This window comes from Mustela putorius, unplaced genomic scaffold (genome assembly GCF_011764305.1).
Source record: "Mustela putorius furo isolate JIRA1106 unplaced genomic scaffold, ASM1176430v1.1 tig00000738_pilon_pilon_pilon, whole genome shotgun sequence".
In the NCBI taxonomy this organism is placed as follows: domain Eukaryota; kingdom Metazoa; phylum Chordata; class Mammalia; order Carnivora; family Mustelidae; genus Mustela; species Mustela putorius.
The window spans coordinates 8,007,297-8,141,711 of NW_025421463.1; the positions used below are offsets into that span (position 1 = coordinate 8,007,297).

General features: G+C 50.5%; 1 protein-coding gene across 1 annotated transcript; it reads left to right on the forward strand.

Annotated features, from left to right (window-relative positions):
* The first annotated feature begins 3,546 nt into the window (after positions 1-3,546).
* Positions 3,547-113,201, forward strand: CACNG2 (calcium voltage-gated channel auxiliary subunit gamma 2). The gene is made up of 4 exons (XM_004743140.2): positions 3,547-4,528; positions 99,018-99,101; positions 111,304-111,444; positions 112,472-113,201. The coding sequence occupies exons 1-4, from the start codon at positions 4,318-4,320 to the stop codon at positions 113,005-113,007; spliced, it is 972 nt and encodes a 323-aa protein (XP_004743197.1). The 5' UTR covers positions 3,547-4,317; the 3' UTR covers positions 113,008-113,201.
* Positions 113,202-134,415: the final 21,214 nt, after the last annotated feature.

Sequence of the window (134,415 nt, forward strand, 5' to 3'; positions counted from 1 at the left end):
AGCATGAGATGTAATCTGCATTGACAAGGTTGTTGGAAACGTAGGTGCAAGCATTTCTGTGAAAACACCCAGCACCTAGAAGTCACTCCCTAAATTCTTGCCAAGTCTGTGGATGAGAAGTAAAACCCAGTGGAACACCCTCATTCAAACAGTTTGTGTCTTGGGTCAAGGCTACAGTTAAGATATAGGCCCTCAGGCTCGGCTGCCGGACTAGAATCTCAGCTCTGTCACTCACTAACTGGGCAGCCTCGGGCCAGATACTTAAACCATGAAGTGCCTTGGTTTCCTCATCTGTAAAATGGGAATCATGATCGTACATGTCTCACAGGGTTGTAGTGGGATTCAGCCCAGATATGTGCCTGGTCTGTTGGCTTCTGTTACTGCTATTAACATGTGATACTGACATCCACACTGTAATATTCCTCCCCTGGTCCTCCCTGATAGATGAAGAGAGGTTCCCAGAGAGGTTAAGAGACTGTCCAAGGTCAAAAATGCTTCAAGGCCAGGTCTGCTACACCCAAATCCCATGTTATTTCCACTCCATCAAAGAAGGAGCTCAAAATAGGCCTGTGGCATTTCAGCTAATTTCCTCTAAGCCTTTCCCAAGTAACCAACCACAGGCACACAAAGCTGCTCCCCTAAGAGCACCCATTCAGCAGCTGCTAAGTCTGTGTGCCCGGTGGACCCAAACCATGTAATGGGGCTCACACCGAGCCAGCTCTTCCCAGGCAGCCTTGTTGGGTCTGCCAAAGGGACCTGAGGAGAAGGGCAGGTCAGTGAGGGGGAAGGGGGCGCAGAACAGGAGTTAGAGTGAAGGACACTGGAGACCAAACTGGATGTAAAAGTGGGGAGAAGAAATGAGAGGCAAGCCACATTTATTGAGTGCCTACTGTGTGCCAGACACATTACCCAACTCATATTATAATCATTCAGCCATTGCTATCAAGCATCGGCTATGTCTCAAACCTGGCACGAGGTCCCCAAGATGTCATGATGAACAGGACATAAGGGTTCACAAGTCAGTGAGAGAGATGATGCCTGCACAGTGAAGTGTTGGAAATGGGATGGTAGAGGCCTGAGCGCGGTGGTGGTGGTGGCAGCGGTGAAAAGCAGGGAGTAACTAGGAACCATTCCAGAAAGGAGGAGAAAGCAGTACCAATGCTTTTGTTTTATGTATGGTAGACCTGAGGCTCTAGGACGCTAACTCATTTGCAGTCATGCATTTAAGCTGCAGAGGTTAACCTGTGGCCTCAGGCCTGTTCTGTCTCCAGAAGTCTGCTCTGTCCATACTGACAACCCAAAGCTGTTACATTCCCCCCAACCCCTTTTCTCCTCTCAATGATGATCTGGCCAGGAGATTAATCAATGCTGCTAAAGCTGTAGCTACCATCAGTGGCTAAGGTGTTACCAGCTTCTGTGGGCAAACTGAAGTTCCTGAGCCTCTGCTACTGATTCCCTTTGAGCAAAAGATTCAGGGGTTGGTCTGTAATGGGATGGGCGGATAAGGAGGACTCTATCTCTAGTCTGAATGGACTTTGTGGACAGGTCAGAGGCTATCAAGGTGACAAGCATAGGAGAAAGCAAGCTGCTCAGTCCTGTGTGGCTTTAGCCAAGCATCTCTCCACTACCCCCCCACCCCCGCCAAAAGGCCTAACCCATCTAAGAGGCCTTCCTGCTTGTCCTTCACTTCCTCCCTACAGACAAGAGCCAAGAAAATCACCCACCCGAACCACGGGCTGAACCTGCTAAGTTCCCTGCTCAGTGGATCAGCACATTAGCCCCTCTCCCACCCCAATTCCCATCCCCGTCCTCAGAGGATAAGAAACAAAACTGGAGAAATCCTCAGTCTGCAAATGTCTTGCTCTATCCTAAAGGTACCTTAGCAGAAGTTGTTGAAATTGTCCGTCTGTTCTCCAGACAACAGCACCGTCTCCCATATGCCAGGGGCACAGCAATTGCCCCTCGTAAGAGGCCTGCCCTTCTGAGGAAGAACCGGAGCATGAGAAAAGGAAGTTTTCTGCAGGACGGAGAAGCAGGCTGGGTTTCTACACCGGTTATACCTTCAGACCAACTCTTGGCTAAGGGAAGGAAGACAGACAACACCAAAAAAAAGTCTGTTTTTAATTCAATCATCTATCACATACTCTTTGATAATCACCAAATCACTGAGAAATTGTGATCTTGAGACAAAAATGGAGGGAAAGAGAAGAAAATATGGAATAACTGAGTTTTGTGATTAAAACATCTGTAACCCCCAAAGAACCCACCGGACTCACACACCTCTCTGTAGGCTCCTCCCCCCCCAAAATGAAAAACTGCACCTATCATGCCTCATGTTCTCCCACTCACTTAACTACGAAACTGATCAGAGAAAATTGTAATCAATAGCAGTACGAATCTGATGGGCTTCTTTCTCCAGGAGTCACATTAAGGAAAAGTTGCACATGCAGAAGGAAGTAGCGCTGTAATTAACCCAGGATACCATTCTGCTGAGGAAGAGGGGAGGGTTGTGATGTGTCTCAGGGTTCACAGCAGGGAGATTTATATCTCCTCCAATCCAGTTTATGAATGACACGGAAAGTTAGAGGGATTCACATCTCTCCCACTTCCCCTGCAAACATGTTCAACCCTGCAATGGAAATTATTGCCCAAGCCCTAGCCACCAGTCACCCTTTCGCACCCCTTTTTTCCATGAATAATCTTTCCAAAATGTCTGCTAGTAGGAGCAGATTCAGAATTTCATGAAGAACTAGAGAGACACACACAAGGCACTGTACACCCACTGTGAGCCGGAAGAGACAAAGAGAGGAGAGAGGAACCACCAAAAGGAGACGCGGCCAACATGCCAATAAAATAAAACGAAACAAATCCCCCAAAACAGCAAAGTGAAAACACATATAGACGGTGTTTGTAGTTACCCATCCAGGCTATATTTTCACTGCTTCCAGGCAGAGAAACGGCGGGTTGAAGTTTTGTGCCCATCTGACTGTGATGGGAGGGTTGTATTTGAAGCTCTGGGCACGTAGAGATGGAATGAGAAGGAGGCTGAGCTGGAAGAAACACCAAGGGGGGAGGGCAGGGGAGAGAGAGTGAGAGAGAGAGAGAGCGAGCTATCTCTAGCTACGCCTTCCTCTGAGCTCCGGGAGCCCAGGAGAGCGCTCATTTTAGGACTAGGGAGAAGGGTGAAAAGAGGAAAGGCAGCCCCCCTCTCTGCCCTGGCCTTGCCACCCCCGAAGGGAGGGAGGACTCCAGCCCCGCGCCCCCCTCCTGGCGGGCCGCCCAGCGAGCCGGGGAGCGCGCGGAGCAGGCGGCGCAGGGAGCTGTCCAGTTCAGCACCACCCGGTAATGCAGTAGGTGGGAGCGCCTCCGCCGGGGGCCGAGCCGGCGGCGAGTGGGGGGGCAGGCGGGCGGCCCATCCTGCAGCAAGACGCCGGCTCCCTTGTTTCCAGGAGCTTTGCAGATAGGGGGAGGGAAACCCGCCTCGATTCTCCGGGAGAAACCCCTTCCCTCCCCCACTTCGCCAACACTACCCCCGCCACCAACAACAATAACCGCCGCCGCTGCTCGTCCTGCCGCCGCCGCCGCCGCCGCCGCCGTGCCTGCCCGCCCTGCTGCTGCCGCCGCCGCCGCCGCCGCCGCCGCCGCCGCTGCCGCTGCCGGGGCAAAACCATGGAAGGCGAGACCCCCGCACCTGTTCAGCTGAGATCAAGGGCTTACAGAATACTGGGAAGTCTGGTCTGAAACGAAAGCGCCCGAGACCCCCCCCAAGGAAGAGAACTGGCGAAGCAAAGGATTTTCATGGCGCAGGCCGCAGAGCCGAGCACGAAGACCGAAGGTTGCCTCCCGGCTTTTACAATCTCTAACTGTCTAGGTCCCGACCATGAGAGATTGTGTTGAGAATGCGGCTGTTCCCTGGTTCACTGTGGAAGCCATCTCCAAATTAGCTATCACATATGGAAACTGGAGACCAGAATTTTAGGAAAAGAGATTAAGGCATCTCACTTGGGGGGGTGGGGGGTGTCTTTTTATTTTTTTCTTTTTAAAAAAAAAAAATACTGCAACTGGAACAGTTTCTGATCTCAAAAGGCAAGCCTCTCTTCCCGTGTGATCTTTATAATTTACACTCTTTTCCGTGAGCTTTCTTACCTCCCTGTTTTTATATCTCTCCATAGTCTCTATTCACACATATATCCATTATATTAGTAGTGGAATTATTTTTATTTATTTATTTATTTATTTTTTGCTTTAGTACTTGTACCCTCACACACACTCTCCCGAGAACCAGAAGTCGGTTGGGTGTTTATATAATGAAGAATTATGGGGCTGTTTGATCGAGGTGTTCAAATGCTTTTAACCACCGTTGGTGCTTTCGCTGCCTTCAGTCTGATGACCATAGCTGTGGGAACCGACTATTGGCTCTACTCCAGAGGGGTTTGCAAGACCAAAAGTGTCAGTGAGAATGAAACCAGCAAAAAGAACGAGGAAGTTATGACCCATTCTGGATTATGGAGAACCTGCTGCCTAGAAGGTATTTGATTTCCCATCTCCTCCCCCTCTCCACCTCACCCCTCCCCTTCTCACTCCCCCTCCCCACCCTCCTCCAAATAAGTCCCCTTTACATTCCACCATTTTCTTACTTCACTCTTTCCACCGCAGATCAAGGTTGGCTGGGTTAGTTTCAGAGGAAAGAAAATTAATAAGCAAAAACCATACTCAACTCTCAAACCTCAACCATCCCCTTCCCTTCAACCTCTTCATTGGAATCATCTGTGATATGATGAAAACAATCAGAGATTGTCTTTAAAAGTCGAATGAGCTCTGCCTGCTTTGGAATCATTAGGATTTGCCATTTGGTGTAGCATTGCCATTTACAAGGGGGGAAAATAATTGCTTCTCTCAACACACTGCTCCTCTTTTCGTAATGAAGAATTCGAAAATGCTCTTCCTTTGCCCCTCCTCCACCCCTTACTCCCCAAAAGTCCCAGACACATCATCATCTGCAAATCTCCTTAAAAAAAAAAAAAAAAAAAGAATCTGTTGTTTCTAAGAATCCGTATTTGGTAAATCCTAATTATTCCAGGATCTCAAGCTGAGTTCAAGAGCATTTCGTAATGTCTATGAGCCACACATATCTTTTGGGGTGACTGACTGCGTGTGTGTATGTGTGTGTTTTAACGTTTACAAAGTCTAAAAATACATACGTCTCTCGCAGGAAACAAGCCCAAGTTCTAATAAACAGCAATTCACTTGAGGGTTCGGCTGAGAACCAATTCACTTGCACGCAGAGTGACATGTCTGTTATCCAGAAGGGACAGCAGCATTGCAGCCAGCTTGAGCATCAGACATTGTGCAGGGAGGCCAGGAGCGAGGCGAGGGCTTGGGGAGCCTGAAAGGGGAAAGGGGGGGGGCAGTGGACTAGGGGTGTCAGCTGTTTGCCTTGATTTTGCAGGGTCACTGAGACGTGTGTGTCTGTGCATGTGCTGTGGGCCAAGGGGTCCCCGCGGTGTAAAGCCTGGGAGCTCAGGGTACAGATGAAGGCATGTGTTTCTGAGATACATTAACAAGCACAGAAAAAAAAAAAAAAGAAAAGAAAAGAAAAAAAAACTCCTGCAGGTCATACAACCTGCATTTAGCAACAGACTTGAATATGAGGGACTGCATTCGAATGGCTATGTATATATATATCCATATCTGTATGTACAAGCTACAGCTACCCATAGAAGGACGTGAACAGAGAGCTACATGTTTGTGTGGAGAGAAAGGCTTATGTGCTTTGCTTCTGACATGAACCAGTGCCGGAGGCTGTTTGAGGCAGCGCTGGGAAGCGGGGACTGCAGGATTGTTTGTTAAGCTCAACATGGGATAGCGATGCAGACACTCGAAGCCAGGAGATGGGGGAGAAGAGAGGGAAACGGATGGGAGAGGGAGAAACTGATGTGGCCCCAGGGTCTAACCCAAACTGTGCAAAAGCCGCTCTTTGGGAAATGGTTGTGTCTGGGAAAGAGCACCGTTTCGTGCCCCCCTCCCCACATTCCTGGTGCAAACGGTTGAGTGATGGCTGAACATGTTTTGAATAGCTAAGTGACTTCATTGAGCGATGGTCTGTTTGACGCATACTGCATTTTGTGCCCTTTCTCAATCCAAACCGCTGCCTTGAACATAGTCTGCAGAGGAGCTCTATGCTGAGTGCTCTGTGCTCTTCCCCAGCCAGAGAATCAATATCAGGAAATTAATAGGGACTGTTTTAAACACACCCGTCCTTAAAAAATGAAAAGCCTTTCAAGTAGCTTGTCATTAGCAGTGGAAAGGCTTCCATTTAATTAAACATTTATGGCAGACTTCTCTTCCCAAAGAGAAGAAAAGCAAAGTGAATGAGAGTTGCTTTAGGGAAATGATCGTAGTAGCAATTTGCCTTCCTTGGATTTTAGTTAGAGGGATGGAGATAGGCAGCCAAGAAATTAGAGGAAAGACGGGACATTATTTTAGGAGAAATATACTCAGAAATTGGTAAGTTAGCATAAATATACTTTGTTATCAGGGATTTTCTTACAAATTCTTCAGACTGTGTTCTCTGAAACAGTTTATAATTCCCAGAAGGGAAGAGGCCTAGAGGTGACTTTGGATCACTTGTGTATTAAAAAGCTGAAGTATTTTCTTTTAAATTCCATCTGTTTGGTGCCTACGTCCCCAAATTTGCTGCCCATCCCCTTCAACTTTCTCTCCACGCTGCACCTCCTGTCACCCTCCACCCCTACCTCTCCCCACCCTGAGCTATCCGTAAAAGGGTTAGCATTACAACACTTTCCCAAGGGTTGTGTGATGCTCAGCAGGAACTGTGGGTTTGGCCCCTCTCCCAGGTGTGGGGCTTCCAGGCAGTGAGGGCAGGGCTGGGCCAAGCTCCCTTCGGGACTCTATTCCCTTTCCACTTGCAGCCAAGGCCCAGGCAGGAAGGGTGGGTGCTTGGAGACCCCCATTCAACGTGGCCTTCAATTTCCAAAGCATCTGTCTCTATGGGGCTCTGTAGGTTGGGACCGCTTTCGGAAGTTGGGCTTTGGCCCCTTAGGAAGTGGTTTAAAGATTTTAAGCCACTTATTTTCACAGACTGCACTGATTTCCGAAGACTGTTAAGAGCATTTATTTCTGAAGATTGGCATAGACGGTTCTCTTGGGGTGTTCCTCTCCTTCCTTTCTGGAGCATTCAAAATAGGGTCAGCCCTTACGGAGATCATGTTGTCAGCGTTTCACCTGTTCCCCAATCTATGTTTTCTGTGTGAGAACTTGGACTTTCGAAAAAGATTCCCCCGTCACCTCTTTATTGTGTTTCCTGCCCGTACCCCCCAAAAAAGTTGTGAACAGACCTCAAATCGCCCCCAAGAGGCTACTGATAACTCCAGATGGAAAACAACCCTGTCTGCTTCTGATCTCTTCTGCTTTCTGGCTTTCACTCGGGCTTTTTGTCGCCTGAGATGCGTTTTCTTCTCTTCACTTCTTGGTGAAAATAAAAATCAGGAAATAGTTCCCTGCCTCTGTCGCTCCTTCTGAAGTGAATCCGTCTGCTGAAGAATGAGGAGGGTCGGGACCACCTGCTTGTGGTTGACACCCAGCAGGAGAGGAGAGGAACCAAGAAGCAACAACCTTTATTATGTTTCCCTCTGCATAGTGAACAGCAGCATCTCTGTGTGTGAGCTTGAGCTCTCTAGCGGACTGCGAGTCCTTAGTGGGACTGACGGTGTGGGACGGGCTGGGCTGCGAGAAGATACAGGTAGGTGGAGCCCGATGGGAGAAGTCCTTGAACTTTTCAGGAAAGCTGTGCTAAGTGCCTCCGAACGGAGAGATGAGTTAGCCCTTTCAGGGAACCGTTCAATAAAATCCACAACAGGACCCGAAAACATCATTTCAGTGCGAGGCATCTCTGGGCCTTGCTGCTCAGGATATTAACCTCTGTTGTCACCTAAAGGAATCATCGTCTCCAGAGACAGCAAGAAATTCACTCTGTGTTTGTTCTCTCCTTCGCCTCCCTGCCCTCTGCCCTGGCTCCGCGTCTCCCCCAGAGGATTTCCAGCCCTGCAGAGGAGGAGCCAACGGCAGTACAACGTGGTCTATAGCAGAAACCGCCCTCCCTCTCTCGCCCCTTTCCTTGCCGTGAGGCAGCGCAGAAATCTTCCTCTCTGTCTCCACTGTTCCATTCTCTCTGTTCCATTCCTCTTTCATCCACGGCTTCTCCCGTCTTGGCTTCCGGGTGCTGCTTGCTCACCGTTGCTACCTCCCCACTCCCTTCGAGCAAGAAGTGTCTCCATCTTCTTGAACTGTCTTTGCCAAGTTGAGAGTTGCATACCCTTTGCTTGGCCTGCGGGGTGGCGAGTGCTCCACGCTGGGTCCGGCCCTGGCTCTCTGGTTCTCCAGAAGGAAAACATCCATCTTTTATTTTAGGGATGACAACAGCTTCCCAGATTATGTTGTCTTTTAAGTGTGGGGGTGCTGAGTATGGAAGTTCCTAATGGGCCATCGCTTGATGCAAATATCACCCGAGAATCCCCAAGATAATCTGATTCTTTGTAGGCACTGTGCACACAATACGTGCATAAAAATATTTATCAAGGGATGGATTTTGAAATTCTTCAAATTATTTAGGTGAATTCATACACCATAAGGACATGTGACAAGCGAGTGATCAAGAGAGGGACAAGGGGGTGAGGAAGTCAGGATGGTTGGTTTGTTCCTCCTGGTGCTTCTTTTTTAAAAGAATAATAACGAGTCACAAGATTCATTAATTCAGTTCAGAAGGAGTCCGTCATTAGGGTTGTGCAGCTCCTAATTGGCTAGTGGAAAATTATCAGCAGACTCTCTGCAAGCAAGGAAAAAATAACCGATCGATTTTCTCCCCTTTTCTGCTTTGAAAGTACACCAAAGTCCAGTTGGATTGTAATAGTCACCAGAATAGACACTTTGGGTAGAGAGCAGCCATTACGGACCCTCCCCATTTCGGTACTCCAGAACCTTCTATTCTCTAGCAAACCTCCCCCACGAAGCACCCAGGTCTTGGGTTCTGACCAGCGCTTTTCCAAAAAGCCAAGCCCCACATTCCTAAGCATCCTCTCCTGGGAAGGCAAACTTGAACCCTTTACTGAGGAACAAACTCTGTGAGTCCTTGCCCACTCACACTGCCCTTCCCGCCGCCACCCCCACCCACAGCCGCCCTTTACCGCTGAGCAGAACTAGGCACACAGAAGCGACATCACATATGAAGGCCACATAGGCAGAGCCATTCAGAACTTGAATCCAAGCCCCTCGCTTCCACCCTGCGAGCCTTCAGAGGGCTCCTACGCACATACCCTGGCCTACTGTGGCCCTGTGCTCATAGACACTGTTAGCCCTGGATTTTATTCTGTGTCCCATTAAGTGTCCCCCATCGAGGACCCAGCCTGAGCTTGCCAGGAAATCTGGGTTCTGACGTGCCTGACTCTCCAAATGCCACTCACTCCAGCTGCCGTGCGCCTTGCGGAGTGACCATTTTGCCGTAAACCCCCTCATTCCTGCGAGGCCGAGGGAATGTGACACTGAACTTCAGGCCAGACCCACCAAGCGCCTCTTTGGGTTTTGCCCTTTCATTTTCGGAAGTGTCCTCAATGTCAACTTTCCATTGGTTTTATGTTTGCAAACATTTTTCAGGAAACAGCAAATTTTGGTCCCCTGGAAGTCATGGAAGTCTTCAGAGGAAGCTTCATGGCCTGTGGGATGGTTGAAAGAATTTCGCAGCCACACAGGCCTGGGTTCATTCCAAGCACTGCAGCCTGGGAGATCCCGGACAGGCTCTTTCTCCTCTCCAAGCCTGTTTCCTTCTCCGAAATAGCGTTCTCACGGGGTGGTTTCTCTGACGGTCATGCCTACGGTTGCAATCAGGCACCCCAACCTGCACCCCTCCTACAGTCCTCCTGACTCTGTCTTCTTACCACCTTCTAGCACAGTACCTGGTCTCCTCGTGATATTTGGTGTCTTTCTCCACCCCCGGACTGTGCGCTCCAGGAGGGCAGGGACTGCGATCTGTTTTTGCATGTTGCTGTAACCATGGCAACTGGGACGTTGCAAGCCACCAACCCGCCTTTGTCGGGGCAGGAAACGTAGGACAGGTGGGGATTCAGAAATGGCGGCCCCTTCACACCATCCCAGGGCTGTTCTTTCAGGGATACACAGCGATCGGTGGTGGCAAAAGCATCCTTTTTTTTTTTTTTTTTTTTTTTGACATTCCAGAAAATAGTGAACTTGACACAGAGGAGAGCTGGTAGGGGAGGCGTGTTGGGCTGGGGGTGGGGGGCTGGTTAGGGCAGGGAAGAGAAAGAGAGAGAGCAAGAGAGAGAGGGAGGGTGGTGCTCAACACACAAAGGATAAGAATAAGGAAAGATAACAAAAAGGAAAGTGAAGAAAAAATAAATGCCTGAGAAGGAAGTGCTGGGGGGGATGAGCATCCTCTAAATAGATCCTGGCCACGCTTTCCTGCCTCCATATCACTCACGGTGGCTGGCATGGGGATGCTGGGGGACAGCTTCCCCTGAGTGTTCGCTTTCAGGTTGGGGGGTGGGGGGAGGAGAAGATCCCGGACAAATAATGCAAAAGATTTTTAACCTGTTCAAAATTCGATGGTTCCGTCTAGCCTCAAATATAAGTATTTTGGCCTTCCCGCCGCCTGTATTCAAATGATACATGCATTTTCAGTTTCTTGGTCAGTTTACAGGTACGGATCGGGCCATTCCTTTGCTCATTTATTTGTTAAATCTTGGATGAAGTTCTGCAAAATGCCAGGTGGAAGTCAGGATGGGAAGTGGCTCCTTTCGGGGTCACTGCCCTCAGTCCTTACAGCCCACTGGGAGAGGTAGGCCCTAATTCAAAGAATAGACATACACACATACATGTAAATTACAACCATGATAAGGGCTCTCAAGGGAGGTCGCATGGGACTGCGAGTTCATAATATCAAGATTATATCTAATCAGAGAAGACTTCCCGGAGGAGGGGACATGAGAATGAATATTTGAAGGAGTAGGAGTTAATTGGGTAAAAGAGGAAGAAAGACCATTCCGGGTCAGAGGGCAATGAGTGCAGAGATCAGTGAGGAAGAGGAAGACAAGGCCTGAGTGAAGGCTGGTGGCTGGAGAACAGAGCTGGGGGGTGGGGTATAGGGTGGGGGACAGTGCTGGAGAGTGTGGGGATGGGGGTGCAGAAGTAGTTAAGTCCCAAAGGTGTGTTAGTCTTCTTAAAAGGTTTTGCTCTTTGACTTCTGGCTTCTTGCTTATAAGCTGTGTGACCCTGGATTAGTTAATCTCATCTCTGTGCCTCCTTTGTGCCATCCGTTTAGTGGAGACGACAGTGACCACCCTTTGGGTCGTTATGAGGATTCAAGCCCCGCTCCCTGCTCTTCTTGTCATGCTCCTCCTACTTCCATCCCAATCTAATCATGCTGGTCTCTCTGGCCTCCCAACTTCCCCTGACAGTACAGAGAAGGGAGGGAATAGATCGACTCAACTCCAATCAAACAAAATTCAAAATCAGCTCAGTGGAAGGGTTGACGGCAGATGCCAGCCCTGAGCTAACATGGGAAGGCAGTGGGGAGCAGGCCCCCACCGGCCCGAGAACCGTCCATGCCAGTCCCCACCGGGGATACTGAAAAGCAGGCATCTCAGTCCATATCAGACATTTGAGGTAGCCTGTTGCCACCTCCACTCCCCCTCCCACAAATTCAGAGAGATTCCTGGCATCTCTCCTAATCGGTTAGGATCATCAAGGATGCGAGCTGGAATTTGAATGAGGCTCAATTATATCCAGCAGACTTTTTGAAAATAGGAATGAGAGAGGAGAGATGCTCATCCCCGATGCAAAGGAATGCATGTCAACCATTGTGAGATCATCGGTGAGCTGTGTGGGTCTCACGATATCCTGGTCCTCTCTCCCGGGTACGAGAGGCCTCTTCTCCCACTTCCGTTCTCCCCTTGGTTCCAAGGCACGATCAGTCATAAAGTGAACTATCTACTGAAACAGCTTTTGGTGGAGGGGAGAACAAATTTAATGGACACATCAATTGTAAAACATGCTCAAGGTTCAGAAACCTTGGAACCTAAAATATGTGCCTTAGAAGGAAAGAAAGATGGTAAGCTATCTTGCTGGCAGAGGGAAATGCAGGCAGGGTGCTGAGAGAGCCCGAGGGATTTCGCCAGCACACAGCTGGTGCCTGTCCCGTGACTCAGGGAGCAGCAGAGGACAGAAGAATGTGGTCCCACCAGCACCTTTCTCGACAAGGTATATAGGGTGATAGTGGACCTCTGTCCAACAGCCATTCCCTGAGCACTAGCAGGTACTGTGCAAGGGTCTAGGATGGAGTCAAAGGCTCTGTCCCTGCCCTTGGGCAAGAGGGACTTCTCATCCAGCACAGGAGACACACCAGTGAGAAGACAACAACAGCACAGCACGAAACATGAGCGCAGGGGATTCTGGGAGCACAGAGACTGGATGCCACAGGAGACCAGGTCCTGAAGGATGCATAGGGGTGAGCAACGTAGGGAGAGGAAGAGCACCTCAGACTGAAGGAAGGGCCGAAACAGATGCCCAAGCCGCCATGCGAGGGTCCCGCGCTGCTGGAAGAGAGAAGGCAGGGAGGAGTGAGCGTGGGAGGCCGTGCGGATGCGCTCCCAAAGGAACAGAACGGCTCACAAGGCAGTATGTGTTTCAGCATGGGAGAAACAGAGGCCCAGTAAGGCGCAAGCGAGGGCAGCCAGTGGCTTTGGCCATCAGCGAGCTCATTGAATGTGAAGGCTGTCCCCGAGGGCATCAGGGCTTGGCCCGGAGCTGGTGAGCTTTACTGGGAAGGGGTGAGGCACGACGTGCAGGTTGTTGCAGTGAGCAGGTGACTTCCGCAGAGCTGGTTATAGTAAACAGAGGGAAGATAGAAGATTATAAGGGATGCACAAAACAGGTGCATTGAGGTCCTCCCTTCTCTTCTGACGTCCCACTATAACGCCCCACCCCCCCGCTACCTGCCACGGTTGCAAAGAGGCAGGAAATCTCTGCTCAGATGTCACCTTCTCGAGGAGACTTCCTGACCACCCTCTTCTAAAGAAGCCCCTAGTTCTGTCACCCTCTTTCCTTTCCCTCTTCAACCTTTAACATTGACTTTTCCCTTCCTAGCATTTACTTGTCTGTGATCTGTGCCCCTCTCTAAGACTCTATGCTCCATGAAGGTGGGTGCCATGTCTGCCGTAGCCCAGAGAGAGAGAGAGAGAGGGAGTGCTAAGGAGCCCCACGTTGGATGAATGACTAAAGAAACCGCTCCAGCCCTCAAGGAGCTCCCATCGAGGGAGGGGACAGACAGGCTCCGACAAAAACTCCCAGCATCCTCCTGACCAGTCTTTTCTCCTAGGCTTGGCTGGAACCACACAGTGAAAGACTCGAGAATAGGCAGGTGTTCCCACTTGCATCCTGCACCTCTGGAGGCTCTCCGGGGCGGGGTGCCTCCTGGCCACAGCTTTGGCATAAAGCCTCAGGAAGCTGATAAGCCCTCCAGCGCCAGCTCCCTCCGGGGAAGCAGTCACCTTTTCTTGCGATCTAAATCCTTGTTCATTATCACCTGGCCCAGAGGCACTGACTTAGCAGCTGCTGTGTCTGCTCTCAGGAGCCTAGAGTCTTTATTCCCTCTTCCCCGAACTTCCTTGACCTTGGGTCGTCTTCCAGCTGCTAACAAGAATGCTGAGGATTAAGTGTGCGATCCCAGGTGCATGGTTGCTGCGGTGTTGTTGGGCGGGGAATCAGCACCTTGCTTTGCTACACCAGCGACAGGCCATTTAAGACCCCCAGCGCCAGCTTCTCTCTGGCCTGGCTATGGGGCAACATTCACTAGTGACTGCTAGTGAGACAGGCTGCTGCTGACCCTGAGACCTTTATTCTAGTCTTGCCCTTTTGCTCCCCTCTCTTGCTTTCTCTGCACAAAGGATCATGCATTCTTTCCTGTCACTTCCCTCCCCGCACCTCTGATCCTTCATCCTCCTTGAATTGATCCTAAGGTTGGAAACCCTTCTCCCCAGTTTTCCTCTGATATCTTTTGCAAAGAAGGCAACCCTGGCATCACTTCGAAACTCACAGTAACTCTAATAGTAACAGCTAATCACTCACTGAGTTCTTCCTTGGTGCTAAGCACTATCTAGATGCTTTCCAGAGGTTAGCTCTTATTTAACCTTTATGATTCTGAAGGTATGTGCAGCGATGCCCATTATCTCCATCTTAAGAGGCTCAGAGAAGTAACTCAGCCAAGGTCACACAGCAGAGCTGGTAGGGCTGGGATTCCAGCCCAAGCCTGTCCATCCCTAAAACTTGTGCACAAACTTCTGTTACGCTAAGTGTATTTACAATTTTCCCCTAGCCCCCAGATATAGAGATAAATTTCTAGGAGAAATTGAAGGCAAGACCGAGCAGAAATTGTCACGTGCACTCCGCACTTGATGAAGTCTTCAAAGCTGTGACGCTTCAGTCGGATAGGCTCCTTACCCAGGGCAGAGTGGGGACAAGGGGAGGGGCTGTGAGTGGTTCCTTATTGCTTTGAAAACAGAAGAATGCCTCAAAATGCACAGACATCTTTTTCTTTGTAATCTACAGATATATATATATATAGATATATATATATATATATCTATATATATATATATAATCTTCTCCCCAGCCCTCTGCCCAGAGGGCCTGTTCCCAACCACATTCTGCTTGTCTCCAGGATTCGGCTAACTTGCCACCTCCCCAGCACCTCAGCTGCCCCCACGTAGGTGACATCCCATCTCTCTTTCCTTCCACAGCGTCCACACATGCCTCTAACACATCGTCCACCTTCCCTTTGCTCGTTTCCGGCTCTGTCTCCACTTCTAGACTAAAATTTCCCTTAGCCACTTCATCAACAAAATTCACTTGGTTCCTACGTGTCAAGTACCGCTTAGGCTCCGGTTTAAAAAGGGCGAGAGGATGTCGCCCCGCCCTCCAGGAGCTTTTGCTTTAGTGAGGGATGTAGGGACATGAGCAAGCACACTCGGGGTGGGGACCCTGCTCCAGGAAGAGGCATGAGAGAGCACGGAGTGTTCAAGGGACCACACAAGGTTTCTGGTATTGCCCAGAGGGGTGGGAGGAGAAGGTATTAGTACCAAGGGACAAAACTGGACAGAGCCCACATCGTGGAGGGACAGCTACGCTGTGCAGAGACTAGAGAGGAGATTGTCAAGAAGGGAACGACTCTGTCAAACTGGTACCTTGGAGGATGGTTCGAGAAGTAGGGCTGGGCGGGGGAGGACAGAGAAGGGATTCCAGGAAGGAGAGGACTGTGCAGTCTGGCAAGTGATGAAGCAGCCGACCCAGGGCAGAGGCCTGACCCCAGAGGATCCACAGGACCTGGGGACTATTGTTGAATAAGATGTGACCGTGAGTGACCTTGTCCGAGATGGGGCAAAGAAGAGAAACTTGCAGGGAGAAGTTGGGACCTTTCATCTTGGATAGAGGAATTCCATACCTGTGTCCGCCCAGGCCTCGCCCAGGGCCAGGCATGTAGTAGGAGCTCGGTGAGTGTTGTGTTGAAGGAATGAATGAAGAAAAAGGCATAGAACGTAGCTTTGCATCCCAAGATCAGGATACATATTAATGTCAGATTTTCTCCAGCACAATCATAATCAAAGGATATTCCAGGCAGACCTGGGTTCAAATCTCGACCCTGTCCCTTACCAGCTAGGTGACCTTGGGCAAGGAATGTCACCTCACTGACTTGATTTCCTCAAGGGTAAATGGGGAAAGTTGTATCTCACTCCTGAGCTGGCTATGACATTTTTGGTAAGATGTTCCACGTCAAGTGTTTAGCAACAGGCTAGCTCAGAGTGCGTGCTGATTGAATCCCACGGGCGCGCTTATCCAACTGGGGGCTTGTTACGGATCACACCTCTTGACCTAGCCAGGGGCTGCAAACGGTGACCTGTGCGTGAGTTGGGTGTAGCCCTCAAATCTTCCACAAATGAAGAGCTTGCCCACAAAAATCCCTATTTTCAGCTTCTCTTGAGAAAAACAATCTAGTTTTTGTAAGCACGGGCCCCCTTTTCCTATCTGGCCACAATTGGCAGGGGCGCAGCAGGCAGCAGCTGTCCCTCCAGGTGTGGCAGGGGCTCTGCGGTTCCCCCCAAAGTCCCCTCTGCTCCCAAGCATCTTCCCTGGCTGCCCGCCTCAAATGCCCAGTTCATCTGATGCCAATGGTAGTTTGTAGACAGAGTCTTTGTCTTCTGATGGCCCCCAGTGCTGGAAATGTAAGTCAACCAAGAGCAGCTCAGGCAGGGCAGAGCCACTAACGGAATGAGGGAAGCTGTGCCTCTGGAAACAAACGCATGGGGAGCCAATGTCCCCTGGCAGCAGCTGCTGACAGAGATTGATTAGGGGGAGAGGGAAGCCAGCCTCACCGGCCCCCTTTCGCAAAGCATCTCTACAGTAACTTGCTGCTTGTAAACAGAGGCTCTCACCCATTTTATGCCACCCCCATAGCTTCTCGCTCAGAGGTTGACATTTTCTGACCTTGACCCCAGTTCAGGGAAGCGCACCCTGACATGCAGACCACGTGGTGAGCTTTATTCAATAACTAAACGGCAGGCAGGCTCCGGGGAGACAGCCCACACTGTCGCCCCAGCTAAGGAGAGAGGGCGGGGGTGTTGATGGAGCGCGGGGGCACGGGGGAGTCTCTGCTTTCCGTGGTTGCCTCAGGAAGCTTCAGAGAGAAGAGGGAAATTTCCGGAGTCTTTGGCAGGGGGGAGGGGGCGGCAGTTTGCCGGGAGGTGGGAGGTGCCCAGCCATTGCTCTGGACGGATAGGATATGAACGTGAAGCCGTGCAGTTGGATCCAGGGGATGCTCACATCTGATCCCGGCTGACACGTGTCGGATGCTTGGTATGCCAGGTTCTGTGCTGATTCGTGGGGTTCAGAAACCTGGGGAAGGGGTTCTGCCCTGCTCCCTGCTGCTGACATCACCCGTCCTCTTCCCAGCCTCTCCTCCCTACTTCGTTGTCTTCTTCATACTTCCCACTCCCTGAATTTGTGTACGGTGTATATTATTTCTCTCCCAACCAGAACAGAAACCCTGGGGGACCAGGGTCCTTTGTCTGTCCTATTTACTACCATAGCCCCAGGACTAAGATCAGTGTCTGGCACATAGTAGGTACTTAGTAAACGTTTGTTGGATGACAAAATACATGGCCCTGCTCTGAAAGAGATAGAGGCCTTGCAGAAGAGACAGAGCCGTATGAGAAGCATTGCCAGGGAGCTCCCACACGGATAAAGTTGTGGGTATGGGCGGGACGAGACAGCAGATCTATTTGGGGAGGTCAGGAAAGGGATTCTTAGGAAATGCCCTCTGCAATGGGTTTTGAAGCATGAATAGGAGCTTGCCAAGTAGATCTGAAGAGAACGGTGCGCAAAGAAGGACATGACACTACCTGAGGATGCCCCATGTGGGTGGGACCAAGGAGAGAGCAGGGGGCCTGTTCGAGAGCAGCATTTTCTTTTTTTTTTTTTTTTAAAGATTTTGTTTATTTATTTGACAGAGATCACAAGTAGGCAGAGAGGCAGGCAGAGAGAGAGGAAGGGAAGCAGGCTCCCTGCTGAACAGAGAGCCCGATGCGGGGCTCGATCCCAGGACCCTGAGATCATGACCCGAGCCGAAGGCAGAGGCTTAAACCACTGAGCCACCCAGGCGCCCCAGCATTTTCAAACACTGATGGAAACACTAAGCCCCTGGGAGTCTTACTGACCAGCTGGTGGTGATTCCGAGGGGGTCGATGCAGGGGCTGAGACGCCGTTTCTAGCTTCCAGGTGAGGGTGATGTCACAGGTCTGCAGAGAGGATAAACCTTGAGAAACAAGGTTTTGGAGCATGTCCAAAGGACACGGATCTAAATCCTGACTGTGCCACCAGCCAACTGGGCCTGTTTTTGCTCACCTCTGGAATGAAGATAGTGGTCTTCCTCCCAAGCACTGAATAAGTTCAGAACACTTGAGTTGGGTAAAGCCATTAGTTCAGTCCCTGGCCCCTCCCATCAGCATGTTTCCGCTAATGTGATTATTTAGGGTTAAAGGTGGTGCCCACAGGTGTGACAGGAATGGATGGTTTTCCCTGAGTGCTGATGGTGTTTGAGGATCTCCTGTGTGTTGGGCCGTGTCCTAAGGACCACATGCATGTCACCTTGCTTAGGCCACAGAGTACTCTGTGACTTGCGGGTCATGATTTTTTATCTTCCCGGTAGGAAACAAAGGGAGCGTATTCACCTCCTATGACTGCTATAGCAAATCACCCCAAGCTTAATAACTTAAAATAATACCAACTTATCACCCTTAGAGTTCAGGAGCTCAGGAGTCTGGAACTGGCCTCTCTGGTCTGAAATCAAGGTGTCAACAGGGCTGTGTTCCTTCTGGAGGCTCTAGGGGTAAATCTGTTTCCTGGCCTTTTCCAGTTTCTAGAGATGGCCCTCGTTCTATTGGGGCAGAAGGGCTTCCTCCATCTTCAAAGTTGGCAAGTGCCAGGCACAGTCCTTCTCATGTGGCACCCCTCTGACTCTTGACTCTTCTGCCTCCTTCCTCCACATTTAAGGACCCTCGTGATTACATCGGGCCTGCCTGGATAATCCAGGATAATCTCCCTCTCTTAAGATCAGCCGATTAGCAACCTTAATTCCCCCTTGCCATGCAGTGGAACATATTTGTGGGTTACAGGAATTGAGATGTGGGCACCTTCAGCAGGCCATCACTCTGCCCAAAACAGGAGGTGAGTGTTTAAAGATCCCCTAATGTCACAACCTCAGAATGGTACTCCTGGAGGGTATTTTAGAGCTTGTATCAGGAAGGATTAGACTAGACAAGTAACAGAAACATAAAATGAACAGAGGCTTAAATAAGACAAAAGTTTATCCTCTCTTAAGTAAACCAATCTGGAGACATGTAGTACAAGCTTGGTGTACAGGTGCCACAAAGAGGTTAGCAATGCAAGCGCCTACCAGCTCCCTGCTCCACCATCCCTCTGGTGTGGCCTTCAACCTCACAGTCTATAATGGCTGCCAGAGCTCCAGCCACTGTCCTCACGTTCCAGGCATCAAGGTGGAGAATGGCACAAAGAGACACAGGCAGAGGGCACCTATCACATGTTCTTAAGGGAGTTTCCTAAAAGATATCACATAACATTTTTGCTTTGGTCATTAGCCAGAAGTGTCACCTGACCATACATTCCTTCTAAAGAAGTCTAGAAAAGAGCATCTTTATTCCAGGTTGAGGGAAAATATCTACCAGTACATCCAGGGAGCTCATCTAGTCCAGATCTTGTGGCCAAAGAACTTGAGGCCCAGAGAGGGAGGGGACCCCACCAATGCCATCAAGCCAGCCAACAACACTCCAGGACCTGTACATCCTGCTCCTTCCCGGCATTTAGTGTAGAGCCTCCAGCACCCAGCAGGGCACTCAGGACATAGTAGGAGCTCAGTAATAGTTGTGGGACTAAAGGACTTTTGCCATCCTGCAACACCAAACAATGTCCCTCTCTCTGGGCAGGGCTGCCTGTGCTCCTGGATCTCTATCCCGTTGCTCCCACTGACACCTCTGTGCACCCTTGAGTGAGCTCCAGGCTTCTCTACCTGTCCCATGAAGTCACATGGAAGGGCAGCAGAATCTGGCCAAAGGGAGCCTTCAGAGAGCATTGAGACACAGAGGGATGGGGACATCTGCTTGGAGACTGGGCTTTATGTCTGGGGGGTGGGGGTGGCCAAAAACCGTCTGGCATTCTGCAGTGGCAGTGTTCACGCCAACACGGTGAAGTGGGGGATAGAGACTGATCAAAGCCCGAAGCCAGGCAGCCACCCATCTTCCCACGGGCTGCAAAAGCCAAAGGTTAAGCGTCTGCTGCCCCTGCAAGTTCAGATGTGCGCAAAGACCTTATACTTTCTCAGGCTTTTCTGTTTTTCAAGCCTCTGTCTCCTCAAGCAGGTAATAAGGTTTTTGAGACAGGGGGCTGTCAGATCTGCCTGTGTGCCCCATTGCCTGGTGGGGTGCCTGGCACATGAACACTTGGTCCATAAACATGGGACTGGACGATCAGTCAGAATGAAATAGCCGTGCCAGCATCGGGCACATAGTAGGCTCTCGGCAAACTGTTCTAAGGAAAGAAGGGATAAAAGGAGGAAAGGAGCGAAAGATGAAAAGATGAAGGAAGGGAGGGATCAACTGGCTTGAGTCTTGGCTCGCTGTGGAAGCAGCGGCTTGGAGAACAGGCTGCTCTCCCGGCCTCCGCCCTGCAAGAGCAGAATTCCTTCCCCCAGGACTGAGTTCACAGGAGAACAGAAGAACCTGGCCCGGAAGATCTGTTTCAAAGGGCCTCCCCTCCAGCTTGAGAACACTGTGCCTTTCGGGCTTCCCAGGGGGCCTCGGTGGCCACGGCGCCTGGCACCAGGGTTCCACGGACCTGGCCAGAGGCAGAATAGGTGGGGTGACTGATGCACGCGAGGGAAAGAGTGGTGAAGGGGGAGAGGACGCCTCCCCACCCCCAGCTCCATGTCTAAGACAGTGGCTTAAAAAGGGAGAGAGCCCAGGAGAGCAGGAGGTGGGACCAAGGAAAAAACAGGAAGCAGAAACTCAGCAAAATGAGGTTGGTGCTGCAGGGAGAGCCTGCAGAGGATGGGCAGAGGCCGCTGGGAGGGAGGGAAGACAGCCGGGCATGGGGGCCAGCCCCTCTCAGAGCAGATGGAGCAACAGAGCCACAGGGTCCGTGACAGTTGGTCGGAGAGAAGAGAAGCAGCAGCAGGACTCCGAGAGGGATCTCACCCCAGGCAGGGACAGACACCCCTTTCCAGCCCCAAAAACGCTGCAGGAGGAGAATTCACCCAGACCCAGAGAGTGCAGAGAACCACCAGGCAGGCGACGAATGTTCGTGGACTGAGGGATGAAGCCACAAAGCCTGTGGCCAGGATTTGGGCTAAAATTACAGGCCAGGTGAGAGGACCACACACCAGAGCAGCCTGGCACCATAGATTTTCCCTAGAACCCAACCACATCCTGCCCTAGTTTCTTCCCTGATTGATTAAGCTACACGATCCAACAGAAAGAGCTCTTTCTTTAGGGCCTCAGACGGGCGTGGGTTTGAACCCCGACCAGCTCCACAACCCCGGGGAGGGGGGTTATTCTCTGCCATCTCTCATCTGCCACAGAACCTAGGAATTGTAATGCGTACCACACAGTGCGTTATAAAATTTAAACTAATCTCTATAAAGCACTTGTACACAGAATAGGGGTTCAAACAATCATCGATGTTGCGAATCGAGATTTCCCAGCCTTCCGTCATTTGGGCACCTCCTTCTTTACCTTTGCTGTATCCAGGTACCACCTATACTGTTATTAATTGAACAGTCCTCTTTAACTGGCCCTGTGTTAGCCTCATCCTAAGCAATAACAGACAAGGAATCATTGGCTTGATGCACAAGTGAAAATTCTAACACACGTTAAAAATTCTCCACTTAGATTGGTTGAAATGTTCATCCCTCTACCAACTAAATTCATCCCAGATACCACAACAGCCCAACATTCACTTGGCAAAAGCACCATTCTGACTTACAAACCATCCACCAGGTTGGAAGAAGATGGAGAGACTGGCGTCCCTTCATCGTCATTACTCACTGACTTTCTTTAGTGGCAGGGAGTCACTGGCGTGGAAAGCAAAGAGAAAGTCAGAGGCCAATCCACAGAAATTGCTTGGACTCCAAGAGCCTTTCTGTGGCATAGGGAACACTCAGCTCTTCGTTAAAATTTGACCCATGCTTACATCTCTGGAAGGACAATGGTGTGGACGATAGCGCAAAGAGAGGTCATGAACCTATCTCCCTTGCTGACAGATGGGCTTGAGCTGGAGGACTTGCCCTCTGTTTTCCCATAGGGTCTTCAAGAACCTGAAGAGGGTCAGGAGATGTGAGATGCCCCCTCACAAGACCACCTAAGTGAGAGGAATTCACTCTTTCCTCTGCATCTGCTAGAAGTAAAGGGATATCCTTCTCTACTCTAGAGTCTCTCAAACATCGAGGGATTTGCCCCTAGTGTGAAGAAGTGCTGTGAGATCTCTCAGTAACGATTATCCTTGGGAGTGAGACCAGCCTTGTAGGAATAGTAATGACCATCTAGCATGATAGTAATGGCAGAAAGGACTTGGACGGTCTGGGACAAGTTCACAGTAATGTGGGTTAGGACTCCAGGTGTTGGGTCAGAGCAGAGGAACACAGGTACGTCCTTTTCTACCTTGGGTCCTGACACAACCACTTGGTTTCCAGGCTCTTCTGTAGAGCATGCTCTTGAAATTGTAGCTCAGAACGTCACCCCAAACATGTTTTTCCTGGAGATCCAGCACTGTCTTGTTACAGCCTAGACCGCTGAGAAGAGACAGTTATTTCTTAAGCAGTTGAACAAATCAACACATTATTAAAGGTATAAACTAATTGCGGGGTATTAACGTGGGGGCCTAGAAATAAATCACTCTATGTGGCCATGAACGGAGAGGCTCGGGAAAGAAAGAAAGGATGCCTCAAAGAAAGAATTGAGAGCAGTGTGCTTTCCCTTTGGAGGGGCCTGAGCTGTCATGAACTAGTTGGCTCTAAGAGCCCCCTTTGGGATGACAGGCGTGGGGGAAGTAAGTGTTCTCACAATGAAGCTGATGGGATTTTAATAGCCAGACAGATGGCCTGAGAAAAAAGGGAAGATTTTTTTTCAAATGAGGGAAAACACTTCCATAGCTTTCCTTCAATTAAAACAAAGTGAGAGCCCTCCGTGTCGGGAAGATTTATCACCATTATTAGTATTGTCAGTTTGGAGGTCTTTTTTTTTAAATAATTGCATAATTAAGCATCAATAATAAAGTAGGGTAGTATTTTACAACAAATTAGAGGGTGTAGATGTCCACTGACTTTCAGTGCAATTATTATCACTTTGGCCTCATTTGATTTCACAATAACGATCCCAAATAATTGTGTTGTTGCTCTTCTTATTTACACAATCAAACATTTATTGCTTATCAGATTTGTTAGTGGGCATCCTCCTAGCAACTGCAGGTTCCACACAAGCCACCGGTGAGCAGCCAGCATCTTGTACCACAAAGCCTAGTAAGAGGAGGAAATGCAAAAAAAAAAAAAAAAAAAAGGCATTCAAAAAGAAAGAGAGGGAAGGAAGAGAAGAAAAAAATCTGCTGAGCAACCCCCCTGGGTGCTGAGGGCTTTCATTGTATCCTCAGAACCACATGTAGCATCTGTCTTAGGGTCTCGTGTAGCAGGGAGGAGACTAAGGAGATAAGAGAATAAGTAATTCATCCAAAGTGGCACAGCTAACAGGTGCAGAGGTGGGAGCCCGTTTCAGGGCTCCCTCTTCACCCTCTTCACTCCAGCAAGTTGCTTCCCACCCTGTAACTCCTTCTCCTGGCATTACCATGCTGTGAGAACCATCCCTGTCCATGGAGATGGGCTATCCAGAGGTTAAAGGCAGCAAATCCACAGGGGAATTCTACCTCCAGGTCTGCCTATGTTACACTTCCTTAATTCAATGAACTGATTCTCCTAATGGCTGAACATTGTAAAGATAACCTAATGGTAGAGGGATTGCTTACCCCCAAGACCATGCAGCCCAGGCATCCTTTATCTGTGCCCAAAATGGACACCATAGCGGAGGAGGAAGTGATGGTCCATAGGAAATATACATGTACCAAGTACGTGTCTACCATGGGCTGGGTACTTTGGGAGCTACCACTGTATAGACTTTCTTTCATTCAATCTCTACCATGTTTCCTGCATGGCAGTAATTCCCATTGCACAGATGAGAGAACTGAGACCAAAAGAAAAATGACCTTTTCAGGTTAGTTGCTGGTGGTGTTTAAATTTAAATCCTAGATACCCAATGGATTCTAAACATTAGTAATCAATTTTACTTCAGCATCAGGGTCATGAATTTCCATAAAGGACAAAAGGAAGGAGTGGGAGAGATTAAGGATGTGGTCTGAAAGAGACTAAGAATAATGGTGGCTGCCCAAGGGACTATGGGTTTAGGTCCTCTCCTGCCTGAAAGCTGACACTCAAGTCCAATTCAGCAAGCACTCACTGGTTGTCAACAATGTGTCCATCCTGTCCCTAAAGCACCAGGTGCCATCCAAAGGTTTGGATTTACTGCCTTCTTCCATTTTAGAAGCTTTTGATGCTGAATAAAAAGATGTACTCTTTTCCCCACAAAAAGATAAAATAATTGAGTTGCTCTTCACTGCGCTGTTTCCAAATAAGAAAGTTCTGGTCTCTGTACTAGGGCGTTTGGAAGCATTCTCTATGTGCTAGGTTGCTGCATTAGTTCGCTTTAGGCTTTGAGCTCCAAACCAACTGCAAGTGAGAGTGGAGGTCTGAAGAAAAAGAAAAAGAGATAAGTCACTGAAATGCAACCCAAAAGAGAAAGAAGATGACAGGTAGACAGACGATGGATAGCTTGATAGATAAATAGATGGATAGATAGATTGATCGATCAATTGATAAGATAGGCAGATCTTGAGTTTCTAACTTATGAAGAAAGCAGATAAAAATTTTTAAATAAAACATAAGACATTATATTTCTATTTTTCATTCCTATTCTTTATTAAAAAAATAAATTTATGGGGTGCTGAGTGACTCAGTCGGTTGAGCAATCAATTCTTGGTTTTGTCTCAGGTTGTAATCTCAGGGTCATAAGATGAGCTCTGCATTGGACTCCATGCTCAACAAGGAGTCTGAGTAGGGTCCTCTCCCTCTGCCCCTGCCCCAGCCTCTGCTCTCTCTTTCTCTCCCTCTCAAATAAATAAATAAAACTAATCCTAAAATTTTCAAAAAATAAAAAATAAATTTATAAAAAGGTTGACAGGAAAAAAGAATAAAAGAGTGAAGGACAGATTCAGAGTTGTTAGATGTGGTGTGCTGGTAAAAATAAAGATACTGGTGAAGAAGGTGATGGTGGTGGTAGTGGCAATGATGATGATAATGGTGGTGGTGGTAATGATAGTAGTGATGGTGGTAGGAGTAGTGGTAATAGTGGTGATGATGTAGGTGGTTATGGTAGTACTGATGGTAGTGATGATGGTTGTAGTGGTGGTGGTGGTGATGGTTGTAGTGGTGGTGGTGGTGGTGATGGTAGTGGTGAGAGTAGTGGTGATGGTGGTGGTGGTAGTGTTGGCGTGATGGTGGTGATGGTGATGGTGGCATCCTTTCTCTGTGCCAAAAATGGACACCATAGCGGTGTCCATCACCATCACCATGGTGGTGATGGTAGTGGTGGTGTTGGTGTGATGGTGTTGATGGTGGTGGTGGTGGTGGTGATGATGCTATTGATGATGGTGATGATGGAGGTAGTGGTGATGGGGGTGGTAATGGTGGTGATCATGGTGGTGATCGTGGTGGTGGTGACGGTGGTGGTGGTAGCGTGATTGTAGTAGTGGTGATGGTGGTAGTGATGATGGTGGTGGTAATGGTGGTGATAGTGGTGGTGATTGTGGTGGTGGTGATGGTGGTGGTGGTGGTAGCGGTGATGGTAGTAGTGGTGATGGAGGTAGTGGTGATGGTGGTGGTAATGGTGGTGATCGTAGCTGTGGTGATGGTGGTGGTGATGGTGATGAGAGGTAGTAATGAAGGTGGTAATGATTGAGATGGTAATGACATTAATGACTACAGGGATTGTCATCATAAGAACATTTGGAACAGTCTTCATAGCATCCAAAGCCTTTTAACTCATTTTACTTCATTTTAGAAGAGAAATTCTGTTCATACCAATATGCCGGATTTATCAAAACAACGACTATCTCTAATTCTAGTTCCACCTCGAGTGTCACCCAGCTCAGCCAAGTTCAGAGAAAAGCAAGGAGAGCAACAGGCTCTTCCTGAATCAAACACAAAACAGTTACAGAAGGGAGGACGAGGCTCTGAAAGCCCTCTTGTGCCCTCCCTCAACCACCTGCCCCCAGCCTAAGGTCATTCACCCAAATCAGTCCCCAAAATTGATAGTATGTGATGTCCTTGTCACCTGAGAGCTGCTTAGGAGCTTTTATGAAATGCAAAAATGATGGTGGTCTGGTTCCTAGTGGCTAAATAAAAATAATCTGTGATAATTAAAACATATTTACTTTTTAATTAGGTAGCAACCGAGAATGAGGAGTCCATGGAGAGCGATCTCCTATAACCTCTTAAGGAGTCCCATTGACATGGTGAGGGGAGCTGTCCACAACACCACCAGAACCGTTCGCACATCATATTTTTTTATAAAGAAAATTCAAAATGCTGATGGATATGCTGCCAACAAAATGATTTATTCAAAAAAAAGCTAATAACAGAACATCAGATTAAGGCACGGGCAGCTGTGCGGTTTCCTCTGGTCATGCCAGGTGCCAAAACAATTGTCTGCCCTGGGTTGTGCTGAAAACTTTGGGAATGTTGGCTGTGTCAAAGGGCTGGATGTTCCAGCAATAACACAAACCACGTGTCTTTGGGAAGAGGGGGGTGTGATGACATTGATGACCTGAGCAAAGTTTGAGGAGTGGGAGAATCAGGTCAAACCCCTGTAAACGTACCTGGGGAAAGAAAAGATTGCCGCCAAAGGTAGAGCTGTGTCTTCAGCCCTGAAAGAAGGGACTGGTGTCACCTGTAAAAAGGGAAGGTAAACGTCTGGCTCTGGTCCACCGGGGCGGGGGAGGGGAACAGGTGTGAATGACTAGCATGGAGGTGGAAATTGGGTCAGATCTGTAGTGTGGGGAGGCGTAGGGGGAATGTTATCGCATGTGCATAGGGAAGGATGGAGCCAAATTGGGTCACGTCTTTGTGGAAATGATGAGAGAATTGGGTCAGAACTGTGGGGGAGAACGCTCGAGAATTGGGTCGCGTCTTTGGATAGAAGGGGGAATTGGGTCAAATGTGAATGCGTATAGAAAGAGGGTAGTAGAAGGTGATAGAGAGAGTGGGCTGATCCTCTAAGATCAGAGGGGAAGGGGATGAGGAAGAACCTTTGATGCACACAAGGGTTAAAAATTGAGCTTCTGACTGATGGTCCTTTTTTCCCAGTTCTGTGGACTTGCTGGCTCCCCTCACGTAACGTTGGACAAAGTCAGGCTTTCCTCCTCCTACCCCAAATTGTGTGTCATTAACCTCAGCCAGGACAGGGTGTGATTCATTCTTCAGCGCTTTGCAAGCCAACCCCAATTGGCATTTGGGCAGGTAACAATTCCATAACTTGGTGTGGCCTCATTTTACCTGGGATGTGAGCCTGGTGAACAGCCACCCTCCCTTTGAGCTTCAGCATATCAACAGATCCAACACCAATTCTCGCTTCTTTCCACCCGCTGGCGTTGTTGCCTGACCTCATGACTCGGAGCCTCAAAGTACATTTTGTAAATAACAGCTGAGTAATAAGTTCATGTTAGCGACCTCCAAACTGGCTTTGTTCAAGTATGTGCAATCAGGGGCAGCCGAGCCACGACAGTACTCAAAACCATACTTAAAAGGAAAGTACTTTTATTAATTAACTGAGCTCCTATTGGCCACTTGGTTGAATAGAACTATTCTCAGGGCAAAAACAGAATGTGCTGTTCACAACTCTGTCCGTGGTGACACTCAACGGAGAAAATGTATTAAATCCACAGAACTTTATTACGATTGAACAGAGCCACAGGGTCAGCACACGCCAGTATAAACTTCTCCAGTAATTTCAGCTTCATTTATACCCATGTGGGTTAAGCAGGGTTTCTATTAAAACGGATGCAACCCACCCTGACCTGCCAGGTCCTCCTGGGATCTAAGTAGGGAGCTATAATGAATCTGCCCAGATAGGACCTCATTGCTTAAATCTGCATTTCGGCTTCTTCTGAGAATTCCCTTGTATTGAGATGAATCGTAGTGATTAATGACATAGACTTCAGTGGTGTATAGACCACTCTGGTGCATCCTGGAGAAAGATGCCCGTGGAGACAGAGCAGTGATAGGGAAACCACATTATTCCCTGTGCCCCATACAATGTTTAAGACATGAGATATCCAAGCACCAGTGCTTTCTATTCTTAAGGGGATACTAGGGGTATTTTGGAATTATGGGGATGGATGCTTGACAAATATACATTTAGATCAAATACGTTGACTCTGGTTTTCCTGGTCTCTTGGAATCTTTGAATGTAGAAGGATCTCGCAGAGTCTGAAAGCCTTCACCAGGAAGCAGAGAGAGAAGGACTGAAAGAGAGCCATTCCCTCTGCAATTCAAATCAAACCTTCATTTTCCGCCGCAGAGTTATTTTAAGTCATTCATTATTATTTTTCCTCTGAAGCACAGGCCGTTTGATACCGCAAGATTGTTAGAACCAAAGAGCGTAAAGAGGACACTGAAGTATTATTCCTGCTGCAATTTCAGATGAATTTGGTGCTGACAAAAGATTGTTAAAATACACACAATGTATTTTACACGTGCGTGTACACACACACTTCATATATACAAGAGGCAGAAAGAGAGACGAGTCCTCCAATCGGCCGCTGAGGGAAGTGAGGTCCCTGCCATTTTTCCAGGGTGCTCGCCGAGGCTGGCCGGCAGATGTTCCCAAGCAGCAGGGGTAGGGGAAATGGCACCAGATGTGGAGGTCGCAGATCTGGGCTAGAGGCCGTCTGCTTTTCCACTTCTGGGTGGTGCGACCTTGACAGAAACCCCTCCGAGGCTGTCTGCCCCTCTGGAAAACAGATAGTGTAGGTAATTCCTAACACCTCAGTAGGGAGCCACAGCGCACCAAGAATCCTCTCGCAGAGCGCCCTCCTCCGAGCAGTCTCACTGGAATGGGGTGTTGGCAAGGTCGGGCTTCGCAGGGTAGATCCGAGACTACAGTGACTTAATACAGGGAGTCAGCTGGTGACCTGAGGCCAGTGGCTTCACCTCTCTGAGCCTCGTGATTCTCATCAAGACGAGCGATGCCGCTATTGCAGTGACTGGGGACACGTGCCTGATACACGGCAGGTACACCGTGAGCGGTAGCAATTTGCCTTAGTCACAGGCGGCAAATTCTCTTCTCCTAAAGAGAGGGCCATGGTCCCAACCAGGGAAGGATCTGCGGCTCCCACTAGAGAGTCAGGTTTGGAGGGACATCAAGACCATAGTAATTAAAGGGAAGTCCAAGTGCAGACGGCTGGTGTGCGGTGACTGCGACAGGGAGCACGAGGTCAGATGCGTCTGTGTGGCCGGCTGTACATATCGCATGTCTGACTTCCTCAGGAAAGGTGTGAGGCAAGCCTCCCCCCCACCCCGAGGGCTGGAGCAGGACCGCAAGGGAGGCCTGGACACCCCTGAAGGTCCTGTGTGACTAGTAGGCACCCACCGCCTCCAAATCAACTTCCCTTTCGGTGCCTCCTTAGAATGAGGGAAGGGGGGGCATGCCTGGCTCCTGGGGTCGCTGCGAGGGTGCAGCCCGACAGTGCAGAGCGTGGTCCGTAAGGATGGCAGCTGTCACTGCCGTCTTGTCTCTGTTGTCAGTGGTAGCTCAAAAGATTCAGATCAGCCTTTCTCTCCCTCCCTCTCTCTCTGTCTCAAATACCTCCCTACGGAAAGGGAAGGAGCAGGGAGCCGGGTCCTTTGGAGCCCCTGACACCACAGTGACAGCCGTGTCTTCAGCTGGCAGGGTGACATCAGAAGCTTAATGTCGCCCAGCAGGCCCGTGGTTTTTTGATGGGACGTAATTCCTAGGACCGTTATCCATACAAATGAGACTTGCCATCTTGGATGTACTCCCAGCTCTCTGAAAAAAGTCAACATCCAGAAGAACCCGTGTCACAGGGTGGCATTCACTCCCACCTGGCTTCAGGAGCTCTCCGAAGTGCACCTGTTGGGTCAGAGAAGGAGATGAGGGGAAAGCCCAATACTTTTCAATCCCTCACCTCCTTCAGTTACCGTATTCCACGCTCCCCCAGGCCGACAAGTACCAAAAACCAGAATTCACTGAGCACCTACTATGTGCAGGGTGCTGTTCAAAATGACTGGCTTGTATTATTTCACTTTAATCCTGATGACCAGCAACCCTTGGAGATGTTCCCCTGATTAAACACATGAGGAAGGAGGCTGTGGGAGTCACACAGCCAATCAGCAGGGAGCTAGTTACAAATCTCGCTCCGGGGTGCCCACCTTGAACCCCTGCAACTTGAGTCGGGCACCATGGGTCCGAGCAAGGTTTAGGGACTCAAACTGCCTGCGTTCAATCCAACTGTTTCGGTAGCTGCCCAAGGCTTTGGCTTCCTCGCTGAGGAAGAGGTGACGTCACTTTCCCGCGGTCACTCCTCCCCCTGCCCAGAGGCGGTAGAGCCAAGATGGTGGCCCAGCCCTGTGGCACCATCATCCATGGACCAACATCAGTTCCCAGCTGTCCACTGCAGGGTGGGGGCCCAGCCAGCCGATCTCCTTGGTCTCCAGGGCTGCCTTGCCCAAGCATGGGCACTGCCAGGCCTTTCTTGATCCTAAGGAAGGGATGGGCCACCAGCTGCCCAAGCCCCATGGCCCACCAGCAATCAAGGGCAGCAAGAGAGTCACATGGCCCATTACCAGTTTACCCCGTCCCCTCACTCACTGCACTCTCCCTTCCAGACGCTCGCTGCCACCTCTCCCACTCCCCTGAGCATTGTCAGTTCCTAGAATGACAGGCAGAGATGACATAAGTTAGAACTCTGGTACTTCGTCAGCTGTAAAGTGCGCTGCCCAGGTAGGGGTTGGCATGGAGGCTGGAACCGCTGGGCAGAGTCCAACGCCCTTCCTCCCCTACCTGAGCTCATCTACTCCAGTTCCTCTAGCAACAGCGCAGCAGCAGGGGGCCAGCCCTCTCTGCTTTCTCCCAGCTCTTGGGGCCACACCTCCTTCTTCACGTCCCCCCTCGCCTCCCCCCTCCCTCCACCCACAGTGTTCTTGCCTCTTCTTTCCACCAGAATGACCCCTCAGATGCTGTTTCTACTGCATTTAAGAATTTGTAAAAGAGATCAGTGTGCCTTCTGCAAGACACTTTCTTCATAGGCGACTGTCCCCATAAAAGGTTTACCAATAGTCCTGCCATTATTGGCGTTCAGAGAATTCGACTTCCAGGCTTTTCTACCTTCCCCTAATCCTTGCTGCCTATTCAACGTGATGGATCACCTTCCTTCCCGTCACTGGGCCCCGTCCTGACTCCACTGCCTTTGCCTCTGCAAACACTCATTACTTCACTCCCTCAACATGGATCTGTTAAAGATGTGTCCAGCCCTATTAGCAAGGGAGATGCCATCCTCAGCCCACACAGCCTACAGTCCTTGGGTTTGCTTCTCAGACTTCAATGTGCACAAGGCCCACCCCCACCCCAGGGTCTGGTTAAAACACAGATTCAGATTCAGGGGGTCTGGGTGGGCCATGGCTATGGGGAACCCACGTGTAAAAGGGGGAATCCGGTGAAGTCTGATGGTGGCGATGATGTGGGAGGTAGCATGTCTGCTGGGAGCGTGGGGAAGGAGGACTGACCATGTGAAGTGAGAGCTGGAAGGGAATGGAAACTGCTCCCGGGTTCAAGGTCATCCCAACAAGCTGGGGGAATCTGATATCCTAAGACCCAGCTAATTAGCGTCGCTGCTCTCTACCTGCGCGGAGCCACACTGAAGCCAGCCTGGCAGAGGACGCCTCTGGGCTCGAGGTTTCTCAGCCTCCTGCTCCCCATCCCCTTTCCATCTGTTCCAAAGGTTGCCCCTCCCTGGGCTCCTTCCTGGCCTCCCCCCAACACGCTTCCAGCAGCTGTGGCTCTAAGTAAGTTCTCTGTGCCTCTCGTCTCTTCTACCTTGGGCTCAAGGAAAGATTTTTAGCCTCTTTATGAATTGCATCTGTCTCCTTCTTGCCACCACTCCTTACACCCTTCTTCCTTGCCTTTTGTTGGGGTTACCACCGTTCTGCCCCCTCTGAGCCCCTCTCCCTTATCTGCCCTCTTATTTCTGAATATACCTCTCTTCTCTTCAAAAAGGCTTGCCAGTTTTTCCACTAGTAGAAGCATCTTTCCTGGGTGAAGGGCTGGGAGAATCTGGAGTCCCACCTCCATAGCAGAAGCTCTGGGTTCCTGATGGCCTGGGAAGGAGATGGGAGCTTTGTCCTGCAGAACGTGGAGGGAGGGGCTCCAGGCAAGCCCTGGGAGCACACGGATCCAGTCACATCTGTAACTTAGAGCACCAGCACGGCGGGTGTCCCAGGAAACACAGCCAGCCCTCACCCTTTGGTCGACAGGAAGGCTGGGAAGGCGTATGTGTTCTGAATATCCAAGCTATTGTCTGTTGACCAGTCCATGAGTTACTGAACAGTGAGGTCCTGACACAGAGAGTTGCCTTACGACGCTGGGGGAGGTGGCAGGTCTGAGCCTGTCTCTGCATGTCAGCCTATAATCGCCTGTCAGTCACAGACCTCATCAAGCAAATGTCAATTCCAAGCAATAGGCCCCACGAAAGGGTATGAATTATTTAAACCAATCAGCTGTCAATGAGTGGCCCAATTATGGGGGTCGAATCCAAGGGGAAAGTAGAGTGGTATTTTTCAGCCTGCTTGCAGATTGTCAGATTAATTTTCACTTATTTATTTCTGACCTTATGGAAAATGTATTCGCACAAGGTCAAAACATTTCTTTCTTTCTCTATAATTTTAGAACTTCAGAAACGTAGGCACGGACACCAGTAGAGTAAAGAACAGACTCTTTGGACCCGGCTGGCAATTCCAGCAGCCCGGCCTATGCTTTGGGCAAATGACTTAAACACTGAGCCTCAGTTTCTCCTTCAGAGAAATAGGAGTGAGAAGGCCTGCCCTGAGGGTGTTCTGGACACTGAACGCATTGTGGGTAGAGCCTATTTAAAGATAATAAATCTTTCTGTAAAAGCCCAGCAAGATCATCAGGTTAGAAAGATACAAACTTAAAAAATAGATCCCTCCAGGGCACCTGGGAGGCTCAGTGGGTTAAGCCTCTGCCTTCAGCTCAGGTCATGGGCTCGGGTTCCTGGGATCAAGCCCCACATCAGGCTCTCTACTTGGCAGGGAGACTGCTTCCCTCTCTCTGCCTGCCTCTCTGCCTACTTGTGACCTCTCTCTGTCCAATAAATAAATCTTAAAAAAAAAAAAAATAGATCCCTCCAAACAAGCCAACTAGCCAGAAGACGCAAGTAATAGAATCTGTATTTACATTTCATGTTCAATGTTATCTGTAAGTGACCTAATTTGATACCTTAGAGCAAAAGTTGGGTTGTGGAGTTTTGAGCTTCAGAAGATGAATTGCTCCCCAATCTATGGGTTTTTCCTTAATTCTTTCTTCATGTTTGCCCTCTCATGAACAATCAGTCATGGTCCAGCCCAACACCCCAGTGCAGGTCACGGTGTCTGGTGCACAATGGATGTGTAATACAGGCTTGTTAATTGATTTTTTAGATCAGTGTTCTACAGGAACTGAGAGACACAGGGAGACTTGATCCCTGTCTTCAAACAGTGTATAATCTAAATATGGAAAGAGAGTGATCACAGAAGCACGCACATGCATGCACACACCTGTTCACGCACACACTCATACACATGTTCATCCATGCACGTACACACTTGTGCACATGTGTTCGTGCATGCACACACCTGTCCGTACATACACACATACCCATGTGTCCAAACATGCACGTGCACATACTCACACAAGGTTCATACACACACACTCATGCACACTCGTATTCGTACATGCACATGCAGGCACTTGTATACACACAAGTTCATACATGCACGCATACTCGTATTCATACACACATACTCGTGTGCACATGTCCGTACATGTGTGTACTCGTGCACACATGCCCGCACATGTTCACACCTGCACACGAGTACACACAAGTTTATACATGCATGCATACTTGTATTCATACACACATACTCGGGTGCACATGTTCGTACATGTGTGTACTCGTGCACACATGCACGCAAATGTTCATACATGCACACGAGTACACACAAGTTTATACATGCATGTGTGTTCATACATGCCACTCATGGGCGCCTGTTCATACACGTGCACGCTTGTGCACATATGCACACGTGTTCATACATCCACATGCACACATGTGCGCACACAAGCAGTGGACTGCCAAAGATTAAAGCAGGTGGTTTGAACTCTGAGTGCAATGTGAGTTCAGATAGAACTTTCTGGCAGTCTTGACTCAAGCCAGAGCTCAGAGGCTGCATGGAGGATACAGACCCGAGGCAGGTGGACATCCCAGGGTGAGTGGGCAAGAGTACCCAGGAGGTAGGAAGCCCAGACCGTGGAGCTCTGGCTTGTGCCTGGGAAGCCACATGCTCCATGTGGCCAGGATGCAGAGTGGAGCAGGGACTGGGAAACAGTGGCGAGGGGGAAGAGAGGGCCGGGAGCTCAGCAAAGGTGGCAAAGGCCCCAGAAGCATTGACCAATAGTATCCCCTGCCTCCTGATTGCACGGAAATCTGAGCCGTCCGAGTGCCTGAACCGCTTAGACCAGCACCAGGCACCAGGCAGGAGCCGGCCGTGCTCGCCGTTTGGTGGTGATGGTGAACGTGACCCTTGAAGAGCTTGAGAAGTAACAGCATGGGTGAACTGCTTTAGGAAGCCAAGACTGGCAAAGCAAAAAAACCAAGATAATTACCAGATATTTAGGCCAGAAGAGAACTGATTAGCATAGCTCTGTAAGGCATACTTAACAACACCCAGTGACCTAATTTCTCGAAGGAGAAACATGAACCCTCGCTTTATTCCTCCTTGATCCAGAGGCGATGTGATGGCAAAATGCAGCATTCCCTCCCCGGCTCTTTGTCTCAAAGGGTTTTTAACCAGGGAAATCATCTGAACAGCCTCTCAGGGTTCTGCACGGACTTAAAATTTCCCCCTCACTGGGCATGTTCTTACTTTATAATAATAACTGGTTTGCAAGTGCCCCCTCTGACCTACACTTTCTCCTTGTTAAATGGGCATGGGCATATTGACTCAGCAGCCACGGACTGAGGCACAGTGCCACGTCCTGGACAGCACTGGGAGCTCAGAAACAAGGCCCAGACCCTAACTATCGAGTGGGGGGACAACAGCCATGTGAGCAGGTCAGGACAATGAAGTCACGAGGGGACCCGGGGCCACACTGTGCAGGGGGCTTGGTAGAAGCACTTAGAAGAGGGAGGGGTGAGTCCTAGGGTAGATGAAGCGGTCCTTCAAGTTCTCCCCAGGGCAGGAGCTGAGTCTGAAAGCTAATTTCATGTTGCATATGGGCAGGGGTGGGGGATCCTCACAGAGGAAAAAGTACCAGCAAGGCCCAGCAGAGGGAAAGAACAAGGTGCTGCCAGGGGAGGCTGGTCCTTGGGTCCAGCGGGACACATACAAGGATGGAGCCACACAGGATACAGGAAACTTCTAGAAGGGCCAACAGAGGCCAGATCACAAAGGTGTGGGTTTTTCTTGGGGCTGTGTGGTTTTCCTTGGAGGGCAATGAACAGCCTTCACTCATGGGTTTTAGAAAGGGGAGTGCTAGCTGCAGATTTAAAATAATGAAGGCAGTTCATGCTAACTGAGCATCTACTATGCGCCAGGCTCCCTCTAAGTGCTTCAGGTACACTGGCTCATTCTAGCCTCATTGACAACCTCGAGTCTGGCCCAACCTCAACCTTCACTTCGAGATGAGGCATTGGATGTCCAGAACGGGTAAGTAAGCCTCCCATGGTCACACAGCTTGGGAAGGAGCACACCAGGCTTCAGACTGAGGAGGCTTGGCCCCAGAATCCACGGTGCTAATCGCCAGGCTCTCCTCTTGCTAGAAAAATCACTCTGGCTACATGTGAGGGTGGATACCGGGAGGAGAAGCCAAAAGTTTGAGATGAGCAAGGAAGTGTTTGGAATAAATCCAACAGGACCCTCAAACCTTCCCTCTAACGAGTCTCCCAAGGGCTCCTATACCCCATCCTGGGGTCCTTCTCAGTGGGACCTCCCACCCCCAGCAGTGCCCCCAAGGAGTCAGCCGCCCGGTGCACCAGGCATCCCGTCGTCAGAGCTGGGTTGTAAAATCAGGAATCGATTTCTTCTGGGTCTATTCTCTTTATGTTTCAGCCTAAAACGCATGCTTTTCTCCCTGGAAATTCCTCTCTTAATTCTGCTTTCTTGTTCTGTAAACATTAGAAGATGATGCTGATGAGGAACTCCGTTTTATTATACTGCAGTCTAGCGAACATAATCGAATTAGGTGATGTTTTATTTGAGCACACTTCACCCGGGTTCTTCCTCCAGGATTGCACCAGCCCCCCCCAGCTCAGAGTTCTCTGTTGCCTCTGAGCAGTGAGCAGAAAAGGAAGAGGCCTGGAAACCAGGCTCCGATCCTGGTCCCCAGCCTAGCTGGTCCCCAGCCTAGCGTGCCGCCTCCGACAGGCTGACCTCCCTGAGCTTAGCTCCCTGGGGCAGAAAGTGGGAGTGCCCATTTTGCATTGCACTGGGCTTTAGTGAGATTAACCTGTGCCATCCTGGCTCCTGGAGAAACTCCCTGAAGAACACTGGGATGAACATAAGCTCTGGGGACACAAGAGCTTCAGCGGTCCTATCCACCCCTGCATCCCCCGTGCCCAGGACAGTGCTTAGCACCGAGGGATTTTCCGTATTATTGAAAGAATGAATGTCAAAATATACCTCTCCGTTTTTCAGCATGCATACGTGCATGTGTGTGCGTGTGCATGCGTGTGTGTGTGTGTGAGTGTGTGTGAGACCCTGCAACTTTCTCGGCTCTCCTATCCTTACTAGAAAACTTTACAATTCCGTCGCGCACGCCTGAACCTGTCTTGCGATTCCTGACTCACTCAGTCCATGGAATTAGGTCTGCATGGTATCCAGTTACAGACCTTTCCCTGTCTGTAGCGTGCTCGGGCGCAAGCGCGGCTATAGGAAAGGAGAGGTGTGGAGAAGCGCTCAGTCAGGCCATGCAGAGAACGTCCTCGGAACCCAGGGTGTTGATTAGTGTCTGTGCTCCTTAATGAACTCAGGTGTGCCCCTCCCCCCCAGGCATGATTTGTGCTCGTCCCTGCAACAGACAGCCTGGTTCCTTCTGAGCCTCTTCAGGGCATCGGTGCCCTTGGTTAGAAGCGGGCCCATGTGACCGAGGCCCGTGTCCTGAATTTCCCTTGTCATCCAGCCCCCCACAGATGGGAGCTGGGTTAGGGCTGCCTTGTTCTTGCCCGGGACACAGCAGGTCCCCGTGACGTGGCTTTGCTGGACTCTGAACGGTATCAGGCAGTCATCTGAGGCGCCCGGGGAGGCTGAGGACCGCGAGCAAACAAGCTCTTTGCATGTCTGCTTCCCACAGCTCGTGGGGAGAGTCCCCCCGGAGACACATTAATAAAGATTAAAGGTCCCTCCAGTCCCTGTGATCTTCGCCATGTCAAAGGGAAAGAGTCACTTTCTACCCTTCTCGCTGCCGTTTATTAATATTACAGGGCTTTGCTCTAAAAAGAAAAAAAACTCAGGATGCTGGAGAAGATGGGTGTTCTGAGGGCTTTCGCTTCTGTATTGCTTTGTCATGTCTCACGGGTGCGTGCGGTACTCATCGGACCTCCAATTTCTCTGATTCGGGGAAAGCAGAGATCTAAATACCTCTCTGGCTTAAACCAAAGATCTTTGGATTCGGGGGTCCCCAAGCAGACTGGGATCACAGAGAGCAGGGCTGTCCGAGATGTCACCCGCTACGGGGAGACACGTCGGTATATTCTGAGCGCTTCCTACGGCAGGCCCTGGAGTGGGCCCGTGGGGACAGATGCTGGCATGGGTCTGTGCTCACGGGCCTTCTGTCCTGATGAGCCCTCATGTTCAACCAGCCCGAAGAATGGAAACCTGGGGCACTTGACTGAGGTCTGTTCTTTTTTTTAAAACTATTATTATTCTAGAAATACCTCATAGTGCTCAGGATTCATTCAAAAACTATTGTTTGAATCCCTATATGGTGTAGGGCCCCAGGAGGCAGAGACATAAATAAGCCAGGGTCCAGCAAAAGAGACAAGTTAAAGGGAACGCGTACCCAGCTGCCTCCGGGAGAACTACCCTGTGTTCAAATCCTGTCTCCTCAACCATGAAATGGAGAAGAGGGCACCTCCATTGAGGAGGGGCACAAACAGCCTCGCACAGGCCAAGGAGAAAGAAAGTGCCAAGGAATCCATTTAGTCCCCTGCAGGTGGTGGGAGCCTGCATCTAGGGGAGGCCAGGCTAAAGGAATGCCTACCTCTAATGCCTCCGCAGGAGTGCTTCCTGGAGGAGGAGACACCTGGGGTGAGCCTTGAAGGATAGGCAAGACTGAGTCAGGTGGAGGTAAGGAGACAGCCAATTCAGGCAGAAGGAACACAAAGGCAGAGAGGCGTGGGTTAGCCTGGAGAGTTGGGGGTAACCTGAACAAGTCAGTCATGATTCCCATGTACAGGGGAGTAGGAGATGAGAGCAGAGGAGGGAGCAGGGTCCAGGTCAGGAAATGAGACGAATGAGTGACCCTGAGCAAGTTACTGAACTCTCTGTGCCTCAGTTTCCCCAACGGTCAAGTGAGGCTATAATAGTTATAAGTACATCACAGGGTGACTTGCAATAGTGCCTTAGAATATAATTAATAAGCTGTTATTAATTCTCTAGTCTCACAAAGAGGGGTATTATCACACCCATTTTTCAGGTGAAGAAACTGAGGCTCAGGAAAATTTAAAAAGTTGCCAAGGCTCCCCTGGGAGTGGGTGTGGAGAAACCATTCAAATCCGGCCACTCCAAGTCCCCAGCCTGTTAGGCCACTTTGCATCTAATCCCAGAATCTTTGTGCTGTGACAAGTTCTGGACCAGGTCCCCCCACCTAGGGGACCATCAGTTGTGGTGTCCCTTTCATTTGATGACATGCAGTGGGGCTAGTTCCTTCCTTCCAGCCCTGCCTTCCAGTGGGGATAACACAGCCCTTTGCAAAGGGGAGCTCCAGGCAAGCCCTGGAGGCTTTGGGACAACAGTATCACTGGTATGGTGGCTGCTCTTGGGAACAGAGCCCGCCAAGCCCCTGACACCCATACGGCCCCGAGTCTCCTGGAGACCCTTCGTGGAGTGCTGTTACCAACTCCATTCGCAGACGGGGGCACAGGCACGGGACGAGAGTCATCTATCCCAAGTCACTCAGCTCCCAAGTGGCGAATGCCACACGTTTTTCCTCCCTGGAGACTTTATGATCTCCCAACAAAGGAGCAGCGCTGTTTAAGCCTAAAATGGGTTCTCAGGAACCCAGCATTTAAATTTTGCTCGCCAGCCTGCAGGGAGGGACTGGAGAGAGCCACCATTAGGCCAGTAATGTGTCTAATAGACATGTCAGCCCAGCTCCTCGTTCATTTCTCGACACTGGATTTGGATGGAGCCTTCATCCAGACCTGCTCTCCCACGGTGCGCCTGGGAGGGTCCGAGCGTGGAAGGGATGGTTTTCCCAGTAAAGGGGCTTAGAGTCGAGGAACGTACCACCCTGCGAAGGCCTGAGCTCTGGGAACAGGTGCTAATGCTGACACAGGACGTCAGCGTCATCGCCAAGACTTACTGAGTGCTTACTGTATACCAAGCGTACATGGCATTCGCATTGTGTCTCCTTGAATCCCCACAGTGGGGTGCCAGGGCTGTGACCTTCTCCATGTCCCAGAGGAGGACACCGAGGCACAGAGAAAGTAGGTAGTTTACTCCAAGTAGCGCAACTAAGTGAGAAACTAGAAAGAGGCCTGATGCGGGAAGCCCTGGGTGAGTGGCGAGTGAATAGCTGCCTCTGTCTAGTTCACGACCCACCACCCAAACCTGGGTGCATCCACCATGGGGGCGCCCAGTGGGTGACAATGCTGCCGGCCAGGCACATAGGCTGCCCCTCTTGCCTGGGTGGGGGGCCCAGGCTGGCAGAAGGGAGGAAGCCCTCCAGCTGAAAGTGGCAATGTCTTTGTTTGTGTGGGAACCCAGTGCCATGTGCTCAATTCTGCTTGAATCACGTTGGCAAGGATTCCAGGAGCAGCGTGGAGTTTCCTTGTGATTTTCCAAGACAGAAAGTGAGAATGGGCTGGAACGAAAGCATCGGGAGGAAACAATGCCGAAATGTGGCAGGTGCCTCGCGCACCTCGCATCCCAGGGCTGCTGGGACGGGGTGAGCCTTGCTAGAGCCAGCTGGGGCCACAGGGCTCTGTCTCCACCAGGGACCATCCCAAGGCAAGGGTGGGGAAATTTCCCTTTCGATGAGGAAGGGAATTCAACAAATACTTGCTGAGCAGCCCCTGTGTTGTGCCAGATCCTGTCATGGGCACCGGGGACAGGAGATGACTCAGGCTCATCCCTGCCCTGCAAGAGCTCGCAGTCTAGTGAGGGATGGTGACACATTGACACGCAACCATGTACAGTACGGCAGCACAGGTGTGTGCTGGGTGGTGAGGGACAGGCGGAGGCTTCTGCACGTAGCACCCGCAGAGTCCCGGTGGGATTGTCCCATTCTGGCCCCCGGAGGGGGCTGGGCAGTCGGACCAAGCTAGAAGGTATGGGGCCACTGGGCGACTGTCCTCCCCTGCAGCTCGGGTGGCAGGGAGCCAAGGTGAATGAGTCAGGCTCTTCTGGGGGACTGCTTACTCAGGCAGCCAGAGGCAAGAGGAGCCATGGGGGCCTCCTCTCCGGGTGGCAGGCTGGGGGAGGGGCAGCATGGAGAATGGGGATATTCAAGACGTTCTCTCTACCTGCTGGATTTTAGCAACTGGGGCAGGGGGGATTTGAACCCAAGTCAGTCCATCCAGAACTCAAAGCCCAGCCCAGTACACCGGAGTCCCACCTGTGCCCCCTTGTCCTCTCACCATCCTTGTCTCCCCACCAGCACTCCCCTCCCCCAGAACGACCCCTAGGTCCTGCTCCTTTGGTCCTGCTCCTCCCCTAGCCTGGCTGGTCTGCTGCCACTGAGCCTAGTTCACAGGAAAGAACGTGGGCTTTGGAGTCAGGAAAGCACAGCACACCCTTACTAGCAGACTGACCTTGGGCAAGTTACTTTAACCTCTCTGTGCCTCAGTTTCCCCCTTGGAGACCTGGGAGACCTCTAGGAAGTGAGGCGGGGCAATGGTTGACACACAGTTCTCGGCAGAGAAGGCATCTGATCAGGGTTACCTCCCCCCTCCTCTCCTTTCCTCCTCGGTGAGAAATGCCATCGGGATCTCCACGGTAGATGGGCTCCCGCCCACACGGGCCCCCACCCACCTGCACTCCCAGAGGGCTCCACCCCAGCCTCTTTTCTGATCTGGGATCAGACCTCATGCTGTGGGAAGACAGCCTGTTGTCCCATAGAAAAGATGTCCCACAGCCTCCCATAGAAAGGATGCAGCCCCCCCTTCTGTTTGCCTTAATGATGCGTTCGGAATCTCTCCATGGAACTGTGTCCACACCTGTTGGGAAGCTGTTGGTATTTTCCAGACCCCATCATCTTTTTGACTTCCAAAGACCAGAAGTTTCCTACCCACTGGGCAGGGCTGTATTTCCTCTTCTGACTGGAGTTCCCTTCTGGCGAAGCCCACGTACAAGGGCCAAGAGGGCATACACTTTGGAGACACACCCTCTGACTTCCTCTCCCTTCTGCTCACTCCTGTGACATGCATAACCCCTTCCCCCCACCCCTGACATCGCTGCTGCTCCCCCAGGCCAGATGCAACCCACACCCGGCCCTTCCTGCGGAGGGCTCCACCTTATCTCTGTCCCTGACCCCAAAACCTGAGGACAGCCCACTCCATTCTCTTCCCATGACTGCATCTTGATTGCCCCTCTGTGGTGCTACCACAGCCATGACGACTGGTTCTGCTTTGCCCATTACAACATCCCCTGGAGATCGGAAGCCCTGTGAGGGCAGGAGCATTCCTGCTTTGGCAATGGCCAGGTATCTAGCATCTAAGCAGGGCCTGACACAAGGTGGGCCCTCGATCCCAATGTGCTGAAGAAAGGAAGGGACTGAATAAGAGATGGGTGAGGAAGTCAGCCTTCCATCTGAGCTCCATTCCAACACTCGAAAGAGATAGTATTGATCTACTTCTGAGCTTCATTGTCCTGGTCTGTAAAGTGGGAACAATAACAATGCTCTCAGACATGAAATGTCTGGTACGTGTTGGGTGCTCCTTTCTGCATGGCTTCCCTCCCGGTCCCATCACAGTCTCCAACAGTCTGTCCAAGAGGGTGCCCATCTCTCCCCTGCTTTCTGGCAAGGGCACCAGGCCCCCTAAAGTTAAGGGAGGAATCTGCCATGACCTTGGTTCTTGTCCTGGTTTGAGATTCACAGTCCAGGGCTCATCTTCTTCCCAACAAGGGTCAGAGTATTTTCCCTTTACACCTGCTCACACTCAAGTTCATGGGCCACTTTTTTTGTTCACTCCCGTGGCTTTGCGAAGCCTTTGTTCTTATTTGCTGTGCTTCCTCTGTCAGGATTCCCAGGGACCAAGCTGGCAACCCACTGCAAACCAGGATATGCTATAATACACACTTACAGACGACAACCCGAGAGGGACATTGGGATGGCCCCTAGAAATGACAGTCTGTAGGCTCATCCCCAGGGGCACAAAGTCCATGCCAGTGCTCGGTCTCACTGAACCTCTGTGGGGCCTTGGGCACTCAGAGCAGTTAGACGAGAATTTGAGAAGCGCACTGTGCCTCTGGGCACCAGAACCATACCAGGATTTTGCCATCTGCCTGGTTCACTAGGGTCCCAGATATCTCTGCACCAACTTGAAATTCTGGAATCCGAAGCTTCTATTCTCTGGGTCATGGCAGAAGAAAACCACCAACCTCATGATATCCTTCCTTGTCGCGGCACTACCCTCCCCGGGCCAATCTTATCCAGTTCAAAAAAAAAGTTTAAGATGTATTAAAATGAAAACTCTGTACAAGTTTAAAAAAATTATAAGCACAGAGTATAAGGGTCCAGTATCCAGGGTCCAGTCCCATCCAGTTTAGGAAACAACATCTTATGAAGATAAGCTCCTCAATCCAGGGAACCTCATCCAAGTGCAGGAAATTCCAGCCCAGTGTCCCTCAGCCTGACTTCTGGAGCAGCCTCCACACCCTTCTCCTCCCAGGCAGAGGCTTCCCAAGTCCCAGCCGAGCTCCTCCATCCTCGACACATGAGCCAAATGTGTTCTCAGCGACCAGGACCTCTCCTCTGAGGTTCTGTGTAGTCCAAGGTCTAAGGACAAAGCATAACCTCCTTTGGTTTCCAACCACTGTTGGAACTCCAGACGTGGAGGCCTGGGTTCTCTTTGGCTCAGCTGTCCTTCCATAGGCCCAGAGCTACTCGATCTCCCTTAAAGAAGGCAACCAGGCAAGAATTCCACATGAATCCTCCACACTTAGGCCGCAGACATTCCACACATATGGATGATCATCTTGCCACCATCATTGTGAACGTCAGAAACCAAGGATCGGGTTATAAGGAGTGACCCACCCATTGCCTATTGCCTGTGAGACCTCTTGATATGTATTCCCTCATGACCGTCAAGAACTTCCCTGTGCCAGGTGCTGGGATGCAATGGTGGGCAGAGCCAACAAAAGTCCTCCCCCTCATGACACAACCTCGTGCTCCAGGAGATAGACAAGAAACAAATAAAAAAGCAAAATATAGGTCAGATGGAAGTAAGTGCTCTGGAGAATTCAATAGGGAAGGAGGCCGGGGCGGGCCAGGCAGAGGAGCCGCAGTCTGCACTGGGGAGGCCAGAGAAGGGAAGCCTCAGTGGGAAGAACACAAAGAAGGTGAGGGGGGAAAACCACACCGATATCTGGGGCAGAGCCCTGCATGGCAGGAGAAATAAGAATATGCTCCATGCATTTGAGGAAGGGTGAGGAGGCCAGTGTTCCTGGAGCTGGGGGAGGTTAGGGAGGCAGCAGGGGCCAGATTGAAAGAACTTTCTTTGGCTTTTGCTCTGAGCATAATGGAAGCCATCAGAGGGCTTTGAGTGGAGGAAGGTCATGATCTGGTTGGCGGGTGGGGAACAGACTACAGGGGCCAGGGTGGAAGTAAGAAGACCAGTTGGGAGGCCATTACAACAGTCCTGGTGAGCGAGGTCGTGGCTTGGATTGGTGGAGCCGGGACAGGGATGGTGGTGAGAAGGGGTGGGATTGGGGCCATGTGTTGAAGATAAAGCCAACAGGATTTGCTATGGATTGAATGTGGGTGACAAGAGAACAACAGGAGTTGAGGATGAGTCTAAGTTTGGGGGGCAGCTTAGAATCATCTGCAAATTTACCAATGCACCATCTTTCCAGTCCCTGAATCATCTATAAGAAAGTTGACTACAAGACCATTTCCTGGTGTTACATGCATTTCCTAAGTTAGATCAGTTCCCAGAGGCAACAAGTTAGAAACTATTAGACTGCTCCTTCCTATACTGCCTGAATGTTTCCAGAACTTAATTAAAGAGAGATTTGGAAGTCTTAAGTGAATCACAGCCATTTGTAGCCTCATACACTCACTCAAAACACATTTACTGATAACCTAGTATGTGCCATCAAGTAAGTAAGGTCTTAGCAATGGCTGAAACTGTAAAGAGCAGTAAGATGTAGTTGGTCCCTATTCTCCAGAGCCTTCTGGCCAAGGAAAAGATACAAACACATAAACTGATGAATTACTGTATCGAGGTGGGTGGGGTGGGTATGAACACTAAGACAGAGCCATAACCACATTGGTGGCCAGACGTCAAGGAGCTAGCTAATTGCTGAAAGATGGAGGAAGGCTTCCATGGATCCAGACTCGAATTGCTTAACTAAGGCCTTGGGTAGAAAAGTTGACATTCTCCTTACAGGAACTATTATATCATAAATCCAGTAGAGCCTAAATGTGTGGAATCCTAAAAAATAATAGAGCTCCAAGTGGCTCAGCTCTGCAATGTCACACGTGAGCCAAAGAGTAATTAAAAGAATTCTAATCCAATGTCTATTCCTGATGCCTAAAGAACATGAAAGAGGACCCAATTTCCAACCCACAGAGATAGCTCTCACGTCCAGAGCCTCCTACACCAAACCCAGAATTCTCCCGCCCAGGCCCCAGCTTTCTGCTCTCGCCCCTCCCCCACCTGCCTTTAGTTTGGATAAATTTGGGCTTCCTTGCTCCTTGATCCTCGGGTCCCCTTTCTGCCTGCCTCCCTGCTTCTCTCAACTTTTCCTGATCCCACACAACAAAGCTCCTGACGCCAGTTGGGCAAAGGCTAAGTCAGGGTAGAGAATGTGTCCCACCACATTCGTGTAAGAAATTGGAGATCCTGCCCCTGACAACTAGACTGCTCAACGAGGACAAGAAACACAGTCCCTTCAAGTTCTAAGAGATTCTTTTGAAATTCTTGTAAATGAAGATCACTCTGACACCATAACAAGCCTGAATTGGGTTGGAACATTTTTGTAAGGTTGACGTGAAGATGGCCCTTCTTAATGGATCGGGATAGCTGGTTTGGGCTTGAGGTTTTCAAAGGTATGGCATTCTCCGTAGGCTCTCCAAATATGTGTAACGAGCAGTGTTATCATGGTCTTCTTGTAAGTATAGGTTTCAAAACTACAAGAAGAAAGGGAAACGTGTGGGAGAAAGCCCAAAGTCACTTAATACAAACCAGTTGAGGAAGGAAAGAACAGTGTTCCTCAAGGAGGAAGGCTGACACTCTTTTAAGAATATAGGAAGTATCACTCATATGAGGCGTGCGTGAGTTGGGACCGCAGCTCTTGTATGTGAGAAAGCTGCATGACTTTGTTCTAGAACGACTTCGTTCTAGAATGACTTAGTTCTCTGACTCTGAAAGTACCCCCCACCACACACACACACACACACACACACACACACACACGCACATCTGAAATTTGTTGTGTTCTTGAGATGCCTCTTTCTCTCCCTATTATCTTGTAAGAATCCTTTAGGCCAGACACTGTCCAGAGCCTGTAAGCAAGGGCCTGTCGTTTCCAAGCCATTTCTTCATCCATGTCCACCCCATCCTGAAGGTGGGCAGCTCCGTGGCTGCCACAAACTTGGACCCAGGGAACCAGCCCAGTCTGGGAGCCTAGTGCCTGGGTCCCCTACAGAGCCCAGAGCCTTTAGAGTCTGCAAACACCTCTGGCTTCCCAGGTTGGCTCTCCTTGACCTCTGGTAGCCCTTGGAGCCCTTTTAATTTCATATAATCTAGCTCTGTTTTCTCCGAGAGCCAAGGCTGACACCACAGAGAGGCTAGGCAGGTAGCCTAATGGAGAAACCTTCCCCCACCCCACCAAGCAAGAACTGCGGGCAGGTCCCACACCCAGGTCCCAGCCAAGGCAGCCCAGGTTAGCTCCCGCCAACAGCCACACTGCAGACCCAAGATTACAGGATCTTTCAACTTTTCCAAAGAAGCCAAATATTCAAATCCTTATGTGAAACCTGCCAATTTTTCAGGGTTAGCAACTCAACCAAATTTCAAAAAAGAAAAGAAATACCGCGTGGACCAACTCTGTGCTGGGCAAACAGAGTATCTCTGCATACAGCCCAGGCCCTCCAGCACCAGGGCAACTTTGCATACTGGCTCTAAGGCTTTAACGCCATTAACATGCCCCAGGCTTGAAAGCTAACTAGCCACTGAAGACCCAACCTAAATTAATTGCTCTGCAGGGCCTCCCACCCAGCCCCAGTTCATTCACTTGAGAAGCACATGGAGCACCTGCTATGTGCTCCCTGACTGCCTCGTGGGCAAAGATCTCAGAGGTGTGGTCCCCGGTCAGGGGTTCAGAAAAAGGGATGAAGGTGACCAAGAATTAGAGGGAGTGAAGGGTGTTCTGGAAACAGGGGAGAGAAGGGTTTGCATGCAAAAAACAAAAGGCATATTTGCAGGATCCGAAGGAGGTCGGAGAGGCAACGCTGCTGAGACGGCGGGATGTGGCAGAAGTGGACAGGGCTGGATCAGGCAAGGACTTTGACCTTCATCCTGGGCTTTATGGGCAGAAGGCAGTAACTATGGGGAGTGGATGGAGGGGACATATGGGGATGGTGGAGACCAGTTAAGAAGCACGTTATCAGGAGGCATCCAGGTAGCTTGGCTGATGGTGGCACAGAGGAAGTGGAGAGGAATGGACAGATCCAAAATATATTTAAGGAACAGAATGGGTGGAACTCAAATGTGGGGGCCTAGGGAGGTTGATAAGTGTCAAGGGTGACTCCCAGATTTCTGGCTAGTTGAACTGGGAAGACTCGATTACTCCCAAATATTTTTCTCTTTTCTTTTTATTTAAATTCTACTTAGCTAACATACAATGCAATATTGGTTTCAGATGTAGAATTCAGTGATTCATCACTAACACACAACACACAGTCCTCATCACAAGTGCCCTCTGTAGTACCCATCACCCACCTAGCCCATCCCCCATGCACCTCCCTCCATCAACCCTCAATTTGTTCTCAATCACTAAGAGTCTTTTATGGTTTGTTTCCTTCTCTTTCCCCCCCTCCCATATGTTCATCTGTTTTGTTTCTTAAATTCCACATGAGTGAAATCATATGGTATTTGTCTTTTCTCTGATTTATTTCGCTTAGCATAATACTCCCTAGCTCTATCCACATCATTGCAAATGGCAAGATTTCATTCCATTGATGGCTGAGTAATAGTCCAATGTGTGTGTGTGTGTGTGTGTGTGTGTACCCCAAATCTTCTTTATCTGTTCATCAGTTGATGGACATTTGGGCTCTTTCCACAATTTCATTATTGTTGATAATGCTGGGGTGTATGTGCCCCTTTGAATCTGTATGTTTGTATCCTTTGGGTAAATGCCTAGCAGTGCAATTGCTGGGTCATAGGGTAGCTGTATTTTTAACTTTTTGAGGAACCTCCATACTGTTCTCCAGAGTGGCGGGCACCAGCTTGCATTCCCGTCAACAGGGCAAGATATTTCCCTTTTATCGCATCCTCCCCAACACCTGTTGTTTCTTATTCACAGATCTGTCTTGAGCGGCTACCCATATGCAGCTCTGTTCTAGGTCTAGGGTTATAGTGATGGAAGGAAGAGGTGAGGAGCTCTGTCCTTGTGGCTCACTCTCAGGTGGGGAGAGACGCAAGCAACAAGATAAGTCAAATATATAGCATGTTGCTGGGACCAGCTACATAATTTTTGGGATCAAGGCCAAATGAGTTTGTGGGGTCCCCTGTTTAAATAAGGTATCTTGTGAATTTATAGTCAGTACAGGGTCGTGTGACTGCACATGGTCACACACACCCACGAAACAAGCCCTACATACTGCAGAGATAAGTTCTAAGGAGAAAAATACATTAGGGACATTAGGCTATGTCCTAGAGTGTTTCTGGGGCAAAGAAGTTGCAATTTTTTATGGAGTGGACAAGGAAGGCCTTAGTGGGAAGGTAATGTTTGAAAAACTACCTGAAGGAGATGAGGGAATATATCTAGGAAACAATTAATAAATCATAACTATCTAGGGAAAGATGTCTTTGGTAGAGGAAAGAGCTAGTGCAAAGGTCCTGGGGCAGATGTGTGCCTGCTGTGTTGGAGGAACAGCAGGGATGCTAGTGTGGTGGAAATGAAGCAAGCAACGCAGAAGGGAGTGGACAATGAGAATAATAGGTATTGAGGTGAGTTGGGGGGCAGATCTCATCAGGCCTTAGCAGCCACTGTGAGGAGGTTATCTTTAACTCTGAGTGAGGTGGGAGCCATTAGAGGGTTTTGAGCAAAAGGGTGACCTAACCTGACCTGTTTTAGCGTCAGGACTCCAGATGCTGGGATGGGGGGTTAACAAAGAGAGACAGGTGGCAATGGGGCAGAGGACAAGTACAGAAACGGAAAAGCCAGGACGCTGTCACCACGGCCCTGGACAGGAGTTGGTGGTGGTCCAGGTGTCACAGGAGAAGCCGTGAGGGGTGGCCAGATCTGGGGCACATTCTGAAAGCAGAGCTGACAAGGTCTGCCGGCTGATCGCAAACAGGGTGTTAATTAGAAGAAGCAAGGGGAACTCTGAGCTTTCTGGCCTGTGTGCCTAAGAGGCAGGGAGCTGGGGAAGGACAGACTGGGGACCAAGGGGGTTGGGAGCTCAGCTGAGATCATGCCAAGTTTGAGACACCAGAGGGGGAGATGTTGCATGGAAGGCCCCCAAGTGAGGACAGCAAGAATGGGAAAGGCAAGAACCAACTCGTGTGGGGCTTTGTAGGTCATGGGTTGGAATGTCTTCTTTGGCAAAATGGGAACTCCCAGAAGAGTCCAGTACATTCAGAAGACTCTACTGGCTGCTGGGGAAGAAGGGAGGGGAGGACCCCTGGAAAACCTTTGCAGGGAGGATGGTGGTTCCGACCAGGACAATGGGGTTGCAGGAAAGGACCAGATTTGGGGCAGGACTTGCTGATGGATGCAATGCACCTGGGATTGGGAGGAGCAGAAAAAAGCAAGGATGATTCCCGTTACTGCCTTGAGCCAGCGGAGGGTGTGAATGGGTTATTTGCCCAGGCGGGAAGGAAACATTAACATTTCAACTGGATAAGGAAATGTTGTTGGATGAGCTGCTGCTTGGGCAGGGAAGAGAGTGGATGCTTGCCCCGGAGGCCTGGAGATGGAAGAGCAAGGAGGTGACGGGAAAGGTAGGCAGTTTGAAGCAGAAGGAAGCACGTTCCCGGCATGGACTTGTCTGGGGTGCTCTGAGCAAGGTCGTGCTGGAGCAGGTGTGAACAGCGGATGGCCAGACAAGCTAGACATGCCAGTGGGAAGCTTGTGAAGGGACACTTATTTCAGGTTACCCAGAGGATGGGTCTCTGGGATGCTTCCAAAATAGTGGCTTCTGGGCTATTTACTTCACTGGTAAAGATCATCATTGTACAATTGTATGGCATTATTTTATCCTGTTGCTTGATTTGGAAATCATATGCTCTTTTTTAATTGTTTATTTGTATTTAATTACGGGCTTCCAGACACTTGCCAGGATGTGCTGGAATTCTTTTATAAAGGACTGAACTTACACTGGGAAAAAAATAGCATCATTTCGCAGGTTGATGTTGAGGACTCGCTGATAGTAGAATGGGTGGTAATGTTACCTGGATGATGAACACCTTCTTGGCAGCTGGGAAACAGACATCTGAGCACATGAATTTCTCCTGTGGCTCCTGCCTTTTTAGACAAAGATCTAAAATTTATCCCAAAGTTACTCATTCATTCAACATTTTCCCCCCAAATTGTTACTTTGTTCCAGGGGAAAAGGTGGGGAGCAAATGGCAGAGCCAGTTCTTGCTCCCATGGAGCTTAGACATATACTCCCTAAACACACACACCTGCAAACCATCCTAAGTACTGTGAAGGAAAAAGCACTGGGAGTCAGGAGAGTGTACAAGCAAAGGTTTAGCCTGCCTGGGAAGGCTGGGCTTTAAGAGATGACATGGTGGTTAGGTGAAAGTTGAGGAAGAAGAGTGTTCCAGGCAGAGGCAACAGTATGTGCAAATGTCCTGAGGCAGGGAAGCAAATTGAGATAATTAAGAACCAGGAAGGAAGGTAAAGTGGCTGCTGCAAAGATAGCAAAGCAAGACTTGTGGAATGAGAAACAAAGACAGATGTTTATTTTTGTCCTTAAAGCCCTGACAGCCCCTGAAGGGTCTTAAGAAAACCATGGTGGTGATAGAATGTGCATTTTAATGAGCTCACTGGTGACAAAGCAGATGAAGAGATAAGAAGGAGAAGGAATGATTGAGGGCAGACCTGTGAGGAGGCCACTGCAGCTGTCCAGGTGAGCGATGGTGGTGGTCAGGTCTAAGATGGTCAGTAGAGAGGGAGAAGAGTGGAAGGATGTGAGAGGTAAATCAACAGGACTGAATGCGGTTAAGTAAGTGACAGCATCCCTAAGAATTTTAAATGAAGATCTGCCAGGATTGTTTGACTTATTGATCATTTGCAATATGGCTAATCCACCAGGAACAAAAGCCATCCGGAGCTGTTGTGAGCCGACAGGCACTGGATGGTTTGAATAAAATGGTATTTTTGGCCATCAGAATGCCATACCAAGGCCCAGAAGCAAATAGAAAATAAGGGTCTCCACCCTCATGAATTAAGCCCATGCTCGTTTATTCATTCTTTTCTTCATTGATTACTGTATGAGACATCTCATGACACACAAAATATTAGGGGGCCCCAGCGAAGAGACCATCAGTGCCTGGCGTGGATAAGAGGGAGGGCAGGGGGAAGAAAGTGGTGGGGAGAGCTGATGAGAATTCCAAACCAAACCAAAGAGCATAAAAGTAGAACAGCCAGGAAGTGTGTGGTGTGGCCTGAGCTCAAAGTGCCTGCTTGAGGAATAAAAAAATGGTCATTAGTCCAGGTATGGGTTTCACACTTTATTCATAGAGAAGAGGCAATTACTGGCTCTGTTTTATAGACTAACATAGGCTTTTTAGATTTTATGGGATTTTTAAAAACCAATATAACTGATTGCAAATCAATTTGCGTGAGGCTACAGATAAACCTTGGCAGAGAACCAGCTAATGGCAGCAATGATGACATTCTTATCTGATTCAGACTTCATCACCATTTAAACGACTCACAAACAAGGTCTCATGTAGTGCTAAATTCTCATTCTAGTCAATTTTTTTTTTTTTTTAGTACGCCAAGATCGGTATCGCTATCTCAAACTTCAGTTAGGAATCAGATACTTCAGAGGAAGGTTGATAGGCGTCATTGGCTAACCATACCCATAAAATAGGTATTTCCCTATAAAACAGGGGAAAATAGATAACAAAGAAAAAACAAATGCATACCTAACAATGGAAAGATATTTCTCAGGTGGGATCTTGCTATTCGTCATTTCACACAATTTTTTGGCTTAATACATTAAACCAAGTCAAGACTTAGAGGAACCCGATAAAAAATTTCAATTGTTAAGAGTTGACACCTATCCCTAACTTTCTTTGTTTCTGCTTCAAAATTTTATTTCAACCCGATGTTGCCCAACCTTTAGCATAAATGAATGGGAGGAGTGTTCTATACAGAAAAACTGACTCTGTGTGGGAAATTTTATGTAGAAATATGCGTGCCCAACTTTCTTAACACACAAGTGTATAGGACTAATTATTTGCCAGGCAGTTTTGAAAATGCTCAGTAACTTGTAACTCGTTTGGCCCTCATGGCAACTCTTCTTGGGATCAGTATTAGAATTAGTATTAGTATCATTACCATTCTTACTACTACCACCATTTTACAGGTGAGGAAATGAGGCACAGAAGGCAAAACCTGTCAGGCTCTGATAGGTGCTGTGCAAAAAGTTCCAGCGGGGTAAGTGGAGAGGGAACACCCAAAAGGGAAGGGAATGCTGTGAGAACAAAGGTGGCCAGTGTGCAGGGACTCTCTGCAGAGCAGGGAACAGTTGGGCAGAATGAATGAGAATGAGCCATGTCACTATCTGCAGGGGAAAAGCATTCCAATTCTGTTTTATGTAGAAATATGGATACACATGGTTGCTTCTTACAATGTTTCTTTTCACATGAGTTTCACTGTTGAAATAACAATTGAATGAGAGGGGAGGTACAAAAGCAAAAGAAGAAATGCTCCGTGTACATTTCCCACTATAGGACTCCTGTAGCTCTAGAGCTACATCTCCATAAAGTGATTTGACATCCACAAATGCCAATTTACAAAGCATTTCCCACTGCCATCAAGGAAAAGAAAACCATATTTTCCCTCTCTCCTGGCCCAATAAGTAAACTTTGAAAACAATTACAAGCACATGTAATAATAATACAACAACCTGCATTTCTATAGCAACTTTCACTAGAGAATTTCTCAGTGCTTTGCGAACAGTAATTAATCAGACCCTCTAACATCGCCGCAAGGAGCCCAGGGATGTTGGGTACGTGCTGAACATTCCCCCAACACAGACTCGCTCTCACCCCTGGGGTGGATCAACAGCTGTTGTTTAAAAACTGTAGAGCAAACAGAATTCAACATTTCAGAAAATTGTTGGACTCGGAAGTCCAAGATGTAAAAGAAAATTGCGTCTGGTGCAGGCTTTTTGCCTTGTCATGCAAATGTGATAGAGATGAGAACAAGACACTGTTTTCTACATCACCCACCATCCCTGCATCCCCTGGAGCTAGATTTACCCCCACGGCTCCAAGTTACTCTGCTGGGTTCATTGTCCCAGAAATGACCCTGTTACCAAACCATTTTGCTCTAAGAAATGTAACAGACTTTCTTAACACACACGTATAGGACTTATTATTTGCCAGGCAGTTTTGAAAATGCTCAGTAACTTGTAACTCAGTTGGCCCTCACAGCAACTCTTTTTGGGATTAGTATTAGTATTAGTATCATTATCATTCTTACTACTACCACCATTTTACAGGTGAGGAAATGAGGGGTAAAAGGCATTAAGGAGGCACCTGGGTGGCTCAGTGGGTTAAAGCCTCTGCCTTTGGCTCAGGTCATGATCCCAGGGTCCTGGGATTGAGCCCCATATCGGGCTCTCTGCTCAGCGGGAAGCCTGCTTCCTTTCTCTTTCTCTCTCTCTCTCTCTCTGCCTACCTCTCTGCCTACTTGTGATCTCTGTCAGATAAATAAATAAAATCTAAAAAAAAAAAAAAAAAAAAAAAAAAAAGAAGGCATTAAGGAATTTGCCCAAGGTCTCTCAGCTTCTGAGCTGCTGAGCCAATGCAGTCCAACTCCAGAATCCATTCTGCACGCTTTATTAACCCTGTGTGACCTCGCAGGGTTGGTATCACCTGTAAATAAACTTGAATGGGTACAAACTGGTATATTTTCCCAGCTTGGTCATGCAGTTTGTCTCCTATTTTGAGGAGTGGGGTTTTTTGTTTTGTTTTGTTTTTTCCCCACTCATGTGGTTACCAGAAGTAATGACTCAGAGGCAAGCAGCCAATCCGATAAGAAAGCGCCACTTGCTTCAGCACCATGGAGAACGCCCCCCACCCCTGTTTTTCCCAAGCACTGCAGCACCCCTTCCAGACCTAAGAAGCTCCACTGTGAGGAGGAAGCCTGAGAAGAGGCAGAGCCAAGCTAATGGGAGTGGGAGGGGGAGTTGTTTTACACTTATTTCTGCCTTTATGACAACAAGAGATGGGTACAAGATTATCAAACTAGTTTAGCCGGGGCCATCTGAAGCCTGAGACCTAACACCCCTGGTTTCCCCATTCTTGGGATGTCTTGGGTCTGGAAGCTGATGAATTAAGTACTTAATAACATTTTCCCACTTCATGTGGATGTGCCTCTCCCCTTTTTTCCCTCCCAGATCTCTGGCAGGAGACCATCTCCTGGGGCAATTAGGCTTTTGCCCAAGGACCATTCATGTACTTTTCCAGTTTGCCCTGGGGGACAGACATTGAAGTCACTGACCCTTGAATAACACAGGTTGGAACTGCGTGGGTCCACTTACATGCAGATCTTTTTTATATCAACACAGTACAGTACAGTACTGTAAATGTATTTTCTCTTCCTTAGGACTTTATTAACATTTTCTTTTCTCTAGCTTCTATTATTGTAAGGATACTGTATGGAATACATAGAGCCTAGAAATCTATGTAAATCATCTGTTTATGTTATCAGTAAGGCTTCCAGGAAACAGTAGACTATTAATAATTGAGTTTTGGGGGAGTCAAAAGTTATATTTGGATTCTTTACTGCACAGTTCAAGGGCCAACTGTATCTGGTTAAGAACACTGGCTCTGAATTTGGACTGTTGAAAATTCACTTCAGCTCTGCCACTTTCCACAAGTGACCTTGGAAAAGGCACTCAACTTTTTTAAAGACCCAGGTTTTCCATCTGTAAAGTGGGGATAACAATGGCCACTGGATCATAAGATGTTCCAAGGCTTATTAAGTAAGGTCCTAGGATTAGATAACAGATTTTATTATGAAAGGAAATAGGGAAAGTGGTGATATCCCTTTCTGAACAGTAAGACTCATGTGCATGACACACTTGCCCTCTCTACCTTGGCCGTCCAAGGTAGCCCCTGGGGCTCCCCCTTGGGAGCCCAGGCCTAAGTTCCCATTTAGCACTGGCAGCTCTGTAGGACCCTATGGATTGCCTCGTGCTATTTCTTTTCTTCTCTGATGTTGACCTTCCCTTCTCATTGACATATCCTTTGATCCTGATGTGTGTGGGTGTGTAATTTTATTGTCTGCGTTATTTCAGGTCACTGCATAAGATGGACAGACAGATGGATCATTAGAATATAAGCCCCAAGTGAGGAAAGAGTTTTGCCTGGTTGGTTTGTTGCTGTCCGCACAAAAGCCTAGGAGGTACAAGGCAATTGCATCTGCCTGTAACCGACACTTGGAATAATCCCTTTCCTTGGATATACTCCACTCACTAACCCAGTAGCTTTGCGCTGGTGCCGAGTTAGCTGGCTGCTACAACTTCACTAATTATCAATAATTCCAAGAGTCCTTGCCAGGCAGACGAGCTGCAGGAGCTGTCTCCGTGACGATGCTGTTTACAGCGCAGTCTGTCCGCCCCCCCCCCGCAGTTGTCTAAGGACAGAAAATGAGGAAGCAGGATGGGAGGTGATGAGAGAAATTCCTCTTCATCAGGATAAACTACTCTTGGGATCTCAGCTGGTGCAGACCCCTTCCCTAAAATGCTAGCGAAGTTTTACCAAGGAGACAGAAACAAGAGTAGTAAAATTAGTTGCAGAAACACGCCCTTCTGACTCAGAGACCCAGTGTGTGGGTGGAGCAGGACAGTCTCCTGTGCTGGGGATATCCCCCGGGAAGGGCTGGATTCTTCCCTGTGACACAGCCAAAGGCTGCTGCTCTTAGTGACAGATTATTAGGTGATATGAATGCACCAGCGAGGGTGGGAGTTTGGGGGAGGGGGGGTGGCGGTGAGACGTAGTTGAATCAGATCACAGCAGCTAACACAACCTCCAAAGCCTCATCGGCCAAATTCAACTCCAATTCAGTGTACATTTCCTGAGCGCTTACTATGTGCCGGGGCCAGGGAATTGCTGATGCCGCAGATTTCCAGGCATTTGGCTGTAAGAAAACAACAAAAATTGGAAAAGATGCTCACACGTCTCCCTTTCTCCTCCACTTTCTCCCCTCGGTCTGTCGGCCCTGCCCGTCAGATTTTTAACACCCTCCCAAGTAGGAATCAGCTTCCCTTCTGGTTTCTGGAAGGCATCCAGCCTGCTCTCTTCCCTCTCTCTGCAGGGCATCGTGCACACAGCAATTCCAAGCAGGCAGGGAGCGCTTTCCTTTCTCCCACTTCAGGAAATCTTCCAGCTCTGGTCTTGTTACAAGAATCACGCATTTGAAGTCTCCCTGGGAATAAACACACGTTTCTGATAACTCTAAAGATTAAGCCAATGAAATAAAAATTCATTTTTGAGACATAAACTGTAAATGACCGGGATTTTCCACGGCAATATTGGCACTTTGGTGAAGGCACGGCAGCCCTCAAGTTGACAGTAATTTGCTGCAACGTGCCAGGCAGTCCTGAAGTCGTTCAATAGATAAGACATCATCAAATACCACATCTGAATTCTGTTCATATTACTAGAATGAAAAGGGTAATTCAATTCAATTGCCTGGAGAATCGTGGAACACAGGCATAAACAGAGCTGGCCAGAGGCAAAACTGCTTAGCAAGTGGAGTGCATCTACAGGGCCCTTGGCTTGTCTTCCTTCACCTCCCTCCACAGCCCAGTCCTTCCCTTGGCAGAAACCCCGTGTGAACTGAAATCAACGCGTTGCCCCTCCCAAGGGTATTTGCTTTTTAAATGTCCTTTCTAGTTTGATAATGAAGGGATTAAAACCTCACATTTATCAAACACCTACAATGGACCAGGCCCATTTCCACAAACAATGTTAATCCTTGGGCACACTCTGCGATTGTTCACTCAAAAAACCACTATCTATGCTGAGCCAGGAACTGTGCGGGGTGCCCGAGATCCAGCAGAGATCAGAGAGTCAGATCCTCCCCTCTCAGGCTCCGGGCTCCGCAGCAGCCCGATGAGAGGAAGGAAGCAGTAAAGGAACAGATGCATAAATGTTTGTCAGGCTCTGAGAGGGGCTGTGCAGAAAGATCCAGCCGGCTAAGCGGAGAGGGAACACCCAAAAGGGAATGCTGTGAGAGAGGGTGGCCGGTGTGCAGAGACTCTCTGCAGAGCAGGGGACAGTTGGGCAGAACGAATGAGAATGAGCCATGTCACTATCTGGGGGAAACGCGTTCCAGGCTGAGGGACCAGGGGAACAGCAAGAGCAAAGGCCCTGTGTGTTCCAAGAGCAGAGTGAACAGGGGAGACACGGGGGAGACAGGAAGGGCTTACAGGCCAGGACTTTAGGGACTCAGGGATATTGGAAGCCATCAGAGGGTCTAAGGAAAGGAACAACAGTCCACATTCGTTGACTTGGGTTTTCAGAAGCTTGCTCTGGGTGGTGGGTGGAGCGCAGCCTACATGGGAACCAACGTGGACACAGAGGTCTGTCAGGAGACAGCTGGCAGAACCAGTAGCCAAGGAAGCCTGGATAGGATAGGAATGAACAGTGCGGGGGGGGGGGGGGATTGGGGGGTTTGATGCTGAAAGGGCAGACCCCACCCTCTCCCCTGGAGAGGATCCCCCATCCAGCAAGTGAAGAAAGAGAAGCAAAGAAGGGGTAGATAATCCCCCACCATGAGGGGGGTAGGAACAGCCAAACAGAGTCCTTCAGGCTGCTGGCGGCAGAGGCCTGGCTCTCTCGACTCTGCCCTGAGCTCCTTTCTCTGTTGCCATACGATGAAAGGCAGTGAAGAAGGAATTTCAGTCCTCAGAGAACAGAAAGAGGGATTTGGGAGGCTGGGGATTTTTCTGGACCCTTGCTTTGGCAGGGTTCCACTGAGGTCTCCTGATAAGGGTCAACACACGTCAGGCCATTACTGTGCACAGGGCCGTGTTCTATGGGCCTCCCACGGGTTAGCGCAACCATTCCCCACAACAGCTGCCACGAAGGGACTTACTACCATCATCGTTCCTGTTTCACAGATTGGGAAACGGAGGCTCAGCTGTGTGAACTAGTCCAAGGTGACAGAGCCGGGCTGCGGATCCCGGCAGGGGGGTTCCCGGGGCCCCACGCCTTCAGCATAACGCTCTTTCTTCCTTGAAAAGATGTTTGCTTTTCAGTACTTTCCTACCGAATTTTGGGCTTGGAGACTGACGTTTACATCACTGATACGTGTTGAAACTGACCCCACCCCCACCCCGAAATGACCTCGGAGCGCAGTAGAGAGTCTCCAGTAGGTCCCCCGTCAAGGCTTCCGACCCAGGACAGAAGGCAGATGAGGTGACCCAGATGGGTCCCCACCCATCTCCAAGTGGTTGCTAAGTCTCATATCCCTGGCTTGTCCATCCTGGGCACAAAGCTCCCAGAGGCTCGGAGAAGAACCACAGCCACCAGCTCCTAATTCCATCTGATGGATGACAGAGATGTTTCCAATGCTCCATTCTTCCCAGTTATGAGAGGAAAGGGGAAATAGAGGTACAAGCTTGGGGGGAGGGGAACATGATGGGAACAGGGGTGAGCGTGGAGGAGGCAGGGTGAATGCGGGGTTTCCAAAGATAAGCTGAACTAGAAGAGAAGGGGTGTATGCCCCCCAAGAGGGAGAAATGGAGATATGGTGATTCTCAAAATGCCAAAATCTAGATTCCCCCAGAAGTCCCTCTCTGCTGTCGCACAACCACAACCTACCCCCATCTACCCTGCCTCAAAGGCACTTAATCCTGTATTCAGGCCTCTCCCCCCCTCACCCCAGTAGAGGACCTACCTCCCCCCCCCCCGTTAGGCCCCACCCAGCTAATAATAAAAATAACATCTCCTCTCTGTTGAGTTTTGCTTTTACACACTTCATCTCATCCGTTTTAGCATCAGAATAGCCCTGCCAGATGAGGCTCCTTATCTCCATTTCACAGAGGAGCCACGCAGGAAGTGAAGTGACTTAGCTAAGGTCACACTCTGAAAGGCTAGAAGGTCAGTGACCCCAGCCTGACTCAGACACTCAGGCTTTGTCTCTGCCTCCCCCTCAACCCGTCCTGCCCTCCATCCACCGCCCCCCCCCCACCCGTTACTGAGTTCCTGGAGGCCTGGCAGCTCTTCTCATTCGGTTTTGCACCCTCAGCATCCAGCATCCAGTTGGCACTTAGTAAAAATTGAGGGAAAGGACACACAGCTGAATACGCGGCCGAGAAGGGCCTGAGAATGAACCGGTGCTATAAACACACTCACGGGCACTTACACTGTCAGAGACAATGCCAACAGTTTTTGAGAACCATTTTTTTAATAAGATCTTATTTATTTATTTGAGAGAGAGCAAGAGTGAGGTAGCACAATCGGGGGAGCAGGAGAGGAAGAGGGAGAGGGAGAAGCAGGCTCCCTCCTGAGGAGGAAGTCCCACAGAGGGCGAGATCTGTCTATTCATTCAATGGATAAAACACACACTTATTGGAAATGTGCTGAGTGCCGAGCTGTGTGTCTGATGCACGGAGGTTATGGGCAACAGTCCTGGTGCCTAACCTTAAAAAGCTCATAAAATAGAGGCAAAAAAGACCAAGACCAAAGCAAGCGGCCAGCAATGTCACAGAAGAAAGAAATGGTTGCAAATAATTGACAAGCAGTGAAGGGAGAGCGGGGCCACTGAGGAGAGGGCTGTGGTGGACAGGAACGTTCTCTGAGGAAGAAACGTTTTCAAGGTTGAATAGAAGTCACCCAGGAAAAAGTCGGGGAAGCGTTTCCAGCAGAAGGAATGGCATATGTGAGGGCCCCAAGGCAGGACTAAGAGTGTGGAGCCTTCCAGAAAGCACAGGAAGACTACGCGGGTAGAGCCAAGAGTCAGGAGATGGAAGGAGACAGAGCAAAAGACCCAGGAGGCCCTTGAGGCCTCGTTAAATATCCTGGATTCCAGCCTCATGGCAAAGGCAACGCTGGGAAGGGTACAAATCATGGAAGTGCCCTCCTGAAATCCGGTTCCGCTCTGTGGGAAGCGGCGAAGGGGCCGACCGGCTGGCTGGGAGGCTATCCTCGGGCCAGGGGTGGTAGGGAAGTGGATGCATTTGAGATCTTGTTTGGAGACAGGAAACAAAGCAAAGCAAACAAGGTTGACCCAACTCGGCCATGTCCACAAAGGCACCCAAATGGAGTAAGGGCACAGTGGGCTTGGAAACAGATTCTAACCCACTCTTTGTCTGATGCTCTGTGGTTTCAGGCGGGCCATGAAGCCCGTGGGAGCCTCCAGCCTCCAGGAGAGTTGTCGCTGAGACAATGCATAGAGCCGTGTAGAGAGCATGGTGACCTTCCTCCCCCTTCGCCACCTCCAGAGACCCGTGGCCTGACTCCCCAAGTGGACCCGTAATACTGGGCTCCACCAGTCCCGAGCAACATGTTTAAAGACAGAACGAATCCCCATACACTCCATGCCAAAGGCCAAGTGCAGGAAGGCCCGCCAGCTTCCTGCCACTAATACTTGTCACGGCTCATCCCTTTAGCAGTAATTCAATTACCCGTCCCTGGGCACCTTCCGGCACAAGCTCCCCTGGGTCCCCATTGTTTTCCTGAGACACCAGGACACAAGTCAGTGCCTTTGTCCTAATGAGAGCTTTTCAACACCTGACAGTAAGCCACCAAGGATGTGCTAAGCGCAGGCCACCCAGGCTGCCTCCCAAGACAGGGGTCCTGGCCACCCAGGAGGTGCAACGTGGGCTGTGGCACCAGGGGCTCACACAGCAGATGTTGCCACCTTCGCAGCCGGGGCAATTATGATGTTAACGCCCTGGACATTAATCCCTGGACCCCTGCCGGCCAGGACCTGCTCTGCTCTCTGGCTTCATAGCACATGTCCTCTGGGGGGCTCAAGGAAGGGTCCTGGAAAAGTCGCACTTCCCACCGCTCAGACTCAAAGCCCGACTTCTCCTCTGCATCACATCCCAGGCCTGAAGACCCCCCAAATATTTTAGCAGCAGGAAACGCCAGCCCCAGGCACCACAGGGCGGTCAGCAAGCAATGTTATTGCAACTGAGACCCCGAAAACTAACCATCTTACTCAAGGAAAGATTTGCTCTCCTGATACCCTGATTTCTGAAATGTGTTAAATAAAAGGTAAGCTCCTGGAGAACAGGGGAAAGAGCACAGGATCTGGCACATGGTAAAGATTTTTGGCACAAATGAGCAGCCCGGATCAAATTCAGTATCGGAACGGTGCCCCAGGTTCCACACCTGGTTGTGCAGAATGTCCACTCTGCATTAGCAGGGACAAATGTTTTTTTAACATCTGACACATCACCATCCAGAATGCCCCATGCCATCTTTGCTGTTGTCCAGTCTGTGTGTAAGACACAAAGCAGGTCCCCAAGGAACCTGACCTAGATGCAGAACCATGGAGGGCTTCCTTGGGGTGACTGAGTCCAGGGGATCCAGAGGATATGGAGACGTGAGCCTCGCAACGGTGTGTTCAGAGGTGGAGAAGCGGGTTTGGAAAGTGCATCCGGAGCAGAGAAAACAGCTGAGCAATGACGTGCGGCTGGATTGTGCAGAAGGAGGCAGAGAGGAACAGCAGGACAAGAGGGTGGAGAGATGGGCAAGGCTCAGACAAGGAGGTAGGAGCGGGCCAGGGGAAGGCTCTGGGTCTTTGTTCTAGAAGCATCAGGCAGTCTTTGAGGAGTTGCAGGGTGAAGAACAGCAGGGGTGAAATGCTCAGACACGATGTGGAACAGACTAGAGAGGAGTCCAGGATCCCTCTTGCAGTTGGAGACGGCAAGGCAGGAGAGGCCGGAGGAGGGGTCTGGCAGAGGGGCAAGGACTCATAAGCTTTGGCTGGGAACGCTGAGTCTGAGAGGTCTTGGAGACACCCCGTAGGCAGCTGGCGATTCGGGAGTGGAGTTTGGAGCAGTCAGGGCCAAAGTCATGGATGCAGGAGCCATCCGTGCAGGCAGTAACGTACATGGTGCACTTTGATAGCATTTCACAGGGACAGAGGACATCAAAAGGATGCACCTGGGTCTACCTAAGCCTTCTCCCACTATTGGACATTCGGGTCACTTCTGCTCATTTGACATTTTAAGTGTCCTAGTAATGAACATCCTTGTCCTAATTTACAGCTTTTCCATATTCTAGGTTACTTTTCTAATGGCCTACCTTGCTAACAAGGTTGGTAATGCACAACTGCTCACGGTGTAAATGTATCATGTGTCCAAAATGAAACAGAATTTTTTTAGTTGGAGACTATCTGTGGTAGCCTATGTAACATTATCATCTCTCTTCTGATACCTGCTGATTTATTAAATCTTCCCTAACTGGCCCAACCAAAGGGAACGTCTTCCTCTGAATTCTAATGGCTAATCCTGGAGACACTCCACTCTTGTCCTTCAAGGTCTGATATTTTAGGATCTACAGAAGTCCCCTTATCTGCAGACACACATTCCAAGACCCCCAGAAGACCCCCAAAACCATAGACAGTACTGAACCCTCTATATATGATGTTTTTTCCCAGACCTAGTACCTATAGGTACTACATACCTATGATAAAGTTTAATTTATAAATTAGGCACAGTAAAGGGTGCCCAGCTTGCTCTTGGAAGAGCATGGGACTCTCAATCTCAAAGTCATGAGTTCAAGCCCCCACACTGGGCATAGAAGTTACTGGAAATAAGCAAATAAAAACTTACTTTAAAAAATTAAATAAATGAGTCAGGCAGAGCCCCACATCAGGCTCTGTGCCCAGCTCAGAGTCTGCTTGAGATTCTTTCTCTCCCATCCCTCTGCCCCTCCCCCTCCTAGCTCGCTCACATGCTCTCTCTCCAAAAAAAAAAAAAAAAAAAAGCCTGCATGATGAGATTAAGTATGGTGAAGGACATAGGCCTTGTGACACCATGTGAGGCTATCCGTGACCTCCAGATGACATGTCAGGAGGAGCATGTTCTTCCCAGCCCAAAGTTGCCAGAGGGTCACTGAAACCACAAAAAGCGAAAGCACACCTAAAGGCAGACAACTACAGATATGGGGGAAGGGTCATTGTTGGCCCCATTGTCCACACCTAGAACTCAAGAGCTGGGACTGTGCTTCATCCTTCTTGAGAGTCCTTGACGTGTACTGACTATTCTAGATGAACTCACTAGGCAAGAGGATCATAAGAACTAGGATCTGTTAATCCCTTATGGCTCACCGAGACCTGTTCTGGGAGCTTCAAACACAAAATGCATTTCAGCTCTCCCTAAAAACTCCCCAAATCCCAGGGGCTTAATACCCAGAACTTTCTTTCTCGCTGACATTTGTTTCTCAGGCACTCCGAGTCCCAAATGGGCAGCTCTCCTAGAAGCCCGGGTTCGGAGACCCATGCCTTCTGATCTGGTGGTGTCACCATCCCAGGGACGTGGCTTCTGAAGGGAGTCAGGCTCCTTGGCCTCAAACTAGAAGGGGACACACCAGGAGGGATAGCCCATGAGAGGTTCTTCTGGGCTTCGCTTGCAAGTGGCCTACATTACATTCATCACCTTCCTCGGACCAGAACTCAGTCATGTCATAACCAAGTGCAAGGAAGGCTGAGCAAGGCATTCGGCCTGCGTGCTGGACTGCAGGGAAGACAGACTGCGTGGTTCACAGTCGTCTCTGCTCTGCGACAGGAAACACCAGAGCCCAGAGATGTTAAGTAACTTTCCCAAAGTGACAGAGCAGAGCTAGGATTCATGCTCCGTTGAACTTCCAAGTCCGTGCTTTTTCCACTATACCCATCCTTCTGGGGCCTCTGCGCTGCACCTACTTGAATCACCTTGGCAAGTGTTTAATTTCACTTATAACCTAACTTCAAACTGTGTTGAGAGTGGCAGGTTCACCCTAAAATCAAGTTTCAGATGTGTTTTACAGACACAGCTTGTTTCTTCCAAATATGCTCCCAGTGTCCTCCTTCAACAAGTCAATCAATGTGCTGACACATCCTCACATTAGGTAGGCTTAGTCCTGTTCAAAAGTCTAGGCCTTGTAAACTTGACATATTCAGATGCTATGGCTTTTATCGTGAGTAAATTAAAGCTCTTAAAATGTCAGAATGCTTCTGTCTCATTTGACATTCTCACCATAGGTCAAACTGCCTCCAAAGCAGACGTGTCTAAATGGCTGTCTAACCATATCGCTCAGGGTGGCTTTTTAGGAAGTGCGGGACGCCCAGCAGCGCGTAGTTCTGAGGCCCCTGAACATCAGTAATTCTGTCTGGCTCCGTTTCCATGTAAGCAATTTACAGAGCATCTGCTGGACTTGGAAAACCAAGAGGGACCTTGGGAGGTGAATGGCACTCCCTCTTTGCACGCATATACCATAGAATCTTAAAGTTGAGAAAAATAATACATCAGTAATAATAGCAATGACCTTCCGTGAATGTATTCATTCAGCAAAAATTTATGGAGACCCCATGATGTGCCCAACACGGTTACAGAAACTGGAGGTTCTGTGTGTAAAACAAGATTCCTGACCTCACGGGGGTGACATTCTAATGCGGGAAATGCATGAGTAAGTATATAATGCATTGAGCAGTGCTGAGCCCCATGGCAGCAGGTTCAGGACAGAAGATGTAGCTTGATGGTAGGTTATCCAGAGCTCTGGGGAGGGCTTCTCCAAAACGGTGACATTGGAACAAAGACCTCAGAGAAGAAAGGTAGTGAGATGCTAGGTAGAGGGGATAGTAGAGGCTAGAACAGAGAGTACACGTGGCATTTTCCAGAAACAGCAAGGAGATCAGGTGAGCCAGGGGGTGGTGGTAGGAGGCCACAGAGGAGACTGGGAGGAGCAGAATGGCAGAGCCTGACAGCCCATAGTAAGAGCACGGGGCTTTCTGCTTGGGCTGAGAAGAGGGACAAGTTAAGGGGTGAGCATAGCTGGAGGAGGGGGTTTGAGGATCATGTCCCAGGACACTCCATCTCTTGGGGTCTGGAAGATGAGGAGGAGCCAGCAAAGGCAGAAAGGAGTAGCCAGAGGGGCAGGAAGAGAACTAAGCTTGGGGAAGGGGATGCCAAACTCGTGTAAGAAAATTCAAGGACAGTGATGCGCCAGTTCAAATGCCACTTTTATTGGTTGAACAAGACGAGGACAAAGAGCTAACTGACAGATCTGACAAGGAAAGCTCATCTACAACCATGTCCATCGGTAGAGGATACTGGAGATGAAAGCCTCACGGGAGAGAGATGGAGAGAGAATGGGAGTAAAGGTGGATCTCCTCTCTCCCTCTAAACCCCCCCCCCGCCTCCCTCCCTCCATGCCCACCCCCCATTATTCTCCAGGCACAGAAGCTCCTTATAGGAGTTTCCCAATTTAATTCACAGAACCAACTTGGGGGGGGGGGGCATTTTACAAAGAGGCTCAGGGAGATAACACAGTTCCTGAAAGTATGAAAGCTGGACTTGACCTTCACGGATGCCAGAGCCCAAAGCTGCCGTCTTCTTTCCTCTGGACTAGTCTCCATCTCTTAGAGGTCGCCTGGGGCAACCAACACAAAATGAATTCCACTTTTAAAAAAATCTCAGAAAATAGGTCATTCAGCTTCTCTTTGAACAGTCTGAATCATTCTAATGATTAGCATCTCTCCTTTAGATGTTTAATTAAAGGGGTTCCATAATCCACCCCTACACTACCACATGGCGGAGTGCTCTTCAAGGAACTTCTTCCCTCCGCTACTCTACTTCTCTCCTCTTTAAAAAAAAAAAAAAAATTAAGTCTTATTTGAATAGGAAAACAATCCATACCAACCTTCCTCCTCAGAGGAGCGTGAGCTAGAGTTCTTGGTCCAGCTCACACCCTAACCTGAGCTCCAGGTCCCCGCAGAGTGCCCACGTGCCCGCTGGAAGTCCCCGCCTGGTGCCCCACTCCCACCGGTCCTCGCATCTCCTCAGACGCTCTGGGCTGCTAGTCAGACGAATGCAAACTGGCTCCACAACGTGGAAACGGGTTCCTCTCCTAAACTGGGCAGCCCCAGCCTGGGTCTCATTATCCCCAGGGTGGTGGCGAGACAGCTGCAGGGATCTGGGGCTGCACATCTGCCTGGAACAGCACCCAGAAGACCAGAAACAGTCGCGTCCAAGCGCTCTTGGGTAAAGCACCGGAGCTGCTCTCCCAGAAGCCCCCGGAAACCTCTCCGCCCATCCCATTGGCCCAAGTGAGTCACATGACCATCCTCATACTAATCATTGGCCGGACCGGCATACCTGCCTAGACCAGAGACCATCCCTGCAGCAGGGGGCGGGGTCAGCCTCCCTTGAAGTACCGGACTGCATGCAAGGAAGGGCAGGGAGGTGACTTGAACAAATCCATGTTCTGTGGGGAAGAAAGGAGAGCCAAATGGCTACTACTAGGGAAGAGACACATCGTATCTGCTCCACTGGAGTCTATAACGTAACTCCTTACCTCCTCAACTCTCCCCATGCTTTACACTGCCCTGCAGTGAATGGAAACCCCACCCCTGAACTTCATGGAACCCAGAAAATGAGAGTTCACCACCTCATGTCGCATGTCTAGTGAGGTACTATGTCCTGCACCTTCCACCCACTGAATAGCTCGCGAACTTTCCTCTTCTCGCCATCCCCTCTTACTTGAGCTCCCAACTCCACCTGGGCTGTTACAACAGCGTCTTGACTAAACTCTCTGCTTCCGGCCACATCCTTCCAAGCAAACATCTACCTGGAAGTTCATCTCTCAAAAGACAAAAGCTAACAGTGTTACTCCCCTTTGTAAAAGTCTCCCTGGGCTACCTGAGGCCTGTGTTGTGTCTGGCACTCTCCTGGGGCCAACAGGACCCTTCCTGACCTCTGACTGTCCCCCCTGCCATCTCTTATCCCTGCCTGTAAACTTAGGTTTATGCTAAGCTTGCCAGCCCCCACTTCAAACAAAACCAAACCCCTTTCCCCCACCTCTATAAAAGGCCATCATCTACCTGCTGCTCAGGCAAAAGCATCCCAGAAGGTATCCTTTATTCCTCTTTCCTTCTCCCATCACTTCTAATCCTTCCATGGACACTGCTGCTTCAACTTCCGGAACATATTCCCAAACTGTCATCTTCTGACCACGTTCATCTTGTGACCATGTTCACAACTACCACCTCTACCCAGGCCACCCCGGCTTCCCACCAGGTCGCAGTAGCTGGCCAACTGGTCTACCTACTCACTCCTGCCCCCTACAAACAACTCTTAAAGGGCCACAAGTCCTACAAGATCTGGTCCCTGCTTACTTCTTTGACCAAATCCCTTCCCTAGTACCCCCCTCACTCACTGCCTTCTCTTCTGATCCTTAAAGACACCAAAGCTCATTCCCACCTAAAAGCCCTGATGCTTCCTGTTCCCACCACCTCCTTGAATGTTCTTCCCTGGAACTGCTGACTCAAGGCATAGTGTGGAAGGTCTGCGTTGGTCCCTGGCCACCTTCAGGCCCACCACATCCTCAAACCACATTATTCTTTCTTATATTCTTCACAACACATCACTATTTGAGCCTTTTGTGTACTTGTTTGCTTACTTGTTCATCGCCTGGCTCTCTAGAAATATAAGCTCTCTGAAGGCAAGGATATTGTTCATTTGATTCTTGGGCTAGTGCCTGGAACACAGTAGGAGCTCAGTATATGTCAAATGAATGAATGAACAAATGACCATTCTGTCCTTCCGGTTTACATGCTTATTACCTGGGCGCCTTTACCTACCTAACTTTTCCCGTCATTCAAATTCAGCTCTGCTGATCATCAGTACCCATGCCAGCACGCGCACACATGCACGCGCGCACACACACACACGAGTTGCCTCTCCTCTATCTCCAACAGTAACAGCCAGCATTTACCTCTGTCACTGCACAGAACACCCTGCACTATAGTTGTGGCTCCTTCCCCCATGTTCTGGGTTCTGTGGGGGCATGTCTGTGTCCTCCCCCCTGCAGCTCCATCATTCAACTCTCAGCCTGCCCAGAGAAGGCACTCAGCAACTGCCTGGTGAATGAATGAATGAATGAATGAATGTATTCTTCACTGATAGTTAGGGCTTTGATTACTCCTTAGAGATAAAACTAGAGCTGTATTGCCCATTTCTCTCAATCAAATCTCCAAGTCTGGGACTTGGGGGGCATCCTAAATTGCCTCCCAAGGTCCCCTTAAGTCTTTACTCTTGCTGTAACAGGCTAACACTTCTCTAAATTATTTGGGAACTGGAGCTTCCCTCAGCGTTGTATTTCTGATTGGTTGCTATTTGTTTTGACAGTTGTCGGATTTTTTTATTTATACCAAGTTCTCTCTGGGGTTTAGTTTACTGGATCCTCTCAATCTAACACCTAGAAAGAAGAGAAAATGACTTACCTGTAAATCTTTTTTATTGAAGGTGTGCCATAAAACAACCTTCCTTCACCTCTCCATTCTCCCCTGAGATTTAAAGACTCTTGGTTTTTATTGCTGTCTTTACCACTCGTTTGGAAAGGACAGAGCAATGGGAGGCTGGAGAGGCTTGTTAGGTCCACCCAGGAGGGATCTTGGGGCTTATACTCTCCTTGCGGGTACCCCCAAACAGTGGGAGCTTTCACAGAAATGCCTCACAGTTTCATACCAGAAACGCACAGCAAGCTGAGGAAATGTACTATGTGACAAAGATCCACAGAGCCTAAATTACAGACCATTTTCTCCTACCTGTCCCTGTTCTGGCAGATGTCCATGGGTAAAACCACCAGTTTCCGCTGGGAAAGCAGAAACCTAACTATAAATGAGGACTTCGGGGGCGCCTACAGACAGAATCTTTCTCTTGCTCATTTTAACTGGTGTTTCCATAGGCGATGGGGCAGAGTAGAGGATGTGCCAGAAATGAATTATTTCAGAAACTCAAATGAGAAGTCCCTCAAACAATTTACTCCTACTCCCACCTCTCTCTCCAGCATCCGTCTAGGCTAGAATGTTGATTAAGGTCAACAGGAAATTGCTTAATACCCTGCTTTATTTGGTCTCTGCACATAATAGTCACTGTGTATTTCAAAAACATCTCGTCCTCAAACATCTATCCTTTTTTAAAAATAGCAAATTATTCTTTGACTGTATAAGCAAAACATGCACATTATAAAAACTTTGATAATACAGAAAAATATAAAGAAGACAATGAAAATAACTCACCCAGAAATGCATACTGATAACATTTTAGAAGTACTGCAAATTCTTGGCCTTTTTTTCCTGTGACTGTAGATAAACATCTTAATCCAGGCTTAGATCATATTGGGTACACGATTTTATGTTCTCTTTTGTCTAAACATCATATCAAAATTTTTCTCATATTGTTAAGTTTGGGAAAGCATGACTTTTAATGGGCTAATATTTTACTAGCTTTAAAATCCATCTTAGACAAAATAAACCCTAAAGAAGTTACTGGGAGACAACAACCCAGCTACCTCCAAATTGAGTCCAAAATTTGAAAATCAGTTATTCATGTTAACTGCTTTTTGGTAGTCTCCATGGCAACATGCCAACAGGCAAGGCTAGGGTGAATTTAAGGTATCGAAGCCCAACAATGCAGAACTCAAAACCCTGCTGTGGGTCACAGTTCTTTCTGGTTTGTGGAATTATGGGCTGTTTTTACTTCCTTTATTATTCCTTTCTGTACAGACTATATTTGTTACCAGAGCATGCCTTGCTTTTAAAATCAGAAATAAATCATAATGCTATTTTCATTTTGGAAGCAAACACCTAATTACACATTACTGTGGTTTTATCATTTTCCCTCTCTGTTTCTGTCTATACACCCTCCCTGCCAAGGGAGCCCCACCCGGAGCCCACTTCCCATCGCCCCTCCCACTTTTCCAAGTACAGAGCCTCCATCCCCACCTGTCCTGGAGAGACAGCTGGGGGAGGAAGGGGCTTTTGCCTGATCCCCAGCCCTTTCCTTTTGGGCTACAAGCCACTCGTCTCAAGCCTGATGCCAAGAGGCAGCATGTTCAGCAGAAAGGACAAACTCTGATGGAAATAGGCTTATGATGTGAGAAGGACTGGGTCATTTCCTGTCTGTGTGGCCCTGGCCAGGTCACCTAACCTCTATGGACCTCAGTCCCTCCTTCTGTAAAAGGAGGATAGGATACCACCCTGCACGGTGATACCATGATCAAATGATGTTATCTCTGACAAAAGCTTGCACCAGATAAATGCCTTCCCCATGTGCTCACTGACTATCTTTGGGGCCTTAGTCTTCCCCAGAACTGCCAATCCTCCCTCTGGCCAAGGCTGAGGCCGAGATGTCTTGGCTGTAGCTGCAGACTCTTAATCAGCTGGGACTTTTCTGTTTGCACAAAGAGGTACCTTTTAACATTGAAGCCGGAAACTCTTGCAAAGTGCTGGGAATCTGGTTTCAAAAGCAAAACAGTGAGTAGATGAAAACCAAAATATTACCGGACTCTTGAGAAAAAAGCTCTCTCCTGATTGGTTATGATTCTTAGCTTGCCTTTGCAGTGAAATCCACAAGATCTTCTGTAAACACTGTCCTCATTGATAAAATGGGAAGCAGACCAACAAAAGCCTGATAGTTTCTCTCTTCTAATCGCACATTTCATCTAACTAAAAATTAAGAAGAAAGAGGGATGGGGGTAAAGATGCAGAAGGCAGAAGAAACGAGGATAAAAATGGGCAAGAGTGATATGGATCAGATGATTATTTAAAAAGACAAATAAAAAAGAAACAAACAAGAGGCAAGAATGAAGTAGGTCAATGCTGTCATCCTTTGCCAGAGGAGCAAGCTTGGGTCCGGCATTTAAGTGACTCATTTCAGAGACTAAAACAAGTCAGGGTCAGAAATAGGATTAGAATTGGGAGCTCTTTGTTGGTCTGCAATTGACGCCAGTGGTAAAGATGTCAATGCCAATTTATAACTGGGTTTTCAGGGGCAGCTAGGGCACTCTGCTAGATTTCTCATGTCTATGCCTTTAAAGTCCCAAACAGCACTGCCTATTACTAACACTTGTTTTCACTTTTTGCTTTTCTCCAAGAAAACGACTAGAGATTTAAAAAAAAAAAAAAACACAAAGTGAAATCATTTTCAGAAGGTTTGCTAAAAAATTTTTTTTCTAAACTGTAGTTAAAGATAAACAAGATTTCTCCAAAGCTGAGCTGTTCTATCGAATCAGACAAAATATAGTATGGTTTCTTTTAGGACCCTGGATTAGCTACTATCATTGGTGATTATCTGGATCTGATATGTGACAGTGTGCAGACTGGAGCCGCCTACTAGATGCAGTCATTCATTCTACAGTATTTATTGAACACAGAGTTTGTGAGAGGTGCTGTCTAGACCTTGGGGACCCTGACCAAGGCAAAGGAGAGGTACCAGAGCCCTGCCTTGAAGGACCCCGCCCTCTGGGCAGTGTGAAGGCAGAATGTGACCTCCAAATTACATAGCCCAGAAGGTTCCTTTCATCCGTGAGGTCCAAAGAGAGGAAGGGACTTGTCCAAGGTCAAACAGTAAGTTTTGGGGAGAGCCAGAATGTGTTTGCAGATTCCACACCCAATGTTCTTTCTTCTGTGTAAAGTACAGATTTGAGTTAAAAGTATGAAATGCACTATAGTTCCACCCCCGGATTTCTCCAAGCTAATGGAGCTCTAGATGTTCCTTTCTGAACACATTCAGGATCCTAGCCTGAAAGACTGCTGGATCCAGTAGGGACCCCCATGGATCACCTATCTGGGCCTGTGGTTCATAATCAAGAGGCCACATCACCCCAGACCTACCAAATCAAGGTCTGGGGGTAGGTGTCTTTACTTCTTCTTAGTACTTTGAAGGAGCTTATCAGACCTTCCCTGAGGTACCAAGCGCAGGTTCGGAGAGAGACCTACAGGATGAAGGGGTGACTCAGAATCAGCGGAAAGAGGAAGAAAGAGACCAGAGACTGTTTGCAGTGGTGGTCACTGGCATGGGCTTGGGAGGCAGACGGGCCCAAATTCCAATCCTGAGTCTGACCCTTGAGCTGGGTGACTTTGGGTGAGCAGCCTGACCTCTTTGGGCCTGTTTTCTCATCTGTGAAAGGGATGGCTTACTACAGGGCTCAGGGAGCTCAAGGGGACGACACGCGGTGCCCAGCAGGCAGTCAGCGGTGCAAAAAGGACAGCGGCCGCACCCACTGTCAGGGTGGGCCAAGATGGTGCCAAGAAGTCTCCTCCCAGTTCACAGCTTCACTAGGGGCTACCCTGCCCCGTCCCAGATGCCCAGTGTGCAAAGGTGCTGTATGGCGGACAGGATTCATGAAGTGTCTACAATTCCAAATCACGAATTCCAGGGAACCTAGTCCTTTGACACCTGAAGTTCAAGGGAAAGGAGCTCCCCACTCTGGGAACCACCAAGGCTTTATGAACGTCTTAATGACTGGGGAGAACAGTCCCGGGAGCAGCAGAGCCCTTAGAGAACATCAAGGTCAATCCCATCCTGGAGGCCCAGAGAGGTTAGGCAACTTGCCCAAGGTCAAACACTGTTCCAGGGATTAACCCCATAGACCCTCGGTCTCTTCATCCCAACAGCAGAGGTAACAACTGGAATTACTAAAAGAACTCGGTAGAATTTTGCACAATGACTGGCCCACAAATGTCTCAATGAATAACATTAATAGCAGTTATTATTATTATTATTATTATTATTATGACCATCATCATTAATATTATTATTAACATCAGTTTGTAAGCAATTCCCCAGACTCTCAGCCCATCTCTCTTTCAGTGGCTTGAACCTTATTCATTCAGACTCAGTCTTTGTGTTGTTGACAAAGTCACTGACAAACTGGGGGCCAGGCCTTGCTGTTCTAACTCACTCAACCCTCCCAGCGAGCATTATAAGGGAGGTACTCCTGTTACCCCAACCCCCAAATTGGCCAACTAAGCACAAGACAACGAAGTCATGTGCCCAAGATGATACCTGCAGGAAAGCGTAAGGCTATGACTTTTACTGAAATGCCAAATGCTCTACTCTTGCCACTTCGAGACCTTCTCCAAAGCATGCCTCTGTTACTTCTCCAAATTCCAAAGACTGAGGGAGATGTCTTGCCTTTGAAGTAATTTAGTGTTGGGGTGGGGCTGGCAGAGAGGAAGAGCCTAAAACTTGTTCATTCTTCCCTCTGAAGTTTCAGAGCTAACTTTTCTGCTTTCACTGAGCATGTCCTGGGCACCCAGCCCCACTCACAGATGGCCTGTGTCTACATACCTTGAGGAACTCGCTCTTCCTGCTCTAAGGGAAAGGAAGTTAAGATTTTAGAGTGCATCCCCAGCCCATCAGCACCTAGGAACTCTGGCTCCTCTCAACGCTCTCTTAATTGGAACCTCTGGGGCTGGGGTCCAACAGTCTGTCTCAACAAGCCCTCCAAGACTTGCTGGGGGTACGCTGACAAGTGAGAAGCATAGATTTAGTGATTTTGTGCGACACCTCGTCGGTGCTCAGTGCCCAGTGGGGACTCAGGAAAAGTAGGTTGAGCCAAAGGGCCAGGTCTGAGTCCTGCCCCTCCACCGACTGGCTAAGCAACCTTGGGCAAGTCACTCACCTTCTCTGTGATTCGGTTTCCTGGTTTCTAAACAGAATGACAACAGTGCCCGTTCACAATCACGTCTAGACGGCTAAACGAGATCGCAGATGCAGAGCACTGACAGAGTGAACAGCAGACAGCGAGTACTCAGTAAATGTCACCTGCTGTTTAATTGTTGTTGTCATAGGCAAGTACGTGAACCAACGTGCATACTTAACACGGTGGCAAACACACGTTTGCCTTAAATGGATGAAGCTCCAGTTGTCTTTTTAATTCGGTTCTTCAAGAAATACTCACTGAGCGTCTGTTACTTGCCACGGCAATGTGAGGCCGGGAGGAGTAAGACACTGTCCCAGAAGACAAGTACAACAATGCTGTGGGGGAGGTGGCCAGGGACAGGCACGGGTCACAGTACCTAGGGGGCGCACGGAGCAGAACGGGGAGGCTCCTGGAGAATGTGTGTGTGTGTGTGTGAATGCACACAGACTCTACTTAATCGTTGATCTTTTTTTTTTCTTTTTTTTTTTTCTTTTTTAATATAAAGCACATACGGGCATTAGGGATGGAATGCATTCTGTTCTCCTGGCTTCCCTTTTATCAGTTTCAGGAATGAGCTCAAAATCTATGCAGTATCATTATTACTCATTCATCCAAGCACTGAGTGTAATCCAAAAACAAGTCTTCTTTGTCCTCAATTCGCTCCCATTAGATGTAAAATTCTTAAAGACAAAATAGGTGGTCAGAACAGACAGGCTTGGACTTGGGGGCAAATCCAGCAATAGGAGTACGCTTCGGGAAGGCAGCTCTTTCACTCTGAGCTCCTGGAAGCAGGAAAGGCATCCCAGAGGAGATGCAATCCTTAGTGGGCTTTCTTGAAGGATAAGGACTTGAATTATTGAATATCCCTTCCTTTTGGTGCTCCTACTGGCCTCTGGCCGGATGCTAGAGAGAAGTTGGTGAATAATGCAAATGTGATCTTGTACTGGGTCTCAATGATGCGAGTCCCATGCAGAACGTTTAAAATGTACCCTTCTTGTGAGCACCCCCCACCAACAAATCCAGTAGGTGGCCACACATTACCACCAGTACCATTTTACAGATTTGCAAAAAAAAAAAAAACAAAAAAAAACAAAAACAAACCACAAAAAAACAGAGTTCTTTTAGGTTCCCAGACCGAATTCCAGTGGGGGGGGGTGTCCCCCAATGCCCACAACACCCAGCAATTCTCTAACTCCAGCAGGGTGTTAAAGAGTTCAAGTCAATTCTGACACTGTCTACCCAGAGACAGCCCCAGATCCCACAGGGGGAGGCCCACACCCCACCTCAAATCCAGTCACAAGTCCCTTGCTAGGGACCTGTGGTTCCAACCCACCCACTACAGACTGGGGATTCCAACCATCTCCTCTTTGGGGTCTTTTAATTTGCTAGGGCAACTCACTGAACTCAGGGAAACACTCCCTTAGGTTTACTATATTAACAGATACGATAAAGGATTTGCATCAACAGCCCAATGAAGAGATGCATAGGGCCAGGTCTAGGGAAAGGGTGTAGATCTCGCATGCCCTCTCCAGGAGAGCCAGGGTCCCCACTTCTCCACGCGTTCCTCAACCATGGAGCCCCTATGCTTAGGCCTTCTGGTTTTATGGAGGTTTCACTGCATAGTCTTGATTGACTAAGTCCCTGACCATTGGCTGATTCAGCCTCCCGCCCGTCTCCTGTCCCCTGTAGTCAGGGGGTGGGACTAAAACTTCCAACCCTCTAATCACAGGTTTGGTTCTCCAGGCCACCACCCCCTCCTTGGGTTACCTAAGGGTTCTCCAAAGGTCACCTCATTAACATAGCACAAGATGCTTTCCTGGCCCTTAACATGGGCAATTCCAAGGGTTTGAGGAGTGAGTCTGGAACCCTGGACAAGCCCAAATACCTCGGAGAACTATATTTTGGTCATCTGAGTGACCGAATAGATATTTTTCATCAATCACAATATCACAGAGGTTAAGTAACCTGCCCAAGGTCACACAGTCAGTAAGTGGTGTGGCTGGCTCTCGGATCCAGGGAGCCTCCCTCCTAAGTCTATGCTCTTAAACACTCCACACCACAGAACAAACGAACTGGCAGAAGGGACCAGAGAGGTTTTCTAGGTGGGGGCGTTTAACTCAAGGAAAAGGGAGAAAACACAGAATCCTTTTTCGTCAAGTGTACCCATGGGAACACATCTCTCCCCACACTGTCAGCCTCACTCCGGACTCAGGGTTTGCTATCACTTGGTTGAGAGTCATTCATTTGTCTCCTAGAGGACCACCTGCCTTAAGTTATCAAGCCAGGAAGGGAATGCTTCTCCGAGCTGCTTGCCCTCTGCAAACAGATTTGGAAGGTTTGCACTGAAAGCTAAGTGTCCAATTACTTCTCTTTGCTGCTCTAATCTGAGCAAAGTCACAGAAGGCAGGGGAGGATTTCCCTTCCTAGACTCGCGGTCCAGGCACTGGGCATGTGTACACACACATGTATGTGTTCTCTAGTTGATAATAATCTTTTAAAATCCACTTACGCATAACTGGCTTATGCGGATCTGCGGAGGCCCCTCTGAACATCCTCGCTGCACAGGAGCTGGCCTTTGTATAAAGCAAGGACCCCAAGTGATACCATTTAATTTGTAACAGCTGATAAACATACCCAGCCTCCAGAGGCAGGCGGGTCCGACTTTCAAGTGACCGCAATCGGCTCTCAGCTTGAAATCGGCTCCATTATAAACTACTCTCTTCTGTTCAATGGAAATATTCTGTTCAGAGAATATTGCTTTCACTGAAATTATCTGATGACCTGAGACTTGGCTCTCGCGAAAATAATATCGTTGGGGAGGAAATATACCCCCTTTGTTGTCACAGACTAATAGAAAGGAGGAGAAGCAAACGTGGATGACAGGCTCTGGTGAATGGGGGGCCTTTATGGAGCAGGGTCTTGAGATGATTCACCGTGAAAACATTGGTCGACAATGGAATAATCACTCGGCATGTCCCAGCCAAGGCACAATGAGCTCAAGAGAGGCCTGGGCGAAACAATGTCCTCCAACATGTTAAATCAGGGCTGTTGATTTGAATTCGATCAGTACTGCAACTCCACAGTTCCCTGGCACTTTTGTTTACATTTTACAATTGTGTAAGACTTGTAAACTCGGGCTGCATGCATAAGAAATTTGCAACCTGGCAATTATATGCTTTTACAGTTCAAACATCAGACTTGTTAAAAACCTGACATCCTGCAGAACCCTGAAACTTCTGTCCATTTGCTACAGCCCTACACTAGTGGAGTTTGAAAAACCCCAATGCAGTGCAATGAGCACAGATCTGGAGGCCTCACCGAACGGAGGTTAAGTCCTAGCTGTGCTCCAGCCATTGCGTGATCTTGGCCAATGAGTGATTAACCTTTCTGGGACTCTGTTTCCCCATCTGAATGGGAATAATAACACTGCTCCTCACCTCCAACTGTTCATGAGACTTTTAAAAGATCTTTTGTGGAAAGTGCCAGTCATGCAGTAGATCCTAAGGGTGAATTTCCAGCCCTTTCCTCTAAGCTTTCTCCCTATCTGCACGGCATTCTGTTGCTTCTCTCTTTCTCTCAAAATCGGAGGCTAGACCAGGAACAGCAACCACATCCACTCTCCGTGACAACTCTGGTTTAATGTCAGCCAGCACCGGGGGCAGGCAAGTCCCAGTGACCATCGGGAAGGCAACAAGGAGGAGGGAGACGCAGCCCAAATAGCTGCCACCTGTCTCCCCAGGAAGGGGAAAGCCGGCCACTGGCGAGAGGGCAGGGAGCAGACCTGGCAGCAAATCGGGGCAGCCTCTGCAGCCTGGGATGGAGCGGAGGAGCAGCTGCCTCCGAGGGGCCCCTGCAGGCACACTTGGCTGCTCTCCTCTGGGTTCTACCCAGGTTCCAGCCCAGCTGAAGACACAGCCATATGGCAGCAGGCTCTTCTTCGGGAAGAAAGGGGAGGTCAGCCCTTCCAAAACCCAAGGGAGCAAAGTCACAGAGGAGAGGCCCGCAGTGGCCTGGGCCCAGAGTCCTGGAGCCCATCCAAGGGCCGCCAGGTGTCACCAGCTCTCAGTTCAGGATTCACTCCACCTGTCCCTCCCCTCTGCCTCCACCTCCATGGAGGATTGCTTCCGGCCACCTAAAACTCAGGGACAGTCTTGCAGCGCATGTGTAGCAGTCAGCTGCTGTGGCCAGAGACAGACTGCGAGGCTCTCATGCTCACACTCTAAGCAAGCGGCTGAAACATACAGGCTTCTAAATTTTAGACTGATGGCTAACAGAGCTACCAGACCCCAGAAGGCAGCAGGTGTTCAACATAAGTGATCTCAACTAATCTCCTTAGAAATCCTCAAAAGCAGGAGCTATTATCCCAACTAGAGGTAAACAAATAGGCTCAGAGAGGTTGAACAGAGGGGCAATGAAGGCACAGCTCAGTCCTTGGACCGTCCAATTCCCAAGCCCATATCCCTCCCTCCACAGCACACTTGCATTTGAGAGGGGAAAAGAAACTGGTGTTTTATTGAACACCAACTCAGGACCAAGGGCTGGGATTTTATACCGATTTCTTCCTTTTATCTCCACAATAAGCCCATAAGGTCGATATGATTAGACATCTTTTCCAGGGGCGGAAACCAAGACTCAAATGGGTGCAGTTAGCGGCTCAACATGAACTAGCTGGTGACAAAGCCAAGGTTCTCATGAGGTCTGTCTGCTTTCCAAAGCCCTTGCACTGCCCCCCCCCTCAAGTCCCTCCTCGTGCAACTGCCCAGATTACAGCACTCTCAACACGACTAGGTTGGCATAATAACTCTACCTACCATCAAGGAATTTACAATGAGTACCTATGTTGCTTCCAGCCCTATGCTAGGCTCTAATAATTTTTTTAAAAAACTGTTTCTGTTCCTAGTCCCCAAGGAATAACCATCCAGACAGGTAAGACATGCAACACAAAGACAGACTAGTAAATACTCTGGTGCTCTGAAGGACTAGGCGATGGGGAAACTTCGGTCTCCCCACTTCCTTGTCCTCTGCGTAGCTAGTTCCTGGTCATCCTTCAGGTCCCTATCTCAGTGCGGCTTCCTCAGGGAGAAAGTCACTGAAAGCCCACCTTGGTTCAGGTCCTCGGTACCCATCTCCAGGATTCTTAGAACTTTTTCTTCCCAGTACCCTCCACATGTGCCATAACTTGCCCTTCCACCAGCCTAGGTATGTCTTGAGTGCAAGGATGGCCCCTGATTCATTCACTCTCTCCTCAGTGCTTAGCATCCCCAAGGCCTGGCATGACACCTGAAAAGAGTATCGATATATAAAGAAGAGTAGAAAGTAAGTCCTGATGTAATAACTGAATAACGACTTAGGAAAGACTTCGCAAAGGACACGGGATTTTAGTTGTGCCTTGAAGAACATGGGAGACTCAAACTGGTCATGAGAGGGGACATGACAATCCAGGAAGCCAAACTAGCGGGACACGTGGCACTGTGCCAATGGGATATGCACATGGGGACCACATGAATGGCAGCCCCTACCTCACACCATACATAAAAAAATCAATCTCTGATGGGTCACAGATCCAAATGAGAAAGAGAAGGCCTAATGCTTCACCCAGCCCTCTAGTAGTGACACTGTCACCTCTGGAGAATTACTCACCGGAAAGACAGGGTAACATGAACTGGAGACAATAAAATCTAGTGAATCATAAGTGAATCTACTTTCTGTGGCAGAGCTTCACCAGGATAAACTCAAGAGTAAAAGACAACTGTTTTAACATAAATCTCCAATGCAACTGCATGAAAAATACATCAGAAATTCAAGGATGGAATTCTAATATGGGGAAATTTCAATAAAAACTCAGTAGGAGAATAACCCAACAATAACTGCATTCAAAGAGTTCTTCGTATGTGTCTGCCTCTTCTCTGAGCACTTGACCAAATCAGCTCCTTCACCGCAAACTGGGAGGCACATACTTTTCTTATCTCTATATCAGATGTGAGGAAACCAGGGCCACAAGAACTTAAATGATTCGAGGATACTGTCACTCAGGAGATAGCCCATTTGGAGTCTTTGGGCAGGTGACTATTTTTCTGAGCCCTGGGTTATGACAATGGGACATGAAAACTCTACCAGCCACCTTCGTAGTCGTGAAGAATAAATGGGGGCAGGGGGAGGGGCGAATATTTTCTTACTTTTAAATGCAGTGTGCCAGTAAAGTCTTTTTAACTGATTTCTCGCCTGGCATTATTTCTTTAGAAAGTAGAAGGCTACATCAGAGCACACACAAGATCTATTCACGTAATCCACAAGTATTTACTGAGCACCTGCTATGTGCCAGGCACTGTTTTAATCCCTGAAGCTTTTATAGAATGAACCAAGTAAAGCCCTACGCTCGTGGATCTTCCCATCTAACGGGGGAGACAGAGAGTCAACACCTAAGCAATAAAAAGGCGACCGGACATCAACTAGTGATTAAATAAGAAGCAAAAGAAATCCAGCTAAGGGAGTAGAGGATGACAGTCAGACAGGTTTTGTTCAGAGACCAAATGAAGCGAGAGAGACAGCCATGTGGATGCATGGTAAAGACATTGCAGGCAGGGAGGCCCAGGTGCAAAGGCCCTGTGGAGGAAGCCTGCTTGGTATACAGTTAAGGACAAACTGGCTGGAGTTTGGCTGGAACCAGGGGAATGGGACAGAATGGCAGCAGAGGATGGCAGTCCATCCCCACGAAGCCAGCTGGGCCCTGTGGGCATGGTACCGATGAGATGCATAAAATGTATACAGTGGGTGCCAATCTATGCAGTTTGCTCACCAGGACTTCTCAGCATGAGACTCCAGCCAATCACAGCCAACCTTGGGCAAACGCTTTCCCTCCTGGACAGTCAGATGGGGGGTTATGTGCTGTCGTTAGCACAGGGCTATGAGCACACTGTTCCGTTCATTCATTCCCCAGACCTTCGCTGAGTGCTTGGTATAAGCCAACGCCCTTGTTGGACAGCAGGGAGACCTCGGGAATGCTCCGACGACAGGCATCCTCTAGCAAGGGAGACAGAAAGCAAACCGAGTCACAGTGCCTGGTTACAAAGGTCCTTGCTGCCTGTCTGACACTGCTCAAGGGGTGAGGGGAGGCCCAAGAGAAGCTGGAGGAGAAACAGGTTCTGCCTCCAGGATCCAAAACCTCCCCCCACCCTTTCCTGTGCAGTAGGTCCAGGCCGTATGTCCACGTTCCCAATTTCACAGCACAGCTGGTGAGGGACAAACGGATCTCCGCAAACCACAGAAAAGCCCCAAATTTCACTGAGTCAATAGTTGTACCTTCTTCCCTCCGCCAGCATTCAGGAGAGCCCAGCAAAACTGACTGCGATGCACCCATCCCCACTACCTGCTGCTCCCGCCCTCTGTGTTCTCTGTCAAGGGTCACACAGTGCTCAGGCAAGTCTGGAGACACAGAAGGTGGGCGGGCTACCTTTTGCCCTTAGATGTGATGGTAAACCCAATAGATTTTGAAAAGGCTGCACTCCCACGGAGGGGCTTGGCAAGGACACTGGCCAACCAGGGGTTTTTACAGAATCGGCTAGCACAGAGTGCAGTGAGGGGCTGCACGAAACAGAAGAGGGGCTGGCAGCTCTCTGGGAACATGAGGGGAAAGCAGACCTGAAGGAAGCCTTCCTAGAGGAAATTGTGTGTCAACTGAGACCGGAAGCTTGAACTGGAGGCAGGGAGGGAATGGGTGCAGAGGAGGGAGAGGGGAGAGAGTCCAGGCGGAAGGCTAAGATAGTCTGAGATAGGAGTGTGCCCGATGTGTGGTGGGGAATGGAGTGCGCATGAGCGAGGCAGAGAAATCAGCTGGGGCTTGGAGCTGCCCTAATAATGCGGGGAAAGTCACTGGTGGGCTGGACTAAGGCGTGGGTGATTCTGGGACCTGTTAAAGAATTAGAGGAGTAGAGGTTAGACCAGAGTGGGGATGGAGAGGTCAAAATCAAGGACGACTCCCAGATTCGCAGCTTGGGAAACCAGCTGGATGAAGAGAGAGCCTCTGGGAAGGGGGTCTGTGGGGAAAGGAGTGAGTTAAGGCTAAGGCTCATGTAATTGTGGGTATTTCTGGGGGGACACCAGTGCATCGTGAAATCAGGGCTAAGAGACAAGTCTGGGAGAGAGAGAGAGTCTCGGGTCATCACTGCGCAGAGGGAAACTGAAGCCACAAGATGAGGGGCTCCAAGGAACTTTTATAGAGGGAGCCATGAACGGGCCAAGGGGAGAGTCCTAAGGACACCAAAATTTAAAAGATAATCAGAGGAAGGGGAGCTTGTGAAAGACTATGGAAATTAGCAGGAAAAAACACAGCAACAGGGCTATCTCAGGTGCCCCGGGAAAAGGGCACATCGGGAGGCCAGAGTGCTAGGCTGGGTCAAATGATGCCAACAGGACACAGCAGGGGCACAAAAATGTGTAAAAAGCCTTCCATGCTAGCACGCAAAGGATTGAAAGGTGTTGGAAGTGTCCCTTACTTTTTTACGACCCTCTGCTCTCCATGAAAGCATAGCTAGAAATCCCAAGATTCATTCAGTGCAGTATTGTCCAAAAGATGATGCGAGGAACCAGCGCCACGAGACAGAAGCCACACGTGCGCACACGCAGTCTGTAGCCAACGCAGGCTCAGAAGGGCCACGCACTATATTCTCCCATCAGGGCTTGACGATGCAATTAGCAGAGCCAAGGCTCTGAAAAGCCCAATGGTAAAAACACCTGTTCAACCTCATTTCATCCAACACTTCCCAAACCTATTTGACAACGGAACCCCAGTATGGTGTATCCCCACGGAGCATCTCTCGGGTGGGCATCGGCAAAACGCACTTTGGAAACTGCAGTGTTAATGGAAAAAGGCACATGTAACTGATGAAATTTCTGCAGCTGGTAAACCACTGGTGAAAAGCAGCCTGTCCCAAGTTTGTGACAGAAGGAGTCCTTGGGCTGGGTCCCCCCCACCCCATTCATGCACTGATTTAGAATGCATGGGTGTCTGCTAGGTAGCGTCATAGCTAGAGGGGGGCAGATGTGGCACATTTGGGGGGACAAGAAGGGTGTTCTTTGGATGTGCGTGCTCCTGTAGAGGATATGACCAGTCAAATAACCAGGCAGATGCCAACCCACATAGCAGGATAAGGAAGAAACACTGCCATGGGGTGGCCTTCTGTCCTCCAAGAAGTTATGAGATCTGGGGAACTAAAAACAGTAAGGGAAACATGGTGATGAAGGCCAGGAAGAACCCCAATAAGGACTAGACTCCAAGTGGTTGCACCTGCTACTATTTATTAAGCACCTACTATATGCCAGGAACTCTACACAATAATGACATAACAACAGCTAACATTTACTGAATTCCTTCTTTTGCACCAGATACTTTCCTAAGTCTGTCAGTTTACTTCTCCTTCCAACAATCCAGGAAATATTTATTAGCTTATGGACCAGACAGAGCAAAGGAGATGGTCAGAGGTGACACTCCTCACCCACCCAAGGCCATGACCAGCAGGGTCAGAGCAGAGACTTGAACCTAGACAGTCCACTCCAGATATTTCACTCTCGCAATTCTGCATTCTAGACCCTTTAAAAACATTCCACTGATGCTTGAACTTGGATGGCTGGAGTGTGGATCTAACGTGCCCACTGCCATACTCTGGAAACACCCATGTTGTTTATGTTCTTTGATCTTCACGACATTTTGACGTATGTGTGATAAACTCCATTTACAGAGGAGGCTCGGACTATTAACCCAGCTCCCAGCGGCTCCTGTATTGGGGGGGTGGGGGGACCGGGGTCTGACTCCAAAGCTCAGACTACTAGGTCTCTAACATCTTGCTGTCCAGACTGCTGTCATTTTTACAGGCTGGAACTGAGGTGATAGCGTAGGGAGGTCTGGCAGCCGGACCAGCCAGAATACGGACACTGGATCTGATGGGAGGACAGCATCCTGGAAACACCCATGCGTCAGGCTCCAACCCTTGATTTGCTGGGGGCTGGGGGCGGGGTTGTCCAGGAGGTCCTGGAAGAGGGGTCAGCATGGCCACAGGGCAGAGGGAAAAGGGGAATTTGGGGGTGCTTGGACAGCAGTCATTTTCCTGACCGATATCTGACATCCAGCGTAGGGGTATCAGTACACACGTGCAGACTGTGAGCCCTGCCTGGAACCAAAAACCTGATTGGTTACCAGTTTCCTGTAGCCTTGACCTTCAATGTCCCTGGACTCAAGGCCGTGTGGGCTCCAAGTCAGTTCCCCCGTGCAAGTTTGGCCTCCTCTGAGAAGTCCTCCCCTGAACCAGGGTCATGGCCTTGAGCCTGAGGTAGGTCAAGTTCATCTACCCCTTTCTTGGGTCACAGGCCATAGCCCCAATCCCACAAATGCAGATTCCCTGGCCCAGAAGAGGCGGGACCTTGCAGCCCCTCTCCCAAAGAAGCCAAAAGCAGGGACTCTGCACCAGGACCTGCAGACCACAGGCCTCAAGGGAGGGGCAAGCCGGTGCAGCCCACACAGCCCACACAGCCCACACAGCCCCTTGCCTGTGCCACACACACCAGGCCCCGAAGGAGCTCCTAACCAAAAGGCCTGCAAAGTCCTCTGTGCGTTGTGGATCTAATTAAGTTCTGACATCATCTCAAATTGAATCCTTTTATTAAACATTTATCTTCAGATTCTGGAGTGTCACAACACCACATTGTTTTAAGTGACAGAAATGCAAACAGCGTGCGCCTCCCCCACAGCAACTGAAGTCCTACTCCTAGCAGTCAACCAGCAACCTGCTCTCCCTCCGCCTTAGCGGTTGGCGCGGGGAGGAGGAGTGGCTTGGTGGTCCCCCTGCCCCAAGCTTGCCCCTGGCTCTTGGACACACCTGCCTTCCTCCTGATCTCCCGAGGCCTCACTGAGCTGTCTGGATCAGCTGCAACTCCTCTCGGTAATTTTCCTCACCCTCCCCAGAATCTTTTCCTCCCGGGGATTGCAGTGAAGAGGCTGGAGGCGGCCCTCACTGTCTTAGCTGCCCCTGCTCTGTGCACAGGCTGGCTCTAGGGGGCTGGGGCTCACAGGGTCTACTCCTTGTCCTCCCCCTATCCCCACTCCCGCCCCCAGATTCTGAAGGCTTCGGAGCAGATTCCAGTGTTTTCATCCTTCCCTGCTTCCCTAGCAGAGTGCCATCCTAGCACGGAGAAGGCTGCCGATGTGTTTAATCGATGAATGGCTCAATAAAGACCAAGTCTCGTCTTTAGCTTTGTAGTTTTGAGAACTCTCTTCGCACTTTTCCCAAAGGCGATTAAGTTCTCAGGAACTGAGTCCTGCCGGTTAGACTCCTGGGAGACCCACCTTCCCTCTTCTACAAATGCCCCCCTTGGGCCGAATTCTCTCTCTTATAGGGAGCAGACAGTTCTGAGGAATCAGAAGCTCCCACCTGGGTGACCTTGCCAAACTAAGGCTCGAGTTCTGACCGTTCTCATTCCAGACATGACAAGACCCACCACTCCTCTGACAATAGTAGTAATAGATCACGTGTTCTTACAGCTCACAAGGTACACTGTCCTAAGAGCTTTACCTGTGCATTAAATGCATTTAACCCACACAAGAAATTCTGGAATAGGTAATGTCTATCATCCCATTTTATGGAAAGGCAATTGAGGCCCAAGGCGGTTAAGCAACTTGCCCAAGGCTATACACCCAGCCATTCTGACAGCATCAGTCCTGAGTTTCTATGAAACTAGGTAATACTCATGCACTAGCTCACACTTACCAAGCTGTGCAAGCCTCCAGGTCCTCACCTGTAGCATGGGCTCGTGAACAGAACCTACCCGACCAGCTGATAAAATTGAATCAGGTGAGACATGCAGTATTGGCACAGAAAGGATTCTCAGCGAATAGCAGGAAGTCTCCTATACCCACCGGGAGAATGGAAAGTGTGCAGTTCAATCCCTGTCCTTGATGCGTGCAGAACGCTATTAGGAAAATGACACACAAACTCGTGAAATCCGAAATAACAAGACAGGCCAGCTGTACAGGAGCTGTCATGAGGCAGCCCGTGGCTGACAGCCACATGAGTGGTCTTGGAGGTAAAAGCAGAGTTGGAAGGAAAGAGGCAGCTCTGAGATGTGCCATCAGGAAAGGCTCCTTAAATCCTAGCTTCCAGGGAGTAGAAGACCCCCATTCAGAATCATCTATTCCACCTCCCAGCTATTAAAGAAATGCCCTCTTCAGCATCCCTAAAAGGCAGCTGCTACCTTTGGCTTGAATGCCTCCAGTGATAGGCAGCTCACTACCTTGGGAGGCAGTTCTGAAAACCACCACACTCGACCAGGTACTGACCTGACATCTCCTGCCCTACATAAGACCAGGCAAGGTTGAGGTGCAAAACTAAAGGAGGTGCTCACTGCACCCCCTCAACCCCAAAAGTGAGTGCCTCTTAGATTTGAACCTTACCTGTGCATGCCCACCCATGGCTCCTGGCCATCCCTCTGCAATAAAGCAGGTATTGCTTTAGGTGAAGAAGAGGAAAGAGCTTGATTCTGCTGGGAGAGAAGCTGTAAGCAAAGGTGAGCAAAGGGACAAGGACAAATGAGTTCCCAAGACGGGAGTAGCTGGGAGACGAGCATGTGAGCAGAGAAGGTGAAAAGCTTTGGGTCCCACTGAACATAGCTGGAAATGTCTGGTTCTCCAGATGTCTGCCCTTTGTGCCACAGGCGTCGAGTCTTGCAGATTTCCAAGTGAGGGAGTGTGTTTGGCTCGGAAACAAGAGCGTGCGTGGATGGGTATCCCCAGTCTTACAGCTCTTCATCACATAAAACGTTTACATCCTCGTGGGTCAATGGTTTAGATGCTGTTTGACCACTCTGGCCTGGATCTCTGTCACGGAATTGAATGTGCCTGAGCAGTGAAAATGACCCAAAGGGGGCTTGGGGAAAACTGTTGTCAGAAATTTAAGGTGGATTATACAAAGCAGGAGAGGACTCTGGCATTTTTCACTCCATGGAGGAATCTGGACAACATACTGGAGACCTTCATGAAAGCTACCTAAATGTCTGAGGGACATGTCCGGGCAGCCGGGCCCCAGGATCTTGGAGTATGCGGGAGCAGAAGAGACGCTCTCCCTGCAGGGATCTGTACTTCTCCAGCATTCATTACATGTCAGGCATGGCATCCAGCACTTTCCGGCAAGATCTCGTTTGTGTTCACAATAACCTTAGCCCGTGGGTCAGAGGAGGCAGAGGCGTGGCTGGTTTGCCCAATGTCGCAGAACTAGTGAGCTCCAGCGCAACGCTGTGTCCAGGGAGTGGGAGTGTCTGTGAGGGGAGAGGTGTGTGTCGAGCCGTTTCGTTCACTGCAGGATGCCCTGCAGCTCAGCCTGCATTTCGGCACCGTGTCGAGCCGTTTCGTTCACTGCAGGATGCCCTGCAGCTCAGCCTGCATTTCGGCACCGGGTTTACAATTTACCAAGTGGGTTCATTAGTTCTCACTTCGTTTATTCTCTTACACCAGCAGGGAAGCAGGACGGGGCCATGTCCCCATTTGACAGATAAACACAGATCTCAGCTGACTTCATCCCTCTCCCCAGCCCCACCGTCCCCACCCTGCCTGGGCCACCTCCCTTTCTCCCCTGGACGCCTGCCACAGTGACCCAGGCAAGAGACTCTGGTGACTCCGACGGGGCTGGTGGTTTCCAGTCTCACCCCTCCTGCCTGGTCCCCACTTGGCTACCAGCACGAACATCCTAACACACAAGTCTGGTCACATGAACTCCCGGCTTCAGACCCTTCCGTGGCACCCCATGGCTCCAAAACTCATACTTTGAATGGCTTATTAGGTCTGGAGTACTGTGACTGCAGCCACTATCTCTCCCAACTGGTTACACACACATACACACACACATGATTATATCCAGCACAACCATCTGTCCTTCAGAAAGACGAAGGCTCTTGGCCTCAGGATCCCATCCTCTGTCTCTATTTAACCCTTCCTCCTCTCCCTAGCATCTGTCTGCTCTGCCTTTTATCTGCCAATTTCTACTTACCCTTCATGGCTCATCTGAGATGGGGCTTCTTCCAGGAAGCCCTCATGACAACCCATCACCACCCAGACTGAGCCACGCACCCTTCTGCCCACCCTCCAGCGTCCCACGCTCTGCTATAGCAATATCACGCAGGAATCACCTAGAAACCCACTGCCTGGAGTCTGATCTCAGCTCCTTCGCTCACACTGGCAGCGAAGCTTCAGATGCATTCCTCCAACTCCATGCCTCCATTCCCATAAACTTTAAATTGGAAATAAAAGGGTTTCTTGAGGACTAAGTGAAAGGTGCGAACTTTTTAACAAGTCATGCAAGTTAATTATTTGTCCCGGTGCTTCCTGGACTCAGATGTTGGGAATAGGGAATCCCGCTGCACCAATCTCCTCTCTATCGTGGTGCCCAGTTCAACTACCATACCTGGCAGGCACTCAGTGAAAGTTCGAGAACTGGCTGACATACAGACTGAGTCAAAACATGTGCAGCTTGCCCAAGCTCATGTGACTAACAAATGACAGAAAGGGAGCCAACCGCCTTGCCCTAAGTGGCAAGGCCACCTTTCCACCACACCACAAGGCCTCTCAAGACGAACGCAGAGCTACTGACACATGACAATATTTATTCGTTACTCACCTGCCTCTGGGTCTCTGGGGTTGACAGAATCATCTGAACAATCCTGTTTCATAGGACCCACGCATACTGGGTTCTCATTCAGCCTGGGCATGCCTCCACCAGGGAGCTCTCCTAACATCTTGGAAGTGTAATCACCACTCTCTCTGGCTAGACTGCGAGCTTCCTGAGAGCAGGGACTGTCATGTGAGCCATCTGTGTCCCCCAGCATGGAGCCCAGCGAAGGCACTCGCACATACCACTTACCTAGCATCTACTAGGTACCAAGCACTGCACTAAGCCCTCTCAATACTGTGCTTTGGGCAATCCTCACAATGTTATCAGGCAGGTCCCACAGCCTCCTCATTTCACAGATAAGACTGAGGTTCAAAGAGGTCCAGTGGCATAACTGGAATACAAACCCAGCCCGTCTCCAGACTCTGAGGCTAACCACTGACCTTCATCGCTGCCTCCCTAATAGTAGGAAATGAACTAATGGAACTGTATTTTGGGAAAATTCCTTCATGGCCTATGACAACACCCAAGCCTACAGGTCTGTTACTTCAAAGAGTATGGCTTAGGTTGTTTCCTTACGTGTGAGGAGAGTCCTTAACCTCATCTAGAACAGGCTCCATCACATTGTGAAGCATTTCCAAGGTCTTCCTGTCTCCAAGGCCTGCTCCAGTGTCAACGCTGTGGGAAGGAGAGATGGGGTCGGGGGGGAGACAAAGTTGGGATGAGGGCGCTTAAGTTCAGGACCCAGATCCTCCCCCATCCTGTCTTAGTGAAGTCAGGCCCGTATCAGTTCACAGGGTAGCCCTGAGGACCACCACCTCTGGCATCATCCGCCAAACCAGTCTCTAAGCCCACCTGCTGGTCTTCACCAGACTCTGTTACATTCTTCCTGCCAAAGGGCAACACCCCCCCACTTCCCCCTCCCTTTGTCCAAGGCCTGCTTACAGCCATGCCGTGCCTTCCCTCACCCACCACCACAGCTGGCACCGTCGCGAGCGAAGGTCATACCAACCAAGGATGCAGGGAGGAGCACTGAGACACCTCTTCACTCATTCATCCGTTCAGTTACTCTATAGACACGTAGTGAGCACTTGCTGGATGCGAGCACTGAGGTTGTTCAACGAGCTGCCTTCTAAAACTGTGTCTCGTATCAAACCCATAGAAAAGACGATTTTAACATGTATCATTATGTTCATTAGGAGTAGGCTTGGCTCCCAGGGCTTCTTCGATAAACTAAAATTATAAAGAGTTGTTTACTTCTTCATCACTCAGCTCTGGAGGTAAGATGCCCGGGGCTGGTGCGGCTCCATGGCGGCGTGACCCAGGCGCCTCGTGCTTCTTCTGCCGTGTGCAGCTCTCCACGCCCGAGGTGGTCTCCCGGTGCAAGGCGGCAACCAGCCCACAAGCCCACCAAGAACGTTTCCCACCAAGAGCACTTCCCACACGCAGCTTCCCTTTTCCCGGAAGTCCCACCCACCACTTCCGCTTACACCCCATTGGTTAGAACTCCATCACGTGGCCACCTGCTTCCGCGTGACCCGTGCAAGTTCCGGGAAGCTGTCTGCGGGGGTAAAACGTGGCCAGATCTAGAAAACACGGTGCTTGGTGCGGGCGTAGAAAATAACTATAAAATGAACCCCCTCCCACCCCGCCCGCATTCTCTGCACTAGGTCAGGAGCTAGAGCATCCCGGGCACTGAGGCCATCCTGGGCCCTCCCTGTGGCCGCCCCCACACCCCCACCTCGGGTCCACACTCTCTTGAATTGAGTATGCTGTTGCCTGCCCAGGCTTTACCAAACGCGTATTTCTAAACAATCTATACGGCCTGGTTCGACAAGTTTTTACCTTCTTGAAAATAGAATCCTACTTTATATACCTGTCTGCAGCTTGATTTTCCGTTCAAGGTGATGCGGGTGGGATTCGCCAGTGTTGATGTGGAGAGCCGTGAGCCACTCATTTTCACTGCTGTATAATATCCCGTCCGATCAATATACTCTAAGGTGTCATCATTCTTTCGACGGTAGAAATGTAGGTTGCTGCCGGCGTTTTGCTGTTACAGCGTTTCCCTGAGTGGCCGTGAGCCACTCATTCTCCCTGCTGTGTAATATCCCGTCTGATCAATACCAGGGTGTTATCATTCTTCCGACGGCAGAAATGTGGGTTGCTGCCGGCGTTTCGCTGTTACCGCTGGGCTGTTGGGAAGAGTCTCACACACCTCTCCCCGGGGCCTACATGCAAGGGTTTCTCCAAGGCAAATTTCTAAGAGAAATCGCTGGGTATTGGGATATACACAAATTTCCGTATGGCTTTTAATAAGATAGGTGCAAAAGCTGCGGGTGCCCCAGGGGTTCTAGTAGTTGGGATAGTGTTCCTCTCATTTAGGAGGATGGAAATGTGGAGTACATTCCCTGCCCACAGGCATGTGTGCTCACACACACACACACACACACAGAGACTTATCTGTCCATTTGTTCAATAAACATTTGCCATGCAGCCCTTATCATTAATTTTAAGACACCCCATCAATGTAATAATGATTTTTCAGGAGAAAAGAAACACACTGCTGTAAATGAACCCCTCAACTATAAGGCACATTCCAATTCCAGAAACACTGGAATGTGCATGTGAGCATCTGAGAACCAAGGGAAATAGGGTATATTCGAGGAGCTCTCAAAACTTTGCCCCTAGGATCTTACAGATTTGCACCTACTTATTCCCAAGGATACCAGAACACCGACTCTGATCAAAACAGATACAAAGTGCTTGAAAGCCTCGCTACCCAATCCCAAGTGTGGTCCACAGGGGATGCTGCAGCATCAGTGCCACCTGGACGCTTGTGGGCAATGGAGTCTCCGGCCCCACCCCAGACCACTGAGTTAGCATCTGGCTTAACACGAACCCCAGATGATTCCCATACCCATTAAAATCTGAGAAACAGGGGTGTCCTGGTGGCTCAGCGGGTTAAAGCCTCTGTCTTTGGCTCAGGTCAGGATCCTGGGGTCCTGGGATGGAGCCCTGCATTAGGCTCCCTGCTCAGCAGGGAGCCTGCTTCCCCTGCTCTCTCTGACCGCCCCTCTGCCTACTTGTGATCGCTGTCTGTCAAATAAATAAATAAAATCTTTTTTAAGACATCTGAGAAACAAGCAGAGACCCATCGGAAAGGGAAGGAGTCTTTCCAGTTGAGGGCAATCAAGAAAGACTTCCCGAAGGAAACGTCATTTGAAAAAGTAAAACAACATTCAGTGAGTGCCTGCTCTGGGTTAGGAACCACACTAGGGAACTTCACTTCTAGTATTTCATTGCATTCTTAGAATCACCCCATGCGGCAGGGATGAATATCTCTATTTTGCAGCTAAGGAAACAGAGGCACAGAGAAGTCACGTAATTAGCTGCTAATAGTAGCAAAACTGGGCTTAGAAGGCAGATCTTTCAGTCTGGAATCCAGCCGCTTCTCCTGCGTCAGATGGAAAGAACTTACAAAGTAGCTGTGGGAAAGCATCAGAACAGGACACACCTGGAGGTTGTAGGAAAGAGTACTCTCTGGGAGATGAGCACTTAGACCAAACAGAAAGGGTAGAGTCAGGGAAGGTGGTGGGCATTCAGACACCTTACCCCACACTCACCCTCCCCGGTGACTACACGGGAGCTAGCACATAGTAGGCGTAACAAACAATCCAATGAACGCATGGACGCATGAGCAAACTCACGGACAACCCCACAGGCAGCTTCAAACCCTCCAGCACCAGCTGTCACCGGCGCTGTGCCAGGGGGCTGGGGTTCCAGCCGGGGAGGAGCCTGGCACTGCCCACCCACCCTGAGGTCTCCCAAATCCCCGCCGGCAGGGAGGGCCCTGCCAGCAAAGCAAAAAGCCAGGAGCAGCAAAGGTTTAAAACAGAGAAAGCAGCTCCCACCAAACCCTTCATTTGCTTCACTTAAAAAATTACTTAGCCAGCCAGCCTCCTGCCGGTGCCTCACCCCCTCCCTCCGTGCACCCGCCCAGCTCTGCTCGGCTCCCTCAGCTTTTCATGAATATGTGGGAAATAAAACAGCGTCTGTTCAGCCCCTAATGACCAGGTTTATGAAGAGCTTATTGTATCTCAAAGAAATGAGACAGCAGTTGGTGTTGTGAGATATTAATGCGTTTTTTACAAAGCTGATGAAACCTCCTTTAAACTACTTAATACCTGCAAGCTGAAATTTCCAGTCTGAGGGCAAATTCATGGAGGCAGAGCTGCAGCAGCCCGAGGCACAGCCCTGGGCTTTTCTGTCTTGGCTTGGCCTTCAGTCCTTTGGCTTTGGGGTCGGCGGAGCACTGCTGTCCTTTGGGGTGGAATGCAGTAGAGATTTCGTGATTCCCTTGGTGGAATAATCCTTTATAGTTCAAGGGTGGGAGAGTCCCCCCTACAGCCTCATGTCAAAGCCAGTGTCTTTCTGCGGAATGGAGGGTGAGACGCCCCCTCTTCCATTCAGCCTGGCCCGAGCCCCTGGGGACCTGGCCAGCCATATCCTTCCCTCCCTCACCCTTGCCCAGGGAGCCTCTACACAGGACCCATCTTCTTGGAACTCTCCAGCCCCCCTTGGAATTTGTGGATCTGCACCAGCCAGCCCCTCTCGCAGGTTGCCCTTCCTGCAGTGGTGTGCTCACAAATATTTAACAACTGGCTCTCTGAGCAGGGAAAGGGGACATCGATTTACAGTACATGCCAGTTCTCGCAGTGCACATCCTCCCACTGTGGCTGGTTTCCAGCTGCTCCTGTGAGTTACGAAGAGGCGCTAACAAGCAGATCCCAGGAGCTGGAGCAAGCCTGCTGGCTTCCTTGTATCCCAACTCTGCTCTGGGGGCCCTTCCCTGAGCCCCTGAGATAGTTTGTTCCCTCTCATGTGCCCAGCACTTCCCTGCCTTTCCTTCTGCTGATCCCATTCCTAGAAATCTCTTCTCACCACCCACTACCTCCTCATCATGCCCTGAGACACACACGCACACACACATACACACGCACGCACGTATGCACTCACATGCACGCGCGCGCACAAGCACTCACACACCTGGATGTGCATCCCTCCTGCGTGCTCCCAGACATGCTCTGCTTCACCACAGCACGTGTCATCCATCTCCCACCACACACTGCTAGGCCCTTGGGGACAGAAGGTATATTTTTTCCTCTGTGTCCTTAGCAGGTTGCACAGAACATGGCATACAGTTGGTGCCACACAAATGTTAGCTGAACAACTCGGCTCCCATATGGCCTTGTGGATTCTCTAAGATAGTGCAATTACATTCTAGTAAATTCTGTGTTGTCTTCTCCCCCTCCCCCAGACTGTGAGCCCCCGAAGGGCAGGGATCAGGTTAGATTTCCCTCCACCCACCCCAGTTCCAGGCACTTGGGCAACCCTTAGTCCCTACCTGGGGGAAGGAAGCCTGCCTAAGGATGAAGCCAATGGAGAGGAAAACCAGAGATGGAGAGAGATAACAGATTTTTTTTAAAGATTTTTATTTATTTATTTGACAGAGATCACAAGTAGGCAGAGAGGCAGGCAGAGAGAGAGGAAGGGAAGCAGGCTTCCCGCTGAGCAGAGAGCCCGATGCGGGGCTTGATCCCAGAACCCTGGGATCATGACCTGAGCTGAAGGCAGAGGCTTTAACCCACTGAGCCACCCAGGTGCCCCGAGAGATACCAGATTTTTGAGCACCTAGATCCATCTGTACCTGAAGCCATATGAGCCGCTGGGCTTGATGACCACCAACCACGAGGAAACACAACAGATCTCTAGGCTGGCTTCAGGAAAGCAAGATTACACACTCTTCATCGACTGATGGGGTGTCCCATAGACGTTCTACCAAATTTAAACTCCAGGAAAAGTGATTAAATGCTGCTGGAACCACCTACCCTTCATGAACCTCGGCACCACTTTAATTGGACCATGAGTCCATGGTCACAGAGCTTCCAAGGGCTCCTGGAGACCCCTTATGTCTCAAGCCCATCCTTCCCACCACACTGCCACCATCAGCCGCAGGTACTATGGGACCAATCCCATCTTGACCCCGGTTTACCTCCGTTATTCCTCCGTACCAGTCATCTGTCCTTCGGGGCTCTGCTCACCTCCCCGTCTGACCCAAGCTCCAACTCCCCAACCTTCCAAACCCTGGTCCTGGGCTCCCCGGCATTTTGTCTGGATGTCAGCAAACCCCCCATGTTCCTAACCTCCTTTCTTTTCTTCTTTTTTTTTTTTTTTTTTTTTTTTTATTTGAGAGAGAGAACACAAGAGGAAGGAGGGTCAGAGAGAGAAGCAGGTTCCCCACTGAGCAGGGAGCCCGATGCAGGACTCGATCCTGGGACTCCAGCATCATGACCTGAGCAGAACATAGTCGCCCAATCACCTGAGTCACCCAGGTCCCTCTCCTCTTTTCTGCTCACTCTGACAGAAAGCCAGCTGTCCCTCGAGGAGTGGCTCCTGGCTGGGGCAGACAGAGCAGGGAGGGGCAGCGTTGCGACCCCATCTCCTCTGAGCCCCAGGCCCTGCAGCTCTCCAAGCTGTAGGCCCAGCCCAGCCACACCTGCCTCTGCGGAAGTGGATCAGGGCGCCAGGAGCACAGAACCTTCCTGCAGCCAGAGCAGCCGGGCCAGGCTGGGCGCACACCAGCACCCGTGAGAGAACTTCCTTTGCTCTCCTCCTCCCAGTCCCCACTCTGCCACCCCCAGGAGAATCCCTCCCCACCTCCGGGGTTGCCCGGGATGGAGGGCTACCTTCTGGGAGAAGCGTACGGCATGGGACAGGGGGGGAAGAGAACTCTGTACTCACTGACATGAAGCAAGTCTTACTCTAACAGAGAAGTGCTGGAAGCTTCTGGCATGGTTCCCTGTGTCAAATCATGATCCGGACAAGGCCATCATTGAGCTTGAAGGAGCCTCACACCAATAGTTTCTAAAAACCAACTAATGATTTGGGGGTTATCAGAATAATGTGATGAATCCTTTGCATATCAACTTGAACAGGGCAAGCAGGTTCCTAATACGTACGTGACTGCATATAGAAAGTAAAAGTGAATGTTAAGTTTTCTCTTCTGTGTTAACGGGGATGAACTTCCCAGTTGCTAGATCCTTTGACTGTCATCCCTACCTCCTGAGCCAACCCAGTTAGTTCATGGACTTATCCTTGACCCTGACATGACCAATCACCACACCCCTCTACAGTCTCAGTCCTCAGCATCCACTTTCTGACTCCCACGCCCCAGACTTCCAACTCATTCCCATGAGCCTCCCGCTCCCACAGTTCCTTGACCTCCCACCCAGGCTTCTAATGCATTGACCCCAGCACTCTCCCCTGCCCCCTTCCCCAGCTGAAAGCCTGGCCCATCTTCATAACCACTACCTCCCCCACCGCTGCTCTCGTGCTCATCCCACAGACCCCCACCCTGGTTAAAGGCCACCCCTCCAGCCAGACTCAGCCACACCCTAAATGTAGCCTGAGAAAACCACAGAATCTGAAAGGGACCTTCAAGGCCAGACACACGTGCTTCATGTCTTGGGCGTGGTCCATTCTTTCTCCCCGTCTCAGGAAGAAAAACCGCACTCCCTTCCTCCATTCTCAAATCTGCAACCCTGACTTCCCTTGCTTGTGCTCCAGTAATGGTCCTGCTTCCCATCTCATGGATGGGAAATGGAAAATGGAACCAACCAGAAGAGAAGTGTCAGGGTTCTCACCATGTCTACTCATCCCAGCAGATGCTCCCACAGGTGGCGCCTTCCCTTCTGCTACAGCAGACACACCACCCTCTACCCCATATGATGCCACCCTCGCCCGTGTCCTGGACCTCATCCCCTCTCTCATTGTTCCTGCATCACCCATCACCCCTCCTCTCTCAGGCCATCACATCTTGCCTCTCTACTAGAACATTCCCACCAGCATCACCCACCTTAACATTTCCCCCCAGCACAGAAAGGACAGCAGAACAGCAGTCACCCCACTAGCACAGTGCAAGGGGGATAGAGGAAGGTTGAGGAAAGGAGATGACCAAGGATGTGGTGGAAGCTCAGGCAGCCGGACCAGCGTGTGCAAAGGTCCTGTGGCAGGAGGGAGCATCCGTACAGGCCCGCCGAGATGGCATGTGTGCCGACAGGGAGGTAGGTGGGAAATAAGGCCAGAGAGAGGTCAGGGTCAGACCTCTTGAAGACACAGAGCTTTCCCTAGAGCCCTAAGAAACTGCTGAGTGTTTCAAGCTAGAAATGGCTTGATCAGATTTGCACTATGATTACTCTGTAAAGACGGATAGGAGTGGGTGTAAAATGACCAGTGGGGAGGCCACGGCCGTCACGTAGGGAAGCCAGGACGGTGGCCTGGCCGTGGGTGTTGCTGCCAATGGAGAGAAACCGAACTGACCGTTTTGAGAGCTACTGAGCGCTAATGCAGACAAGACGTCCTGAGGGATGGAGCCTGTAGCGAGGATGAAGAGAGGTCAGCGGTGACAACTGGGCTCAGGCTGGCAGAGGCAGCAAAGGAGAGGCATTCCCTGAGCTGGTTAGTGCCTCCGGAAGGCCAGGCTTGAGGGAGAAAGATCCCGAGTTCAGATCTAGACATGCTGAATATACAGTGCCTATAACACATCTACCAGGACGCATCAGAGAGGCAGGTGGATACCAAGGCTGCGGGTGACTTTGCACAGCCTCCCCATAGCGTCTCTCGGGTCCTTCCTCTGCCCTGGGCCCCCCACTGGGAGCCCAGGGTCTAAGAATGATGGGGCATCGTTCACACAAACAAGCAGGCAGGGTGCAGGGGAGCGGGTATGCGTGTGGGAGAGAGAAGTGGAGAGGAGTGGAGGGACCATTCACGAGCCCTCCCCCACCCCCATCCCTGATCAGTGAGGAGCCTCGGAGCACGTGAGCACCGCAATCTCAAAAGATGCCCGGCACTGGGTGGGCACTGACGAAATATTTGTCAGATTGAATTGCGAGAAAATGAAAGTGCTTCGCAAATACACCGATTTGTAATTTGAACAATAGGGAGGTTATTTGATCCTCTTAGCAGCGGATACAAAGACTTCTCAGGAGAGAAGGGTGTGTGGTGGGGACCTAGGGAAGAAGTCCTAGAGGGAGCCCAGACCTCTTGTGAATTCCTGAGGATACCCCCAGAACTCTTGGACAGGAGGCAAGCCCCAGGGGAGAGTTTCAAGTGAACCCCTAGGCTCCTGAGACCCACGAAGCTTCAGAAAGTCCCCATGAGCTCTGAGGAATGGTTTTCTCTTGCAGAAGTCAGGAAAGGAGGTGAATTTGGTGCAGAGACAGCGAATGGGGAGTCAACCAACTTCTCTGTAACATGTAATAGCTAGAAATGTCTCAAATGCCTATCTTTATGAGTACACCTGTATCCTATATAAGCAGGGGCATATATATAAGAATGCCTTAAAATTCCTAAATAAGATCTATAGGACACAAGGAAACCTACTTTACAGGATCTGAAGGCTTAGGACTCTACGGGAAATTAAATTGCTAACACATACCGAGGACTGTATTAATTAGGTTATATTAGCTCCTGTCACAGAACAATCCCAAATGTCAGTGGCTAAATATAGTCTGTGTCCAAGTGTCCCTCACAAGGATGCCCCCAAGCACTTTTCCCGACGTGCCAGCCACTGCACTGAGCACTTTCCCGGCGTTCACTCTTTAATCCCCATGACAGGCGAAGGGAGAACTCTGATCTCCACCTTTCAGATGAGGGAACAGGGGTCTCTGTGATGCCGAGCTAGACCCAGGCAGCCCAGCTGCGGTTGCTGCCACAGGTCGGTTATTTGCAAGAAAGTTCGCCGACATGGGCTGTAGCTGGGCTGGTACCGGGGTACAACGGTGTGTGAAACAGATGGAAGTTTCTGCTGTCCCTAAACGGACCCGCTCGTTCGCAAGCCCTATTCCACGCATCTGTCCTTAAAAAGATTGCATTGCATTCAATGGTTCACTTTTGGTCGCTGGTGGGAGGCAGTGGGGGGGTGGGTAGCTGTGACGTTGTGTTTTTACCTGGCCGCTGCTCACCTTCTCAGCCAGCACCCCAGGAAAGATTTAGAGTCCACAGGCCTTCCTCTGAGCATCATTTGAGCCCTGCTTCCATCATTTCCTGGCCACGAGCACTTACTCCCACCAAGAAACCTCCATGAGCCTCAGTTTCTTCATCTGTACAATGCAGGAGAGAATACCCCACTCACAGGCCTGCAGCAGAGCCCAGCTGAGTTGTATAGTTCAAGGGCCTGGCCGAGGTCCCAGCCCCCAGGGTGGTTCCACCTCCTCCCTGCCCCCACCCTGGAGCATTTCAGCGCAGCGGGGGGCTGGGCACAGAGCATCCCAGTCACTGCTGATGGGGAGGTGCTTCTGCAAACTCACTGAAGGGCCGTGGGAACGTTTGCCATCCTCCATGTGGGGTCTGCCTTCTTTGCAGAGCGATCTGCTGTCTGGCATGCAAAATGCGAGGTGACTCCCAGCCAAGCGGGGGCACAGAGGTGGGTGGACTGACCCGTTCATCAGCCTCCTCGGCGGCAGTCCCCAGCCCGGAGCCAAACCTCTGCTGCCTGTCAAGCTTCCGCTAATCTTCATAAGCCTCAGTGCAGCGATGGAAGGCCGGGTTTTGAAGTCTTAGGCCTTAGATCCTCTCCACGGCACCGCGGGTGTGTGTGTTTTGATTCACCAGGCAGATGTCCAAACAGACAAAGCGATACCTGCCTTCAGGGGCCTGGGAGAGGGCTGAGCCAGCTTCAGAAGCGCTAGAAGTCAGCACGAGGCCAGTGGGCGCTGAGCCCCTGGAAACTCTGATGTTTCAAGTGTCCTCTCTCCTCTTGTTTTCCAGGGAACTTCAAAGGTCTCTGCAAGCAAATCGATCACTTCCCAGAGGATGCAGATTACGAAGCTGACACAGCAGAATATTTCCTTCGTGAGTGCATGCAATTTTTTCTCCCTTCTGGGGGTGGGTCCTGTCCATCCCAACCTCCAGGAGCACTGAAGGCCAGGATTACCTAGAGATCCCTGTCTCAGCAGAGGGCAGGAAAAAGTTGAGCCTCCCTCCTTTCCTCCTGTCCAGAGACCGAAACGTCATGCATGCTGTTTCCTCTGCCTACAACACTAGTCCCACCCCCTTTGTCTGATAAACAACTACCCATCTTCCAGGTCACAGGCTGAAACACCACCTCCTACAGGAAGCCCTCGGTGCCCTTGAATGGGTTCCCAAAGCACAGCACCTTTGTCATGCTGTGGGGTCCTTGTCTATTTGTGTAAACATCTCCCTGGCAGTCCTGCTGATTCTGTGAGGACATGCGCTCCCCCCCTTATCTTGTCCACTTGTTCCTATTCCCAGTGCAGGGCCCCACACATAATGAGGCTCAGTAAATATTTCTTGAATAACTGAAGGAAGAAACTCGTCAGGCAGTGTCTGATTGGAACTTCTCCCGAGACAATAAGTGAGATTTACATTTTCCCCCAACAACCAAGTCAAAATCCTGAAGTAATAGCTGTGACCTTAAATCTACCTGAGGCGTATTGAGTCCCAAAGAGAATTTCTCAAGAATCAGCAAAAACTAACACGGTAAAATGCTCCCTGAGAAAGGGATTTCCAGGAGAGGCTGATGGTCCTTGATGCCTGGGACAGCAAAGCCACCTGAGCAGAAGTGGTTGAAAGCTCGGCTCCGGGCTCTCAGGAGGCTCTTCTAGAAGAGGTTTGCTCTCTTCCCAGGAGCGTGCCCACCTTCGGCCCCCAGTGCCCTTCCCAGCGGCTCAGAGCCCACTACTGCCTCCCTCCCATCCCCCACAGCAGAATGGCTAGCATCACTCTCCGATCACTTTTATGGAAAGTGTAGGAGGCATTTCATTACATGGATCACCCTGTCTCTTTCAATAACTACTCCTCACATCAAAGCCAACTCCCGGGTCAGCCTGGAATCAACCTGGTTTCATTGAAAAGCGCCCGGAACATGAAGTCAGCCGGGCAGCAAGGAGGAGAAAGGAAGGGAACACGATGTAATTTATAGATTTCTTTTTAAAGGGAGAAAACTATCTTACAATGCTCATCATTTCCTTTTATGAGTTCCCAAGAGACACTGCTCTTAAATGGAATTCCTAAAAGACCGTTTGATCATCCTTCTCCCTTACCGTGTTGGGGTTCTTGAAGGAGCCGGGGGCAGGGCGGGGGTGACATAAAGGCAGCCTGAGACTGACTCTGGGCCAGAGCCCGTGCTCAGGGCTGGGGACATCGAGGGGAAAGAATGGCGCGCTGTCCAGGGCCCCAGGCAGGGAAACAGCTGGCCTTGGGAGACAGGCCATGGCACAGATGTAGCCAGCTGGTGCAGGTTCAAGTGGGGGACCAGAGCTGAGTCTCACGCCGGAAGCCCTCACGGTTGGCCACTGTGAGGATGTAATACTGAATCAGCTAGATACAAAGGGCTGGGGGTGGGAACTTTGTCTCTTTCGTGGCTGCCTTGAACAGCTTCTAGAATAGAACAGGTGCTCCATAAATGTTATCTGTTAACCAACGGGCATATATAGGATTCCTCAGTGACTATTTCTACCTATTCTATACCTCCATCTCTTTATTATTATTATTTTTAAAGATTTCATTTATTTATTTGACAGACAGAGATCACAAGTGGGCAGAGAAGCAGGCAGAGAGAGAGGAGGAAGCAGGCTCCCTGTCCAGCCGACAGCCCGATGCGGGGCTGGATCCCAGGACCCTGGGATCACGACCCGAGCCCAAGGCAGAGGCCTTAACCCACTGAGCCACCCAGGCGCCCCCATCTCTTTATTATTAAAGAGAGAAGAGCTCAGAGTGTCTGGTTCACTTGACATCCCTGGACAAAAGACTGGAACTGGTGGTGTTAACAAGGCAGGATTCCAAGGCTCTGACTTAAGCTTACTTAATCCAACAGTACTTTTTTGAGTATTTGTTAGAAGAGTTGGCAAAGTTTTTCTATAAAGGGCCAGATAGTAAATATATTAGGCTTTGTGGGACGTAAAAGCCTCTGTCCCAACTACCCAAGGCTATCCTTGAGTATAGACAGATACTCCAAGGAAACCGAACTTTATTTACAAAAACAGACAGCAGGCTTCATTTGGCATGGTTTGCTGACCTTGATATATAATATGCTAATCTCAGGCCAAGCAACAAACGTCATTTTTGAAAGTTGCAGGATGTGAGTTCCTATCATTCTCTAGCAGATTCTAATCCTAATTAGAATCTCTCATTTTTACTAAGCTCTAACCTGGTTACCTAGAGAAGCTAGAAGGCACCAGCCCCACTGAAGTGGGAGGAGCTAAGGCCCAGGGAGGTGGATGGAATTTCTCCCAGAGGTGGGAGCACTTCTCCCTTAGGGAGGTGGGTGGTGCTGTGCCTGGAGGTGGGCGGGACTGCCGCCGGTGGGCAGGGCCTGAGCCCGCTGCCACTTCGGGTCTGTTACACCCATGCTCACTGCCAGCCTGCCACGTAGGAGGGCAGGAGAGGGGCTCACTGCCTAGAAACAGGCCCAGGAAGGTACCATGTATGGCATGACAGACAGGGTTAGAGGGAAGTATGTGGTGCTGAGGGAGCCTGGCTCCTAACCCAAGCCAGAGATCATTCCAGAAGGCATGAGACTTGGCCTCTAGCAGCATTGGCTCATTTACTAATGAGACATTCACTAAGCACTCACTCCATCCAGGGCACTGTTGTCTTGGTACAGGGGATCCAAGGATGAAACAAAACAAAGTTGGCACCTCTGTGAGCCTGAATGTTCCAGGGGGAGGAAGCAAGCAGTGAGCGGAGGCACAACCAACCCCCTGAGACAGTTTCAGAGCTGGGAGGGGGCCGGCGGAGGGCAGCGGGGTGGGAGGGGGGTATTCCTTAGATGTAGGACAGCTTCTCTAAATGAAGAAAAGGAAGGAGCTAAGAGAATTGGGGGGGGGGGGGAAGCACACCCCTGAGTAGAGACTGGCAAGAGCAAAGGCCTTATGAAGGCAGGGCGGAGGTCAGGTGTGTAGGGGTCGGGAGGGCGGCTGGCCCGGCTGAGCCCAGGGCAAGAATGGAGGGCATCCCACAGCATGAGGTCAGACAGGTAGAAGAAGAGCCCAGTCATGTCGGGAAAAATCGGATCTCATTCTAAGTGTGATGGGAACCATGAGCAGGGGACACTGATTTGGAAAGTCAATTCTGGCTGCTGGCGGGGGGGGGGGGCGCCTAGAAGGCCAGCGGGGCGCTCTTGCAAACATCCTGGACATCCTGATGAGAAGCTATGGCTGCTGGACCAGACTTTTAGCTGTGGGGATGGTGAAAAGTAAGGGGCTGTTTGGAAGACAAGGCTGAGAGGAGTGGCGTGGCCATGCCACATGGGGTGGGCCCCGGACAGGACCCTACTGGGTTTCCAAAGGACAGCAGAGGACCATGAGGAGGGATAGGGTAGGGGCAGATGACCTAAGAGGGTGGAAAGGGGCTCAACAAAGAGAGACCCTCTGGCTTTGGCCGTTCACACCCAGCCTGCTTCAGACTCAGAGGGCCAGTAGGGCACGCAGGGTGGACCCCAGAAAGACGGCTGGAGCTCCTGCTCCTACGGAGGTCAGGGACACAGTCTTCCGGACCCTGCTCAACCAAAGGGCAGGATCTGTTCAGAGTCTGACACAGGGCCAGCCCCCTTCTAGAATGGACAGAGGCCTGACTATGTGGGATTGTGGCCTTGCCTGGCAGAGCCAGTTCCCAAAAAACCCTCTGAGTGTCTTCTGCTCAGCTCTCTCGGGTTGGTACTCCAGATGCCAGAAAAGATCTGAGCCACCCAACAGCCGTGGGTCCTTTTTGGCTGCAGACAAAATAAAGACCTGGCCCTCGTGGCACTTGCAACCGATGATAAATGAAAGGGGCAAGTTAATGATATAGTCTGTTAAACCATGAGGAGTGATATGGAGAAAATCCAGCAAGAAAGGGGGGGTTAGGAAATTCTGGGGTAGGGGTGGGGGCTAATAAAATCCTTCTTGTGAAGTTTGAGTAAAGATCTGAAGGAGGTGAGAGGGAGCCATGTGGAAAACCAAGGGAAGAATGTTCCAGGCAAAGGGAAGAGCAAGTGCAAAGGTCCTGAGACGGGAGCATGCCCAGAATGTTTGAGGAAGGGGTCTGAAGCCAGAAAGACGAGAATAGAGTAAGCAAGGCGGGGGGGGGGCAAGAAAAAGCCCATGCAGAGAGGCCCAGGGGCCCCTGGGGGTCATGGAAAGGGCTTGGTATTGCAGAAAGCCATTGGAGGGTCTAGGCAGAGCAGTGAACACCATCTCACGTTCTACAGGACCCTCTGGTTGCTACGCTCACAGGAGACTAAAACAGGGCAAGGGCAGAAGCAGGCAGAAGAGTTAGGAGCCTGCTGGTGATAATTTAGACAAGAGAAGGTGTCCTGAACCAAGGTAGAAGCAGTGGAGGAGGAGGGAAGGGGTCAGAGCTGGAAACCATTCCCAAGGACCCGCAGAGAGGATTTCCAGAAAGGCTGTATGTATTTACCAGGGAAGGAGGAGTCAGGGTTTGAGCCCAAGGCTGGGTTTGGGGAGACTGGGAAGCTGAGTGTCGGGTGCCTTAAGTCCGAGAGGCCTGTGGGACTCTCTGGGGAGATGCCCTGGAGTCTGGGACTCTGGGGACAGGTCCGGCCCCGGCAGGAGCGCGCAGTTGTCAGCAGGTAGATGAGATCTAAAGCCAGGACACTTGATGAATGAAGGCAGGGGTGCAGAGAAGAGGGGCAGGGTCTGAGCCCCAGGAAGCCAAGGCTCAGAGACCAGGAAGCTGGGAAAGGCCCAGGGAAGGAGGCTGAGGAGGGAGGCTGAGGTGGTCCGGGTCATCCCTACCATCCTCATTCCACCGGCTGGACTGAAGATCTAGAGCAGAGCGGGAAGGAGAGAATGCCAGAAGGACATGGCTGGTCAGGAATGCAGAGCTCATCTCCTGGGGTGGCAAAGAAAGCGGGGCTCACTTGCTCTCAAGCCATCATGCCAGGCTTTGGACATTGTCCAGTGCCTCATGAGGGACCTGGCAGAAGTAAGGCACCTAATCAATATCTGATAGAATGAATGAATGAATGAATGAATGCTCTTACCCCCCCCATATGCCCCCTTAGGTATTTGAGGAGTTCCACAGCTTGTCCTGAACCACGGAGTCCGGGGGCTTTCTAGTGACAGGCGGTGGTCACAGCATGGGCCTCCTGACATCTGGGCCCCACAAAGGTGTGGCCAGTGCACCCCTCACCCCCCCGTCACTAGTTTACCCAAGACAAATGATGACCAGACCTGTTTTCCCCAGCAAGCTTTGGGGGGCCACCGATGTGTCCTCGCTGGTGCTCCCCGTCCTTATCCCTCCTTACCAAAGCTGGAGTGTGGGTGAAGACAGAGGCCGTGGTGACCCGGGTGTGACTTCCTTTGTGTGTCTGTTTTTGTGCACGAGGGGGTGAGTCTGTGCTTTGTTCTGTGTCTGCTGGTACCTGTGTGTCCACGCATGTGAGCGTCTGTCTGAACTAAGTGCCTATGCCCTTGTGTCTGCTAGTGTGTCTGTGGGTCGCTGCAGGGTGTGTGTGTGTGTGTGTGTGTGTGTGTGTGTATTTCTCCGCGGTCACAGTGTGATTTGGAAACATCTGAAGCTGCCACCCACACTCACTCACATCCACAGAACCAGAGCAAACGGGTCTCCAAACAGGGCTGACCTCCTACACGCCACACATGGTGACATCCTCAATTCGGTCCTGGTTTACTTCTTTAAGTGCTGGTTACACCTGGTGGGCTGACTTCAGCACCTTCTCCTGACTCACAACCTGCACTGGGATAACTACCAGCCCAGAGAACCCCGCGCCCCTCAAGAAATTACACAGGTCCCTTCTGCCACCATGAGAACTAGCATTTGCTGGCACTCAGCCAGACAGGCCACTGTTGTAATTGCTTAAAGTGTGTTGATTCCTGATTCCTCATCATGGGCTATGAGCTGGGTGTGCTCACGATCACCCTACAGCAGGGGGACAACCAAGGCTCAGAGGGCAGACAGCATAGTCAAGGGAGGCACGCAGGCCGCCTCCATCCTGAGCTGGTGCCGCCGATCGGCCACCTTGGGGACAATAGGGAACGGGGCAGCCTCTGGAGCCTGCATAGAGGGAAGCTCCCGGAGCTTCCAGAATTCTTTTCCAATGTCATTCTCTACAGCACACTTGACTACTTTAGACATTGTCTGCGTTCCCCTTCATGACACCCTGGGAGCTAGGTCTGGTTGGGGTCTCCGTGGCGCAGACAAGCAAAGGAAGACACAGAGGCCACACTGCCAGTGGGAGGCATGGGGGGACTGGGCTGGGGCCCCAAGGAGGCCACATGTGGAGTCCAGACCCTTAACCACCACTCTCGACTCTCTCCCTTCCCTCATCCGCTGTCTTGTCCTTCCTCTTCCTCCTTCCCCGAGGAGGGTCTCCTCCAGAACACACTCTCTCCCCCTCTTCACCCTCTCTTTCACATTCATATGTGCATCTCGCGCATACATCTGTGGTCTTGGCCACCTCCTCCAGCACAGCACGGAGGGAAGCGACGTCGGAGAAAAGCCCAAGAGCTTAAAAGGTTCTCCTGGGCCACTGCTGGGTGATCCTGTCCTTCAAGAAGGCACCAAATCCCAGGGGAATAACAAACTTCAAGAGTTGAGCACTGGCCCCCGGAACTAGGGAGCACACCCTCCATGCACCTGGGAATGACAACCATTCTGATCAAAGGACTACATAAGACAGTGCCCTGGCCTGGCTGAGTGGCCCCTGAGGGGACGTCTGGGGTGTAGAGGACCCTCAGAAACAGACATCACCTGGAAATCATCTAATCCAGACAAGGAAGTGGAAGCCAGTCACCCCCACGTGATTTGCACAAGCTCTTCCTGAGCTGTCTCTAAACCCTGCAGTCCCTCAAGCCCCAAAGCTAGCCCTCTCACTCGTCCATGGCCAGGGTCTCCCGTGCTCACCTCTGTGTCTATGATCCTTCATTTACAGCTTCAGCCCAGACCGTGCCTCTGTGCCCCAAGCCCACATGTCCACCCATGAACCACAACCTCCCCCGCAATGCCCCGCCAGCCTGGCCTTGGCCCACCTCATTTCCTTTAGAGCTCCCCAAACCCTCCAGGGACTCTCTGTGACCCAGTGCCTTCCAGTTCCCTGAGCAAGGATCCTTCCTCCAGCCCGGCTCACACTGCTTCCTTTCCCTGCCTCTCTTCTGCCCTGTCAGCTTCTCCTTATCCATCAGATGCCAACTCCAACATCACTCCCTCCGGGAAGCCCTCCTTGATCTTGTGAGCTCAGAATAGGGTCCAAGGGGCAGGAGGCACAGGCCTGAGAGCAGGGGAGTGCAGTGGTCAGACACCCAGACCCTGGAGGCAGACTGTGTGGGTTCACAAACCAGCTTCCCTACTTCCTTGCTGGGTGGACTCAGACGATTGGCTTAACCTCTCTGTGCCTCGGTTTTAGCTGCTGTAGGAAGGGGGAATTCCAATACTTACTTGGCAGAGTTGTAATGAGAACTGATGAATTAATATATATACAACGCTTAAAATAGTCCTAGTGTACATTAAAGACTGGATTATTATTATCTGGTGACATATCTATATCTCCTTCACAAGAACCTAAGCCCCATAAGGACAAGAACCAGGCCTGTCTGTGAACCCCCAGGTCTCCCACACCCAGCCTGGAAACCCGTTCCGTGGTAGACACTCAGTCTGTATTTATTCACCAGGCTCGCAGCTAGTCAAGGCCAAGCCCCTCCCTACGCTGGACCACACGGCCTTTCCCCGGGACACCATACTACATTCTCAACCAGGAAGGGCCACACTGCAGCTAGTAGGCCAAATCTGGCCCACCAACTGTTTTTGCAAATAAAGTTTTTTTTTTTTTTTTTTTAAAGATTTTATTTATTTACTTGTCAGAGATAGAGAGAGAGAGAGGGGAGCCTGCTTCTCCCTCTGCCTCTGTCTGCAAATAAAGTTTTATTGGAAAAGAACCGCACTCATTTGTTTACAGATTGCCTAAGGCTGTTTTCATGCTGCAACAGCTGAGTTGGGTAGCTGTAATAGAGAGCATATGGCCAGCAAAACCAGAAATATCTACCATCCGCCCTTTTCCAGAAAAAGTTTGCCAATACCTGCTTCAGGTATTTGCCATCTCCATGAGGCCAAGGCCATGGCTTCGTGGGTTTTGTCTGAGGTTTCAGTGGGTTTGTCCACATGCCAGGATGGGGTCTGGCACGCAGGAAGAGCTCCGTAAATGTTGGTAGGTACTGCATAGTCCCATATGCTTAGTCGTAGGAGATCAATAAATATTTATTCATGAGATAAATCTGATACCTTCTGCTCCTCATGAGAGATTTCAGCACTAAAACCACACCAGCTTCAGTGGGAATCAAGACGATTCATGGGGAAGTAGGGTCTGGAGGATGGAGGGGAAACAATAGAAGTCAGGAATATCACACCTTTGACTGTACACTTGCCAGGACAGAACAAGGACTGGTAAGATCCAATTTGATCTCGACAACAGCGCTTGTCAAACTTTCATGTGCATATGACTTGGGTTACACACTTTTGTTAAAATGTAGATTCTGGGGCACCTGGGTGGCTCAGTGGGTTAAGTCTCTGCCTTCGGCTCCGGTCATGATCCCAGGGTCCTGGGTTTGAGCCCCGAATCGGGCTCTCTGCTCAGCAGGGAGCCTGCTTCCCCCCTCTCTCTGCCTGCCTCTCTGCCTACTTGTGATCTCTCTCTCTCAAATAAATAAAAATCTTAAAATGTAGAGTCTAACAGCTGCCAAGTGAGGCCTGAGACTCTGTAGTTCTAACAAGCTTCCCAAGATGCTGGCCCTCCAACTGTCCCTCAAGCAGCAAAGGGGCCTTACATCCCCTTTTGCTGGATGGGTGGGTTCCTTTTCCCATTCTGCAGTGTGCACAAACAGACCCAGAGAGGTAAAGACCCTTGCCCACGGCCATGCTGTGAGGCAGTGACAAAGCCAGGGCAAGAACTCCTGTGCAACTAACCCCCCCATCCTCACTCTGCCTAGGACACTGCCCAGCCAGAAAGACCACCTTCGAGAAACTTCTCTAACGTGGGAGTCCCGGCTTGCTCTGAAGTCCCTCCATGCCCAGCCTGAATTTGGGTCCTGCAAACATAGCCTCCCTAGGCATGGCACAATTTACCGGCTGTCCCCTGTCACCTTCATCCTGGGCAAACCTCGTCCAAGAGAGGCTGGTGTTTGGGGTGGCCCTGCTGCACCAGAGAGGTTACTGTCCACATGGCCCACTGGCTACCCTGTCCTAGAACACATCGTAAACTGCCCGGGACCTTCTGAAGTGGTCCCATTGCTCTCTGCTGGTTACAACACAGGAGACCTCCCGCTCCAGCCTCCTATCTTGTCTTTGCACACGTGTACATGCGCACGCGCACATACACACGGCTGCGCACACAGCGTCCCAGCTCCCTCCGCAGCTGGCGCTCCTTCTTTCTGCCGTCTGCAAGGCTAAGTTGGGATATCCGGGCTCTGCCGGCAGGCTGAGCTAACACCATCAGGCCCCTGCTGCCTGGGAGGCATTGGCTCCGAGGGTGCAGCCTGGGTTTGCCAAATGTGGGCATACGGTGGGCAGGAAGCGCCTGCTTTCTCAGAGGGGAAAGACTGGAGAGCTTCCTCCTCCGCTCTGCTCCTCTGAACCACTGCTGCTGCCCCTCGGAAGTCACACCAACCCATCTTTCCTCCTTTCTGCTGTCACCTCCCATTCCCAGCTGGCCAGAAATCACAGGCACACGGAGAGGGCAGAAGCATGAGAAATCATCTAAAGGTCCACACCCACTTTTACACATGAGGAAACCAGAGAGGGCGAGGTACCTGCCTCAGCCACACAGCAAGTGAGTGGCACAGCTGGGACCCCAAAGCCAGATCCCTGGACTCTGTAGCACCCTTCCCAGGCTCCTCGAAAACCCCATAGGGAGAGTACAGGGTGGTCCAAAATTGGGACTGAGCTGAGCTTGAATCCTGACTCAGGAGCTGGGCTGCCTTGGGCAAGTAACTTTGCCTCTCTGAACTTCGCTTTCTTGTCTGTAAACTAGGGCTAAAAAAAAAAAACACAGCCCCCCAGGGCTGGTATGAGGATTAAATTAGAGAATGTACGTTACGTACTCATTCAGGACTCGACACAGAGTAGGTGCTTGTCAAAGATTCTCTCTTCTCTCCTGAGTCTTCAGTCAACTCTCCTATCCCCATGTGCTTATGAAGATGAAGACTCGAACAGTACGGAGTGTGCACGTCCAGGCACCATGTATGCGTATAGGAGGATCACGATGGGGACACAACCATTGTCTTAAAGTGGGTTGCAGGTGGAGATCTGGGGGGAGGCGGCCCAACCCTGCCTGAAGGAGAGGGGAGCCCAATGGCCCAGTAACCCAGCTGCGTCCCCTGCACGCTTCATTCTTCAGTCCCTAGTTCAAGCTCACCCTTCTTCAAGCCCCCTAAAATAACCCATTCACCCCACAGCATCAGAAAGCGGTGTAGACTTCCTGAAGTTGCCGGGGGGAAGAGAGAGGAGGAGTTTTACGTGACACATCAAAGCGAACTGCCTAAAATCCTCTTGGAAAAATTCCTCAAGTTCTATATAGAACTTCCTCAAGTTCTCCAAAACACATCCCCAGCGAACCAACCCCACCCCCCTCCCCAGGGGGGTTGAGCCAAGGGGCCCTAAACCTCCTCAGAAGCCACTTAAACAACCCAAATATGTAAAGAAAACTTCCTTTCCCTCCCAGCAACTGCCTCCCTCCTGCCTGGCCCACAGCTCGCAGGAAAGGGACTCAAGGTCCTGGGGTCAGCGCCGCCTTATTTGAATCTGGAGAGAAAGACTATTGTACTCTCCAGAGACACTTTGTGGGGGACCCGGAGCTTCTGGGTCCCCATAGGGACACTGCGCCCCACATCCACCCCCTGCCGGCCTGGCCTGCCCCTCCCCCCTTCCACCCTCGGCCATCTGCGTCCCTCTGCCCTCCCGGTCCTCCCACACGCAGAAGTAAAATGTTCCCGAGGGTGTTCTTTTCTTGTGCCTGTTTGTCGGTCCTTCCTTCTCACCTTATCCTGAAGGCGTTTTTTTTCTTTTTTCTTTTTGTTTTTCCCTTGTCCTTTTCTCGGCAATATGTCTGCTTCTTTCTCTGTCTGGACTTCCTCCCCACAAATATGCACTCAATGAGCCTGCACTGGGGACCTACAGTGTCTCCAGCATCTACCCGAGTTGCGGGGCCAGAGAGATTAAAAAGAGAGAACTAGGGGGGAAAAAAAGAAAGAAAGAAAGAAAGAAACAGTTCTCGCCTTCATGGGACCCCACGGCTTACGGAAGCATATAGAGAAACAAGTTTTTCCTAAACTAACTATCCTTTACCCGGCGTTTACTACATGTCCCCAGAGACTTATCCAAGTGCCTTGTCAGCATCAGTTCGTTTAATCCTCATGGCAATCTGAGGAGGCTCAGCACTAAGACCATCCCCATTTTACAGATAAGAAAACTGAGGCACAGGGAGACAATTCATCCCACCCTACACAGCTAATATATGTTAAAGCCAGATTCAGATCCAGGCCGTGTGGCTCCTTCACCACGATAACACACTGCCCCAGGGGCCCCAGCACAGAGGAAGGGATGGGTCCTTTTGCTTAAAGAAGTCAGGGAAGGCACAGAGGAGGTGAGTTTGATTGAGTTTTGATGGGTGGATTGAAATCTGCTGAGTCAGAAAGAGCAGGAAAATCATTCTAGTAAGAAAGGTCAATATGTCAAAAGTCAAAAGCATGCAATGACAAGACATGGGAAGTTTGTTGTGTCTAGACCAGAGAGGACATGGGGACTAAGAGTGAGGACCAGGAGGCATGAGGCTAGAGAAGGGCCGAAGCCATGTCACATAGGGCCCCGTGGGCCTCGTGAGGCCCTGGTCTTTGGTCCTGTAGGTAGACGGGAGCGCCCGAAGGGCTGTGAGGTAAGCACTGGATTGTTCCTCCTCCCTCCCTCCCTAAGCAAACTTGACTGTGGCCCCGAGTCCACAAAACCCCCACCCCATGGGCCACTCTCTTCCCCATGCGTCCCTCTGGCTCACAGCTGTGCGGTTCTCTCTCTCCTTGACCGTGTTCCATAGGGGCTGTGAGGGCCTCGAGCATTTTCCCGATCCTGAGTGTGATTCTGCTCTTCATGGGTGGGCTCTGCATTGCAGCCAGCGAGTTCTACAAGACTCGACACAACATCATCCTGAGTGCTGGCATCTTCTTCGTGTCTGCAGGTAATGGCCTCTGAGCTGGGCAGGCCAAAGCCCGGGCATGCTTGTGGGGAGCAGGCCGAGGTGTGGGTGCTCGGCGGCTGGGAGGACTTGACAGAGACAGGGGGGGAGGGAGGTCTTGCAACGGGTCCTGTCATAGGCCGTGCTGGGGTTCCTGCCCCACAGGAATGACCAAGCCCCCCGCGGAGTCCTCTAGGAGCACCCCCAGACCCTGTCTCTCAGCTCCATGGCCCATCTCCCTTCCAGTTTATAGAAAAACGCCCAAACCCCAGGTCCTTCTCAGAATACTGGGCCTATCCTCACTGCCCTGTCCCCTCACTGTCCCCCCCCCCCCCCCCGGGAGCAGGCAAATACCTAAAACCACTGGCCTCAGCCCTGTTACAGGACAAGTCACATTGCTTCGGATGCCAGAAAAAGTCCGTGGCTCTATTTACTATACCCCCGCCCCAAACAGCTTCACATGTGCTAATTCATTTAATCTTCTACATGGCCCAGAGAGTCCTATCACCTCCCCGCCCCCCCCCCAACTTTACAGATCTGCAAACTCTGACTCAGGTCACTTTGCCAAAGGCTTTGAATCCAGGTAACTGGCTCCGGGAGCCAGTCCCAAGCCCCTGCTCTACCAGCTCAAACCTCTGTGCAGTCTTTAGAGCAAGTTACTTAACCTCTCTCCGATCCATTTCCTCATTCGCAACCCCCCAGACACACACAGCACAGCGAAGGCAGATAGCAAACACTCAATAAACAGCAGCTCTCCTGGTTACTCCGCACTGTGGTGGTAGAACGCCTCAGCCCGCCCCTAGCTTCGCTTCCATCAGCCCACCCCTCCGTGGCTCTCTCCAATGGCACGATCCAATATTAAGACCACGCTTGCCACTAGCCTTCTCCGGCACTGGCCACAAAATCCCTAGAGCCAGTAAGGCCCCTGTGGCTGTCCCTGGTCTGACACGTGCCGGGAACTAACCAACCCTCTCTCTGATCCGCCCCCCTGCCCCCCGCCCCACCCTCTCGCTCCATGTGTGCCCCGCAGGTCTAAGTAACATCATTGGCATCATAGTGTACATATCCGCCAATGCCGGGGACCCCTCCAAGAGCGACTCCAAAAAGAATAGTTACTCGTACGGCTGGTCCTTCTACTTCGGGGCCCTGTCCTTCATCATCGCCGAGATGGTCGGGGTGCTGGCCGTGCACATGTTCATCGACCGGCACAAACAGCTGCGGGCCACGGCCCGCGCCACGGACTACCTCCAGGCCTCCGCCATCACCCGCATCCCCAGCTACCGCTACCGCTACCAGCGCCGCAGCCGCTCCAGCTCCCGCTCCACCGAGCCCTCACACTCCAGGGACGCCTCCCCCGTGGGCATCAAGGGCTTCAACACCCTGCCGTCCACGGAGATCTCCATGTACACCCTCAGCAGGGACCCCCTGAAGGCCGCCACCACGCCCACCGCCACCTACAACTCCGACAGGGATAACAGCTTCCTCCAAGTCCACAACTGTATCCAGAAGGAGAACAAAGACTCTCTCCACTCCAACACAGCCAACCGCCGGACCACCCCCGTATGAAGCCCGCGGGGGGCCTGGAGCACGCCCTCAGGAGGGGCGCGCGGCCCTCCCCTCTCGCGTGGGCCCCCCGAGGTTGGGCGGGGGGCGGGGGTAGGGGGGCGGGAACCCAACCATCCATTGGAGGGGGGGAACCTTCCAAAAGCAAAAAAACAAAAAAACAAAAAAAGAGAAAAACATAACAAGTAAATTAAAAAAAAAAGAACAAACTATAAGAGGAACAAAGAAGCAAAACGACAGGAAATGTGAAAAAAAAAATATTAACCGAGGGAAAGAAAAACAAACTTAAAAAAAAAAAAAGCGAGAGAGGTTAAAAAAATTAAAAATAGAAAATAAATCTAAAAGAAAATGCATGAATTCCCATGTACCATTATTTTAACATTTAATAAAAACCAATTTAAATGAAAAAAATAAAAGGGAACCAAGATAACATTAAAGCAAAAAATGAAGAGCAGAAAGGAAGGGGGAATGTTCTCTGCACTTATCAGGGGTTTATGTTCCTTTTTGTTTTAATGCGGGCGAGTTACTTTTCTGTTCTCTTTAACCCCAAACGGGCTCTGCCTCCCTGGGCGAGTGGGGGGTGGATACTCAGGGGCCCCGGGGCCAGGTGAGCCCCTCGGTCACTGCCAGGTCCCTGGAGCCTCTGGATGGGTGCCCCAGGAACGCTGGGCAAGCTCCGAGGCTTGCAAGCCGACTCCACCCAGCATCGTTGGGGCAATTGTAGGCCTCCAGGTGACCCCAGAGTCCTTGGTCCCTCCTGTCCGAAAGGTGCCTGGAGGGGGGTGCACTTGGGGCCTGTCCAGCCCCCAAGTTCCCAGTCCTTAATGGTCCTTAACCCACTGTGATGACTTCCTAGGCCTTGAGGGAGGGGAAGGAGAGGGGATGGCTGCCGTAGGCTTGCGAGATGCCAGAACCCTGGAATCCTCAGGGTGAGCTTCTTGGGGTCACCACCCCACGCTCCTGCCCTTAAGCAGAAGATGCTCACTCCCCGGGGGGGATATAAAGCAGCTCTCCCTCCTCACCTCTCACCTCAGGGCCACCTGATGACCCTGGGGCGATGGTGGACCCCCAGACTCATAGGCCCCCCCGGCCCCCCTGGGAAGGGGGCTTATTGACCCTTTGGGGGTCCTTGGACTCACTGAAGCCCCCCTGGGGCCCAGCGGGTCCAACAACGACACTGCAAAAAGGTTTCTTTTTACAAAAGAAAAAAGGAAAAACAAGTGGTGATTTTTTTTTAATAAAAAACCACAGACTATAAATAAATGTAAATATATAATAAGTGGATTTACTTGCAAGAAAAACAGATAGTATTTTTCTTTTAATTCTTTTCCAGCTTTAAACTGTGAAATAAAACAATGGGGTGGGGTGGGGGACTTAAAATTTAGCAGGGAACTTGTAAAGAGAAAACAGAAAACAAATATACAATTCCATTAAAAAAAGAAAAAAAAAAAAACACCTGCTGGGAGAGATCAGGGCTGGGCTCAAGGGGGAGGCCCAGGAGGAAGGCCCCCGGGGGAGTGGCAGGGAAGTCGTAAGACAGAGATCTCTTCCTTATACCAGGAAGGTGCTGCTAATACGGAAGAGAGAGAGAATCACGACGGAGAACCAGGTCTATAAGAAGGAGATCGCACACCCACTCACACACACACACACACAAACACTCACAGTCCTCCAGGCCCCACGCTCATCCAATCCACCGGGATACACAGTCTAAACCTTTCCCTCCCCATACACAGTCAGAAGTAGGGTTCAGAGAACACTGACTCCTGCCTTCCAAAGCCATTGACAACAGTAACACCACTGACACACGCGCATGCGTGCGTGCACACACACACGCACACACACACACACACACATACACACCTCACTGGCATGCATGGAAAGGACCCCAATCAAAAACCCAGCTCTGGATTCTGGAATCCCTTGCTGCAGTGGCCTCTCTGGGCCTCAGTTTCCCCCATATGTAAGCATATGGATTGACCTAGATGAGCTCCAAAGGCCTATTCTTATTCTTGGTGTTGAGGACTTTAAAATCTGCCACCTGCCCAGAGGAAGATGCCAGGGATGACCGAAATAGCAGCCATCCAGCCCCCAGACATCGAGAACATTCCCAAATCATCAGTCAGCCTCTCAGCCACACACACACATACACACACACACACCCCATATGCCTCCTCACTGTGCTCCCAAACCCCTGCCCCCACATCAGATGTCAGAGCAAAAATACATACGTATGAGCAAACGTATCCTGCCATTCAGAGAAGGGGAAAGCCACCAGAGGTCCCCAAAGTCACTCTTCATTTTGTGTCCCCTTTCTTTAGTGCCATAACCCAGTCACAGAGAGTGAAGGGGGCTTCTTCGAGAGAAGAGGTCAGCTGCCAGGCCTTCCCCGCTCTCTTTGGGCGTCAGAGAAAAAGAGGATCCTCTGGGGTTGGCTGGGAGGGTTAAGGTCAAGGGGATGGCGGAGATGGCTTTACAGAGTCTGGTCGCCGGTTGAGGACCAACCCCCAAAATAAAGTTGATGCCTCAGACAAAGTCTGGGGCACCCCGTGTTGCTCCCCATTCTTCCCAGACCAACAAGGCCCAGTTCAGACAGAGAAACCCAACAGCTTTCAGCCCGGCCTGCCGGCTACTCTGCTGCAGGAGGGGACCCCCCCCCCCACCAGACCCATCGGCAGGTCTCGCACTTTGCCTCTTCCCTGATCCTGGCCCGGCCTGAAGTTCTGAAGCAGGGAGTGGTTCTGGAGGCTTTCTGGGCGCTGGCACACTCCCAGCCCCCCTTCCCATGTTTTGTGGGGGAAACGAGAGCTCTGTTTTCAATTCAGCTGCAGCGGGAACCCCAAACTCAGCCTGAGCCACAAGGCAGAGCATCTGCCCGCCCAGCCTCCAAGTGCACCGAAGGCCACACAGGCTCCAGACAGAGCACTGGCGGCCAAGGCTGGTGCGGTGGCGACCCAGCACTGGTCACTCTGGGCAGAAATCTCAGTCTCTCCCTCCCTTGCCCCACCAGCTCCCAAACCCAAACCGGAAGAGATGAAGGACTAGAGGGATGGAGAGGCCCCGAGGAGACAGTAAACAAGCGGGTGCCGTGCCAAGAGCAAAATTGGCCCCAGTTGTGGCAGAGGGTTTGGGATGGCGACCGGGGCTTCTTTCCAGGCTGAAGCCCGGGGTCCCGGGGCTGCCTGAAGAAGGCCATCTGGGTGTGGAGTGCAGCCAGCACTGCTAAGAAAGGGCTAGGGGGCCCCCCCACCAAGGGAAGGAGCGGGTAGCGGGATGCAAAGGGCGCTGCTTGCCGGGGGGACGATTGCTCACGTCCAGCTCAAACCAGTTCAAGAAACCAACCTCCGTTTTATTTTCTTGGTGGGTCCTTTTTTTTTTTTCAGACTGTTAACAGAAAAAAAAAAAAATTTTAAAAAGCAGAAAACTTAAAAAAGAAAAAAAAAAAAAAGAAAAAAATCCTGGTACATGAAATAAAGATTTTTTTTTATAGCTTGGTCCTCACGTCAGTGGATTTCTTTCATTGCTTTCCCAATCCTGGCATCCCCATTTAACACAATCCTAAAGCCGCAGATTCTGAGAGCTGGGGGATGGGAGGCTTAGAAGCCGTGCAGTAGAGTGTCCCCACTCCTCTGGTCACGAATCTCCTCTTAGGAGATAATATCCCTTAGGGATGTTTGCATACCTCCAGTGACAGGGAGCTCACCCCCCACAATAAGCAGCCCTGTCTGGGCTGGGCAGTGTTTATTCAACAGAGTCTCCTCCACAAGCTGAATTTCAATCCACGTCCTCCTTTGAATCCAGCAACACTGAACGAATGCCTTCCCTTTCCAAAACAATCATCCTTCGGATGCTTGAAGATCGCCAGCATGACGTCCTTGAGTTTCCTGTTTTAGAATAAACCAGCTCCACTCCACAGCCCAGCAACTCTCCAGGGTTTCAGTTTTTCCCATGAAAGTGTGCAGCCTGGAATGAACATGACCCTGCAGGTGTACTCAGAGGGCTCCCTGCACAGGGCTCCTCCCTGGAGAGGACTGTGGATTGGGAGACAAATGGGGGAGGGGATAAAAGGGAGTCCTGGGGATTCTCCTAACTTGGAGAGCTAGGAAAGGCAAAATGGGACGTGTCCTAGTCTGCTCAGGTTGCCATAACAACAAGCGCGCCCTAGTCTGGGGGGCTGAAAGAGCTGACATTTACTTCTCATAGTTCTGGAAGCTGGAGGTCCGGGATCAAGGAGCCGGCAGATTCCGTTCCTGGTAAGAACTCTCTTCCTGACTTACAGATGGCCACCTTCTCTCCTGTGCTCATGGGAGAGAGGGTCACTCATATAGGGTCACTAATGCCATTGTGGAAGCCCCACCCTCCTGGCCTCCTCTGACCCATGATCTCCCAAAGACCCCCACCTCCAAATATCCTCACACTGGAGGCTAGAACTTCAATATATGTATTTCAGGGGGCTGCAAACGTTCAGCCCATCACAGGAGACCAACAGTGGACATTGACACTGGCGAAAGGCCCCATTTGCAGGGCGCTAAAGAGCCAGCCCTCCGATGTCCCGCCCTGGTCTGCTCCAACTGCCAGCATCAGCTCTCTGAAAGATGGCTATTACTCCTCTCAAAACCCATCAGATACATTTAATCTAGTTCTTTTTAACTTTAAAAAAAAAATAAATGCCACATTGGAGAGGAGGGGAGGAAAGAAGGTATTTCAAAATCAAATCAAGATTTAAAAAGCAAACAGAAAAGAACTCCTCTGCCGGCAAATTGTAAAATGCTTCCTTCCTCCTTCTTCTATTGCTTTCCAGGGCCCACCTTTCCATCACCACCTTCCCGAATTTATCATCCTTAACTAGGAAGGTCAGGTGCGGAGCGTGTGACAAACAGGAAAACGGAAAGCTAACCAAAGCTTGTTTAAAAGGAAAACACGTTGTTCTGAAAAGAGAAAAGAGCTTCATCTGTCCTACTGACATCCACGATCACCGACAAAAAAAAAAAAAAAAAAAGCTTGGCGGTCTCATTCATGACAATAGCTGGGCTTCTTTGGCCTGGTTATTTTCGTATTTTCATTTGGAAAGCCAGAAGAGTGACCTGTGTGTGATCTTAGAAAGAGCCATGGTAACACACAGTGATGGGCACTGGGGAGGGTCCCAGATGTCACAACTCCTGTCCTGACATGGTCCCGGGTTTCTTCTTGAGCTCTGGAAGGTGGAGGTCCCTGGGGGGTGGGGGACACTGTGTACGATGTGGGGAGGAAGCTTAGTCATGTAAAGTTTTTCCAGGGAGATAAACACAACACCAGGCAAAGTGGGTACAAGGCAAGATTTATTAAAAACACTCTCCAGCGAAGTTTCAGGGCTCAGGAGAAGGGGAGCCAGGAAAGTTGCGCGGGAGGAGGTGGGCACCCTCGGGCGAGGTTCCGGGACTCTGGAAAGCAGAGTGGCGGAAGTCGCGCCCAAGACAGGGAGGAGGGGGCTTTTAAGGGTCTCGAGGGGAGCTCAGGGGTCTTTTGGCAAATTTCCCTTATTCGGATATCTCGCCTGCTGGTCGGGGTCCCATTGGTCCACTGGAGCCCAGGGCGGGGGTCTCAGATTCCTGCTTGGGCCTTTGTTCACCTGTCCGAGCTCAGGTCTTGTGGCGGGAACTTTCACCATCTTAAGAAGCCCTTTCTGCCAGCCCAACAAGTCATTGTACACATCTCCTTGGGGCCCAAGAGAATGGAGACCCAAGTGACACAGATGGGAGAGAAGACTATCCCACACCGCGAGACTCCAGAAAACTGCTCTGGAACCCGCCAACATTCAGAAGTCCCTTCTTCGCGCAAGTCGCCTCGGGCCACACCGCCAAGCCCCTCTACAGTCTCAAACATCTCTTCCTCCACTCTCCCCCCTAATATTTGCAGGCCCCAGGGTAGGAACACAAACGGATCCCACATAGCATAAATCTGAATATTTAACAGCTACAAAGCAAACAAACAAAACATTCAAATGTTTAATCCTTCTCTCCTGACAAACATTTCTTCACGATGACCTAAAACGCTCCGTGCGAATTCGGAAATCTCAACCACGTCGGAATCCTGTGCCCAAAAAACCGCGTGGGGCAAACCCACCCCAGCTCCTAGCCCCCAGCCCGTTCCCCTGCCCCTCCCACCCCCAGCTCCACCCAGCCGGAGCAAGGCCCCTCCCACAAAGGGGCTGCCCCGCCCCCACTGCTCAACTGCGCTCCCGCTCCAGCCGCCCCAAACCAGCACTGCTTGGCCACACCTTCAGCCGCCCCAGCCTGAGGACAGGTGGTAGCCAACCCTGGAGGCCGGCTCACGATCCTCTGGGCAGAAGTCCTCGAGGAGCAGGCACCAGAGAGAAGTCTGAGAAGCTCAGGGTGAGCACATCCCCATGGAGAGGGGCGTGGCCCAAGGAGGGCCTGAGCAAAATTCCCCAAAGCCCAATACCCGAAGCAGGGGTCCCTCTTGCCCACGTCTGGGGTCAGCACAGCCTCTCCCACCCAAAGGTTCTGACGACCTGAGGACAAGAGGCCACCGAGCTCAGAAGACCTATCTCTTCGGCAAAAACGCACGCTGGAGTCCAGAGAGAGCAAGCAACACGTCCACACCCGCACAGTGAACCGGCTCCCAGCAGGGCTCCAGGCCCCAGCCTCCCGACCCCCGCTGTCCCCAGCCACCCCTTCGGACAGAGGTTTGAAGAATCCCTTGTCCTTCTCCTGCACTCGTGCTCCAGGCTTAGAGCTCCCTCCTCGAAGTAGTGCCGACCTCCCCAAACTCCGAAAGCACTGGGAGCATCTGCAGGAGGGATGGAGGCCCAGGGAGGGAAGGCGGCTGTCTCGCGGAGTTTGTAGACCTGTCTACCAAGCAGCATCAGTCCAATCGCTGCGAACGCTGGCTGGTAGCCAACAGCCGCCTGCTCCCCTGGGGCACAGGCTCTGGGAAGATGTGTCTCTGGCCAGCTTGCTTCTCTGGGGGTCGGAGGAACTTGACCACGGGCTGGCTCCAGCGTCCATCTAGCCGTGTGCTGGGACTGCCTCCTACAGGCTCACGGGAGCCAACCCTGCATTCCCCCCAACTCTGTGTCCACAATGCCACGTGGTGGAACCTCATAAACAGCTACAAACAGAGTATTTGCACCACAGAAAGGGGCAAATGCTATAAACCAGGGACCTTTCTTTAAATAAAGAGATTATCAAACATTTACCTGCACGCCATTGCATAAAACCATAAATACAGTGCGTGCATATAGGTTCCCTTGGACACACCTTCCAGATACATCCATACCCCCCACGGTGTGTGTGCCTGTGTGTGTGCTCACTTGCATATTTTTATGCGTGTTCACACTTACACACACACGCACATGCACTTCTGGAGTTCGACCAGACACAAACACAAACATATTCCTTCAGTCCATCAGCTTTGCTGACCACATCCTCTCTTCCTAGGCCTTGTTCTTGGTCCCAAGTGTACAGACATGACAAAGATATGACAAAGATATGAGCTGTCCTGCAGGAACCGGGGCCATGAACAGGGAAACAGAGGATTGCTGAGAAGTGGGATCAAGCTGGGGCACCTGGGTGGCTCAGTGGGTTAAAGCCTCTGCCTTTGGCTCAGGTCATGATCCCAGAGTCCTGGGATCGAGCCCCGGATTCGGCTCTCCACTCGGTGGGGAGCCTGCTTCCTCCTTTCTCTCTGCCCGCCTCTCTGCCTACTTATGATTTGTCTGTCAAATGAACAAAAATAAAATCTTTAAAAAAAAAGAAAAGAAGTGGGATCAAGCCACACCAGGGCGGGGAGAGGTGTGGGAACTCCTCCAGGGCGCCGGGTGACCATAGCAGGTGCCCACAGACTCATCGGTGCACCCCCTTCCTGGTGCTGCCCTGGCCTGATTCTCAGAGACAGAACAGGACTGCTCTGATGCTTTTCATTCATTCGTTCATTTATTCATTCATTCATTCAGCTCCCATCACCTGCAGTACCTGCTCAATACTGGGGGGAGTGACCATGAAGACAGACCGGGTCCCAGCCTCCTGTAAGTCCCATTCCAGAGGGGAAGCAGGAAAATTAGCAAGTTAAGCATCAAATAATCATAGAATCACAAATTTTCATGAGGGCTACAAAGTACGTGCGTTGAGGCAATGATCTTAAAAAATAGCAGGGGTTGACCTCGCCTTTGGTCTCCTGAAACTTAGTGGCTTAAAACCGCAATAGCCATTTTTCTTATTCCTCACAATCCCATGGTTCTTTTGTGCCCCCAGGATGACGACAGGGGTGGGGGGGGCTGTGGTCATCCGGGGTCCCAGCCTCAGAAATCTCAGCAAGTCACCTCTGCTACATTCTGTCAGTCCAAAGCAAGTCTCCAGGCCAGTTCAGGGTGGGGAGGGGGGAGGAGAAACTGAGCCATCAGGCTCCACCTCCGAAGGTTAGACACTGGGACCCCTATAGGTAGAAGAGTCAGTAGAGGCTCTTGAGGATACTTTCAGCTGCAATTGGCAGGGTAAGGAGGGTGAGCCGGGCAAAAACGGGAGATGGGAGAGGAGGGAACAGCATGGGCAAAGCTCCTTTTCCTAAGGCAGAAAGAATCTGGCTGTGAGTAGACGTAAAAGATGACCCAGGTGATTATCCTGATGAACAAGGCACAAGTGACATGGGATGAGTAGAAAGAGGTGGGCAGGGGTCAGTCCTCACAGGACAGGACTTTGGATTTTATTCTAAGCACAAGGAGAGCCCCTGACCCAGGCATGACGGGGAAAATCACCACTGAGCTTTCTATGCGAAATTCACCAAGCCAGGGCTAGACAATGTAAGGGGGCAGAGAGAAGGAAGGTACATCCCTTTCCTAAATCCGTGCACCCTGGAAAGGAAAAAGAAGCAATAGGACAAAACGTACAAGCTTCCCGGCAAGCAAGGCAAGAAGGGAAACACAAGTTCCATAGCGTTCATTGTCAAAGTCAACGCTTTGGGTACAACAGAGAAGAAAGATTGTTTCTCGACCTCGAGCTCTCTGAAGAAGAGAGGAAACACACATGAAGTGACAATTAACAACTTGGAGCTAAAAGTTAAAAAGGCCAGAAGAGCAGCTCAGGCAGAACCAAGATGGAAATCTCAGCGTCCTTGGTGTCTCAGCGCAGCCATCCTCTGAAAACAGCAGGGAGTTAGAAAGGCCTGTATTTGCAGCCCAGCTTGCCCCTTCACCACCTTTGTGATGCAAGCAGGAGACCGCCTCCCAGAGCCTTTAATCTTCTCCTCCGCAGAATGGGTTTTATAATCCCTCCCTAGGATCAGCAGCCAGGATACCCCCAGGAGACCTTGAATGTGAAAGCTCCTAGCACACTGCCTAGATGTTAGATGGGGCTCAATGAAGAGTCATAATAACAAGGCAGAAGCTAGCCGGCTTTCCCTTTGTGCTGGGCATTAATTTAAACACTTTACATTTTAATGCTAACAGCAAAACTGTGAGATAGTTCCTTACTTATTAGCCCCATTTTACAAATGAGGAAATGAGCCTGGGAGAGGTTAGGACACAGGACCAAAGTCTCACAGCAGGAATATGGTGGAGCTGGGACAGTAAGCCAGGCAGTCTATTGGCTCCCCCTTCTAACTCCCATTCTACCCCAGCTTCTCTAACAGGGGTCTCTAACTTGTTCTCCTTTTTATCTTCCTCCCCTAGTGCATACCCATTCAGTCTTGCTAGACTCCCCACCGCTGACTTTTTTTTTTAAGATTTTATTTATTTGTCAGAGAGAAGGAGAGGGAGAGAGCATACAAGCAGGTAGAGAGGAAGGCAGAGGCAGAGAGAGAAGCAGGCTCCCTGCCGAGCAAGGTGCCCGATTTGGGACTCGATCCCAGGACCCTGAGATCATAACCTGAGCTGAAGGCAGCAGCTTAACCCACTGAGCCACCCAGGCATCCCAACCGCTGACTTTCGATAGAAACAAAACCCCTGGCCCATGGGCTCGCCTCACACTCACCCCCCTCTCTCCCATCTCCCAGTGTTGCTCTGCCTCTCTCCTTGTCTTAACTCTCCCCGATGGAAGTCTTGAAAACCAGACTACATTTTTTTTTCCGTAGGACAGTCCTTTAGAGTCCATTGCTTCTGCCTAACACACTGGCAAGGGGCTAACAGAGGGAAGGCTCAAAGCTCGCCATGAAAGATGAAGAGGATTCTCACGGGCTCCTTGACCACAGACACGCGACTCACTTGTCTCCTGCGTGGCCCACGGCAAGACCTCATCATTTTAGGAAGTGAATAAAGGTGAATGGGATTGAAGTGAACTTAGTTGGGTTGGATTGGATTGGCCTTAGCTGAACTGTAAGGCTGACTGGAGGGAGGGTGAGTGGGTAGGGAGATGGACAGATGGATAGGTGGACAGTCGTTGGTTGGACAGAAGGGCGGACAGATGGGTGATTGGATGGTGTTTAGATGAACGGTTGGTTGGATACCTGGGAAAACAGGTGAATTTTTAGATGCTAAGATGATGGATGGATGGATGGATGGATGTGGGTTTAGTGACTGATACTGAGGTTGGAAACACTGAATAAATCAGTATGGCAGGGGCAGAGAGCTCATGCCAGGGAGAAATAGAAAAAGAAAAATTCTCCCTCCTATAGGAACAGACGGAGGTTCTGGGGAGGGTGTGATATACAAGTCACCTGCTCCGTGGCTGCTGGAAAGGGAGGAGTTAACAGCAGGATGACTCCCTCACCACCGGCGACCACGGTGACACTGACAGATTACAGCGTGTCCTCCGCACTAATAACACTGCGGCATCCTCCTCCTGCCGCTGCCCAGCCAGTCCGGCTCCAGTGGATCGATACCAAAAGGCACACCGAAAATCCTCCGCCGACTCCCTCCAGGGCCTGGACACTTGAAAGCACAGAACTGCAGAAGGGACCTCGGAGATCAGTTCATTCCCTGGGTGCTCCCTGGGCTAGGACCGGCGTCCCATTCACCTTGGTATCCCCTCTCTCATCCTCGGTTTGGGCAAAAGGACCGGGAGGATTTCAAAAGTTTGCTGAGTGAATAAATCAACCTCCCGGCCTCACAGAAACCTATCTGTGCCAATGGTCCCTCTACCCCTCTGCCTCTACTTACATACTTCTAGCCACAGGAGGCTCTCCACCTTTCCCAAGCAAACAGAACTTTCCTTTGTTGGACAGATCTGACCGTTAAAATCATCTTCCCAATTTGGAACTACCTGCCCCCCCATTTATTTGTCCACAAACATCTATTTCCCAGTTTCTTCCTCTTCCCTAGTCACCTCCCTTCCCTCGTCCCAAACCATGCAGTAATCCGGTCCTGGCCTCCTGGGATGCTGAAGTCCCGTGGTCGAGGAGGGATGAGAAGGGAATTCACACTCCCTGAGCACCTGCTCCAAGCGAGATGGGTCAGAAATCAAAGCTCGTTGTCTCCTGTCATTTTCATGCTAACAAGAGGTAAGTGCTATTGTGCCCATCTCACAGATGAGGATCCTGAGGCTCAGAGAGGGTAAGTCACATGCCCACAGACACTCAGACACACATCAGCAGAGCTGGGGCTTGAATCCGGGTCCATGGCAGCCCAGGGGTACATAGCTGGAATATTCCCCATGTCTTTGTCCTCGGCTTCAGATGAGTCTGGAAAGGCCCTAACCAGACCTCCAGTCCCCCACCCCCAGGGGAGGTGGAAGGGGCTGCCAGACTGTGGGCTCCTCGCCCAGAACTTGCTGCTTCTCTCCGTCTCCCCAGCCCAGAGTGTGGCCTCCGACTGGCGTTTCTCATGGAAGGGACCCAGGGCTCCTCAGAGAGATGGCCGATTCCAGGACTTGGGAAGGAAAGGCACAAGATGTTCTTCCAGAGAGCCAGGAAGTTATCAAAGATGACGCAGGCTGGGTCACAAGCCTCAGTGTCAGCTTGAAGGGGCTCCCAGGAGCCACAGAGGAGACCATCTCAGCATGGAGAAGGGGAGGACACTAGAGAGACCAGCATGTTATTTTGAAAACTGGTTTCACCCCAGGAGGAGGAGACAGTCCAACAAAATAATGTATATAGTACATATGATTCCTGCATTACGCATATATTAGATGTAATGTGGAATAGTGTGTCGACACAGAGGCGCCCACCCTCCCTAGGAGAGCCCTGCAGCTGGGAACACTTGCTCAGAGGCAGCCTGGAAAGGTCCAGAGAAGGGTCCCATGCCCCCAGCCCATTCAAGCCCGGGGTCTCTCTCGAGCCCTTCCGCGCCCCACCACGGTGAAGAATGACCGGGTAATGAACCTCTGGGAAGCGCTAACCAGCCCTGAAGCTCGGGGAGGGAAGCAGCTTGTACAGAATTCCCTGCAAGCCACTCAGGCTGGACCTCTCGAACTCCTGAGTCCATGGCCTTGCCGTCAGCCCAGGACCAGCAGCTCAGCTCTGGTGTGTGTCAGACGAGCTGGAACTGCTCCAGGAGTCATGATGAGGGACTGTCCCCGCCCCCCCATGGGCCACCGGTCTCCCTTGACGCACCCCTCCAGCCCTGCTAGCCAGCTGCCTTTGGTGGCGCCCCACTACAATCTGCCCCCCCAGTCCCTCTTTGGGCCCCGCTGGTCCTCATTCCTTCTCCTCCGTCCCTTTCCCCCAAGCCCACCCTCTGACACCTCTCTCTCTCTCTCTCTCTCTCTCTCTCTCACACACACACACACACACACACACACACAGATACACCTTGCCACGTGCCCCTCTCCCTCCAAGCCCTCCTGCCCCTTGCTCAAACCCTAATTTAGGGATAAGACTCTTCACAATCACCTGAAAAAGTCAGGATTCAATCCCCCACGGGCTGCTCCCAGAGCCCAGGTGTGTGAATAGCATGCACTTGGCTTTTCTTACCCTTCGGGCTTCAGCCTGGGTAGAACATCTCTAAAAGAAAACACCAGTAACTACAAAGAGTGGTCCCTCTCTGGGGAGGGCAGGCTAGAAGGGGTTGTAAGCAAGAGCACCTTCACTGGGCACCTTCTAAATTTTGTACAAACGCATGAAAAATCTATATAAAATTAACGACTTAGCTTTCGTAAAGGTGACCGTTGAAAAGCAAAAAAAAGGCAAGTCCTGGCTCTAATTCTGTGATCTCAGACAAGTCGCTGAAGCATATCCAGCCTCCGATTACTCATCTGCAAAATGGGAAGGATAACAGCACCCGCCTTGTGAGGTCAATAACAAGCCAGCGCCAGGGAAGGAGTTAGCATCACGCATGGCAAACCAGCGGCGCTCCGTAAAGGTGAGCCAGGGTCTTCTCTTTGACCACGTTCTCCAGGATGTTCTAAGCTCCTGATGGCAAGAACCACAGCGCTCAACTCTGGGTCTCCAGCACGGCTCCTGACGTGACTGTTAAAAGTCTTGAAATGTTTTCTTTCGTCCATGAGAGGGCAATCCGCTGTCCTTGGGATGGCTTCGAGGCCCCTCTGTGGCTGCCCCACGGTCTTTCTGGCTGCATCTCCTCCTGGTCCCCAAATGCACGATGACTTTGACAACTCTTGCTTCTGTACTATGCACAGCATCATCCCTGATCCTTCCTTCCCTCCGCCTGCAGGCTCCTTTGGCCGGTTTAATATGCAAACGTGTCTCATCCTTCGAGATCCCTTGAAAGGCTCCATCCCCTGGGTAGCCTGCTCCCTCGGCCCTGGTAGACCCCCCATGAACTTAGAACAGACCTCCAAGCCACACCAGCCAAACTCTATTGTTCACTATTTGCCCTCCCTCTTCCCCACAGCTCTGAAAGTCCCAGGAGGACAGGGGCTGTGTTTTGCGTCTCTGTGTCCCTCGTGGTGGACACATAGTGGGCTCTTAGGGAGGGCTTGTTGAATGAATAAATGCGTGAATGGATGAATGAATCATTCCCCACCGCTCGGTCACCTGGCAGCCTTCGGGGGCCAAATTATGGTGAGTCACTCACACACTGCCCATGCCTCGTGGTGAAAGCGGTGACCTCTCCTTGCGGTCTCCTCACAGGCTCCAACCCAGACACTGCACCTCTCAGCCTGAGAATCCGGAGAGCCTTCCAGGCCTGGCCTGGAAGATGCAGCTGGCGCGCTGTTGGGCTCTGCAGCTTCGGGGAGGCCGAGTGGCCTGAGGGAGCCCGCCTGCCTCTCCTCTCCCTGCTATAGACGCCCGCTGACGCCCTGGGCAAGCGGACCAGGGATGGGTGTGGACAAAGAGCCCAATACGGCAGCCCCGTCCTCACAGACCTAGACTGGCAAGGGAGACGTGTCTGGTCTCCCCCGTTCAGGCTACCACCTATGATTCATTGAGTCCCCAGCGTGGACTCTGAGCCTTTATGCAAGCCCTGGCACCTCTCTGAGCCTCAGTTTCCTCCTCGGATGTGGTTGGACTGACTTTCCACAGCCGATATATCAGGGTTATTTAGCGAATGGAACCAGGTAATCTATGTTCCGGCAGCACTGGTTTTGTTGCTGTTGTTGTTGTTCATGTATCTTAATAAGACAATAGTGACTAACTGAAGCCGTCTTCTCAGTGACCGCGGTGACTTAGCACCCAGTAGGTGCTTAATTGATATCTGAGCCTTTGAAATGCCGTCCTGGTGAGGGGCTGGACTTTTCATGGCTTGGGGAGCAGCGCCACCCTGTGGCCAGAACTCGAAACACATGCACCTTCTGGTAAACGGGATCAGGCTGGGAGGGGGCTGCTGGGACCCCTCCCCCCCAGGGGTTCTAGGACACAGACCAGGAAAAGTCAGTCTGACACCACAGCACAAGGAGAAGTTTCTACACACACACACACACACACACACACACACACAAACACACACACCCAGAGGTGGCATAGGCTCAGAGTATAAATATAACAAGGATTTGAAGCAATGCTCCAGATTATTTTTCCATAAAGCGGTCTTTAGAAGAACCGGAGTGGCCAAGGAGCTGCCCAAATACATAAGCAGGTGGTCTGGCCTGGCCCTGTAGATGACACTGCACACCCTTCATCTGAGAAGTCTTGAACTGGCTCTCCCATTCACGTGCTGTGTGACCTGGAGCAGACTGCTACCCTCTCTGGGCTCCAGTGTTCTCACCTGTGCAATGAGGTCATAATCCCTGTACAAAGAGTTGTGAGGGTCGAATGGGATAAGAAAGGCACAACCAGTTCGTAAATGCTTAAATGCTGCACAAACATGACATGTGGTTTTTATGACTATTTCCAATAACAATTATATTTGGCACTTATGGAGCCACTCACTATGCCAAGCCCTTCACCATATAATTTCACTTACTTCCCACAAAGCCCTACAAAAGAGGTACTTTTAGGAAGCCTATTTTGCAGATGAAGGCACTGAGGTTTAGAGAAGTTTAAAACTGTGTTCAAAAGCACACTCAGCTAACAAGGAGGAAAGTCAATATTTGAACTCAGGACAGTGGAACCCCCAGATCAAGGTAGTCAATCACAATGCTATTTTGTGTCAATAGTTTAAGCCACTGAACAGAGATTTAAAGATAGCCCCTAGGGGCGCTTGGCTGGCTCAGTCTGGTAGAGCAAGACTCTCGATCTCGGGGTCATGAATCCAAGCCCCACACTGGGCACTGAGCTTATTTTAAAAAATAAAAGATAAAAAATAAATAGGGGTGCCTGGGTATCTTGGTCCCATAAGTGTCCAACTCTTCATTTCCGCTTAGATCATGATCTCAGGGTCATGAGATCAAGCCCCGCAGCAGGGGGGATGTCTGCTTGAGATTCCTTTCCTTTCCCTCTCCCTCTGCCCTTCACCCCTGCTCATGCTTGTTCCCTCATAAACAAACAAACAAACAAAATAACAGTGGCCCCCGATATGCAATGGTAGATGTCTTAAAGAAAATACTTATTGACATTTATCATCTTTTCCCCAGGGAATTTGGCTTCATTCTCATCCCGATCTCAGCATCTCCTTTGACCTTGGAGCCTCCTGAAAGAGGGGAGCCCTTAGGCTCTGCACCTGGGATCCCATTCACAGTCAAGGTCAGAGAATCCCTAAACATTCCTCCTGGGTCCATGCCTGGAAAAACCCGTTCATGTTCCCACATACAAAGGAGTGGGCAAGGGCGTGGCAAAGGAGGGGGCAGGGGAGCAGGTGTCTGAAGGGGGACCCTTCAAGTTGTCTGCTGAACTGATGTGCCAAATCTGTTGGAAGAAAGTGGCTATATCTCAACAGTCCCGATGCCCCTCACAGGTCTAGAGTCCTTTTGAACTTATGAGTGTCCCCCTATCCATTTTCTCATTATCTCGTCCCCAGAACACTCCCTTGAGGTCAGAATCCTTAGCCCTACTCCACAGGCAAGGAAACCGAGGCTTAAGGATATGAAATGAGCTACCCACGGTCACACTGCAGGTAAGTGGCAGAGACAGGATCAAGATTCCCGAGTACAAACTGCAGACTCCCAAGACCCAGGGATATTTCTGGTGGAAATTTCTGGTCCTTGTTCTAAGCTGGGTGTGCCATCAGCTGGCTGTGTCATCACACAAGCCACTGAGCCTTGGTTGCTTTATGGCAGAGATCCCCGTCAGCTCAAAGGACTTGGTGTCCTCTGTTCACATCCTTGAGCCATAAAGACAAGGGTGTTCAGCAGCATTCACAAGTAGTATAGAGAAGCAGCTGGGACGTGGCCTCCCCTGGGAAGCTTTTCCTGGCCGCTCACAGCTGAGTTATTACCCCTTGTTGTACTCCCAATGCACTCACAGCATCACGTTGTAATTTACCTGCAAATTCCCAAAAGGCCAGGCTGCAGGCTTGAACATGAACATGAAGATGGGCAGGTAGAACGCAATAGGGAAGAGTGAGGAGTGAGGCAACGTAGAGAGACCCCAGCCTGGACAGCAGTACCTGTGCTGCTCCAGCTTCTTACCATCACGCACGAAAGCCAACCTGCTGTTGCTAGATCATAAAAGAAGCCCAAAATCTGGGTGTTTATGTGAAATCTGCTTTTGAAATGTAGACTGAAAATATTTCATTAAGCACTTTATAGGTATTGTACTCCCTGAAATGGCCATACCCGCTTTCCCACTAGACTTTAAGCTGCTTCAGAGCATACTGGTTCTTTCTCTGAACTCTGAGTGGCCAGCTTGGGGCGTGGATCCCCTAAAAGTGACCAAAGATTGCTTTTGGAATGCTGCAAGATCTTGCCTCCATCAAAGCCACCACAGGCTTCTGGTAACCATGCTAATTGGACTGGCATGGATTAAGAGTTTATTTGCATACTAGGCATTGCTTTAAGCACTTTTCACGTCATCTGACTTAATTCTCACTACCTACTTACTATAATCCCACCCATCTTACAGATGAGGAAGCTGAGACTCAAAGGGTTACATGACCTGCCCAAGGCCACGCAGCTAGTGGTAACCTGGGTTCAGATGCAGACAGTCTTGTCTCCATGGATGCCTGTTTTCATTGCCATGATACTGTATCGCCCTAAGAGACCTCCTTCAGTAACCCCCTGCAGTCACTTGGCCCCAACAAGTCTCTCTAGGCACCCACCAGGCACGGTTTCTAGTCCTAAAGCCACGGGGAGCCAGGGCAGGTAGCACGAACAGAGGAAGAGAGCAACGTCTGTGCCGTGGAAAGTGGGCCTGGGGTTCAGAGACGGGTACCTATTAGCTCAACAGCCACACTGAGCCCAAAATCGGTGTTTGCCTTTGTCCCCAGGACACTGCATCTCAGCTTCCATTTGAAGAACAAGTATAGGGCGGAGAGAAGGAGCCAGGGAGACGCCTGGTTATTGCTCACCCCAGTGAAACAATCAAGCCGTCCCGAAACCAGCTAAATGGTTCCGAAGGAAATGGGAGTCTATTTTGTCTCCTGTCACCAGAGCTGCAAATCCTGATATATCTCGGGCCCCGGCGGAGAAGCGGATGGCTCAGCACTTGGAGAGATGCCCGCACGAGGCAGGAAGTGGGGTGGCTGGTTCAACAGGTAGTTCTCCGTTCTGACAGCTGATGCTGTGATGCGAGAGTGTATCCCCCGCTGAGATAAAAAATAAATTTGAATGCAGACCATCGGACATGCAGTAAGCCTCCCTTTCTTCCTGGGGGGGGACTTGAAGCGCCCTTTGGGGCTTTCATCCCTCCAGGTTTTCTATTTTTAAAACTTTGCTGGGGCAACAAGGCTCTTCGGAGGCCGGGGTGAGATGGTGACTCAAAGGCTTCCCTTCCTCCCGGCCCCCGCTCCGACAGATGGTAAAATGCTGTGGTTCTATGGAGACGGCCTAGGGCACCCTCCGTCTTTCTCATCTGTAAAATGGGGCAGTGGTCTCTATATTCTCACTGAGACAGAAAAGGTTAGTGTGAGTCCCCAGTTTCTCATCTGAAACCCTTGGTGTTTGCATTCAAAAATGCATTTTGCAAAAATGCTCTTTGCATTCAAAAATGCATATGGAGAGTCTCTATTATGGGATATACCCAGTGAGCTCTGGGGCGTTTTAAGGGACCATGGGTACTCCATAAACTCTTTCATTTTTATGCAGCAAAATGTAAAAATGGTCATACTGGGTGGGATAAGATAAACGTTGTAAGTAACATCCTGTCCAGTTCACATCCGGTTGGCCAACCAGGGCTTGCCCCAACCTCATGAGAAAGATTCTGGTTTTCCGAGCTTGTGGGGGTCTGGGGATTGTGTCTGAGTGCCCGCTTTGGTTTCAGGCCCAGCTGGATTCTCATTCCAATTACAACTCTCCCAGCTGGCTGCCTCGTCACTGAGTCTCTATTTTCTCACCTAGAAAATGGGGCAGTAATCCCTGCGGAGGTTCATGGAAGACACACAAGGAGGGGCAGGTCGCCGGCCATGCTGCCGGATCACCACCAGGAGACCTGGGGGAATCCAACAGAATAGTTTGGGGTCTCTTTGCACACAAGGCAGGGGGCAACTCCCTTTCACCAATCTCTTGAGGCTGCCGGGTAAACAGAGGATCCATCTATTAACGGAGAGCTCAAGAAATGCAACCACTAGCAGGACAGGGCGCTTTTGTTAGGCTGCCCAGCATCCCCCTCCCCCCCAGTAAAAGCTCTTGGAGGATTCACGTCTCCTGGGGGCCTCGGGGCAGGAGGGAGACAGAACAAGGAATAGCATTATTATTCTGAAGAAGCGTTTCTCAGCAGAGGCAGCTTGAGGGGACAGCCCGGCCCAGGAAACAGGGGTGCTGTCCCAGACGGTGCGGCCAAGAACCCCCTCCCCGGACAAGGCCTGCCCCCGGCTCTGTGACTCTCCATTTCTGTGCCTCCTTCCAGCCAGATTTCATCAGAAACTCTCTAGTCACACATTTGCTGAAGACCAACCGGCGACTCAGAAAAGGCCAGTTTGGGCCGCCTGGGAGGCACACGTGGTTGAGCATCCGACTCTCAGTTTTCGCTCCGGTGGTGATCTCAGGGTCATGGGATCGAGCCCCATGTTGGGCTCCACATTCCATGTGGAATCTGCTTGGGACTCTGTCTCACCCTCTCCCCCTGCCCCTCCTCACTGAGCGCGCTCTCTCTCTCTCTCAAAATAAATACATAAATCTTACAAAAAGAAAAGGCCAGTTTACAACAGTGGTGGATTTTAAGTTCCTCAGATGGTGCCGATGGTATCATTCCACACGTTCGTCCAGAACCTTATGCCTTGGCTCTGGGCAGGCCTGTGACTCGCTGGTAACCAACAGGACTGATGCTGCCTGACATCTGAGACTGGGCTCATTAGCCAGGGCTCTTGCTCTAGAAATCTTCAGCCCCGTGTACGTGGTCTGACTGCCCTGAGGCTGTCACTTCGTGAAAAAGCCCAGCTCTTGGGGCGCCTGGGTGGCTCAGTGGGTTAAGCCTCTGCCTTCAGCTTAGGTCATGATCTCAGGGTCCTGGGATCGAGCCCCACATCGGGCTCTTTGCTCGGCAAAGAGCCTGCTTCACTTTCTCTCTCTGACTGCCTCTCTGCCTACTTGTGATCTCTCTCTCTGTAAAATAAATAAATAAAATCTTTTAAAAAAAAGAAAGGAAGGAAGAAAGAAAGCCCAGCTTTCTGCATGGACTTGCCACATGGGAGACCCCAACACTAAACAGAGACGGAGAGAAAGAGAAGGTTCTAATCACCCCCCAGTGACTCCAGCTCCACATGCATCCAACTAACACAGCCTAGGAGACCCCAGGCTAGAACCAGCCAACCCCCTCCCAAACTCCTGACTCGCAGAAACCAACAGAGATAACGAAAGGACTACTGTTGTTTTAAGCTGCGTGTTGTGTGACACAGCAGCAGACAACCAGAACACAGGGCCATTTTACTTCCCTCCTGCCTAGGGTCACCAAACTCCCGGTTTGCCTGGAACGGTCCCAATGCATACCTTTTGTCTGGTATAATTTTTGATAGGGACCCCTTTGTCTCTCAAAAGAGCCCCCACATGGACACCAAATGATATGGTCTGGTCAAGCTCTCAAACACACCACAGATCCTGACAACTCTTCACCTCACAGTCTAGAATAATCCAAATACGAGAGACGCCTCATGTGTAGGCAGCCCTCAAGAAATTGATGCTTGCTTTCCTGTCCCTTCCCCTTGTCCCCGTTTTGTTCTGTCTGAATGCTCGGCCAAGGGATGTCTTCAGGAACAGCCCCCTCACAAGCTCCAGAGTGCCTTCCCCCCCAATAAATGGGCTTCAGGGAAAAGAGGGGATCTGCTAGCAAACGCAGCTTCAAGACAAGCCCAGGGCTCCCCCCTTTGCACCAGATTCCTGTCACTGAGCCCCTCCCATGGGAAAATTCCAGAGCTACCACCAAGATTCAAAATAGGAAGGGTATGAGCAAACTGGAGATGGCAGAGGCAAGAGACAGAGGAGGGGAGTGAGAAAGAGAAGCTTCCAAGCCTCAGGAAAGGCCTTCCCCACCACCCTGTAAGGAATGGAAACTTCTGAGTCCACAAAAGTGTTCTCAAATCCTGGCTTGGCTGATTCTCACTGGGCCAAGGACCTAACGTGCCTGAGCTTGCACCAATGCGAGGGTGGATGCCTGTCTCAGAAAGCTCTCAGGGACAATCGAAGAGATGATTAATGATACGAAGCACGAATCCATTGCCTGGCACATAGTAAGCACTCAAAAATGCTACTTCCCTTTTGAAGGTATTGGGGGTTTCTATTAGCAAATGACTTTGCCCTACCTGGCAGGGACAGGCCAGGACAGACTAGCACAAGAGGCTGGTCCTAAAAAAGGAATAAGGGTGCCTCCCCCTTCTAGACATGACATGGGGGGGGGGTCTGCCGGTCACCTATGGCTCTCCCTTTTTCAGTTTAGGAATTGCTTTGCCAGTCACTAACTCAGTGGGACCGGAAGCTATTTGAAGACAAGAATCTCACAACCAATCATTATATACACAGAGTCCTGCTGCAAAGGGATGCCTTTCAGTGATACCCATTGAAGGAATGATCACAGACCAGTTCTGATCCTTTAATCCATTGACTTAGTCAACCAATA

Bases quoted from the DNA above. Each gene is read 5' to 3' on its own strand.
- CACNG2 (XM_004743140.2), top strand. From the start codon at position 4,318: ATGGGGCTGTTTGATCGAGGTGTTCAAATGCTTTTAACCACCGTTGGT. The intron at 99,102-111,303 runs GTGAGTGCATGC...CGTGTTCCATAG, and splicing joins CACAGCAGAATATTTCCTTC to GGGCTGTGAGGGCCTCGAGC. The intron at 111,445-112,471 runs GTAATGGCCTCT...TGTGCCCCGCAG, and splicing joins CATCTTCTTCGTGTCTGCAG to GTCTAAGTAACATCATTGGC.